Raw genomic sequence first — 144,179 nt, forward strand, 5'->3', positions numbered from 1 at the left:
GCTAAACCCAGAGGGGACCACACCATGACCCATCATGATTAAAATGCCAAAGGTGAAAGATAAAGAGAGAATCCTAAAAGCAGCAAGAGAAAAGTGGAGAATTGCCTACAAAGGGATGCCTATAAGACTAGCAGCTGATTTCTAAAAAGACAGTTTGCAGGCAAGAAGGGACTGGCAAGCAATATTCAATGTGATGAAAAGCAAGGATCTACAACAAAGATTACTCTATCCAGGAAATATATAATTTAGAATGGAAGGGCAGATGAAGTGCTTCCCAGACAAAGTAAAGCTAAAAGAGTTTATCATCACCAAGCCATTATTATATGAAATGTCAAAGGGACTTACTTAAGTAAAAGAAGATAAAAACTATGAACATTGAAATGACAGGAGGGAGAAGATGGCGGAGGAATGAGGGGAGGCTGCGCTTTCTGGCTCCTGAGACTTGTCTGTAGTTTGGACTAAGTACAGACAGAACATCTCAGTGACCAGCTGGACACTGGCAGGAGTTGAGCCTCAGCACTGCTGGATTAGAGAAAACCATCTGGGAATGAGATGTTTGGTGACGATAGAGGAGGAAAAGGAGACTAGACAAGGTTTCTGACTGGGTTGGCTCCCCCAGCTGCTGCAGCTGGAAGTACACAAAGGCTTTTTGGTGACCACAGGCTTCCCCAGAGAGGAATCGGGAGGAGAGCTGATCTCTACCTGCTGGTAGAGCCAGGACTGGGCCAGGTGGCATCTGGCAGTGAAAGAAACAGTGTAGTGCTGTGCATGTGAAAACGTAATTTTCTTTCATATTTTTCTCTTGTGTACTGTGGAGAGGGGAGGAAAAGTCGGGGACAATAAGACATTCTTGAGAAGCGCAGGCGCAGAAGTGCGCTTGCCCACTCTCCAACCCTCTCCTTAGGTCGCACGGGTGCACACAGGGAAGTGCCCTCATTCACTGGCCCAGGTGTGTGGGGCCGCGCATCCAGGTGCCCCTCAGACACACCACAACAGACATAAGATCAGTGCCTCAACGGGCTCAGGGAGGGCGCACTGGGCATGCAGAAGACCGTGCTCAGACACCCTTGACCAGCCCCAGTGGGCGCCAGGCCAGAGTGCAGACCATTTGCATGGGCTCTGCTCATGCCCACCCAGGCGGGTGCGGGAACAGCAGGCGGCGGCGACTCACAGGCGCTCACTTCCACCGTGCACAAGTGTCCGGGGCGCCATCCCAAGGGGCGAGAGACCAACTCCCAGGATGTGGCTCAGGAGGCCTGAGGATAGCGCAGATGCCACGCGTACACAAGCACCCTGGCTGGCTCCAACAGGTGCCAGAACGCTGGCCAACTTGGACTCACACCGCTGATGCAAGGAACTGGGAACTCTGGTACAACTCATTAGACCAGCTGTGGATCCAGAAAAAGAAGATCACAAACAAAGGCTGAACTAAGTAAAAACGTTCCTTTTATATATTTTTAAAATTTTTATTTCTCTTTTAGTTTTTTTATCTGTATTTTATTTTATTTTAATTTTTCTTAACTTCTTATTTTTAATTTTAATTTTTACTTTTATTTCTTTAAAAGATTTTTTAAAACTATCTCTTTAATTTGTTTCATACTATCTCTTTTTCTCATCCTTCCTCATTAATTTTTATTTGTTCGTCTAGTTTAGCCTCCCTTTCACACTAAATAAATAGATTATAACTACTATAGGAATCTAATACTATTCAATTCAACTTTCTCACTATATTCTGCATTCTTCCCTCTTTTTCTTTTATTATTAACATACAATGTAAATATTACCTACTGTCTTGCATAGTCTCAACACTACTCGCTACTATTATTAATTTATCATCTCCTCTCACAAAAATCATATTTTTTCCTCTTTAAAAACAACTCATATATTCTTCCTATACTATAAAAGCTCTAATCTCTCTACATTTATATTAATACTGGCTCATTGGCTGACGATAGTGGGATAGAGTGTGGGGAATATTTTTGAGGGTGTAGGTTTCCTGCTTGGGCTGTGTGTTTATGTTTTTAACAGCATCTCCACAAAAGAACTCAACACAAAGTGGACAGAGTGACTCTCAATCACCTAGCCAGAGAAAAGATCCCACAAAGAGCATCTGAAATATAACCAGACAGCATAAACAAACGACATAAAGGGTATCCCAAGAACATCAGGCTCAGGAGATCAAAGAGTCTGCACCACCGAAACCCCCAGATCTCCTATAAAGAATCGCATACTACAAAGGTGGGAAGTCAAAAGAGACAAATCCAAAAAACAAAAAACAAACAAGAAGAATCCAACATTGTAAGATGCAGAAACAACCTCTCAATGAAAGGAAAAGAGGAATCCCCAGAAAGAGAGGTAGGTCGAATAGACATAGCCCAAATGTCAGACATGGAATTCATAACAATGGTGGTGAAGAAGCTCGTATACTCGACAACCTCAAAAACAACTATGACAATCTCCAAGGAAGTTACCAACAGCTCCAAGAAAATTACAGGGAAGTTACGGAGAACTACACCAGCATAAAAAAGGACATAGAAACTATTAACAAAAACCAAGAAGAAATGAAGAATACAATCTCTGAACTGAAAAACACAGTAGAATCAATCCAAAGCAGGCTAAACGAAGCAGAGGATCGGATCAGTGAGTTAGAGGACAAAGTAGAAAAAAATTCCCAGAAAATACAACAAAATGAAAAAATATTGAAAAAATATGAACAAGATGTAAGGGAACTACATGATAGCATAAAAAAAAAACAATATCAAGATCATAAGAATAAAAGAAGGAGAGGAAGAGCGAGGAATAGAAAAGCTGATAGAAGTAATGACAGAAAATTTTGCCAACCTGATGAGAGAAAAAGTTATGCAAGTTCAAGAAGCACAGAGAGTCCCAATGAAGAGGAACCAAAAAAAACCCACTCCAAGGCACATCATAATTAAAATGGCAACATTCAAAGACAAAGAGAGAATCCTAAAAGCAGCAAGAGAAAAACAGCAAGTAACATACAAGGGAGTTCCAATAAGACTATTGATCAATTTCTCAACAGAAACACTACAAGACAGAAGGGAATGGTCAAAAATATTTCAAGCAATGAAAAACAAAGGCCTACAACCAAGCACACTATACCGAGCAAGGCTCTCATTCAAAATGGAAGGTGAAATAAGGAGTTTCCCAGACAAAGGAAGACTAAGATAATACATCTCTACAAAACCAGCATTGCAAGAGATGCTAAAGGGAATGTTTCAAGAAAAAGAAGAAAAAAAAGGAGAGGAACAGAGGTACAAAGGGAAATGAATAAATACATGTCAATAATAACGTTAAATGTAAATGGATTAAATGCTCCAATTAAAAGACATAAGGTAACAGAATGAATAAGAAAACAGGACCCATATATTTGCTGTCTACAAGAAACGCAGCTGAAAACAAAAGATTTACACAGACTGAAAGTGAAGGGATATAAAAAAGTATTCCAAGCAAACGGACATGAAAAAAAGCTGGGGTAACAGCCCTCATATCAGACAAAACAGATTTCAAAGCAAGGGCAATAAAACGAGACAAAGAAGGACATTTCATAATACTTAAGGGAACGATCAATCAAGAAGATATAACACTGGTAAACATATATACACCCAACATAGGAGCACCCAAATACATAAAGAAAATACTAGAAGACCACAAGAAGGATATTAACAGCAACACACTCTCGGTAGAGGACCTTAACACTCCATTATCAACAATAACAGATCTTTGAAGCAAAGCAACACTAAGGATATACAGGCATTTAACAACACAATAAACCGACTTAACTGATATATGTAGAACTTTTCACCCAAAAGAAGCAAAATATACATTCTTTTCAAATGCACATGGGACATCTTCAAAGACAGACCACATGATAGGACACAAAACAAGCCTCAACAAATTCAAGAAAACTGAAATCATATCAAGATCTTTTCAGACCACAATGCCTTGAAACTAAAAATCAACCTCAGAGAAAAAAATCAAAGACACCCAAACTCATGGAGAATGAATAACATGCTATTAAATAATGAATAGGTTAACAATGACATCAAAGAAGAAATAAAGAAATTTTTGGAAACTAATGATAATGAACACACAACAACCCAAAACCTATGGGACACAGCAAAAGCAGTCCTAAGTTCATACCAATGCAGGCATATCTGAAAAGTATAGAAGGATCTCAAATAAAAAATCTAACATTAAAGCTACAAGAACTAGAACAACAACAACAAACAAAGCCTAGGGCAAGAAGAAGGAAGGAAATTATCAAGATCAGAGCAGAATTAAGTGACCTAGAGACCAAACAAAAAATTCAAAACATCAATAAAACTAGAAGCTGGTTCTTTGAAAAAATAAAATCAACAAGCCTTTAGCCAGGCTCATCAAGAAAAAAAGAGAGAAGGCCCAAATAAACAAACTCAGAAACAAAAGAGGAGAAATCACGACTGATACCACAGAAATACAAAAGATTTTAAGAAATTACTACAAACAACTGTATGGCAAGAAATTTGACAACCTAGAAGAAATGGACAAATTTCTAGAAAAATATAACCTTCCAAAACTGAACACAGAAGTAGAAAATCTCAACAGACCAATAACAAAGAAGGAAATTGAAACAATAATCAAAAATCTCCTGACACATAAAAGCCCTGTACCAGATGGCTTCACAGGCAAATTTTAGAGCACATTTAGGGAAGAACTAACTCCTACCCTCCTCAAACTATTCCAAAAAATACAAGAAAAGGAAAAAAATCCTAAACTCTTTCTATGAAGCCAGTATTACCCTAATCCCAAAACCAGGTCAAGACACAACAAAGAAAGAAAACTACAGGCCAATATCACTGATGAACATAGATGCTAAAATCTTCAACAAAATATTGGCAAACAGGATCCAGCAATACATCAAAAAGATCATACACCACGATCAAGTGGGATTCATCCCAGGGATGCGAGGAAAGTTTTATATTCACACAATTACTAAATAGAACACACCATATAAACAAAATGAAAACAATAATCACATGATCATATCAATAGATGCAGAAAAAGCACTTGATAAAGTACAACACCCATTTATGATGAAAACACTCAGCAAAATGGGAATAGAGGGAGCATACCTTAACATAATTAAGGCTATATATGAAAAGCCTGAGGCCAACATCATACTCAATGGACAAAAACTGAAAGCATTTCGCCTGAAATCAGGAACAAGACAAGGCTGTCCACTCTCTCCACTTCTATTCAACATAGTGTACGAAGTCCTAGCCACAGCAATCAGACAAGAAAAAAAAATTAAAGGCATCCAAATTGGGTAAGAAGAAGTAAAACCATCGTTATATGCAGATGACATGATAGCATACATAGGAAACCCTATAAACTCCACTAAAAGACTACTCAATATAATAAGTAAATTTGGCAAAATAGCAGGGTACAAAATAAATATACAGAAATCTAAGGCATTTCTGTACACCAGCAATAAAATAGCACAGACAGAGACAAAAAAGAAAATACCATTTACTATAGCAACAAGAAAAATAAAGTACCTAGGAGTAAACTTAACCGAAGAGATAAAAGACCTGTACTCTGAAAATTATGTAACATTGAAGAAAGTATTTAAGGAAGATACAAATAAATGGAAGCAAATACTATGTTCTTGGATGCGAAGAATCAACAGCATCAAAATGGTCATACTACCCAAAGCAATTTACAGATTCAATGCAATCCCTTTTAGAATACCACAGACATATTTCACAGACATAGAACAAATGCTTCAAAAATTCATTTGGAACCAAAAAAGACCCCGAATAGACAAAGCAATCTTGAGACAGAAGAACACAGCAGGAGGAATCACAATACCAGACATCAAACAATACTACAAAGCCACTGTGATCAAAACAGTCTGGCACTGGCATAAGAACAGACATATAGATCAACAGAACATAGTAGAGGGTCCAGAACTAAATCCAGGAATATGTGGTCAACTAATATTTGATAAAGGAGGAAGGAACGTAAAATGGAGTGAGAAAAGCCTCTTCAACAAATGGTGCTGGGAGAACTGGACAGGGACATGCAAAATAATGAAACTAGACCAACAACTTACACCACAAACGAATATAAACTCAAGATGAGTCAAAGACTTAAATGTAAGCCATGACACCATAAAAGTCCTAGAGGAAAACAAAGGCAGGAAAATTTCAGATATCCCGCATAACAATATCTTCACGGATACATCTCCTAAGGCAAGAGAAATAAAGGGAAAAATAAACAAATGGGACTACATCAAACTCAAGAGTTTCTGCTCAGCAAAAAAAAACATCATCAAGATGAAAAGGAAACCAACCATATGGGAAAACATATTTGTCAATGATATCTCAGACAGGGGACTGATCTCCAAAATATATAAAGAGCTTATACGACTCAACACCAAGAGAACAGACAACCCAATTAAAAAATGGGCAAAGGAACTGAACAAACACTTCTCCAAAGAGGACATACAGAAGGTTCATTGAGACATGAAAAACATGCTCAACATCACTAGCCATCAAAGGGATGCAAATAAAAACCACAATGAGATACCACTTTACACCAGTCAGAATGGCCATCATCAACAAATCAACAAACAACAAGTGCTGGCGAGGATGTGGAGAAACGGGAACCCTACTGCACTGTTGGTGAGAATGCAGACTGGTGTAGCCACTATGGAAAACCGTCTGGAATTACTTCAAAAAATTAAAAATGGAACTGCCTTTTGAACCAGTGATTTCACTGCTAAGATTATACCCAAAAAATCCTAAAACCCTAATTCTAAAGAATTTATGCACTTCTATGTTCATAGCAGCACTGTTTACAACAGCTAAGTGCTAGAAACAGCCTGAGTGCCCATCTGTAGCTGAGAGGATCAAAAAACAGTGGTACATTTACACAATGGAATGCTATGCAGCAGAGAGAAAGGAACTCCTGCCATTTGCAACAACATGGATGGAACTAGAGAGAATTATGCTTAGTGAAATAAGCCAGGCAAAGAAAGAAAAATACCATATGATATCACCTAATACAGGAAACTAAAGAACAACATAAACAAACAAACTAAATAGGACAAGGAGCAGAATAATAGTCAATAGGGGGCAGGGGGTGGGAGAGATTGGGGATAAGTAAGGGAAAGGTTTAGTCAAGGAACGTGTATAAATGACTCATGAACATGGACAACGAGGAGGGATTTGATCGCGGGAGAAGGGGTGGGCTGGGGGGGAGCAATGGGGGGAAAATGGGACAACTGTAATTGAAAAAACAAAAAATAAAATGAAAAAAATGACAACAAAGTCACAACTATCAACAACTGAATCTAAAAAATAACAACAAAATCTAACCAAGCAAACCAGAATAGGAACAAAATCATAGGTTTAGAGATCATTTGGAGGTTTATCAGCTGAGAGGGGGGAGGAGAAGAAATGGGGAAATGGTATAGAGATTAAGAAGCCTAATCAATTGGTACAAAATAGGGGGAAATTAAGAATAATATAGGAAAGGGTGAAGCCAAAGAATTTATATGCATGACCCACTGACATGAACTTAAGGGGGGTGGGATTGCTGGTGGGAAGGGTGGTACTGTGCGGAGGGAGCAAAGGGGAAAAATAATTGGAACTACTGTAACAACATAATCAATAAAATATACTTAAAAAATAGTCTATGACGGTGGCATGTGATGTATGAAGCATCTCTCTCTAGTATCATGAGATAACTGCAATGAGGATCAGGGCATTCTTTTCCCAGCACACCACTGGGTAAGCACTATCATATTTCATCTCTCTGAATTCCCAATGTTGTGTTTATCCATTGTTAATGAAGGATTGATTAGACTAGACCACTGTTTCTCACCTGGGGATAGTTCTGCACCCAGGCAATATTTGACCAAGTCTGGAGACATTTCTAGATTTCATAAAGGCAGCAGGATATGATGTGATGCTACTGTCATCTAGTGGGAAGAGGCCAAGGATGTTGCTAAACATCCCATAACACATAAGACAGCACCCTACACTAAAGAATAATCCATCCCACAGTGTTAATGGTGCCAGCGTTAAGAAATCCTGAACTATAATAAAACCCTTCCCTTGTTGTTTTGGACTTTGGAATATGTTGTATTCTTTTAGATGGTGTAAGCAACTGATCTTATTAAATGTCGTCTTTACTTCTTTGGTTTCTCAGAATGCCTCGCCATCAACCCTATGTTTTCTCTAATGACATTTGCTGCATGTGAACTTGGGGACTTCCTCCAGTCTCCTTGAATAGAATGGCAGTTGTAATTAATCTTAAAAATCCAAGAAGATTATCTATCCCAGCAGTTCTCAACCAGGTACAATTTTTCAACCTAAGGAAAAGTTGACAATGTCTAAAAACACTTTTAGTTGTCATAAGTGAAGGAGACAGAAATAGGCACTACTAGGTAGAGAGCAGGGATACTGCTAAATGTCTGACAATGCACAGGACAGACCCACAATAAATATTATTTCACCAAAAATGTCAGTGGTGTCAAGATTGAGAGTTATGATCTAGCCTTACTGAAATGAGACCCTGAAAGGAAATTATGCATGTTAAGATAGAATGGTAATCAGGACCGCACCATGCAAATACAGATATCAGAGGGGGAAGACAGACTTGGGCCAGAGAAATGTATCTTCATGTGGTCCCAGAGCCCTATAACTTGAGGGGGAACTCAAGAGGGAGAAAAGGTAGCAGTGCTAAAAATGGTGAGTGTCCAGATAGAGACAAGAGAGCAAAAGTCAATCCTCTCCTACCCCATTAGTTTTTGCCAGTATAAAGAAGAGTGCAGAGATATTGAAGCCTGGGAAAGAGCAAGGTTAGATTAGGAAGTCAGCTGTGGCATCTGCCTCTAAGTGATGAGGATTGGAATGAGATAATATTGGTGCTGTCGATATCATATTCCTGTTCAAGTTGACTCACACTCCTTGAGTGAGCACATGCTATGGGCATTTTATAGACTGTGGGGAGTTCAGTGGTGAGTAAGAGATAATAGACATCCCTACCCCAGGAAGCTTGGGATTCAGAAAAAGAGATATGCAGATGTCTCTCATATACAGCAGAAAGCATCACCCCAGAGGTACAAACAGTCATGGAGCACCAAGGATGATAAGGATAAGGAGAAAGAAATACATTTTTATGTAGGATAAAATGAAGGAAGAGATGGTGCTAAGTGAATTCTCTTGGAAACCGCATTTGCATAGCAAGCACATTATTTTACTTATCTATTTAGGATGACTTATTCAGGGGGCTGAAGGAGATTATAGGGAGTTAAAAACCCTCAGACCACATCTTGTCCCCACTAATGACCTTCCCTGAAGTTTCTATCATGGCTGGCCCACTGGGCCCACTGGGGGTGACATACACAAAAGAGGGACACATTGCAGGAGTTGTCAAATAGGGGAGGAAGGTACAGGAGGCTAACTTCTTCCACATCATAATGAGAATGACAGCATGTTTCAGTGGGTCGCTCCAGATGCTGCTGCAGTGGGGAGGAATCAACCGTAGAAAATGCACACATGCCATAGCACAGACACATGTATGAACACACACTCATGTGTGCTTGTGCACATGCATATGCACACACAGCTTCATTTGACCTTTATAGTACCTTAATAGTACTTGCCTGTATGCCAACTACTTGGGGTAAAGAACAGGTGACCAGGCTTGTCTTCTGAAACATACATAGCACACCACTCTGGAACTAAGATGAGAATTGTTAGTTTGCAGCAGGAATACACCTAAGTTATTCCATTCTTGCGACATTCTGTAACATGGAGGCAGGGTCACCTTGGCTAAGGACACTGGCTATGTGTGGCACAGCTTCAGGGGTTCCCATTACAGTTGTACAATTCAATGGTTTCATCCTAAAGAGCACTGGATGTGGAGAGTTACAGACTGAATTTCAAGCTCCAACACTGGGGCATGCAACCTGGACAAACTTAGATACCTTTACTCTATGCCTTAATTTCCTCATCTTCAAAGTGGGGGTCCTAGATACTTTTGTAAATTTTGGGGGGAAATCAAATATGAGAAAGTATATTTAAGTACATTCTAAACTTTATAGCCCTATAGAAACATAGTCTTTATTAGTATTATTTTAATTATACCCATTTACCACCACAGTTCCAGTATTCACTGAAAGGCTCATACATATTTTTATCCCTGAACCTTCCATATTGATTCTACTTAGATGTTTCCATATCTCACCAGCCTGAGGGTTCAAATGGAACCTATGAACATAATTGTGTAACTACAGACCTTCATCCTCCCCACCCCCTCACATTCTTCCCATTTATTGGGGCTTCCTCAAGTGTATGTCATGTGCTCAGTGATATGACCCTTTATGCTTTTCTACCCCAACCCCCTCAGCAGGGTCTTCTGCCTACAATTGGGACTCCTTACCCTATCACAGCTGTTGGACTCTTGGAGAGAACAGAGCACAGTGCCTCGATGGCTCCCAATGCCTCCCCAGGCAGTGTACCCTCACAAAGGCTGCACTGAGCCTTAGCATAACAGAGCTTGGTGGCTCGGTGCCCCTCTTTCCTACTTTGTGTTATACTTTGTCACCTGTTCTCCAAAGCAGAACTGCTTGGACCCCAAGTCACACAAAGTTCCTTTGGCCAAGTCTCCTTCATTTCTGCCTTAAGACCCTCTTTTAGAGTCAAACATGGTCCCTAAAGGGGCTTGGTTGGGAACTGAATACTGAGTCACCATTTCCCCATCTCTCTCTTTGCATCCCTGCCCTTGCCCCAACCTCTCTCCATTCAGCCAGAACAGTTTTCATCCCTATTATCTTATGGCTGGTTGGGGTCCAAAGGGAGACATTCTCTATTTCTTTTTATTTTTATATTGTTTTTCAATTACACTTGTTCCATTTCACCCCCATTGCTCCCTCCCACCCCATTCCTTCTCCCACAATCATATCCCCCTCCATGGTCCATGTCCATGAGTCATTTATACATGTTCTTTGACTAAACCCTTCCCTTACTTATCTCCCTTCTCTCTCCCCCCTCCCCCCTGATAACTGTTATTCTGTTCTTTGTTCAATTTAGTTCATTTGTTTGTGTTGTTCCTTAGTCTCCTGTATTAGGTGATATCATATGGTATTTTTCTTTCATTGCCTGGCTTATTTCACTAAGCATAATTCTCTCTATTTCCATCTATGTTGTCACAAATGGCAAGAGTTCCTTCTTTCTTTCTGCTGCATAGTACTCCATTGTGTAAATGTACCACAATTTTTTAATCCACTCATCTACAGATGTGCACTTAGGTTGTTTCTAGCACTTAGCTATTGTAAACTGTGCTGCTAAGAACATAGGGGTGCATAAGTTCTTTTGAATCGGAGATTCAGGATTTTTCAGGTATAATCCTAGCAGTGGAATTGCTGGTTCAAAAGACAGTTCCATTTTTAGTTTTTTTGTTTGTTTGTTTTTTGAGGTAATTACATACTGTTTTCCATAGTGGCTACACCAGTCTGCATTCCCACCAACAGTGTAGTAGGGTTCCCGTTTCTGCACATCCTGGCCAGCACTTGTTGTTTGTTGATTTGTTGATGATGGCCATTCTGACAGGTGTAAAGTGGTATCTCATTGTGGTTTTTATTTGATCTCTCTGATGGTTAGTGATGTTGAGCATTCTTTCATGTATCTATGGACCTTCTGTGTATCCTCCTTGGAGAAGTATTTGTTCAGGTATTTTGCCTATTTTTTAATTGGGCTGTCTGTCTTCTTGGTGTTGAGATGCATAAATTCTTTATACATTTTGGAGATCAATCCCTTGTCTGAGATATCATAGGCAGATATGTTTTGCCATATGGTTGTTTTCCTTTTCATCTTGCTAGTATTTTCTTTTGCTGAGCAGAAATTCTTTAGTTTGATGTAGTCCCTTTTGTTCATGTCTTTTTTTATTTCATTTGCCTTAGAAGATGTATCGGTGAAAATATTGCTACATAGAATATCTGAAATTTTTCTGCCTATGTTTTTCTCTAGGACTTTGATGGTGTCAAAGCTTACATGTAAGTCTTTGATGCATCTTGAGTTTATTCTGGTGTGTGGTGTAAATTGGTGGTCTAGTTTCATTTTTTAGAATGTCTCTGTCCAGTTCTCCCAGCACCATTTGTTGAAGAGAATCTTCTCACTCCAGTTTATGCTCCTGCCCCCTTTGTCAAATATTAGTCGACCATATAACCTGGGTTTATTTCTGGGCTCTCTATTCTGTTCCATTGATCTATATGTCTGTTCTTATGCCAGTACCAGACTGTTTTGATCACAGTGGCCTTGTAGTATAGTTTTATGTCTAGTATTGTGATTCCTCCTGCTGTGTTCTTCTGTCTCAACATTGCTTTGGTTATTTGGGTTCTTTTTTGGTTCCATATAAATTTTTGAAGTATTCGTTCTAGTTTGTGAAATATGTCATTGGTATTTTAATAGGGATTGCTTTGAATCTGTAAATTACTTTGGGTAGTATGGCCATTTTGATGATGTTGATTCTTCCCATCGATGAACATGGTATTTTCTTCCATTTATTTGTATCTTCCTTAATTTCTTTCTTCAGTGTTACATAGTTTTCCAAGTACAGGTCTTTTATCTCTTTGGTTAAGTTTACTCCTAGGTATTTTATTTTTCTTGTTGCTATAGTAAATGGCATTTTCTTTTTTGTCTCTGTCTGTGCTATTTTATTGTTGGTGTACAGAAATGCCTTAGATTACTGTATATTTATTTTGTACCCTGCTATTTTGCCAAATTTGCTTATTATGTCGAGTAGTTTTTTAGTGGAGTTTATAGGGTTTCCTATGTGTACTATCATATCATCTGCAAATAATGACAGTTTTACTTCATCTTTCCCAATTTGGATGCCTTTTATTTCTTTTTCTTCTCTGATTGCTGTGGCTAGAACTTCCAACATTATGTTGAATAGGAGTGAAGAGAGTGGACATTCTTCTTTTGTTCCTGATCTCAGGGGGAATGATTGCAGTTTTTGTTCATTGAGTATGATGTTGGCTTCAGGCTTCTCATATATAGCCTTAATTATGTTGAGGTATGCTCCCTCTACTCCCATTTTGCTGAGTGTTTTCATCATCAATGGGTGTTTTATTTTATCAAATGCTTTTTCTGCATCTATTGATATTACCATGTGATTATTATCTTTCATTTTGTTTATATGGTGTATTCTATTTAGTAATTGTGTGAATATAAAACTTTCCTTGCATCCCTGGGATGAATCCCACTTGATCGTGGCATACAATCTTTTTAACGTGTTGCTGGATCCTGTTTGCCAATATTTTGTTGAGAATTTTAGCATCTATGTTCATCAGTGATATTGGCCTGTAGTTTTTTTTCTTTGTTGTGTCTTGACCTGGTTTTGGAATCAGTGTAATACTGGCTTTGTAGAAAGACTTTGGGAGTTTTCCTTCTTCTTGTATTTTTTGGAAATGTTTTAGGATGGTAGAAGTTAGTTCTTCCCTAAATGTTTTGTAAAATTCACCCGTGAAACCATCCATTCAAGGGTTTTTGTGTGCCGGGAGAATTTTGATTACTGTTGCAATTTCCTTCTATGTTTTTCATCTGTTCGGGCTTTCTGCTTCCTCTTGATTCAGTTTTGGATGATTATATGTTTCTAGAAAAATTTTCGTTTCAACTAGGTTGTCAAATTTCTTTCCATACAGTTGTTTGTAGTAATTTCTTACAATCCTTTGTGTTTTGGTGATATCAGTCATGATTTCTTTTCTTTCATTTCTGATTTTGTTTATTTGGGTCCTTACCCTTTTTTTCTTGATGAGCCTGACTAAAGGCTTGTCGATTTTGTTTATTTTTTCAAAAAACTAGCTCCTACTTTTGTTGAACTTTTCAAATTTTTTTAGTCTCTATGTCATTTAATTCTGCTATGATCTTGATGATTTCCTTCCTTCTACTTGCCTTAGCCTTTGTTTTTTTTTTTGTTTTTTTAAAGTATATTTTATTGATTATGCTGTTACAGTAGTTCCAATTTTTTCCCCTTTACTCCCCTCCACCCAGTATCTCCCTCCCCCAGCATCCCCCCCCAAGTCCATACCCATGGTTCGTAAAAAATAACTATCCCTCCCTCTCAGATATTAAGACCCTTTGTAATCTTGTAAAGGACAATGGGCGAAGGTCTCAAGCTCCTCTAGCTGCTTCAAGCTGGACATGGTCGTCGTCCTACCTACCCTTGGGTCCAGAAATCCCTAATAAGAGTGGGGGTGTGGAGGGGAGGGTGGCCTTCCCACATGGGGAAGGATCATGCAGACTCCAGGTCAGTTGGCTGTCTCCGGACAACGGCGTGCTTGGTTTAGCAGGCTGGCATCCTTGTTGTGTTCTGGGGGCAACAGATTTGGCAAAAAGGGTTAAAAAGCATCATTCAATCCATAACTACTAGGTGGCAAAAGGCAGGGATTAATTTTTCAATGTTCCACATTAGGAGAAGAAAAAAAAAAAAAGGGCTTCTTTGGAGGAAGGTGTGCTAGGCACATCTCTCCTGTCCAAAACCCTTTTGCCCATTTTATTTAGTTTGGGCTGAGGGAAATAGTTTATGTTTCCCCCCTCTCAGACCTCTGGGCCCTTTCTGTCCAAGCCATTAGGATAGAAAAGAGAATTCAGTTTTAAAGTGAAGCCCACAGACCACCCCATTCTTCACCAACTCAGCCATTTAGTTCAGCCAAACTGTTGAGTCTCCAGAGGCAGCGCTGCAGAGAGGATTAAGTGAGGCTTATGCGTACAGACAATCACTCAGGTAATGCGGTCATAGGCTTATGCCCTTTGAAAACAGAAAACACATGTTAATTTATGTAACATAACCAACAAAAAAGTCTCTAAATCTGTAAGACTGTCTTATTGGGAAGACATACAGTTGCAAGGCACTTGACATTCTACTTGCCTGCAACTTGAATCTCTTTGGTGATATCACAGATATGGTTTAATTTTCAAGTGAAACCATTTTTTAAATAAGAAGAAACTTTTAAGACGGTTAGCTGCCCTACTTTACAGTCTGCCACTGATCATTGTGATTTTCCTTGAATACTGATTTTTCTCCCTAAGATTACTCTCCTTGTCTTTAAAGGGACTACATTAAGTCCATTTTTAATTTATCCTGTTCATTTGCATAAGCATAACAAGAGCAGCAAATGATCACTTATGATCTTTAGTTCTGTTTTGCTGGAACTTACCCAAGGAACATTTAGGGTGGCCCTCAGTCTGCTCTTCAGTGCACAGAAGCTGGGCCACATACCTGGCATTCATCCTTGCCTGTACACACCTGTCCTTTCCAAGTCTTTCTGGTTTTCCATTGTGCCTTAAGGTCCCTTCTAGCCATCTTTCAGGAAAACAACCTTCGTTCCTTCCCTGGAGAGATTGCTGTGGACCGCACAACCAACCATGGCAGCAGGCCTTTTATTTCGCGGGCTTTTATTACCTTTGAAAGTCATTCCCAGTTCCTTAGGGCTTTTTGGTAACAACATGAGCCCAAGCATGTCTCCTTTAGGCTTGACATTCCAGTCAAAGGCTTGTTCAGAAAAAGGAACCTCTATTAACAACTGGTCTTATTAGGTCTATGCAAAGAAACTTAAGTCATTACTTACTTGTTTAGAATGCCAAACTCTGGAGAGATCAAATAGGGAGAAAAATATACAACGTGAAGGAAAATCTTTGTCCTAATATTCACTGAACTGGCATTTCCATTCTTCATATTTTCATTTTCCCCCACTAAAAAAAATTTTTTTCTTTGTTTTTCCATTACAGTTGTCTCACTTTTTTTTTTTCCCCTCTTGCTTCCCTGCATCCTGCCCCTCCCTTCCCCCACATTCAGTCCCCACTCAGTTGCCCATGTCTGTGGGTCATTTATACATGTTCTTTGATTTTACACTTCCCCTTCTTACCCCCTTTTCTCCCTCCCCCCTCCCCCCTTGTTACTGTTAGTCTACTCCTTGTTTACATACCTCTGGTTCAATTTTGCTCATTTGTTTGTGTTGTTCATTAGTTTCCTGTAATAGGTGACAGCATAACATATTTTTCTTTCGTTGCCTGGCTTATTTCGCTAAGCATAATTCTCTCTAGTTCCATCCATGTTGTTGCAAATGGTAGAAGTTCCTTCTTTCTTTCTGCTACATAGAACTCCATTGTGTAAATGTACCACAGTTTTTTGATCCACTCATCTACAGATGGGCATTTAGGTTGTTTCCAGCACTTGGCTATTGTAAATAGTGCTGCTATGAACATTGGAGTGCATAGGTTCTTTTGAATTGGTGTTTCAGGATTTTTCGGATATAATCCCAGTAATGGAATTGCTGGTTCAAAAGGCAGTTCCATTTTTAGTTTTTTGAGGAAATTCCAAACTGTTTTCCATAGTGGCTGCACCAGTCTGCATTCCCACCAGCAATGCACCAGGGTTCCCGTTTCTCCGCATCCTCTCCAGCACAAGTTGTTTGTTGATTTGTTGATTATGGCCATTCTGACTGGTGTGAGGTGGTATCTCATTGTGGTTTTTATTTGCATCTCTCTGATGGCTAGTGATGTTGAGCATATTTTCATATGTCTATGGGCCCTCTGTATGTCTTCTTTGGAGAAGTGTTTGTTCAGGTCCTTTGCCCATTTTTTAATTGGGTTGTCTGTCTTCTTGGTGTTGAGTCGTATGAGTTCTTTATATATTTTGGAGATCAATCCCTTGTCTGAGATGTCATTGGCGAATATATTTTCCCATATGGTTGATTTCCTTTTCATCTTGCTGATGTTTTCTTTAGCTGAGCAGAAACTTTTTAGTTTGATGTAGTCCCATTTGTTTATTCTTTCCTTTATTTCCCTTGCCTTAGGAGATATATCAGTGAAAATGTTGCTACGTGGGATATCTGAAATTTTCCTGCCTATTTTTTCCTCTAGGACTTTTATGGTATCACGGCTTACATTTAAGTCTTTGATCCATTTTGAGTTTATTCTGGTGTATGGTGTAAGTTGGTGGTCTAGTTTCATTTTTTTGCATGTCCCTCTCGAGTTCTCCCAACACCATTTGTTGAAGAGGCTCTTTTCACTCCATTTGATGTTCTTTCCCCCTTTGTCAAATATTAGTTGACCATATGAACCTGGGTTTATTTCTGGGCTCTCTATTCTGTTCCATTGATCTATATGTCTGTTTTTATGCCAGTACCAGACTGTTTTGATTACCGTGGCCTTGTAGTATAGTTTGATATCAGGTATTGTGATTCCTCCTACTGTGTTCTTCTTCCTCAAAATTGCTGTGGCTATTCGGGCTCTTTTTTGGTTCCATATAAATTTTTGAAGTATTTGTTCTAGGTCTGTGAAATATGTTGCTGGTATTTTAATAGGGATTGCATTGAATCTATAAATTGCTTTGGGTAGTATGGACATTTTAATGATGTTGATTCTTCCCATCCATGAGCATGGTATATGCTTCCATTTATTTGTATCTTCTTTAATTTCTTTCTTCAATGTTATGTAGTTTTCTGAGTACAGGTCTTTTACCTCCTTGGTTAAGTTTATTCCTAGGTATTTTATTTTTCTTGTTGCTATGGTAAATTGAATTTTTCTTTCAGTTTCTATCTCTGAGTTTTTATTGTTGGTGTATAAAAATGCCTTTGATTTCTTAATGTTGACTTTGTATCCTGCTATTTTGCCGAATTCACTTATTAGGTCGAGTAGTTTTTTTGTGGAGTCTATAGGGTTTTCTATGTACACTATCATGTCATCTGCAAATAATGACAGTTTTACTTCCTCTTTTCCAATTTGGATGCCTTTTATTTCTCTTTCTTGTCTGATTGCGGTGGCTAGAACTTCCAAGACTATGTTGAATAGGAGTGGGGAGAGCGGACATCCTTGTCTTGTTCCTGATCTCAGGGGGAATGCTCTCAGTTTTTGCCCATTGAGTATGATGTTGGCTTCAGGTTTCTCATATATGGCCTTTACTATGTTGAGGTATGCTCTCTCTATTCCCATTTTGCTGAGAGTTTTTATCATAAATGGGTGTTGTACTTTATCAAATGCTTTTTCTGCATCTATTGATATTATCATGTGGTTTTTGTCTTTCATTTTGTTTATGTGGTGTATTACGTTTATTGATTTACGAATGTTAAACCATCCTTGCATCCCTGGGATGAATCCTACTTGATCGTGGTGTATGATCTTTCTAATGTGTTGCTGGATCCGGTTTGCCAATATTTTGTTGAGGATTTTAGCATCTATGTTCATCAGCGATATTGGCCTGTAGTTTTCTTTCTTTGTTGTGTCTTGACCTGGTTTTGGAATTAGGGTTATACTGGCTTCATAGAATGAGTTTGGCAGTCTTCCCTCTTCTTGTATCTTTTGGAATAGTCTGAGAAGGATAGGAGTTAGTTCTTTCCTAAATGTTTTGTAGAATTCACTTGTGAAGCCATCCGGTCCAGGGCTTTTGTGTGCTGGGAGTTTTTTGATTACTGCTTCAATTTCACTAGCTGTTATTGGTCTATTCAGACTTTCTGCTTCTTCTTGATTCAGTTTGGGAAGACTATAGGTTTCCAGGAATCTGTCCATTTCCTCTAGGTTGTCAAATTTCTTGCCATACAGTTGTTCATAATAATTTCTTATAATCCTTTGTATTTCTGTGGTATCAGTTGTGATTTCTCCTCTTTCATTTCTGATTTTATTTATTTGGGTCCTCTCTCTTTTTTTCTTGATGAGCCTGCTTAAAGGCTTGTCAATTTTTTTTATCTTTTCAAAGAACCAGCTCCTACTTTTGTTGATCTTTTGAATTGTTAGTTTAGACTCTATGTCATTTAATTCTGCTCTGATCTTGATGATTTCCTTCCTTCTACTTGATCTGGGCTTTGCTTGTTGTTCTTCCTCTAGATCTTGTAGCTGTAGGGTTAAATTTTTTATTAGATATTCCTCTAGCTTTTTTAGGTAGGCCTGTATTGCTATGAACTTTCCTCTTAGGACTGCTTTCGCTGTATCCCATAGGTTTTGGGTTGTTGTGTGTTCATTATCATTAGTTTCCAGAAACTTTTTGATTTCTTCCTTGATGTCATTGTTAACCCATTCATTATTTAATAGCATGTTATTCATTCTCCATGAGTTTGAATGTTTTTGAGTTTTTTCCTTGAGGTTGATTTCCAATTTTAAGCCGTTGTGATCTGAGAAGATGCTTGATATAATTTCAATTTTCTTGAATTTGTTAAGGCTTGTTTTGTGTCCTACCATGTGGTCTCTCTTTGAAAATGTTCCATGTGCACTTGAGAAGTATGTATATTTTGCTTCTTTGGGGTGAAAACTTCTATATATATCGACTAAGTCCATTTGATCTAGGGTGTTGTTCAGTGCCTCCATATCTTTGGTGTTTCTTTGCTTCGAAGATCTGTCCATTGTTGACAATGGGGTGTTAAAGTCCCCTACTATGAGTGTGTTGTTGTCTATATCTTTCTTGGAGTCTTTCAAAAGTTTCCTTACATATTTGGGTGCTCCTAAGTTTGGTGCATATATATTTATAAGGGTTATATCTTCTTGATGGATTTTTCCCTTAAGTATTATGAAATGCCCTTCTTTGTCTCTTTTTATGGACTTTGCTGTGAAATCTGTTTTGTCTGATATAAGTATTGCTACCCCGGCTTTTTTTTCATGTCCATTTGCTTGGAATACATTTTTCCATCCCTTTACTTTCAGTCTGTGTAGATCTTTTGTTCTAAGGTGGGTCTCTTGTAGACAGCATATATGTGGGTCATTCTTTCTAATCCATTCAGCTACCCTATGTCTTTTAATTGGAGCGTTTAATCCATTTACATTTAAGGTTATTACCGATAAGTACTTATTCATTGTCATTTTTCCCCTTTGTACTCGTGTTCTTCTCTGTCTCTCTCTGTTTCTTTATCTTCTTAGAGCAGACCTTTTAGCATCTCTTGCATTGCTGGTTTGGTGGAGATGTATTCTTTTAGCCTTCTTTTGTCTTGGAAGCTCCTTATTTCACCCTCCATTTTGAATGAGAGCTTTGCTGGGTATAGTATTCTAGGTTGTAGGCCTTTGTTTTTCATTGCTTGGAATACTTTTTGCCATTCCCTTCTGGCTTGTAGTGTTTCTGCTGAGAAATCTGATGATAGCCTTATTGGAGTACCCTTGTATGTTATTAGTTGTTTTTCTCTTGCTGCTTTTAGGATTCTCTCTTTGTCTTTCAATGTTGCCATTTTAATTATGATGTGTCTTGAGGTGGGCCTGTTGGGGTTCATCTTCATTGGGACCCTCTGTGCTTCCTGGACTTGCGTGACTCTTTCTCTCGTCATGTTAGGAAAGTTTTCTGTCATTAGTTTTTCAAAGAGGTTTTCTATCCCTTGCTCTTCTTCTTCTCCTTCTGGAATTCCTATGATACGGATATTATTACGTTTCATGTTGTCCTGCAGCTGTCTTAGAACCTCTTCAGTCTTGTTCAGTCTTTTTTCATTTTGTTGCATTGTCTGGGAGTTTTTGTGTAGGTTGTCCTCCAGCTCGCTGATCCGATCTTCTGCTTCCTCTAGCCTGCTTTTAATTCCTTCTACTGTGTTCTTCAATTCAGAGATCGTATTTTTCATTTCCTCCTGGCTCTTATTGATAGCTTCTATGTCCTTTTTCATGCTCACGTAATTTTCTGTGAGTTCCTTGTAGTTTTTCTGGAGTTCTTTGAAGTTTCCGCTGAGCTCATTCAGCTTCTCCATAATCCATGTTTTGAATTCCATATCTGATAGTTCACTCCCCTCTATTTCATTTAGCACTCTTTCTGGGGATTCTACCTTTCCTTTTGATGGGAGGTTGTTTCTCTGTCTCCCCATTTTTTTGACTCCTATTGTTTGTTGGTGCTTCTTGGAATGATCTGCACTTCCTGGATCTGCCTCTGGTGGCGTCAGATCATGTACCAGTCTGGCCCTAGGCAGCCTGTTGGAGACTTCCAGGGATCTACTGCTGTTGTCTGTCTTCTTTGATTGTTAATCTATTCAATCTGTGATTAGCTGTCAGGCTTAAGGACTGTGGGTGTGGCAGCTTAATTCCTGTAGGCAGGGCTTTTGCTTCCCCTCAGGCTGACGCCACTTGGAGGGGAATGGTCTACCCGCAGTACTGGGGATGAGTCAGCACTGGGACCCAGTCAGCTGCTCCTCCAGTTCTCCCCTCAAAGCCACCGTGCCAAATTCTCCCCAAGTGTCTCCAGTCCTCTCTGCCTTCCCTCTGCTTGAGCCCAGGGTAAGTGGTGGCCAAAATATTTTCGTATGTGATCCACTTAAGAGCTCTTTTTCTCCTGCTGTTTCTCTCCGGCTAGCAAGAAAGCCTGTGGCTTTTCGCTTTTCACAGCTGATACTATTTTACTTTCCACTCTGTCGCTGTAGGCTGGGAAGCCCAGCTGGGGGTTTAGACCCTGCCCTTCTCAGGGGGAATCCCCGGCTGCTGAGCTGTTTCTCAGTCCCTTCAGCAGCCACCCGTGTGAGCCCAGCCAGCCCTTCCGCGTCTCCGCACTCCCTACCGGTCACGTTGTGATGTAGCGGCCTTTTCTGTCTCTCCGTGGTTATAAGACTTCTTTCCAGCTAGTGTTCCGTTGGTTATTCCAGATGATTTCTCCAAAATTAAGTTGTAAATCCAGACTGGTCCTGGGAGGAGGTTAGTGTAGCTTCCACTTACTCCTCCGCCATCTTGGATCCCTTAGCCTTTGCTTTTGTTGTTATTCTAGTTCTTGTAGTTGTAGGGTTAGATTTTTTATTTGAGATTCTTCTATCCTTTTTAGGTAAGCTTGTATTGCTATGAACTTCCGTCCCAGGACTACTTTTTCTGTGTCCCATAGGTTTTGGGCTGTTGTGTGTTCATTATAATTAGTTTCCAGAAACTTCGTGATTCCTTCCTTGATGTCATTGTTAACCCATTCATTATTTAATAGCATGTTATTCATTCTCCATGAGTTTGGGTGTCTTTGATTTTTTTCCCTGAGGTTGATTTTTAGTTTCAAGGCATTGTGGTCTGAAAAGATGCTTGATATGATTTCAATTTTCTTGAATTTGTTGAGGCTTGTTTTGTGTCCTATCATGTGCTCTATCTTTGAAGATGTCCCACATGCATTTGAAAAGAATGTATATTTTGCTTCTTTGGGGTGAAAAGTTCTATATCTATCAGTTAAGTCCATTTGGTTTAGTGTGTTGTTCAATGCTCCAATATCCTTGGTGTTTCTTTGCTTCAAAGATCTATCTATTGTTGATAATGGAGTGTTGAAGTCCCCTACTCTGAGTGTGTTGCTGTTGATATCCTTCTTGTAGTCTTCTAGTATTTTCCTTATATATTTGGGTTCTTCTATGTTGGATGCATACATGTTTACCAGGGTTACATCTTCTTGATGGGTTGTTCCTTTAAGTATTATGCAATGTCATTTTTTGTCTCTTTTTATGGCCCTTGCTATTAAATCTGTTTTTTCTCATGTAAGTATTGCTACTCCAGCTTTTTTTTCATGTCCATTTGCTTGGGATACTTTTTTCCATCCCTTCATTTTCAGTCTGTGTAAATCTTTTGTTTTAAGGTCTGTTTCTTGTAGACAGCATATATTTGGATCATGTTTTCTTATCAATTCCACTACCCTATGTCTTTTAATTGGAGCATTTAATCCATTTACATTTAAGGTTTTTATTGACAGGTATTTATTCATTTCCCATTGTACCTGTGTTCTTCTTCCTCTCTTATTTTCTTTCTTTTTCTTCAAGCATTTCTTTTAGCATCTTTTGCAATGCTGGTTTGGTGCAGATGTATTCTTTTAGTCTTCCTTTATCTGAGAAACTCTTCATTTCACTTTCCATTTTGAATGAGAGCCTAGCTAGGTAGAGTAGTCTTGGTTGTAGGCCTTTGTTTTTCATTGCTTGAAATATTTTTGACAATTCCTTTCTGGCTTGTAGTGTTTCTGTTGAGAAATCGGTTGATAGCCTTATCAGAGCTTTCTTGTATGTTATTTGCTGTTTTTCTCTTGCTGCTATCAGGATTCTCACTTTGTCTTTGAATGTTGCTATTTTACTTATGATGTGCCTTGGAGTGGGCCTTTTTGGGTTCATCTTCATTGGGACCCTCTGTACTTCCTGGACTGGAGTTGCATGACTTTTTCTTTCATCATGTTAGGAAAATTTTCTGTCATTACTTTTCCTATCAGGTTTTCGATCCCTTGCTCCGCCTCTTCTCCTTCTTGTATTCCTATGATTCTAATGTTGTTTAGTCTCATGGTATCCTGAAGTTCTCTTATACCATCTTCATTCTTTTAAATCTTTTTTCATTTTGTTGTATTTTCTGAAAAATTTTTTTCTACATTGTCCTCTAATTCACTGATCTGATCCCTGCTTTGTTTAGCCCCCTTTTGATTGCTTGTACTGTGTTCTTCAGTTCAGAAATTGTGTTCTTCATTTATTCTTGGTTCTTATTAATATTTTCTATGTCCTTTTTTATGCTGGTATAGTTCTCTGTAAGTTCCTTGTAGCTTCCTTGCAATTCTTAGTAGTTTCCTTGAAGTTCCTTGTAATTTTCTGGAGTTTGTCATAGTTTTCTTTGAGATTGTCAAGTACATAGAGCTTCTTTATCACTATTCTTTTGAATTTCATGTCTGAGAGTTGGCTTATGTCTATTCCATCCATCTCTCTTTCTGGGAATTCCACTTTTCCTTTCATTGGGAGGTTGTTTCTGTGTCTTCCCATGTTGGATTCTTCTTGTGTGTTTTTGTTTATTAGATTTGTTTGCTCTGATTTCCCACCTTTGTGGTATGAGATTCTTTAGAGGAGACCTGGGGGATTCGGTGGTGCAGTCTCTTTGATTTCCTGAAGCTGACGCTGTTGGGATGCCCTTTATGTCATTTTTTTTTTTTATGCTGTCTGGTTGTATTTCAGTTACTCTTTGGTGGATCCTTCCCTCTGGCTAGTTGATTGATGGTCACTCTGCCCACCTTGTCTTGAAATTTGTGGAGATGCTTTGTGTGCAGTCTTCTTTTTCTGGATCCACACCTGGTCAAAATTCCATGAGTTTCAAAGCTTTTATGGCTGGCTGGCTGTGAGGAGATCTGGCTGGTTTCTGTCACTGCTTTTCTTTCACTCATGGGCCTGTTGCAACTTTCTGCTGTGAGCCGCACTGAGTTGGGTCTCTCCCCACTTGTCCTGCGGCACCCTCCAGCAGCCCTCAGGCTTCTCTAGCAATGTTGTTCTGCTGGCAATCCAGTGTGCATGTCCCTAGTCCCCATCTAGCCTTGGGTCCTGTCTTTGCTCCTCCTCCCAAGAAGTGTCTGTGCTCCAAGCCAAAGCAATGGGCTGCGTCCATCCCTGGTTGGCAGCATCTCACTGTTTGCCTGTGTGCACTGCTTGCCTGCCTGGAGTCCCCACTGAATCTGCTTTTCCACCACAGCTCTCCTGTATGGGCCCCTCTCCCTGGCTTAGTTCTGTTCCTTTTTATTTAGTGGTGCCATGATGCATGCACCTGGGGCTCATGGTTGCCAGCCTAGATTTGCCAGCCCAGGGGGTCCCCACCTAGACTCAGTTCATATAGGCTACCACAGTCCAGGCTGCTCACTGTCCTCCCACACCTCCGGCTCTTTCAAGGAAACCTTCATATTGTCTCCCTCTGAGACTCCGCTGGTCCCAGTGCCTATGGCAAGTGACAGTTTCCAAGCAGATCCCAGTCAATGAGCCAGTCTGCAGCTGCTCCTTTGGGGTGCAGTGCAGCAGAAGTGCTGGGCTTGGGGGCCCAGCGATTCCCCTTGAAAGCGTGGGCAAGCCTTCTGCCCTTTTCCACTTCACTCCCACACTCCCTTCCCTGCTTGTGGTATCTGAAATCTGCACTCACTCACTCCTCTCAGTGTTTGTACTCCAAGCCTTTCTGCAATGGGAGCAAGCAGACAACACTGCTACCTACTCCATCACCATCTTTGGACTCCTCCATTCTCTATTTCTGTAGGTACAAGTTCCACAGAAGTTTGGCCAACACCACCGTGTTACATTTGATTTAGTAAAGTTACAAATAAAGAAATTGGGGAAATTTAAAATTTTGGAACCATCATAGCCAACAATAACTTTGAGTATGGGAGAGTATTTCAATATATCTTGTTATAGTAGTTTGTCATCATGACTCACACTTAGCAATACTCTAATTAACACTGCATCAGCATAATATTTAAATCCAACAAACAACTGGACCTTAGTCATTGTCCTAATGCTACATAAATAGATGTGCTCTCATTAGCTCAGAGATCAGCTTTTCTTGCTATCATCAGTCCTTGAGAATTCTTCTCAAGAATGACACACATCCCTTCCCTAATACACACATCATCCCCTAAACTCCTCTCCATAAAGTTCTGTTGAGGAGCTTGGCTCCAGAGACTCACATCCAGCTTGATGCAAGGATGTGTCTCCTAATTCTCCCTAAGAATGAGGCCCAGGCTTGAGTCCACAGAACAATACTGTGATCCACATCTCCATAGTAAAATTGAGCTCCCCTTTGGAAATCTAGTGGTCTCTTGAAAGATACTTAGTGGCATTTATGTTAATAAAGGGATGCGTTCTGACAAGACACTTTGTGATTAGAAACTCCATTCCTAGAAATAAAGTGGGATACATAAGGATGCACACTTGGAAATTAGTAAGAGTCTCAATAATCTTCTAGTAGCCAAATTAGTGGAGTTTTTAAAATCATCCCACTTGTTTTCTCTTCTATCTTTGACAGAGTTGAACCAGAAAAGCAAGAGAGAGTAGTGTGAATACACAAATTGGGTTCAAATCCTTGCTTCACCTTATTAGTCGTGAGACTCTGAACAAGTTACTTCTTTGAAGCTAACTTTTCTTCATTTGTAAAATGAGTAAGATGACACATAAGGAAGTTCCAAGAAAACTTACAATGCATATAGAGCTATTGGAATACAGAAGGCCTTTGGTAACTAATAGTTGTTTTTCTTTTATTATTACTTTCATTGACCAATTGCATTCTTAAACTTTTTTCTTGGATATTATGTCATCTGTATGCAATTGTTCTCTTTCTAGCTCACTTTTCATTCTTCATTTACTCACTCAACAATATTTATTAAATGTCTATTACATGTCAAGCATTTACTAAGCACTGCAGTTACAAAAATTAATAATATATATAGTCCCTATTCCAGACAAGTTCACAGTCTAGTGGGAGAGAGATGTGCAAACAATGATGACAACATGATATCTGCTATACTAGTGTTCCACACATGGTGGTCTGAACACATTGGTCTAATGTGCCAACAGATACCTGGGAAGGCCTCAGGCTTGAACTTAGCCTTGAAAGATTGCTTTAAATTTTCCGCACAAACAAAAGGCAAGGGTTTCCTGATCAGAAAGAGTACATACATATCAACAAATTAGCAAGCTAGTAGCAAAATCAAAATGCTCAAACAAAAAAAGTTGGAAAATACCATTTAATTTAGTCAAAAAGAAAAAAAAAATCATTTTTGTCCACAAATTTTTGGACATGGAGGCAGTCTCATAGATGATCAAAGTTATCCTTGAAAATTACTTAGGAATACTGGTACAATGACTCAAAATGGCCAACAGTGTCTTTTTGGCTCTAGGAGGCTTATGGTAGGAAAACCAGACACATGACAGGCATTCAATAAACAATGGGAAAAACTGTGCAAAGCTGAGGTAAGATTAAGAGAGGATATTTTGTATTGAAAGCTAAGAATTTCTGCTGCACACCCTTAACCAGAGCTCATGAATATTCACATCAGGGCTTTGATCTCTATGCAAGAAACTGGAATAGCATTCTTTGAGGAATCTTCCAGCTCAAAGGAATAGAACTAAAGACACTGACATTGGGCTCCTAATGAAAATTTCCAGACAGTTCACTCTATGAAGATAATCACATCTAGGGTCACCTAAGCTGGGACTAAGAGGTTTCCTGATACATGGGACTTACAGTGTTAAAACTGAGTTGTTCCAGGAAAACAATGGTGGTTGGTCACACTACCATATTCAGTAAGTCCTATGTATATGCTCAGAGTTTCCAATCCCTCAGCTATGATCAAATGTACTAATCTGTTATCAAGATTACTGGACATCAATAACTTGAAAGACTGAGACAAAGATAACACTCACCTAAAAAAATAATTGGGTAGGAAACAAAGAGTATGCATTAAAAAAGGCAAAAATGTTGGTATCCTCAGAGAGATAAAGGAATATTACAATCACAAAAAGGGACAAGAAATTGAAAATTAAAGATAAGAGAATTAGAGAATTATTCCAGGATAGTTAATAGTAGGAGTTCTATTAAAAGAGGACAAATAACACAGAAGAGGAATCATTTTTAAAAATTCAAGAAATTTCCCAGAGCAGAAAGATTTACATTTTCAGATTAAAAGGGGCTTACTCTATAACCAGCAAGTTAGGTGAAATTAAGTCTACACAGAGAAAGACATAGCAATATGAAATTTCATATCATTAGATACAAAGAGAAGCTCTTACAAGAGAGAAATAAACAGGTCATATACACAAAGGAGAAGTTAGAATGGCCACTAACTTCTACATATCAGCATAGAATGTTAAAAGACAATGAAGCAATGTCTTCAAAATTCTAAAAATAATATTATTTTGAACATAGAATTCTATATCAAGGCAAACCAACAATCAAGTGTGAGAGCAGAATAAAAACATATTCATGCACACATGGCCTTAACATTTTTATGTCCCATGTACCCTTTTCTCAGAAAGCTACTAAGGGATGCTCTCTATTAAAACCAAGGAAATTAACCAATAAAACGGAAAACTACATGGAAAACAGGAAACAGAAAATCAGCACATAAGCGAAGTGAATCCCCAGAATAATTTTGAAGGAAACTCTCAGGATAAGAACTGTGAACCAGATATAGAGGGCAATGAGCCCAGAGCAGAGCACGTTACGAGAATCTAGAAGAGATTTCTTCAAGATTAAGTTGATTTTAACCAGTACATCTTATTATCTTGAAGGAAGACTTAAACAAGTGGTGGAACATTTGGGATTGAAATTCCCTGAAAACTAATCAAGCAAACAAAGCAAAGATAACAGGGAAAACAAGAAGTATTGCAAAAGAGAAGTGATCATAATTTAATTATTACATGGCTCATCTGTAATAGTACTGTTTTCATAAAAGGCTGTATATGCAAAGCAGCTCCCAACAGCTGAAAGAACAAAGACCAAAGACTAAAGAACCAAGCAGATAAATCCAGATTGCTGGTTAATGAGTTGAGTTCGGAACTTATTCACAGAAATGCAGTCTTGAGTGGTCACAAAATTGGCATATCTCTGTACCTTTCACTCCACAGACCATTTGTTTGCACACTTTAGGCAGTGAGCCTCCTGCTAAGAAAGAAATGTGGAAATTATTAAAAGGGTCTGGGTCTGTGAGACTCTAGCAGCAAAGTAATTAAGAAATAAATAACATTGAGGCCATTTACCCTACAGGAAGAACTAATGAGAATTCTGTGATGAACCTGGATGGGCTGTATACATTATTTTTTGTTTGTTCATTTTGTTCTTCTATTACAGTTGTCCCATTTTCCCCCCATTTTTCCCCTCACACAGCCCATCCTTTCTCCCACAGTCAACCCCCACCTTGTTGTATATGTCCATGGGTTATTGATAATAGTTCCTATACTAAAACCTTCCCCTACTTACCCACCTGCCCTCCCTCCCCTAACCCCCTGGTAACTGTTATTCTGTTCCATGTTTACATGCTTTTGGTTCAATTTTTCTCATTTGTTTGTGTTCATTAGTTTTCTGTATTGGGTGATATCATATGGTATTTTTCTTTTGTTGCCTGGCTTATTTTGCTAAGCATGATTATCTTTAGTTGTATCCATATTATCGCAAATGGCAGGAGTTCCTTCTTTTTTTCTGCTGCATAGTATTTCATTGTGTAAATGTACCAGTTTTTTGATCCACTCATTTACAGATGGGCACTTAGGCTTTTTCCATCACTTGGCTATTGTAAATCGCGCTGCTATGAACATAGGGGTGCGTAAGTTCTTTTGAATTGGGGTTTCAGGATTCTTCAGGTATAATACTAGCAGTGGAATTGCTGGTTTGAATGGCTAGTTCCATTTTTAGCTTTCTGGGGAAGTTCCATACTGTTTTCCTTAGTGGCTGCACCAGCCTACATTCCCACCAACAGTGCAGTAGGGTTCCTATTTCTCCACATCCTTGCCGCACTTGTTTGTTGATTTGTTGATGATGGCCATTCTGACAGGTGTAAAGTTGTATCTCATTGTGGTTTTTATTTGCATCTCTCTGATGGCTAGTGATGTTGAGCACTCTTTCATATGCCTATGGACCCTCTGTGTATCCTCCTTGGAAGAGTGTTTGTTCAGGTCCTTTGCCCATTTTTTAATTCGGCTGTCTTCTTGGAGTTGAGATGTGTGAGTTCTTTACATATCTTGGAGATCAATCCCTTGTCCGAGGTATCATTGGCAAATATGTTTCCCCATATAGTTGATTCCCTTTTCATCTTGCTGATGTTTTCTTTTGCTGAGCAGAAACTCTTTATTTGATGTAGATCCATTGGTTTATTCTTTCTTATTTTCCTTGCCTTAAGAGATGTATCAGTGAAAATATTGCTACGTGGGATATCTGAAAATTTCCTGCCTATGTTTTCCCTTAGTACTTTTATGGAGTCACAGCTTACATTTAAGTCTTTGATCCATCTTGAGTTTATTCTGATATGTGGTATAAGTTGGTGGTCTAGTTTCATTTTTTTTTTTTTTTTTGCCATCCCTGTCCAGTACTTCCAGCAACATTTGTTGAAGGGCCTCTTCTCACACCATTTTATGTTTCTTCCCCCATTGTCAAATATTAGTTGACCATATAGATGGGGGTTTATTTCTAGACTCTTTATTCAGTTCATTGATCTATATGTCTATTCTTATGCCAGTATCAGACTGTTTTAATTACAGTGGCTTTGTAGGATAGTTTGATATCAGGTATTGTGATTCCTCCTACTGTGTTCTTCTGCCTCAAGATTGCTGTGACTATTTGGGGTCTTTTTTGGTTCCATGAAAGTTTGTGAAGTATTTGTTCTAGGTCTGTGTGATATGTCTATGGTATTTTAATAGGAATTACATTGAATTTATAAATTGCTTTGGGTAGTATGGATATTTTAATGATGTTGATTCTTCTTATCCATGAACATGGTATGTATGATTCCATTTATTTATATCTTCTTTATTTCCTTTCCTCAGTGTTATGTAGTTTTCTGAGTACAGGTCTTTTATGTCTTTGGTTAAATTTATTCCTAGGTACTTTATTTTTCTTGTTGCTATAGTAAATGGTATTATTTTTCTAGCTTCTATCTCCGAAATTTTATTGTTGGTGTACAGAAATGTCTTTGATATATGAATATTGACTTTATACCCTGCTATTTTGCCAAATTTACTTATTCTGTCGAGTAGTTTTTTAGTGGCGTCTATAGAGTTTTCTTTCTTTCTTTTTTTCCTGCCTCAGGTTTATTTGCACAAGCACCACAGGACACCAGCCCCACGCAGACAGCAGCCCAGGGGGGCACACCAGTCCTTCTGTCCTCGCATCGGCAGACAGAGGCCTCTACTATGGAGCCTTCGCAGGGGCCGGGGCTCCTTTGGGAGCCTGAGACTGAGCTGGAGCCCGGGCTAGGGCCACAACCTGGGGCTTGGCCTGAGCCTGGGGCTTGGCCTGAGCCTTAGCCTTGGCCTGAGCCTTAGTCTTGGCCTGAGCCAGGGCCTTGGCCTGAGCCTGGGACTTGGCCTGAGCCTGGGGCTTGGTTGGAGCCTGGAGTTTGGCTGGATCCGTGGCCTTTGGCTGGCAGAGCCGGAGACCCTTGGCGATGCGGGCACGAGCCCGTTTCCCAAGCTTTGGGTGAGCGATGTAAGCAAGTCGGCTGAGCTTGCGGCTGCCACCCTTTGGGATATTGGGCTTGACCTCCTTGGGCTTCACCAGGGCCTTGATAGACTCAGGACGTACGCTCATGGCCTTGGCATTGTTGGCCAGCATCTTCTTCAGGCCCTTCTTGTTGTGCTTCTTGGCGAAGCGCATGTTCCTGAGGAACTTGGGGTCTACCCCCTTAAGAGATTCATATCTTTGTGATCGGGGCTTCTTGATGCCGTTTCTGTGCCATTTTCGGGACTGGTTGTGCGTGGTGTGGTTCTTGGACTTGGCCCTCTCTGTACCCAAGCCCGCGAGTCCCGAAGCGTGTGGGACCGGAAGAGCTATAGAGTTTTCTATGTACACTATTATGTCATCTGCAAATAATGACAGTCTTACTTCCTCTTTTTTATATTGGATGTTTTTATTTCTTTTTCTTGTCTGATTGCTGTAACTAGAACTTCTAAGACTATGTTGAATAGGAGTGGAGAGAGTGAACATCCTTGTCTTGTTCCTTATTTTAGGGGGAATGATTTCAGTTTTTGTCCATTGAGTATGATGTTGGCTTCAGGTTTCTCATATATGATTTCAGGTTTCTCATAATAAAATTATGTTGAGGTATGCTCCCTCTCTTCCTATTTTTCTGAATGTTTTTATCATAAATGGGTGTTTTATTTTATCAAATGCTTTTTCTGCATCTATTGATATGACCATGTGATTTTTGTATTTCATTTCTTTATGTGGTATATGATATTTGTTGATTTACAAATATATAACTATCCTTGCATCTCTGGGATGAATCCCACTTGATTGTGGTGTATAATTTTTTTAATGTGTTGCTGGATCCAGTATTCCAATATTTTGATGAGGATTTTAGTATCTATGTTCATCAGCGATATTGGCCTGTATTTTTTTTTTCTTTGTTGTGTCTTCGCCTGGTTTTGGAATTAGGGTAATACTTGCTTTGTAGCAAGAGTTTGGAAGTCTTCCCTCTTCTTGGATTTTTTGGAATAGTTTGAGAACGGTAGGCAGTAGTTCTTTCCTAAATGTTTTGTGAATTTCGGCTGTGAAGCCATCCAGTCCAGGGCTCATGTGTGCCAGGAGTTTTTTTTATTAATGTTTCAATTTCACTCTTTCTTATCGGTCTGGTCACACTCTCTGCTTCTTCTTGATTCAGTTTTGTAAGGTTATATGTTTCTAGAAATTTTTGCGTTTCATCTAGTTTATCATGTTTCTTGCCATACAGTTATTTGAAGTAATTTCTTACAATTCTTTTTATTTCTATACTATCAGTTGTGATTTCTCCTCTTTCTTTTCTGAGGTACGTTATTTAGGTCTTCTCAATTTTTGTCTTTATGAATCTTGCTAAAGGCCTGTTGGTATTGTTGATCTTTTGAATTGTTTGTTTAGTCTCTAGGTCATTTAATTCTGCTCTGATCCTGATGATTTCCTTCCCTCTAATCTCTCTGGGCTTTGTTGGTTGTTGTTATTTTAGTTCTTGTAGATTAATGGACAGATTTTTTATTTGAGATTCTTCTATCCTTTTTAGGTAGGCCTGTATTGCTATGAACTTTCTTCCCAAGACTGCTTTTGCTGTGTCCCATAGGTTTTGGGCTGTTGTGTGTTCATTTTCATTTGTTTCCAGAAACTTCTTCATTTCTTCCTTGATGTCATTGTTAACCCATTCATTATTTAATATCATGTTATTCATTCTCCATGAGTTTGAATGTTTTTGAGCTTTTCCCTTGAGGTGGATTTTTAGTTTCAAGGCCTTGTGGTCTTTTTTGTGTCCTACCATGTGGTCTATCTTTGAAAATGTTCCATGTGCACTTGAAAAGAATGCGTATTTTGCTTCTTTGGGGTAAAAAGTTCTATATATATCAACAAAGTCCATTTGATCTAGACTGTTGTTCAATACATTAATATCCTTGGTGTTTTTTTGCTTTTAAGATCTGTCCATTGTTGACAATGGGGTGTTAAAGTCTCCTACTATGAATGTGTTTCTCTTGATATTCTTCTTGCACTCCTTTAAGATTTTTTTTATAAATCTGGGTGCTCCTATGTTGGGTTCATATATGTTTACAAGGGTTATATCTTTCTGATGGTTTGTTCCTTTAAATATTATGAAATGTTCTTTTTTGTCTCTTTTTATGGCCCTTGCTGTGAAATCTGTTTTGTCTGATATAAGTATAGCTACCCCAGCTTTTTTTCCATGTCCATGTGCTTGGAATACTTTTTTCCATCCCTTCACTTTCATTCTACGTAAATCTTTTGTTTTGATGTGTGTCTCTTGTAGATAGCAAATATGTAGTTCATGTTTTCATTCCATTCTGCTATGCTATGCTTTTTAAAGTATATTTTAATAATTATGTTGTTATAGTAGTCCCATTTTTTTCCCTTTTGCTCCCTTCTGCTCAGTATCACCCTTCCCCCAGCAATCCCACCCACCTTATTTTATGTCCATGGGTCATGCATGTAAGATCTTCGGCCTCACCCTTTCCTATATTATTCTTAACACCCCCCTGTCTATTTTGTACAAACCGATTATGTTTCTTAGTCCCTGCACCATTTTCCCATTTCTCCTCCTCACCCCTCCCAGCTGATAACTCTCCAAATGATCCCCATACCTATGATTTTGTTCCTGTTCTGGTTCGCTTAGTTAGATTTTCTTTTTATTTTTAGATTCAGTTGTTGTTAGTTGTGATTTTGTTGTCATTTTAGTGTTCATAGTTTTGATATTTTTCTTAAGTAAATCTCTTTGACATTTCATATAATAATGGCTTGGTGATGATGAACTCCTTTAGCTTCACCTTGTCTGGGAAGCACTTCATCTGCCCTTCCATTCCAAATGATAGCCTTGCTGGATAGAGTAGTCCTGGTTGCAGGTTGCCTTTCATCACATTGAATACTGCTTGCCAGTCAATTCCTGCTTGCAAAGTGTCTCTGAGAAATCAGCTGACAGTCCTATAGGCACTCCCCTGTAGGCAACTCTCTGCCTCTCTCTTCCTGCCCCCATGACTCTGTCTTTATTTTTCACCTTTGGCATCTCAATCATGATGTGTCCCCTGTGGGTCCAGCTCTCCCGGGACCCTCCGTACTTCCTGGACCTGTATGTCCATATCCTTCACAAAATTTGTGAAGTTTTTCTCATTTTTTTCAATTCTTGCTTTCTTATTTTGCACTGGTTGACTGTTTTATTCTTCCTCATGTTCCCAGTTATTAATTTGAACCCAGGTCTCCTTCCCTTCACCATTGGTTTTGTGTGGATTTTTTTTTGTTTGTTTCACTTAGCATAGCCTTCATTTCTCCTCTTATGCATTTGCCATACTTAAGCATATCTGTCAAGCCCGTGAGCATCTTTATCACTAGTTTTTTGAATTCTGCGTCTGTTAGGTTGGCTATCTCTTTACCGCTTAGTTCTCCCACTGGAACCGTGATCTATTTCCCCTTTTGGGCCATACTTCTCTGTCTCCTCATCTTGACAGGCTCCTGTGTTTGTTGGTCTCCACATCCCAGGTAGGGCTGTCACTCCTGTTATGTTGTAAGGGGTGGAGCCTTAGGGACTCGTCAGTACAGGGCGACCTGTTTCACCACATTGTGGCACTGTATGTGGGGTAGGGGTCTGAGTGGAGATAATTCTGCCTGCCCAGCCCTCACCCCTTTTCCAGACAACTCTCCCACTTCCACAACAAACTAGTGTCCCTCTAGCTGCTGCCCTGGCCATCATTTCCAGAGTGTGTGGGTCTGCAGATGTCCTAGGACCATGGGGTCCCTTTAAACAAGCGTACTCTGGTGACACTGGCAGTTTCTGCCTCCACCAACCCCCACTGGTCTGCACAGTCAGAAGGAACGAGGCTTGATTTTCCGTGGTGCTGGGACAGGGAGCTGAGGAATTTGGTGAGGAGCTGAAAACGGTCTCCAGGTTTCCCAGCTGACTTTTTAAAACGTGTGATTGCGCTTTCAGCTGGCCTGTCGCTGCCACTACTGCTGCAACCACCACACTGTGTTCTCTTTACCCTGGCTCCGCCCCTCCTACCTGTCTGGATGAGTATTTCTTATTTATATCTTTGTTTGCTGAACTTCTATATGCAGTTTGATTTTCTGGAACTTCTGGTTGTTTCTAGTTTTGAGGTAGTTGTATTTCTTTTTAGTTGTGGAGGGAGACATAGCGTGTCTGTCTACTTCTCCATCTTGGCCGGAAGTCTACCATATGTTTTCTGATTGGAGCATTTAATCCATTTACATTTAAGGTTATTATTGACAGGCATTTATTCATTTCCTTTTGTACTTGTGCTCCTCTCCCCCTCTCTCTTTTTTTTCTTTTTCTTAAAGTATTCTTTATCATCTCTTGCAATGCTGGTTTGGTGGAGATATATTATTTTTGTCTTCATTGGTCTGGGAAACTCCTATTTTACCTTATGTTTTGAAAGATAGCCTTGCTAGGTAGAGTAGTCTTGGTTGTAGGCCTTTGTTTTTCACTGCTTGAAATATTTTTTGCCATTTCCTTCTCGTTTGTAGTGTTTCTGTTGAGAAATCAGTTGATAGTCTTTTCAGAGCTCCCTTGTAAGTTATTTGCTTTTTTCTCTTTCTGCCTTTAGGATTCTCTCTTATTTTTTGAATTTTGCCATTGTAATTATGATGTGCCTTGGAGTGCGCCTTTTGAGGTTCATCTTCATTGGGACCCTCTGTGCTTCCTGGACTTGCATGACTTTTTCTGTCATCTAGTTAGAAAATTTTCTGTCATTACTTTTTCAATCAGGTTTCTATTTCATGCTCCTCTTCTTCTCCTTATTGTATCCCTATAACATGGGTATTGTCTCATTTCATGTTGTCCTGCAGTTCTCTTAAACCCTTTTCATTCTTTTTAAATCTTTTTTCATTTTTTTGTATTGTCTGGGAATTTTTTCCTACGTTGTTCTCTAACTCACCAATCTGGCCCTCTGCTTAATTTAGCCTGCTTTTGATTGCTTCTACTGTGTTCTTCAGTTCAGAAATTGTATTCTTCATTTCTTCCTCGTTCTTATTTATAATTTCTATGTCCTTTTTTATGCTGGTGTTGTTCTCAGTAAGTTCCTTGTTGCTTCCCTGGAGTTCTTTGTATTTCCCCTGGAGTTCATTGTAGTTTTCTCTGAGTTTGTCAAGTTCATTGAGCTTCCTTATAACCCGTCTTTTCAATTCCATATCTGTTAGTTTGCTTACCTCTGTTTCATCTAGCACTCTTTCTGGGTATTCCTCTTTTCCTTTCATTGGGAGGTAGTTTCTCTGTCTCCCCATAGATGCCTCTTCTTGTTTTGTTTTTGTTTCTTATATTTGTCTGCTTTAATTTCCCACCCTCATGGTATGAGATTCTGTATAGGAGACTTCGGGGATTCAGTGATGCAGTCTCTTTGATCTCCTGAGCTTGATGCTCTTGAGATGACATTCATACCCTCTGTTTAAGCTGTCTGGTTGTATTTCAGTAACTCTTTGGTGGAACCTTTTCTCTGGCTAGTTGATTGAGAGTCACTCAACCCACCACATCTTGAGTTATTTTGTGGAGATGCTGTTCAAACATAAACACACAACCCAGGCAAGAAAACCACACTCTGAAAAATATCCCTCACCCACAATCACACTGTCAGCAGCAAATGAGCCACTATTAATATAGATGTAAAGACGTTGAGACTATTATATTAAATAAAAAACAGATAAGAGTTGGATAACTGAAAGTAAGATAATTTTTGAGAGAGAAGATGGTAGAATAATAATAGTAGCAAGTAGGTTCAAGGCTATGCAATACAGTAAGTAATATTTACATTGTATGTTGAAAAAAGGAGGGAAGAATGCAGAATGAAGTGAAAAAGTGGAAGTGTATAGTATTAGGTTTATATAGCAGTTATATGTTATATATTTTTGTGAGAGAGAGTATAAACAAAACAGACAAACAAAAAAATTAAATAAGAAAATAAGAGGGAGAGAAGGTAAGAAACAGATTAAAGAAAGAGCTTTCCCCCAGAATAAACTTTGGGTGCTGTCTTCTTTTCCTGGATCCTATCCTGGTCAAAATTCCATGGGTTTCAATCTTCTTTTCTGACTACCTGTCTGTGAGGAGATCTAGCTGGACTGTGAGGCTGTTATTCTCTTATTCATGTGCCTGCTGCCGCTCTCTGCTGTGAGCTGCACTGAGTTGGGCCTCCCCCCATTGGATCTGTAGCACCCTCCAGCACTAGTCAGGCTTGTCTAGCAACACTACTCTGCTGGCTAGCAAATGGCCATGCCCATAGTTCCTACCCAGCCTCGGGTCCTGTCTCTACTCCTCCAAAAAATCTGTTGCCTCCAAGTTGCAGCACTGGCCCCTCATCTCTGCCTGGCAGAGCCTTGGTGTGCAAGTGCATGCACAGAGTTGCCTGCATGGGGTCCCTACCCAGCCTGGGGTGCTGCCACAGCTTTCCCATATGGGTCCCTCTTTATGGCTCAGTTCTGCATTTTTGTTTGGTAGAGCCTTGGTGTGTGCATGCGTGCAGGCGCAGTGTTGCCTGCCTGGGGTCCCCACCAAGTCTGCGGTTCTGCCGCAGCTTTCCAATGTGGGCTCCTCTCTGTGGCTCAGTTCTGTGTTTTTGTTTGGTGGAGCTTTGATGTGGGGGCCCCCAGGCACTGGGTTGCCAGCCCAGAGGGTCCCTACCAAGTCTCAATTCACACAGTTTCTCACAGTCCAGGCTGTTTTCTGTCTTCCCACACCTCTGGCTGTTTCAACCAAACCTTGCTGATTCCCTCCAGGAATATGTTGTCCAGGGCACCCGTGGCAGGGGGAAATTTCCAAGCAGATCCCAGCCAATGAGCTCGTCAGCAGCGGCCCCTTTTGGTGCGATGCAGCAGAGGCCTGGTCTGTATATATTCTTAAGTACGTACAGGGGAAAGGGTGAGGGTTAGGCTTCAAGTTTACTCAGAGGGCAAGATGGTGAATTAGCTTGAAACTGGACTCACTTATGTTCCACAAAAACACTTATGTACAAAATATCATATCAACATTAAATATTGAGGTTCCATTCAAGTTGGTGGAGTAGATAAACACTGTGCTCACCTCCTCTAATGACCACAACCAAATTACAGAACAATAAGCCTGGTGAACTATCTGAAGATTAGCTCAACAAAGCTTGTATAAATAAGGATAGAAAGAATAAACCACATGGAGACTGGTAGCAGCAGCGGAGATATGAAACACATTGGTCCCAGACCTATATGTGGCTATTGAGAATCCAAAAGAATCTTGGCTGCCGAGGTCCCCCCTTGGGAGCAAGAGCAAGCCTTATACAGGGTGCCCCAGCACAGAGCTCCAGTACTGGAAGTGGAGTCCTCAAGACAGATTGCTGTGAAAATCTGCAGGGATGCTGTCCTAGTGAAATGAAGACTGATGAAAACCAAGGCATCCTCTTAAATGGCCTGCACACAGACTCCCTAGATCATGGACATGCACTATAAGCTCCAATGAAGATATTGACAGCTTGAAAGATGTCAGAGATATTTGGGAAGGGGCTGAATTATGTGACTTCAGAGTTGAGGGCCACCATTGTCCCTGTGTTGAGTCCAGCCTATAGGCAAAGGTGGAGGCCAAATCTAAATCTTCATTAACTAGGTGAAACTTTTAGGGAAAGTACCATGGTCATCATGCAAAAATCACAGGAGAACAAGACAGTCAGAGCTTACAAAAAATTATGATAGCATGAGCTGACTCTTTAAAAAGACAAACAAAATTGATAAACATTTAACCAGACTGATCAAGAGAAAAATAGAGGGCCCAAATAAATAAAATGAGAAATTAAAGAGGATAAATGACAACTGACAACACAGGAATGCAAAAGATGGTAAGAAAATACTATCACACAAAGAATTATATGCCAACAAATTGGACAATTTGGAAGAAATGAATGAATTCCTAGAAACACAGCATTCCAAGTAGAAACAGAAATATCTGAACAGTACAATAACTGCTAGCAAAATCAAATTAGTAATAATAAAAAAAGAATACCTCCCAGCAAACAAAAGTCCTGGATAAAATGGTTTCACAGGTGAATTTTACCAAACATTTAAAGAAGAATGGGAGAGATACAAGATGTCAGAGGAGTAAATGGAAGCTACACTAACATGCTCCCAGGTCCAATATGGAATTACAAATTAATTGCGGAGAAGTCGTCCCAGAATAACCAACTGAACAAGAGCTGGAGAGAAGCCTTATAACCACCAACAGACAGAAGAAACCGCTTTATCACAATGTGTCTGGTATGGAGTGCAGAGAAGACGTGAAAGGGCTGGCCTGGATCCCATGGGTGGCAGCTGAAGGTCCAGAGAAATATTTCAGTGACCAGAGCATTTCCACTGAAAAATGTAGGGTCTAAATCTCAAGATGGGCTCCCCAGCCTAGAGCATCAGAGACAGAAGAACCCAGATAAAATTCAGCTGCGAAAAGCAGTGGTGTTTCTGTCTGCCAGAAAGAGATGGCTGGAGTCACAGAGAGCTTCTTAAAGGGCCAATGCAAATAAATTCATTGGCACTCATTTACTTTGGGTTTTGGCAGAGGAAGGGAAGAGTGGATTAGAGGACTTGAGGAGAGCTTGGGGGCAGTGGCTTTAGGGAGAGATATGAGGGAGCAGCCGATGGGATCCTCGTGCTGATTCATCCCCCATACTGCAGGAGCAATCTTGTTCAGGCAGAGAAGTCACCTCCAAGTGGCATCAGCCTGAGAGGAAGCAATAGCCCCACCCCCAGGAATTACTCTGCCCCACCCTGCTATTCTTAAGCCTGACTGCTGATTACAGATTGACTAGATTAACAACCAAAGGAGACAGTTACAAACTGTAGGTAGCTGGTAGTATGACACTGCAAAGAGAAATGAGAGGACTGGCTGGGCTCCCATGGGTGACAGCTAAAGATCCAGAGAAATTTAACGGTGGCTGGAAGTGTATCCCTGAAAGTGTGGGATCTAAATCCCAAGTTGGACTCCCAAGCCTACAGCATCAGAGCTGAGAGGAACCTATATAGCATCCAGCAGTGAAAAGCTGCAGAGTTTCTGCCTGCCAGGTAGGGACAGCTGGAGATGCAGAAAGCCTTTTAAAGGGTCAACACACAAAATCTAATTTGCAGCCACTCACCCTCAACTCTGGCAGAGGGAGGGCAGGGTGGGCTAGAAATGCTTGAGAGTTTGGGGGGTGTGGCTTTGGGGAAATAACTGAGGGAGCAGCTGATAGGATCCCCATGCTGACTCATTCCACATACTGGAAGGGCCATCTTGCTCAGGCAGACCGGTCCCCTCCAAGTGGAATCAGCCTGAGGGGAAGCAAAGTTCTACCCCCAGGACTTACTCTACCCCACCCTGCAGTTCTTAAGCTTGACTGCTGATTACAGATTTACTAGATAAACAGCTGAAGGAGACAGCCACAGACTGTGGATTGCTGGGAGTCTTGAACAGATTGCCTAGGCCCAGACTGGGACACAATTTGACTTAACCAGGGGTGGGCCCCAAAAGAGAAGAAGTTGATAAAAACTAGATACTACTGAGATGAACTCCATTGCAGTCTTTACAATTTCAGTCATTTTCTCTACTGCAAAACTTTTTAACATTCATATCTTGTCCATCAAGTTTGTGCTTATTAAGTCACTAGTTTTTATATTATAGTTTATTTCAAATCTCATATTTCACTCCTCCCTTCTTTTACTCCTTTACCATCTTATTTCTTATTCTTATTTTTGTTTTAAATTCTATCTTCTCTCTTGCTACAACTTGTTTCCACTCTGCATTCTTACTATTTCTGCTCTTTCCAGTCTCTGAAAGCATTTTTTTGGTCAGTCATCTCACATTCTTCTTTCCATTCTTAAAATACCTTATTCTGTCTCCACTTTGATAAATCTTTGCTCAAAATAACCTATGTACTCATATGTTCATAGCAGTGTTATTTACAATAGCCAAGTGCTGGTAACAGCCTTAAGTACTCATTGGTGAATCAAAAAACTGTGATACATTTACACAATGAAATACTATGCAGCAGAAAGATAGAAGGGACTCCTACATTTTTTGACAGTATAGATGGAAATGGAGAGTATTATGCTTAGTGAAATAAGACAGTTGGTGAAAGACAAACACCATATGATCTCACCTATAACAGGAACCTAATGAACAAAACAAACTAACAGACAAAATAGAACCAGAAGCATGAAAACAAGAAACAGACAAACAATGACCAGCGGGGTTGGGAGAGGGTGGAAGAAGAAAAGAAGGGGAAGGGTATAGTCATGGAACTAGTATAAATGACTTATGGACATGGACAACAGGGCAGGGATTGACTGTGGGAGGGGGTCTGAGGCAGTGGATAGCAACAGGGGAAAATTTGGGACAACTGTAATAGAAAAAAATTCTTTTTAATTAAAAAATAATAAATAAATAAAGGAGATTGAACACATATACTTCTCAAACTATTCCAAACAATTGAAGAAGCGGAAAGACTCAGAAGCTCATTTTACAGGACCAGCTTTACCTTGATTCCAAAACCAGACAAAGGCATTACAAAAAAATTATAAGCCAATATCTGATAAACATAGATGCAAAAAATCTCAACAAAATATTAGCAAAACTAAATTCAACAATAATACATTCAAAAGGTCTTACACCATGATCGAGTCAAATTTATTCCTTGGACACAAGGTTGGTTTAATATGCTCAAATCACTTAACATGATACACCCCATAAACAAAATGAAGGATTAGAATCATATAATAATACCAGTTGAAGTATAAAAAGCATTTAAAAAAATCCAGCATCTATTTATGATAAAAGCTCAGCAAGCTGAGAATAGGCCATAATAAAGGCCACATATGACAAACCCACAGCTAACATTATACTCAACAGGAAAAAGCTAAAAGCATTTTACTTAAAATCAGGAACAAGGCAAAGATATCCAATTTTACTACATTTATTCAATGTAGTATTGGAAGTCCTACCCATAGCAATCATACAAAAAATAAATAAATAAATAAATAAAGAAAGAAAAGGCATTCAGATTGGAGGGGGGAAAATAAAACTCTCATTATTTGTAGATAACATACACTAACTATAGAGAACTCTAAAGAGTCCAAGAAAACCTTATTAGAAATAATAAATAAATTTAAGAAAGCACCAGGATACAAAACTAAAATTCAGAAATTGGCAGTATTTTATATACCAATTAACAAACTATCAGAAAGAGAAATTGAGAAAATAATCTAATTTTCAGTTGCATAAAAAATACCTAAGAATAAATTTAATGAAGGATATAAAAATTTGGAAAATTAAAACATTGAAGAAAGAAATAGAAGATACAATAACGGGAAGCATATACCATGTTCACGGATGGGAAAAAGTTAACATAGCCAAAATGTTCATACTACCCAAAGCTATCTAAATTTAGTGCAATCCTATCAAAATGTCAATTGTATTTTTCATGGAACTAGAACAAATAATTCTAAAATTTATATGAAAACACAAAGATTCTGCATAACTACAGCTATGTGGAGAAGAAGAAAGTTGGAGTTATCATGCTATCTGATATCAAACTATAATACCAAGACTATAGTAATAAAAGCAGCATGATACTAGCATAAAACCAGACATATGGATCAATGGAACAGAATAGAGCTCAGGAATATAACCCTGCTTATATGATCAATTAATCTATGACAAAGGAGGCAGGAATATACAATGGAATAAAGACAGTATCTTCAATAAATGGCTTTGGGAAAACTGGACAGATAGATGCAAAACAAATGAAAGTAGATCACTTTCTTACATCATCTACAAGAATAAACTTAAAACAGATAAAAGACTTAAATATAAATTAAGAAACCATAAAACTCTAGGAAGTAAACTCTCTGACATTGCTCTTAGTAATATTTTTTTCAGATTATCTCCTTAAGTAAGAAAAACAAAGTAAAAATAAACAAATGAGACTTCATCAAACTAAAAAGGCTTTACACAGCAAAGAAAGTCAAGAAAATGAAAAGAAAACCTAGTAAATGGAAGAAGATATTCACCAATGATATATCAGATTAAAGGATCAATAGCCAAAATTTATGAAGAACTCATACAGCTTCATACAAAAATAATAATAATAATAATAATAAAATAAAAATGAATTAAAAAACCCTACAAGTAATCTGGTTTAAAAATGGGCAGAGGCTCTGTATAGACATCTCTCAAAAAAGGATATACAGATGGCCAGTAATCTTATAAAAAGATGCTCAACTTAACATCAGAGAAATGGAAATCCAAGCCATAATGAAATATCACCTCACACCTGTCAGAATGGCAGTCATCAACAAAACAATAAACAAGAAGTGTTGATGAAAAAGTGGAGAAAAAGGAAGCCTCCTGCACAGTTGGTAGGATTGTGAATTGGTGCAGCCATTATGGAAAACAGTATGGAGGTTTCTCAAGAAAAAACAAAGAAAAGAAAAAAGAAAAAAGAAAAAAAAAGACTAGAAATACCTTATGACTCAGCAATTGCACTTGTGGCTATTTATCCAAAAAATATAAAATGCTAATTCAAAAAGATACATACATCCATATGTTCACTGCAGCATTTTTTATAAGAACTAAGATATGGAAGCAACCTAAGTGTCTGTCAATGGATGATTGGATAGAGAAGTGGTACATATCTACAATGGAATATTACTCATTCATAAAAAAGAATGACTTTTTTTCTTTTAATTTTATTTTGTATTGGTTTCAGGTGTACTGTTTATTTGGTTTCCATATACAGTGAAAACTTGGTTCTTGAATTTAATTCATTCTGGAAGGCTGTTTAGAAAGAAATTTGTTTGAAAACCAACTTTTTTTTCCCATTAGCAATACATTTTCAGCATGAAAGTGTTGTCAGGTTAAGACATTTTTCTGTGAAAAACTTGGTTGAGAACTGAGTTGTTCAAGATGGGAGACATTAGAGACCTAAAGTTTGGCAGTACTTTAAATAGTGTCCCCCTCAACATTTCTAGTACAACAACTGGCACCATATATAGTTACCACAATATTATTGACTACATACTCTTTGCTTTACTTACACCTTTATGACTGTTTTGTAACTACCAATTTGTACTTCTTAATTCCTTCACCTCTGTCATGCAGTCCCCCAAAGCCTCTCCCTTTGGCAATCACCAATTCACTCTCCATGTCATGAGTCTGTTTTAATTTTGTTTGTTTATTCTGTCCTTTAGATTCCACATATAAGTGAAATCATATTGTATCTATCTCTCTCTGACTTATCTTACTGCTTATAATATCCTCTAGGTGAACCCATTCTGTCTCAAGTGGTAAAATTTTATTCTTTTTATGGCTGGGTAATATTCCATTGTACATATATACCACTTCTTCTATATTCAGTTTTTAATTGATGGGAACTTCGGTTGCCTCCATACCTTAGCTATTGTAAATAATGTTGGTTCCATGCCCTCTTGAAGAGAGCACATGCTCTGCCCTTTTGAGGTAAAATGCTCTAAAAATCTCAATTAAATCCACCTCACCTAATGTATCATTTAAGGCCACAGTTTCCTTGTTGATTTTCTGTCTGGAAGCTCTATCCATTGATGAAAATGTGTTGTTAAAGTTCCCTACTATGACAGCATTACTGCCAATCTCTCCATTTATGCCCATCAATATTTGCTTTACAGATTTAGGTGCTCATATTGTTGGATGCATAAATGTTTACAAATGTTATATATTCTTGTTGGATTGAACTTTTTATGAAGTGTCCTTTGTTGTCTTTTATTATAATATTTGTTTTGAAGTCTATTTTGTCTGATATAAGTATTATCCCAGTTTTCTTTTGTTTCCATTTGCATGATATATATTTTTCTATCCCCTTACTCTCAGTCTGTGTGACTCTCATTCTGAGATAGATCTGTGGTAGACAGTAAATATATTAATCTTGTTTTCTAATCCATTCATCTTCCTTATGACTTTTCTTTTTTTATGTTTATTATTTTTTTATACTTTATTTAATTTTTTTTAATTTTTTTTTTGGTTTTTCAATTACAGTTGTCCCATTTTTTGCCCAATGCTCCTCCCTCCAAGCCCATCCCTTCTCTCACAATCATATCCCTCCCCTTTGTCCATGTCCATGAGTCATTCATATACGTTCCTTGACTAGACCCTTCCCTTACTTATCCCCCTTCTCTCCCTCCCCGCTCCCCCCTACTGACTACTATTCTAGTCATACCCCATTTAGTTCGTTTGTTTCTGTTGCTCTTTAGTTTCCTGTATTAGGTGATATCATATGGTATTTTACTTTCTTTGCCTGGCTTATTTCACTAAGCATAATTCTCTCTAGTTCCACCCATGTTGTCGCAAATGGCAGGAGTTCCTTCCTTCTTTCTGCTACATAGTATTCCATTGTGTAGATGTACCACAGTTTTATGACCCACTCACCTACAGATGGGCACTTAGGTTGTTTCTAGCACTTAGCTATTGTAAACAGGGCTGCTATGAACATAGGGGTGCATAGGTTTTTTTGAATTAGGGTTTTAGGATTTTTCGGGTATAATCCTAGCAGTGAAATTGCTGGTTCAAAAGGCAGTTCCATTTTTAGTTTTTTGAGGTAATTCCATAGTGTTTTCCATAGTGGCTGCACCAGTCTGCATTCCCACCAACAGTGCAGTAGGGTTCCCGTTTCTCCACATCCTCGCCAGCATTTGTTGTTTGTTGATTTGTTGATGATGGCCATTCTGACAGGTGTAAAGTGGTATCTCATTGTGGTTTTTACTGGCATCTCTCTGATGGCTCGTGATGTTGAGCATTTTTTCATGTGCCTATGGACCTTCTGTATGTCCTCTTAAGAGAAGTGTTTGTTCAGGTACTTTGCCCATTTTTTAATTGGGTTGTTTGTTTTCTTGATATTGAGTCATATAAGCTCTTTGTATATTTTGGAGATTAGTCCCCTGTCTGTGATATCATTGGCAAATATGTTTTCCCATATGGTTGGTTTCCTTTTCATCTTCCTGATGTTTTCTTTTGCTGAGCAGAAACTTTTTAGTTTGATGTAGTCCCATTTGTTTATTTTTTCCTTTATTTCTCTTGCCTTAGGAGATGTATCCGTGAAGATATTGTTACTTGGGATATCTGAAATTTTCCTGCCTATGTTTTCCTCTAGGACTTTTATGGTGTCACGGCTTACATTTAAGTCTTTAATCCATCTTGAGTTTATTCTCGTGTGTGGTGTAAGTTGGTGGTCTAGTTTCATTATTTTGCACGTCCCTGTCCAGTTCTCCCAGCACCATTTGTTAAAGAGACTCTTCTCATTCCATTTTATGTTCCTTCCTCCTTTTTCAAAGATTAGTTGACCATAGAGGCCTGGGTTTATTTCTGGGCTTTGTATTCTGTTCCACTGATCTATATATCTGTTCTTATGCCAGTACCAGACTGTTTTGATCACAGTGGCTTTGTAGTATTGTTTGATGTCTGGTATCGTGATTCCTCCTGCTGTGTTCTTCTGTTTCAAGATTGCTTTGGCTATTCGGGGTCTTTTTTGGTTCCATATGAATTTTTGGAGGATTTTTTCTAGGTCAGTGAAATATGTCATTGGTATTTTAATAGGGACTGCATTGAATCTGTAAATTGCTTTGGGTAGTATGGCCATTTTGATGATGTTGATTCTTCCCATCCAAGAACATGGTATTTGCTTCCATTTATTTGTATCTTCCTTAATTTCTTTCTTCAATGTTATGTAATTTTCAGATATAGGTCTTTTATCTCTTTGGTTAAGTTTACTCCTAGGTACTTAATTTTTCTTGTTGCTATAGTAAATGGTATTTTCTTTTTTGCCTCTGTCTCTGATATTTTATTGCTGGTGTACAGAAAAGCCTTAGATTTCTGTATATTTATTTTGTACCCTGCTATTTTGCCATATTCACTTATTATATCGAGTACTCTTTCAGTGGAGTTTATAGGATTTTCTAGGTATACTATCATGTCATCTGCAAATAGTGATAGTTTTACTTCATCTTTCCCAATTTGGATGCCTTTTATTTCTTTTTCTTGTCTGATTTTTATGGCTAGGACTTCCAACACTATGTTGAATAGCAGTGGGGAGAGTGGACATCCTTGTCTTGTTCCTGATTTCAAGGGGAATGCTTTCAGTTTTTGTCCATTGAGTATGATGTTGGCTTCAGGCTTCTCATATATAGCCTTAATTATGTTAAGGTATGCTCCTTCTATTCCCATATTGCTGAGTGTTTTCATCATCAATGGGTGTTTTATTTTATCAAATGCTTTTTCTGCATCTATTGATATGATCATGTGATTTTTGTCTTTCATTTTGTTTCGGTGATGTATTCTATTTATTGATTTGCGAATATTAAACCATCCTTGCATCGCTGGGATGAATCCCACTTGATCATGGTGTATGATCTTTTTGATGTATTGTTGGATCCTGTTTGCCAAAATTTTATTGAGGATATTAGCATCTATGTTCATCAGTGATATTGGCCTGTAGTTTTCTTTCTTTGCTGTGTCTTGACCTGGTTTTGGGATTAGGGTAATACTGGCTTCAGAGAAAGAGTTTGGGATTTTCCCCTCTTCTTGTATATTTTGGAATAGTTTGAGGAGGGTAGGAGTTAGTTCTTCCCTAAATGTTTTGTAAAATTCGCGTGTGAAGCCATCTGGTCCAGGGCTTTTGTGTGCAGGGAGATTTTGGATTACTGTTTCAATTTCCTTCTTTGTTATTGGTCTGTTGAGACTTTCTACTTCTTCTTGATTCAGTTTGGGAAGGTTATATGTTTCTAGAAATCTGTCCATTTCTACTAGGTTGTCAAATTACTTGCCATATAGTTGTTTGTAGTAATTTCTTATAATTGTTTGTATTTCTGAGGTATCAGTCGTGATTTCTCCTCTTTCATTTCTGATTTTGTTTATTTAGATCTTTTCTCTCTCTCTCTCTTTTTTTTTTTTTTTGATGAGCCTGGCTAGAGGCTTGTCGATTTTGTTTATTTTTTCAAAGAAACAGCTGCTAGTTTTGTTGATTTTTTGGATTATTCATTTAGTTTCTATGTCGTTTAATTCTTCTTTGATCTTGATAATTTCTTTTCTTCTTTTTGCCCTAAGCTTTGTTTGTTGTTGTTGTTCTAGTTCTTGTAGCTTTAGGGTTAGATCTTTTATTTGAGATTCTTCTAGTCTTTTCAGATATGCCTGTATTGCTATGAACTTCGCTCTTAGGACTGTTTTTGCTGTGTCCCATAGGTGTTGGGCTGTTGTGTGTTCATTGTCATCAGTTTCTAGAAATTTCTTGATTTCTTCTTTGATGTCTTTGTTAACCCAGTCATTATTTAATAGCGTGTTATTCATTCTCCATGAGTTTGGGTGTCTTTGATTTTTTTCCCTGAGGTTGATTTTTAGTTTCAAGACATTGTGGTCTGAAAAGATGCTTGATATGATTTTAATTTTCTTGAATTTGTTGAGGCTTGTTTTGTGTCCTATTATGTGGTCTATCTTTGAAAATGTCCCATGTGCATTTGAAAAGAATGTATATTTTGCTTCTTTGGGGTGAAAAGTTCTATATCTATCAGTTAAGTCCATGTGGTTTAGTGTGTTGTTCAATGCCTGTATATCTTTGGTGTTTCTTTGCTTAGATGATCTGTCTGTTGTTGATAATGGAGTGTTGAAGTCCCCTGCTATGAGTGTGTTGTTGTTAATATCCTTATTGTGGTTTTCTAGTATTTGCTTTATGTATTTGGGTGCTTCTGTGTTGGGTGCATATAGGTTTATCAGTGTTATATCTTCTTGATGGATTGTTACTTTAAGCATTATGAAATTTCCTTCTTTGTCTCTTTTTATTGCCCTTGATTTGAAATTCGTTTTGTCTGATATGAGTGCTGCTACCCCAGCTTTTTTTTCAGGTCGGTTTGCTTGGAATATTTTTTTATATCCCTTTACTTTCAGTCTATGTAAATCTTTTGTTTTGAGGTGTGTTACTTGTAGATAGCAAATATGTGGGTCCTGTTTTCTTATCCATTCTGTTACCCTATGTCTTTTAATTGGAGCATTTAATCCATTTACATTTAAGGTTATTATTGACATGTATTTATTCATTTCCCTTTTGTATCTCTGTTCCTCTACTCTTTCTTTGTTTTTTCTCTTCCTTTTTTTTAGAATATTCCCTTTAGCATCTCTTGCAATGCTGGTTTTGTGGAGATGTATTCTTTCAGTCTTCCTTTGTCTGAGAAACTCCTTATTTCACCTTCTATTTTGAATGAGAGCCTTGCTGGGTAGAGTATTCTTAGTTGTAGGCCTTTGTTTTTCATTGCTTGAAATATTTTTGACCATTCCCTTCTGGCTTGTAATATTTCTGTTGAGAAATCGGTCGATAGCCTTATTGGAGCTCCCTTGTAAGTTATTTGCTGTTTTTCTCTTGCTGCTTTTAGGATTCTCTTTTTGTCTTTGAGTGTTGCCATTTTAACTGTGATGTGCCTTGGAGTGGGTTTTTTTGGTTCCTCTTTATTGGAACTCTCAGTGCTTCTTGGACTTGCATAACTTTTTCTCTCATCAGGTTCGGAAAACTTTCTGTCACCATTTCTCCTATCAGTTTTTCAATTCCGTGTTATTTTTCTTCTCCCTCTCTGATTCCGATGATCCTGATATTATTTCTTCTCATGCTATCTTTTAATTCCCTTATATCTTGTTCATATTTTTTCAATCTTTTTTCATTTTGCTGTATCGTTTGAGAATTATTTCTTACATTATCCTCTAACTCACTAATACGATCTTCCACTTAATTTAGTCTGCTTTTGACTGATTCTACTGTGTTTTTCAGTTCAAAGATTGCATTCTTCATTTCTTCCTGGTGTAGTTCTCTGCAAGTTCCCTGTAATTTTCTTGGAGCTGTTGGTAACTTACTTGGAGGTTGTCATGGTTGTTTTTGAGGTTTTCGAGCATATTGAGCTTCTTCAACACCATTGTTTTGAATTCCATGTCTGACATTTGGGCTATGTCTATTCCATCTACCTCTCTTTCTGGGGATTTCTCTTTTCTTTTCATTGAGAGGTTGTTTCTGCGTCTTACCATGTTGGATTCTTCTTGTTTGTTTTTGTTATTTGGATTTGTCTGCTTTGCCTTCCCACCTTTGTGGTATGAGATTCTTTATGGTAGATCTGGGGGTTTCAGTGGTGCAGTCTCTTTGATCTCCTGAGTCTGATGTTCTTGGGGTACCTTTTATATCGTTTGTTTATGCTATCTGGTTATATTTCAGATGCTTTTTCTTAGGATCTTCCTTCTGGCTAGTTGATTGAGAATCACTCTCTCCACTTTATCTTGAATTCTTTTGTGGAGATGTCAGTTCAGCCTTTGTGTGTTGTCTTGTTTTTTCTGTATCCACAGCTGATCTAATGAGGTGGGTCAGAGGTTCCTGTTCCTTGCAGCCGTGGGCCCCCGCATGGCGCGTTTCTTCGGTGTCTGTTGGAGCTAGCCTGGGTGTCCTTGTAGGCATACCTGTGAGCCAGTAAGGCGGCCCAAGAGCTTGCCTCAGGCCTGTCGCATAGTGCTCCGGGAGTTTCCCAAGGTGGCCAGGGAGTTATACTCAGGTCTGCCGCACTGTGCTCCAGGAGTTGGTCTCTCTCCTGCCAGTGCTGGGCCCCAGACCCTCGTGTATAGTGGAAGCGAGCGGTTGGTGCCTATTGATGTCGGCGAATTATTTTGGCACTTGTGCACCCCTGCTCGCCCAAGGCAGCCAGGGACCTAGCCTCAGTGCAGCCCTCCGGGTGAGTGTCTGTTAGTCGCTGCGGCCTGCTGTTCCGGCGTCACAGCCGCCCACCGTTCCCGCACCTGCCTGGGCGAGTATGCGCCGAGCCCAAGAAAATGCTCTGAGTTCTAGCCTGGCACTCGGGCCTGGCTCCCGCTGGAGCTGGCCAGGGGCAACTGCGCACAGTCTTCTGTGTATCCAGAGGTCCCTCCCTGCGCCCGTTTGGGCACTGATCTTATGTCTGTTGGGGTGTGTCCAAGGGGACCCTGGACTCTCGGCTCTGCGCACCTGGGCCAGTGAATGATGGCACTTCCCTATGCGCGCCCGCGACCCAAGGGGAGGGTTGGGGAGTGAGCATGCGCACCTCTGCGCCTGCGCTCCTCAAGAATGTACTTTCACCCCCAAACTTTCCCCCCCTCTCCGTAGTTCCGAAGAGAAAAATATAAAGAAAAAAATTACGATTTCACTTGCTCAGCAGCACGCTGTCTCCCGTCTTTCAGCACCTATGCCACCTGGTTGAGTCTTGTCTCTGCCAGCGGGCAAAGGTCCGCTTTCCTCCTGACTTCCCTCTGGGGAAGCCTGTGGTTGCCAAAAAGCCTTTGTGTCCTTTCAGCCACGGCTTGGGCAGCCACCCCAGTCAGGAATCCCGTTTTGTCCCTTTTTCTTCTTTCACTATCTTCACTAAACAGGTTGTTCCCAGATGGTTTTTCTCTAATCCAGCGGTGCCAAGGCTCGACTCCTGCCAGTGTTCAGCTGCTCACTGAGATGTTCTGTCTGCAATTAGTCCTAACTATAGACGGGTCTCCGGAGCCTGAGAGTGCAGCCTCCCCTCACTCCTCCGCCATCTTCTCTCAGTTTCCCTTATGACTTTTCATTGGAACATTTAATCCATTTACATTTAAAGTGATTATTGATAGGTATGTATTTATTGCCATTTTATTCTTTATAACCATGTTCCTTGTTTTCTTTCTTCTTTTTATTTTTTATTTTATTTTTATTTTTTTATCACTGTGTGGTCGCCTCTCACTCACACCCCCAACCAGGGACCTGATGTGCAACCTAGTTATGTGCCCTGACTGGGAATTGAACCAGCGACACTTGGTTTGCAGGCCGACGCTGAATCCACTGAGCCACACCAGCCAGGATTCTTTCTTCTTTTTAAAGAAGACCCTTTAACATTTCTTATAATGCTGGTTTGGTGATAATGAACTCCTTTAGCTTTTTCTTGTCTGGGAAGCTCTTTATTTCACCTCTAATTTAATTTAATTTATTTTTTTAAATGTGTTTTATTGATTACAGTGTTACATTTGTTCCAATTTCCCTTCCCTCTGCTCCCCTCCAGCCGTGGCCCCCCTCCCTCCCCTTGTCCCCCCCTTTTAGTCCATGTCCATTGGTTGTGCATATAGTTCTTCTCAACCTCTCTCTGTCTATTCCATTCCCACCTACGATGTTTCTTAATTCCTATACCATCTCCCTCCCTCTCCCCCTTCCCCTTCCCTTCTGACCTCCCCCCATTATGCTCCCCATACCTATAGTTCTTTTTCCACTCTCATCGCCTATTTAGTTTGCCTTTGTTTCAATTCCCTAGCTTCTGTTTTTGTTTCTTGTGATACAGTTTTCATTTTAGTGTTCGTAGTTTTGATCCTCCTTTTTCTAAACCAGTCCTTTTAACATCTCATATTTCACCTTTAATTTTAAATGATAGCCTTGCTGAGTTGAGTAGTCTTGGTTGTAGGTCCTTGTTTTTCATTACTTTTAATATTTCATGCTGATCCCTTCCTGAATTGAATCTGTTGTGAAATCAACTGACAGTCTTATGGGAGCTCCCTCGTAGGTGAATAACTGTCTTTATCTTGCTGTTTTTAAAATTCTCTCTTTGTATTTAACCTTTTGCATTTTAATTTGGTAGGACCTTTTTGGGTTCATTTTGTTTTGGACTCTGTGCTACTTGCGTGTTTTTTTCCTTCACCAGGTTAGAGAATTTTTAAGCCATTATTTCTTCAAATAAGTTCTCAATTCCTTACTTTCTCTCTCATCCTTCTGATATTTTCTATGATGCAAATTTTGTTACTCTTCATGTTGTCCCAGAGGTCCCTTAGACTATCCTCATTTTTAATTTTTTTTCTTTTAGATGCTGTGATTGTGTATTTTCTACTATCTTGTCTTCCAAATCAGTAATTTGATCCTCTGCTTCATCTAGCCTGCAATTGATTTGTTCTAATGTAGTCTTCATTTTAGATATTGTATTAATTTCTGACTGGTTATTTTTTTATGGTTTATTTCTTATTGTTTGTTTGTTTGCTATCCTTATGTTGATCTCACTGAGTTCTCTGACCATTTTTATAATCATTGTTTTGAACTCTGTATCTGGTAGTTTGCTTGCCTCCATTTCATTTAGTTTTGTTTTTTTCCCCTGGGGATTCTCCTGTTCTTTCATTTGGGCATGTTTCTTTGTCTCCCCATATTGGATGCCTCTCTGTATTTGTTTCTATGTATTAAGTAAATCTGATATGCCTTGGTATGATGGCCTTATGTAGTGTGTGTCTTTTGGTGTTCAGAGTTACAGTCTCCCTGATTGCTTGAATTAAGTGCTTCTGGTATGTCTTTTGTGTGGGTTTGCAAACCCTCCTGTTGCAGTTGAGTTTTTATTGCTTTTCATCTGTCGATGGGTGGAATTGTCCCTCTGGTTGGCTATGAAGATTGACCCTGAATGCAGTGTATGAGTGACTGTGATGGGGTTGGCTCCATAAAGCTGAATTTGCCCCAACAGGACCTAATGTCTGCTGAGATATCCCTATGTGTGTGCTGCTTGTTGAACTAATTAAGTTGTGCTCTGATGTGGTTAAACCACTGGTTGTGTTGGTTGAGGCTACTTGGGACAAGATCTAGTGTTGGTCAATGTTAAGCAGTCTCAGTGACAGTCCCTGAGTGATCTGTTTGGATTTACGAAGCAACCCACAGTTTGTGGCTACCTCTGCTGGACCTGGGTGTTCATGGGAGAGGCCTAGCTAAGCACCAAGGCTGGTTTTTATCAGACCTGAGCCCAAGGACAGGTCAGCAAAGGCCAAAGTGTCTTTGAGATCTGCCCTTACCTTTTAGCTTCCAGTTAGGCTCAGTTACTGAAAGAGCTTCTGGCTCTACATGAGTTGCTTGAGGGAGGCTCTCAGTGAGTCGCAAGGTAGGAGTGAGTGGCATTCACCAGATTATACATTTTCACACTTGGCAACAGTGCAACAGTCTCAGAGTATACCAGGTCTAGCTGCCACCCACTGTGTGCTCACAGACCTTGTGGTGGGGCAAGGTGTCAGGGAATCATCATGGTGAGGCCAGTAGCATTTGTTATGTCCCAACAGTCTAAGATTTTGCCAGGTAAAGGGAAAAGTCTGCACAGAAATGGTAGCACCGGTCTAGGATGTGCGGGAAAAATTGTCCCACCCAAGAGCCACACAACTCAGTTTTTTTAGTCTCTGGGACCTACTGGAGAGTATTCTGCACTGGGGGGGCCAAGCAGGCCACAGCCTGATGACAATACTGTGGAGCACAAGCTCAGCAAGTTGGGGCCACCAGGAATCAGGAGATTAGAGCTAGTGGTTCTCCCCTGATGGGCCTACTGGATCTCCCATGGGGGTCCAGGGCACCATTGCTCTGGCTTGTGGAGTACAGAGCACAGCTTCTCAGGCCTACTCTGGCCTGTAATGAGCATCCCTTGTGTGCACACACAGCTGCTCTGGTGCTCTGTGGGGAGGAGGGAAATTAGTCTCTTCCCAAGAGCCACACAACTCTGTCTCTGATTCTGAGTTCACCCTCAAATCACTTCTAGAAACTCTATACCACAGGTTGAGGCAGCAGACTCCTCCACAGGGCATGCCAGGTGGGTGAGAGGAGGCCAGAAGGGTGGGCTTGTATAGCTCACCCAGGCCCATGCAGTTTGTAGGGGAGTGCTTGACATAGGACAGATGGCATCTATGAGTGATACATGGGAGGGACTCAGCACAGTGACCCTGCTGTCTGTCTGTTCAGCTCTCTTCCTGGAGCCACACAACTTTGTCTATCCTCTCAAGATTCTACCCTCCCTCCACCAGAGCCCAGGGTGAACAGCTGTGAATGATATTTTGTGTGCCAGCCTTTTAAGATGGCACCTGGGTCTCTAGCAGTTTCCTGTCTTTCCATGGAGAGCAGAATTCCCACAGATTTTTACAACCAGATGTTATATGGGCACCTTTTCCCAGCTCTGTTGCTCTGGACTTGGAAGCCTTGTGTGGGATTGAGGTCCCATGTTTCTAAGGGGGGTACCTTTATAGATAAGATATCCCTCCAGGTTCTCAGTCACTGCAGATGGGCGTGGGGCCTGCCATTTTTGCATCTCTGTCCTTCCTACCAGTCCCTATGTGGCTTATTCTGTAAATCCTTGGTTATAAGACTTCTGTTCAGCCCATCTTCAGTTGATTATTCAGGTTGATTGTTCTATCACTTAGTGTAAATTCTTGTTCGGGCCTGGGAGGAGGTGAGTGTAACTTCTATCTGTCTGCCACCATCTTATTTCCCTCCAAAAAGAATGAAATCTTACCATTTGCAATGACATGGATGGACCTAGAGGGTATTATGCTCAGAGAAGTAAGTCAGACAGAGAAAGACAAATACAATATGATTTCACTTATATGTGGAATCTAAAAAACAAAATAAACAAACAAAACAGACTAATAGATACAGAGAATAAATTGATGGTTGCTAGATGGGAGAGGGTTTGGTGAACTGAGTAAAAAAGGTTAAGAGATTAATAACTGTAAATTGGCAGTTACAAAATAGTCACAGGGATGTAAAGTACAGCACAGGGAATATAGTCAATAATATTGTACTAATTACGTATGGTGCCAGCTGGGTACTAGACTCACTGGGGGGATCACTTTTTAAATTATATAAATGTCTAACTACTATGCTGTACACCTGAAACTAATATAAAATAATATTTAAATTCAACTCTGTATCAAGACTGTGTAATATTTCAACTAGTGAAAACACAATTGATGGACCTTTAGGTTATTTCCAGTTTACACATTCTTATATACAAATGCATATAATTTTGATTAAAGTAAAAATTATAAGGGAACAACATGGAGATACACATTTAACTAATAAGAAGCAGGTTATAAAATTGTATGTATACCATGACTGCAATTATTCATAAATCCGTTCAACCACAACAAAAATGTTTAGCATCTTCTACATGCCAGGCAATCATCTAGGCACTGATGTTTCAATGGTGAAGATAATTATAGCTTCTGCCTTCCAAGGACTTAGAGTGTAAGGGAGCGAGAGAGTTAGAAAGAAAGGAAACCTGCAATTACATGTCTGATGAATTTTCTGAAGCAGAATTGCAGCTATCTAATGTAACATTGTGACAGTTATGTTATTATTTGAAAGAAGAAGTTAACTGGGTGAAGAGGAATGAGGAACTTGAAGAAAAAGCCTTTCGAGGAGGAGGTACAGAACATACCTAGAAGGCCTGAGGAGGAAAAGAACAAATTATTTACAAAAAAATGAGTGAAGCCCATAGTGCCTGAAACACAGAGAATGAGAACAGTGTTGTGGGCCTCAGCTGTGCTGAGTGCAATTGATGGATCATGCAAACTAAAAACTAAAAGGAATCCACTGGATTTAGGACATTGATGACTTTAACAAGAGCATGGTGGGGGCAGAAGTCAGACTAGGGTGGGTTAGGAATGAGTGGAAAGCAAGGACACAAATACAAAATAATTAGGAAGAAATATGTGAAAATTGAAAACATTGTGTATTAAGTGAGGATGAGATTATGTATGTCTTTATTCTTCATACTTTCTTTTAGGTCTATCTATTTTTTTAAGGAAAATTGAACTAACACATAAAAATGTAAAGATTTACATGAAGGTCAAAATTTACTATTATTTTAGTGATGCATTCAAACCAATTTTATTCTTAGTCTTTATGTATTATTTTAATATCCTATATTGTAAAATTGAGGTACTTTAAATATATCAGAGATATATTGTTTTCATACTATAGTGAAAACATTGGTGAATGTGTTAATAATAAAAAATATAGGGGCCGGGGAGTCCCGATTTTAATTTGCTAAACACACCCCCACATCCACACCCCCACATGCATACAACATTTTAAATACAAAATACATGGTGTAGCTCAGTCAGTCAATCTGATGATTCAACTTCGGCCAGGAATCAAAAGACAGTTTTATAGCTTCAAATGTCTTCATGCCGCAAAATAAAAACAAAATAAGTCATCAGAAAAAAAGGAAAGTTTGTTTATGGAAGTGGTTTCTTCTTTAGGGAATGCATTCTTTTGGCAGAAACACTCTCTACATATTTATTTATGCTAAAGGTTTTATTGAAAATATGAAAGGTTTTATTTTATTTGAAAATCAAATCATTAAGTAATCCAAGTAATAAACAATATTTAGATAAAGATTATTCTCCTTCTCATGAATTCTCATACCACTTGAATACTATTTATCTTGTTGCTCCTAATGCTTTCTTTATTATATGTGTATCTCTTTTGATTTAGTAACTCATCTCTAATTTCCTTCAACGCCAGATCTTGCATAGAAAAGCAACTTAATAACTTCTACTTAATGTATTCTTACATACATTCATCCAGTATGGCACTGAACAAGAAGTAGAAACCTTTGCCTTTACAACTGTGTTTGCTTTTCCTCTTCAGACTTGCACTGGTTTTGAATATCTTCTTTGGCTACTGGGTCATTGCTGTTACTGAATGTGCAGAACTCCAAATGGTCTATATAGCATCAAACTTTGGTCTAAGGTCCTCTGAGTAATGAATACTGATTTTGTCCATCAGCATACTGGCCCAAGATTTGAACCAACTGCTCAGATTATGTTCCTTTTTCCAGCTACTTTCATCAACAGCAGCTATGTATTATAATTAATGTTATAATTATAACAACATAAACCTCCAGGAAGGGATGTTGGTGGATCAACTCAGTAGCCAGGATCTGAGGTGGCGAAGAGTGAAGGCCAGGGAAGTGCAGAGGCCTGGAGGCTGCACTCCCACCATTGGCACCCTGTCCAGCGATATCCGGGAGGGACCCAATGAAAAGGTGTGCTGGCCTTACCCTAGGTCTGGGTCTTTGGCTTAATTGTTGAGAAATTACATGTATGACCACTGGACACTGCCTGGGGTTGAGCATTGTGGCTGCGGGTGGAGGCAAGAGGCTGCTTCCTAACAACTTGTTTAGTGTAGATCATGGAAGATCTACAGGTTGGTGCCCACAGGCAACAGCTCCATGCGCAGAGAGATTTTACAGTGCCAAGAAGGTTTTCCCTGAGAAGGGGCTGAAACTCAGGCTGAGCCCAATGGCAGAGCTGAGAGTAAGCCAGAAGGGGTCTGACTCTAAGAGGCATAAAGCAACATTTTTGTTTGTTCATTTGTTTTTACTGACCCAGAAGGAACGATGGAGGCGTGGCAAGATTCTTAAGGGGAACTCAGATGTGCACTTGCCCCAGTTGCAGCGGGGGTGCGAGGTGGACTGGAGACCTTGAGTGCTGCAAGAGAAATTGTTTGGACAGATTACTCCCATTCCAGTGGCAACAGCCAGAGAAAAAGCAGTAGCCCCTCCTGAAGAAAGTACTCAGCCCTGCTCCCTGGTGCTTAAGCCTGACTGCAGATTTCAGAGTGACTAAAGTAAAAAGTGAAAGAGAGAAACCCTGGCAGGAGAGCACTGATAGTGCAGATTAGGCTGCCTATATCCAGAGTTGAACACAAGCTGAAGTCAACAGGGAGGTTCCAGAAAGAGAAGAAAGTAGAAAAATACAGAAACTACAGAGACAAATTCCACTGTGACCTTCTATAGGAGTTGTCGCCTACATATTTTAATAATTATTTTTGTCCTCCCAGTCTATGCATTATAAGTAGTCTTTATATTATAGATTATTTTAAATCTCATATTTTGCTCCTCCCTTTTCTCAATCAATTTTACCATTTCATTTCCTCCTCTTATTTTTGTTTTAAATTCTATATTTTCTGTTACTAGCACTCATTTCCAATCTGCACTTATTTTTTCTCACCTCTCCCGCCTCTTCTTTTTTCCATCAAAAAATACACTTACTCTCTCCCCACCTTAGTCAATCTGTGACATTCCTGAAACTTTATTCATAAATTTTCACTATTCTTGTATTTCAAATCTCAAATCTTATCATTCCCCTCTCCTAATCCATCTGTACCTTCCTCTAGCCCTTTCCTTCTTTCACTTTAAATTTGAATCTTTCCCTATCTAAGCCTGGTTTTTGTTCATCACTCTAAGTATTTATGCCCCCTCTATCATCTCAAAATCACTTCCCTTTCCTCCAGACATCTCTTCAGCTTCTCTTTCTTTCTTTTTAACCCCTTACTCCCATCCCACCAACATTAATCTTAGTTCATAGGGTATGGTTAGTGCTGTGGTGAAATTTTTTCTCTAATTTGAGGCCTATAATTTTTTCCTTTTTTACTTCTTATTCAACTTCCTTATTATTTTTTCTGTGTTTGAGTGTGTGTGTGTGTTGATTCTCTCACACATTATATATATAATATATCAACTTCTGTTTAAACCTGGTACTACAAGTCTTCCTTTCTTAATTCATTCCACTTTCTTCCCTCTTATTTTAATATATTATATAAATTTTACTTTTTTTCTCTCATTGCCTTGTCCCTAATTACTACCATTATTGCTTCTCCACCTCCCCTATCAAAAATCATTTTTCTTTCAGTTAGTCAATTCTTATTTTTTCTTTCTTATAATAGTCTCAACTTAATTACATCCTTATTAATATGGGTTCATTAGCAGTTTATATGGTGATTGAGAGTGGGGGATATCTTTGTGGGTGTGGGATTATTGCCTGGGTAGGTAGTTTTGTTTTAGCAGAAGCTAAACAACTGTTTACAAAATGAGGTGTGCAGAGTGACTCTCAGTAAGCTAGCTAGAGGGAAGGACCTACCAAAGAGCAACAGAACAGCAAGAAAAACCAAAATTCTACTGGGAAGCCCAAATAAAAGGCATAAAGGGCATCCTAAGAGCATCAAGTTTAAGAGAAAATGAGTCTGCACCACTGAATACCAGAGAACTCTTACCACAGAAAGTCACAACATAAAAGCAGGAAGTTAAAGGAGATCAATCTAAGAAGCAGAAACAAACAAGAACAGCCACATAAAATGGGAAGAAACAACACCCCATCAAAAGGAAAGGAGAAATTCCAAGAAGGAGGGTGAGATGAAGTAGAAGAAAACAAACTATCAGACATGAAATTCAAAACAATCATAATAAGGAAGCTCAATGAGCTCAACAAACTCAGAGAGAACTACAACAGACTCCAGGGTAACTACAAAGAACTCCAGGGAAGCTATAAGGAACTTACTGAGAACTACACCAGCATTAAAAAGGGCATAGAAACTCTCAATGAGAGCCAGAAAGAAATGAAGAATACAATTTCTGAATTGAAGAACATAGTAGAAGAAATAAAAAGCAGGCTAAATGAAGCAGAGGATTGGATCAGTGAGTTAGAGGACAATGTACAAAAAAATTCCCAGACAGTGCAACAAAATGAAAAAAAAAAAAAAACTAAAAAACAATGATGAGGGTTTAAGAGAGCTTCAGGACAACATGAAATGTAATAATATCCATATCATAGGGATACCATAAGGAGAATAAGAGGAACAAGAGATAGAAAACTTGATTGAAAAAGTAATGACGGAAAACTTCCAAAACATGAAGAGAGAAAAAGTGTTACAAGTGCAGGAAGCACAGAGGGTCCCAATGAAGATTAATCCAAGGAGGCCCACTCCAAGATATATCATAATTAAAATGGCAACATTCAAAGACAAAGAGAGAATCCTAAAGGCAGCAAGAGAAAAACAGCAAATAACATACAAGGGAGCTCCAATAAGGCCATCAGCTCATTTCTCAACAGAAACTACAATCCTGAAGGGAATGGCAAAAATTTTCAAACAATGAAAAACAAAGGCCTACAACCAAGACTACTCTACCCAGCAAGGCTCTCTTTCTAAATGGAAGGTGAAATAAGGAGTTTCGCAGACAAAGGAAGGCTAAAAGAATACATCTCCACCAAGCCAGCATGCAATAAATGCTAAAGGGAATGGTTTAAGAAGAAGAAGAAAAATAGAGAGGGAGAGGAACATAGGTACAAAGGGGAAAATTCACAATGAATAAGTACCTATCAATAATTACCTTAAATGTAAATGCATTTAATGCTCCAATAAAAATACATAGATTAGTGGAATGCATACAAAAATATGACACACATATTTGCTGGGTACAAGAGACCCACTTTAAAACAAAGGATCTACAGAGACTGAAAGTGAAGGGATGGAAAAAAGTATTTCAAGCAAATGGACATGAAAATTAAGCAGGGGTAGCAATACTTATATCAAACAAAAGAGATTTCACAACAAAGTCCATAAAAAGAGACAAAGAAGGACATTTCATAATAGTTAAGGGAATAACCCATCAAGAAGATATAACCCTAGTAAACATATATGCACCCAACATAGGAGCACCCAAATATATAAGAAAAATCTTAGAAGACTACAAGAAGTATATAGACAGCAGTACAGTTATAGTAGGGGACTTTAACACCTCATTGCCAACAATGGACAAATCTTTGAAGCAAATAAACACCAAGGATATTGAGTCATTGAACAACATTCTAGATCAAATGGACTTAATTGATATTTATAGAATTTTTCACCCCAAAAGAGCAAAATATACATAATTTTCAAGTGCACATGGAACATTTTCAAAGATAGATGACATGGTAGGACACAAAACAAGCCTCAACAAATTCAAGAAAATTGAAATTATATCAAGCATAGTCTCAGAACAATGGCTTGAAACTGGAAACCAACATCAAGGAAAAAAACTCAAACCATTCAAACGCATGGAGAATGACTAGCATGCTATTAAATAATGCATGGGTTAATGATAACATCAAGGAAGAAATCAAAAGGTTTCTGGAAATGAATGTAAATGAACACACAATAGCCCAAAGCCTATGGGACACAGAAAAAGCAGTCCTGAGAGGGAAGTTCATAGCAATACAGGCCTACCTAAAAAGAACAGAAGAGATTTCCAGCCAAGATGGAGGTGTAGACAGACACACTGTGTCTCCCTACACAACTAAGAAGAAATACAACTACCTCAAAACTAGAGAGACCCAGAAGTTCCAGAAAATAAAACTGCATGGAAGTCCCACAGACAAAGATATAAAGAAGAAATACTCCTCCAGACAGGTAGGAGGAGCAGAGCCAGGGTAGAGAGGACAAGGTGTGGTAGGGGCAGCAGCAGTGGCAGTGGCAGGCTGGTGGAAAGCACAGTTACACGTATTAAAAAGTCAGGAGGACTGGTGAGCGTTCCCAGCTGCTCACCAGACCTTGCAGTTCACAGTCTCAGCACCAGGAAAAATCAAGCCTCATTGCATTTGACTCTGCAACCCAGTGGACATAGGCAGAAACTGCTGGCCTCTCAGCAGAGTCCACTTGTTTAAAGGGCCCCCAGAGTCCTCGAATGTCCACAGACTCATCCACTCTGAGAATGACAGCCAGGGCAATAGCTAGAGAGGCACCAGTCCCATATGGAAGTGGGAAAAGTGCCTGGAAAAGAGGCGAGTGCTGGGCAAGCAGCATTGTTCTTCTCAAACCCCTCCCCCACATACAGCGCCACAACATGGTGAAACAGGTCGCCCTGTATTGACAAATCCCTAAGGCTCTGCCCCTTATAAGATAACAGGAGCTGCAGCTCTACCTAAGACACAGAGGCAAACACACATAGGAGACTCCCAGCCAAGATGGAGGCCTAAGACTGACACACTCTGTCTCCCTTCACAACTAAGAAGGAACACAACTACCGCAAAGTCAGAAATAACTAGAAGTTCCAGAAAATAAATGGAAGTCAAATGTATGAACTTATAAAGAAGTGGTGCTTGTCCAATAGGTAGGAAGGATGAATCTGGGGCAAAGAGGTCAAGCTGTGCTGGTGACAACAACAGCTGCGACAGCGGTGGGACACCGGTAACACTAACACCAGTATTTAAGGGGAGGTGAGAAGTGCGTAGGGAGCACTCCTGATTGCAGACCAGACCTGTCAGCTTTCAATTTTAATGCCAGGGAAGGCAGACCCCCACTGCCTTGGACTGTGAGGCACGGAGACAGTGGGGATGGAGGAGGAGGCTCCCAGTCTCTCAGCAGAAAGTGAATGGCGGGAGTCCATCTTGGACTCCCACCCCAACAGAAAACACCACAGCATGGTGAGAAGGGTTGCCCGGTTGTGATGAATTCACGGGGCTCTGTCCCATATAGCATAGGAGATATGAAAGCCCTGCCCAGGAAGTTAAGGTAAACACAAAACTGTCACGATGGCAGAGATCATGACAGAGATACCAGTGATGCAGCTGACCAGACAGCAAATATCTAGTTTAAAGAAGCAGCAGATAGAAAATATTTCTGAGGGACAGTTCAGAGCTTTGTTATAAAAATGCTAGAGACCTAACAGCACATTTTAAACAAGTAGGGGAAGAAATAAAAGCTAGTCCTGCTGAAATGAATGAAAAAACTTATAAAACTAGTGGTGAGGGAAAGAAAACCAGGGATCAAATCAACAAATTGGAACACAGGGAAGGAACAAATAGTCAACCAGTGCAGAAATGTTACAGAATGGGGGTGTCCAAAAATCCCCAGAACCTGCAGGCTGGGGGATGGGGAAAAGGAAGCAGCTTTCAGAATGTCTTTGCATGCCTGGGGCTAGTGGCTAGTGTCTTCATTATGCAAATGGTTTGATGCTTACATGGCCTCAAGAAGATGGAAGAGGTCTTGGACCCCACGATGGTATGGAAAGAGCACACAGAGCCTGCATGAGGTTCTGTGAATGGTCAGAATTGGGTACCATGCCCACTGCATCACAGGACACAGTCAGGGATTTAAAAACAAGCAGCAGACATTTTAACAGGACACACCACGCAGCTTTGAGAAGAGAGGACTCCATGCAGTTTACAAGGAGGCTAGGGAATCCATATGGTTCTGGATTAAAAGATGGCAGGCACCATAAAACAGACAAGGCCTCCCCAATTATAACTGAATGATTGGCAGCTACCAGTAAAGCTGAACTCTGTCTAGGAAGTAGGGAAATGGTATCTCTAACTTTTCCAAAACTAGCCTGGTTTGGTAAGAGGAGGCAGAAGAACTACGTGTTTGTGGGTGTTTTAAAGAAAGTAAGACTTAATGGCAGAAATCTGCAAAGAATCTAAATCTATATAACTATTAAATAAACAATTCTTTTTATTTTCACTAAACTCTGGTATTGAGAGTTATAATTCTGGCAGCAACCAATCAGACCCCTTACAAAACAGCCTGTGGGTTCTGTTTCAATCAGAGAGCCCAGGGGTTCTGTTACAGAAAGAGAAAACAAAAAGTGAGGAAAATGAGGAGAGACTCAGAAACCTATGGGACAGCTATAAGTGGGCCAACATCTGAATCACGGGATTGCCAGAAGATGAAGAAGAAGAACTAGAAATTGAAAAATTATGTGAAAAAATAATGAAGCAGAACTTCCCTAACTTGGGGAAGGAAATAGACTTACAGGTACAGGAAGCACAAAGAAACTGGACTCAGGGAGAACAACACCAAGACACATTATAAACAAAATGTCAAAAATTAAGAATAAAGAGAGAATCCTAAAAGCAGCAAGAGAGAAGAAGAGAATTACATACAAAGGGATCCCAATAAGACTATCAGCTGATTTCTCAAAAGAAACTCTGCAGGCAAGAAGGGACTAGCAAGAAATATTCAAAGTAATGAAAAAGCAAAAACTTACAACCACGATTACTCTATCCAGTGAAGCTGTCATTCAGAATAGAAGGATAGAGAAAGTGCTTCCAGGACAAAGGAAAACTGAAGGAGTTCATCAGATCCGAACCACTGTTATATGAAATGTTAAAGGGACTTGTTTAGGAGAAAGAGGATCAAAACTATGAACATTAAAATGAAAACTGTATCACAACAACCAACAAAGGAAGCTAGGGAACCAAAAAAAAAAGACTAAGTAGGCAATGAAAGTGGGAAAAGAATTATGGATATGGGGAACATTTTGGGGGGAGGTCAGCAGGGAGGGGCAAGGGGGAAAAGGGAGAGAGATGGTATAAGAATTAAGAAGCATAGTAGGAGAGAGTGGAATAGACAGGAAGATGTTGAGAAGAACTATGTGCACAACCATTGGGCATGGACAACTGGGGGGAGGGGGTCACTGGGTGGAGGAGAACAAAGGGAAAAGAAATTGGGAAAACTATAATAGCATAATTGGTAAAGCAAATTAAAAAAAAAAAGAATAGAAGAACCTCAAATAAAAAAGCTAACCCTATAGCTACAAAAACTAGAGAAACACACACAAACAAAGCCCAGAGCAAGTAGAAAAAAGAAAATCATCAAGATCAAAGCAGAATTAAGTGACATAGAGAATAAACAAACAATTCAAAAGATTAATAAAACCAGGAGCTGGTTCATTGAAAAGATAAACAAAATCAACAAGCCTTTAGCCAGACTCATCAGGAAAAAAAGAAAAAGGGAACAAATAAACAAAATCAGAAACAAAAGAGGACAAATCACAACTGATACTACAGAAATACAAAAGACTGTAAGAAATTAGTATGAACAACAACATGACAAGAAATTTGACAATCTGGATGAAATGGAAAAATTCATGGAAACATATAATCTTCCAAATTGAATGAAGAAGAAGCAGAAAGCCTCAATAGACCTATGACAACTAGTGAAATTGAAACAGTAATCAAAAAACTCCTGGCACACAAAAGCCCTGTATTAGATGGCTACAGAAGTAAATTTTAAAAAACATTTAGGGAAGAACTAACTTTTATCCTTCTCAAACTATTCCAAAAAATCCAAGAAGATGGAAGACTCCTAAACTTTTTCTATGAGACCAGTATTACTCTAATTCCAAAACCAGGTCAAGATGCAACAAAGAAAGAAAACTACAGGCCAATATCGCTGATGAACATAGATGCTAAAATCTTCAACAAAATATTGGCAAACGGGAACCACAAAACAATAAAGATCATACACCACAATCAGGTGGAATTTATCCCAGGGATGCAAGGATGGTTTACCACTACTTTGCAAATCAATAAACATAATACACCACATAAACAAAATAAAAGACAAAAATCACATGATCATATCAATAGATGCTAAAAAAGCATTTGATAAAGTACAACACACATTTATGATGAAAACACTCAGCAAAATGGGAATGGAGGGAGCATACCTCAACATCATAAAGGCCATATACGAGAAACCTGAAGTCAACATCATACTCAATGGGCAAAAACTGAGAGCATTCCCCCTGAGATCAGGAACAAGACAAGGATGTCTACTCTCTTCACTCTTATTCAACGTAGTCCTGGAAGTTCTAGCCATAGCAATTAGACAAGAAAAAGAAATAAAAGGCATCCAAATTGGGATAGAGGAAGTAAAACTGTCATTATTTGCAGATGACATGATAGTATACATAGAAAACCCTATAGACTCCACTAAAATCTACCCAACCTAATAAGTGAACTTGGCAAAATAACAGGGAACAAAGTCAATATTCAGAAACTTAAGGCATTTCTACACTGCAACAATAAAATATCAGAGATAGAAAACAGAAAAATATTTCACTTACTACAGCAACAAGAAAAGCAAAGCCTTTAGGAATAAACTTAACCAAGTATTTAAATGGCCTGTACTCATAAAACTACATAACACTGAAGAAAGAAATTAAGGAAGATACAAATAAATGGAACCATATACCATATTCAGGGGATGGGAAAAATTGACATCCTTAAAATGTTCATACTACCCAAAGCAATTTATAGATTCAGTGTAATCCCTATTAAAATACCAATGACATATTTCACAGTCTTAGAAGAAATACTTCAACAATTTATATGGAACCAAAAAAGATCCTAAATAGCTACAGCAAAGTTGAGGAAGAAGAACCAAGTAAAGGAATCACAATACCTGATAAACTATACTAGAAGGCCACTGTAATTGAAACAGTCTGGTACTGGCATAAGAACAGACATATAGATCAATGGGACAGAATAGAGAGCAGAGAAATAAACCCAGGTCTACACGGTCAACTAATATTTGACAAAGGGGAAAGGAACATAAGATGGAATAAAGATAGCCTCTTCAAAAAATGATGGTGGCAGAACTGGACCGGGACATGCAAAAAATGAAACTAGACCACCAAATTACACCGTATACCAGAATAAACTCAAGATGGATAAAAGACTTAAATGTAAGCCTTGACACCATAAAAGTCCTAGAAGAAAACATAGACAAAAAATTTCAGATATTCCACATAGCAATATTTTTGCTGATATTTCTCCTCAGGCAAGGAAAATAAAAGTAAGAATAAACAGATGGGACTTCATCAAACTGGAGAGTTTCTATTCAGCAAAAGGAAACATCAGCAAGATGAAAAGGGTACCAACGATATTTGCCAATGATACCTTGGACAAGGGATTGATCTTTAAAATATATAAAGAACTTAAATGACTCAACACCAAGAAGACAATCCAATTAAAAAATGGGCAAAGGACTTGAACAACACCTCTCCAAAGAGGACATACAAAAGGTCCATAGGCATATGAAAGAATGCTCAACATCACTAGCCATCAGAGATGTGAAGAAAAAAAACCAGAATGCGATACCACTTTACATCAGTCAGAATGGCCATTATCAACAAATCAATAAAAAATAAGTGCTGGCAAGAATGTGCAGAAAAGGGAACTCTAGAGCACTGTTCATGGGATGCAGACTGGTGCAGCCATTATGGAAAACAGTTTGGCATTTCCTCAAAAAACTAAAAATGGAAATAACTTTTTACCCAGCAATTCCACTGCTAGGATTATACCCGAAGAATTCTGAAACACCAATTGAAAAGTACCTATGCACCCCCATGTTCATAGCAGCACTATTTACAATAGCCAAGTGCTGGAAACAGCCTAAGTTCCCATCTGTAGATGAGTGGATCAAAAAACTGTGCTACATTTACACAATGGAATACTATGCAGCAGAAAGAAAAAATGAACTCCTACCATTTGTGACAAGGTGGGTAGAACAGAAAGAATTATGCTTAGCAAAATAAGCCAGGCAACAAAAGAAAAATACCATATTGTCGCAACCTGCACAGCTCAATGTTGAAACCTAAGGTACCAGAGTGGGGGGCGATTGAAAAAAAAACAGACAGAAGATTGATGCAAAGCGGGGGTCAGGTGGTCCATTGCCCTCGGATGGAGAGGCAATGACACCGGCCTGAGTGCACCAAGTTTATGTATAATGTTCCACTACATCAGCTACTGACATCAGCAGTCAGGATGTAAAACTAACAAGTGAAACTTCTAAGACATGAAACTGATAAGAAACTCCTGAGAAAGCTGTAGGCAGAGTGTTCTCGGATATCTCGCAAGTAGCTCCTGCTCTAATCTAATAGTCAGAATGTTCCCTGCTTCTACCTCATTTCCAACCCCCATGGCTCCAGCTTTTGTTATCAAAAGGCTACATGTTGCAGACGTATTCAGTCAGACAAGACCTTGCAAATACCTGACCCATCAGCAAATGTAGACAATCAGGCAAGACCTTGAAAATACCTGATTCCAGCCAAGCAAGTTGGCATTCCTTTTGTAACTTCAGCTTTCACCATCCCCTACACCATATGATATCATCTAATACAGGAAACTAATGAACAACGCAAACAAACTAGCAAAATTGAACCAGAGCATGTAAACAAGGAGAAGACTAATAGAGACCAAGGGGAGGAGGTAAGGGGAGAAGGTGGGTAAGAAGGGGAAGGGTCTAGTTAAGGAACTAGTATAAATGATTCATGGACATTGACAATGGGGAGGGAATTGACTGTGGGAGAAGGGGTGGGTGTCATGGAGGGAGCAATGGGGGAGAAAGTGGAACAACTGTAATAAAAAACAATAAATAAATTTAAAAATATTAATATATCAAAATTTTAAATAAATAATAAACAAACATAAACCTTTGTAATATATTTGCTCATTCACCCTTTATTCTCAATTAAAAGTGACACATTATCCTTAATTTGCAACACACACTCTATTTAATTTTATATTTAACATATTGAGATACAAAATAATGTATTCAGGATCTTACAGAAACAGAATTGCTGAGACAGGATTAGGTCACATTACAAAATCCCAGATATTGGTATTGTGTTGGTCATTCTTCTCATATTCAAAGTCATTTATCCATCCATCATCCATTCATACATCCACTTTTAATTCATTCAGAATAACTTTATTATGTTAGACATTGTGCTTACCTCAATAGAGACAAAAATTATTGTTACTGCTCTTGAAGAGGTCATGACTTAGTTGACAAAAACACACAAGAAAACAGGGAGATTTAAAAAAAGAAAGAGGAATAATTGCAATGATAAGAAATGTGTTTCAAGCAGGATTCAAACTACAATATAGCTGTTAAGTGCTATCTTGTTGTTCCCCCTGCTCAAAATAAAGTTGTTTCTTAACTATACCTGTCTGCTATACTCCTGTAGCAGCCAGGGACGCTTGGTCTCATACATGTCAAAAAAAAAAAGAAATGTGTTTCGCAAACACATCTGTAGCTTTCTGACATTTGAACTGTTAAAGGGTTTTATACCTTCTCTGAGACCAAACTTCTTTCCCTAAGATAACCAGCATGCCACCACCAAGTCTCTGGTAGGAATTTTGCACATAGGAACATTACAATTATTTGAGAACAGTTTTAGAATTGTTATATGACACTTATTTTTGAAATTTATTCTTTTTTTCTTTTAAACTATAGAAACTGTCCTTCAAAGGAAATTTTATGACATGTAAACAAAGCAAATACCAATGATCTGTCCCTGTATGAAGGCAGAACTGATAGGATGGAGCCCATTCAACTGACTTTGTTTCAGGTTTTCATGAAATCCTGAAGGCTACTTCGAACACCATTACAAATCAATGAAGAAAAGTCCCCATCCTTTCAAGTTTGAATATCAATGTGTCAAATTAGTCCAATTGTTGTCACTGTGAAAATTAACAGGGTCTAATTAATACCTGAATCAAACCTGGCTTGACCCGTCCCACAGGTCGAGCAACGAGGACCCTAGAGGGGGAGTGAGGATGAAGAAGGGGCAAGAGACACAAAGAGAGGAGACAAGACAGTGCTCTGATCAAGTCTCATTTATTCTTAGTCAAAACAGCATTCTTATAGCTCAGGAGAAGAGGAATTTTTCATTCGGGGGGAATACAGCTGCAGCTTGGGCGTTATCTGGTAGATATGAGTTAAACTGCAGGACAGCAATCCCAGGAATAGAAAGAGGATGTTGCCCTAGTAAGGAGTAAACAACTATTATGGGATGGTGAGGCCATGTCAAGCAGAACTTTAAGATGTCAGTAAGACTTCAGCTGAGGAACTTTTTAGTTCCTCACAGGTCCCCCTTTTTTTATTTTATGTAAGCTGAGAGCCTCGCGGGGACTGCACCTGTCTTAAGTCGGGAGATCGCCACACGGAGCCAGCCTTACCTTACCCATCATTGGTTATCTAAGGCGGCTTCTTTTTGGCCAGATACCTGTCTTAGGCGGCAGCTGGCGATGCATGTGGTCTGCAGTTGCCCATCATTGACTGTCCAGTCCAGTTCACCAAGGCATTAGCTACATGTATGAGCATCATGGTAAGTTGCAGTCTCAGCTTGTTCTAATTTATGATAATGGACCTGTATTGGCTGCATTTTTATGGCATCTATTTGTTGCTTGATAAAGGCCATCACCTTATTGAAAATGAAAGGTCCTAAGGATAGCAGCAGGAGTAGCCCTAAGAGAGGTCCTAAAAGTGGGAGGAGATAGGGAAGGGCTCCATTAAGTCTGCTCCACAGGGGATTTTCAAAGAGTTCTCTTCTTTTCACTAGGTCTTCCTGCAGCTTCTTTATTTTGTCTTGGACGATGCATGATTTGTTGGCATAGAAGCAGCAACGTTCCTGCAAAGCCAAGCATATTCCTCCCTGTTCTGCTGTAAGCAGGTCTAGTCCCCGCCTATTTTGGAGAACTACTTCAGCTAGGGAGTCTAATTGATCTTGGACGTCATTAATGGTGCTGGACAGAGCTTGAACATCGTCGATTAGCTGATTAGAGAGCTTTGTGTAGGAGTGAACTGCAATTCCTAACTCTGTTGTCCCTGTAGCTAACACTCCTGAAACGCCTAACCCTACTAGTAGGGGGATGAACGATACTGCTCTTTTGTGGCGTCCTGCGATGTAGTCTAAACTGGGAATGGGAACAAGGTCATCTCCGGAAACTATATCTATGTCTGGCAATAAGGTAGCTAGGACGCATATTCCTGTCCAGTTGCTGGGCAAGGATGAAAATGCCAAGTTTCCCCCACAAATAAATACCTGCCCTTTGCCTGGGCAGAGAGAGCTGCTATAGTTCACTACGCTACTGCAGTTAGCAAATTCAACAAATCCAACATGAATGTCAAAGCTATTATTCTGAGACTTACCTTGGAGGCAGAGGGAAGCAGGAAAATACATGGGCTGTACTCTAAAGGACAAGCTGGGGCTAGAATTTTGATGAGACTCATTAAAGGAGGCGATATTAGCAGGAATGGCTAAGGGCATAGGCGTGCCTGAAGTCATACATAGCCAGCAGTCTTCAGCTAGTTGGGGGTTGGAGATGTTAAGGGCTCGGTGGGTGGCCATCAAGATGTCAGTGGTTTGGGTATCTAAATCTATTCCCCGTGGTTTAGGTAATGCCAGAGGGTGGTAATTGATTTTTGGATACAGGTTTGCTATGAGATGTTCTATTTGTTTTTGTACTAAGATTTCTCTTATTCTATCTTGTGGACCACCACTATCAGAAACATGTATAGGGGCCTTCTTATGCCAGCATACTGGCTTTCCAACAGCGCCTTGGCAAAAGGCCTGTAGATACTTAGTAGACCCAATTGGTGAAGGGTTGGACCCCCAGCCTCCTAGACTAATAGCATTTTGCACTTTTTGCAGTATGGCAGTAAAATAAGTGACATTCATCATCATCATCGGCAGCCGTCCGTCTCGAGAGACGATGGCGTAGCTTCTTGAGAGTCTATCTGCACCGCCGAGAATGGCTGTGCAGTCCGACTCGGGAGTGACAATCCCTGCCGCACTTGTTACAGGTAAAGGCAGATGGCTGTTGTTGCTGCTGTTGACGCTGCTTCCGCCTCGATCTTTTCTGGACCGCCTCCTCATTGCGCGCAGCCTCTGCGCGTGACGTACCTCGCCTGACCGCGAGCCTCCAGGCTAGGCGGTCGTCTGCTTGAACTTCCCATGTGTTGAGATTGATGGAGCATTGTGTCATATCCTTTTTGCAGATGTCTTTGAACCGCAGTTTTGGGCGCCCTGTCATCCTCTTGCCTTCTGCTAGCTCGCCGTAGAGGAGGTCTTTGGGAATACGGCCTGCATCCATTCTTTTGACATGGCCGAGCCACCTGAGGCGTCTCTCACTAAGAACTGCATGCAAACTGCTCATGTTGGCTCGGTTCAGCACCTCGGTGTTGGGGACCTTATCCTGCCAGGCGACATGCAGGACGTGTCGCAGGCACCTCATGTGGAAGCTGTTGAGTTTCCTTTCATGCCTTGCGTAGGTGGTCCACGTCTCGCTGCCATAGAGGAGAGTGCGGAGTACGCAGGCTTGGTAGATGCGCAGTCTGGTTTTCTCAGTGAGGCTGGAATTGTTCCACGCTCGCCGGTTCAGTTTGGCCATAACTGTGGCTGCCCTGGCGATTCTCCGGTTGACCTCCACGTCGACTGACAGAGAGCTCGAGATGGTGGACCCGAGGTAAGTGAAGTCGTTGACAACCTCCAGGGTGTATCCGTCGATGGTGATGCATGGGGGAGTCCCCATGCCTTGAGCCATAACGTTCGTCTTCGTCAGGCTGATGGCTAGTCCGAACTCCTTGCATGCGTGGGAAAGGCAAGTGACTAGCTGCTGGAGTCCCTCTTCGGAGTGTGATGTCAAGGCTGCGTCGTCGGCGAAGAGCATCTCACGGATGAGCACCTCTTTGACTTTGGTCTTGGCTCGTAGACGGGCCAGGTTGTAGAGCTTGCCATCGGATCTGGTGTGAATGAAGACACCCTCGCTGCAGTCCTTAAAGGCGTATTGGAGGAGCATGGAGAAGAAGATTCCGAACAGCGTAGGCACGAGGACGCAGCCCTGCTTTACTCCGCTGCTGACTGGGAAGGCCTCAGAGGTTGCGCCGTTGTAGGACACTGTGCTGTGCATGTTGTCGTGAAAGGACATGACCACAGCAAGCAGATGTGGTGGACAGCCAATCTTCCGTAGCAAGCTGAAGAGTCCGCTTCGACTGACCAGATCAAACGCCTTCGTGAGGTCGATAAAGGCGAGGTAGAGTGGTTTATGCTGCTCGTGACACTTCTCCTGCAGCTGGCGTAGGGAGAAGATCATGTCCACTGTTGATCGGCCAGCTCTGAAGCCACACTGGGACTCTGGGTAGACGCGGGAAGCAAGGGTCTGCAGGCGGGCAAGAGCGACCCGGGCGAATACTTTGCCGACGACGCTGAGGAGAGAGATGCCCCGGTAGTTGTTGCAGTCGCTGCGGTCTTCTTTGTTCTTGTACATGGTGATAATGTTGGCGTCTCTCATATCCTGGGGGATATAACCCTCCTTCCAGCAGAGACAGAGTAGATGGTGGAGCGGCTGTAGCAGGACTGGTTTCCCGCTCTTTAGGATTTCTGGAGGGATTCCGTCGCTTCCTGGTGCTTTCCCGCAAGCGAGGTGGTCGATGGCTTTGCCGAGCTCTGCCGCAGTAGGTGGGGTGTCTAGCTCCTCCATGACTGGTAGGTCTGGGATGGCGTTAAGAGCAGTGTCTGTTACGGTGTTCCTCGTCGCGTACAGTTCGAGGTAGTGCTCGGTCCACCGCCGCATTTGCTGTTCCTGGTCAGTGATGACCTCACCTGTCTTGGACTTAAGGGGGGCGATCTTGGAGGGGATTGGGCCTGTTGCCTTCTTGATACCCTCATACATTCCTCGTGCGTTGCCTATATCGGCGGCTTCCTGGATGCTTCTGCACAGGTTTAGCCAATAGGTGTTGGCACAGTGGCGGGCGGTCTTCTGGACTTTGTTCCTGGCAAACAACAAGAAAGAAGCCTCCAGCTCTTCGCCTCGCTAGCTGGAACATCAGGACCATGTGTCCCGGACTTACTGCAGACCTTCCGTGGATCAATGGTGCCAGGAAAACCGCCATCATCGACAGGGAACTGGCACGACTAAACATCAACATTGCGGCTCTACAGGAGACTCGGTTGGCCGACAACGGAACTATCAGAGAAACCAACTACACCTTCTACTGGCAAGGGAAGTCTCCGGACCAACCAAGACAGCACGGTGTTGGGTTCGCTGTGAAGAACACGCTTGTTAACTCCATAGAGCCACCTACAGGAGGCACAGAGAGATTACTTACCCTCTGATTGTCAACAACTTTCGGCCCAGTCAGCATTCTTAGCGCGTATGCCCCAACCCTCTGCGCCACCACTGAAGAGAAAGAACAGTTCTACCATGCACTGGACGAAGCGTTATCCAAGATCCCCAGAAGTAACGCTCTTTATCTCCTTGGAGACTTCAACACAAGAGTAGGAGCCGACCACATGGCCTGGCCCACCTGCCTCGGAAACTTTGGGAGAGGAAAGATCAATGAGAATGGTCAGCGACTGCTTGAGCTTTTGTGTCACCACGGCCTGTGCGTGACAAACACATTCTTCAAGTGCAAAGAGATCCACCAGGTGTCATGGAGGCACCCCCGCTCCCGCCACTGGCACCAGCTTGACCTCGTCATCACCAGAAGAATGGATATTGGCAGCACCCTCCTCACCCGCAGCTACCACAGTGCAGACTGCGACACGGACCATGCCCTCGTGGTAAGCAAGGTGCGCATAATGCCGAAGAGGTTGCACCACTCCAAGATGAAGGGTCGCCCACGCATCAACACCAGTTGTGCCAGCAACCCAGTTAAGACCCAGCAATTCACCAACAGGATGGAAGATGCACTAGGCGAGGGAATGGCGGCAGATGACATTATCGAATCCAATTGGCCACGTCTCCGCGACGCCATATACAACTCCGCCATTATTGCTTACGGGAAGAAAGAGCGGAAGAACGCTGACTGGTACGAGGCTCACTGGGAAGAAATGGAACCTGTGATCGAGGCTAAGAGGAAGGCCCTACTGGCTTACAAGGCCACACCCACTCCCAGTACACTTCAAGTGACATTAGAGGAGATACATTCCTGTACTGACTCATAACAAGTAGAATGCATTTGATTATAGAAGGTGGTGCATTCCTTGGGACATGCTCCTGGTTTGCCATTGGTAGTGAGTATGATGGGAGGCTTATTTACACAATGCCACCTCAGTTTAGAAACCCCTGTACCAGTTATGTCGTATTTGATGTAGGCCTTTTTGGAGCCACAATCTACGGTTTTGGTATAGTGACTGGGTGTGGCGTAATTGGTGGCAATACCTCCCCCGCAGCTGCAGTAATGAGTCTATGGACAAAATCTGCAAAAGGCTCATCTGGTCCTTGTTTAATGTTAGCGAGAGAGGAGCTCATATCACCCTTAGTGGGGAGCTTCCTCCATGCTCTTGTACCTGTCGATTGAATTTGAGCAAAAAGTCCTGGATCATATTGTATTTGATTGTCACTAATTGCATAGTTGCCTTCTCCAATTAACATATCAAAATTCCACCCATTATTTGCTTGCATATTGCACCTAGCATTATCCTTACAGATTTCTACATATTCTGATTTCCAGAGGAGATATTCTCCTCCAGCTAGGGTCGCTCGAGCCAATGTTTGCCAATCACTTGGAGTGAGCCACTGATCTGTGACCGATTCTAAGATGGCCATAGTGTAAGGAGCCATGGCTCCGTATTGAGCTACTGCTGTTTTCAATTCTTTTATGACTTTGAAATCAAATCCAGTGTGGTGTCACCAGGCCTGTCCCTGGGCGTCTACTGTTTCTGATACCGGAAATGCTTCCATTTATTCTAAGCCTAGTATTGGGGTAATTTGGGGTATTTTGGGGGCCACTCCTCTGACTGGGGGCCTCTGGCTTGGGGGTCCCTCCAGAGAAGGCTCAATTTCTTTTTTCTGCTTTCTTATTTTTAGCCCCTCTAATTGTCTTATTAATTCCTGATGTTCCTTGTCTAATTTTATTTGTTCTTTTAAATGTTCAATTTTATCCCTCAGTTCTTTTCGAGGATCAAGGACAGGGTACGCAGAGTGGGGAGCGGAGGGTGAGGTATAGGGCAGTGGTCTTGTTCCCAGAGGCAGCCAATCAGGGTTATTGTATTTGGCTGCCTTTTCCGCCAAGCTATCCCAATTAACCTCTCCCTCGTCAGAATTATTTGCAGTATATTCTGATAGGTCTGGATATGACTTCTTTTTTGATTTTACCGACACTTCCTTAGGTGCTGCAGCTCCCCCTTCAGTAGTCTGATCCTCTGACAGCTTACTCTTTGGACTGTTCTGTTTTCCTTTCGGTTTGACTACCTTGTCCTCACCGTCACTCTCAAGAGATATTAAATCATCCTCCTCTCGGCTGTCATTTCCCTTATTTTTTCTACTTTCCTCCTTATGATCTGTCTTTAAGATATTTTGACCTTTTTCTACTACATTAGCTACTACAGGATCACTATGCCTTTGAGATAGGAGTTCATCTATTAGAGTCCAATAAGAGAAGGCAGTTACAGGAAACTTCTCCAGACCAAATGTATTATAAAAGTCTTTTAAAGCATCTCCTACTCTTTTCCACCATCGTGGATCAATGTTCCCCTCGGTGGGGAACCAGGGACATAAGTCTTTGATGTAATCAAAATATTTCAACAACTGTTTTACTTTAACCTTAACTCCTCGTGCCTTGAGAGCCTGTCCTAGCTGTCCAACAAAGAGCTCATGTTGGCTCATTTATTGACCCATGATCGCCGTTCACTTACTGAGGTGAGGTCAGCGCGGCAGGTTCCCGCATAGCCTTTTCCTCTTTTCTACTTGGCAGGCTCCTCGAACGGTGTCCTTCACTGAGTCCCCCGTTCTCGGGCCCCATGTTGGGCGCCACTTGACCCATCCCGCAGGTCGAGCAACGAGGACCCTAGAGGGGGAGTGAGGATGAAGAAGGGGCAAGAGACACAAAGAAAGGAGACAAGACAGTGCTCTGATCAAGTCTCATTTATTCTTAGTCAAAAGAGCATTCTTATAGCTCAGGAGAAGAGGAATTTTTCATTCGGGGGGAACGCAGCTGCAGCTTGGGCGTTATCTGGTAGATATGAGTTAAACTGCAGGACAGCAATCCCAGGAATAGGAAGAGGGATGTTGCCCTAGTAAGGAGTAAACAACTATTATGGGATGGTGAGGCCATGTCAAGCAGAACTTTAAGATGTCGGTTAGTAAGACTTCAGCTGAGGAACTTTTTAGTTCCCCACACTGGCTGACCTAAAAATAGGCAGCCTGTGGGTAAGAATGCTCTACCCTATAAATAAGCTTCAGCAAAACTTCTGTGTTTCTTTAGGTTTATCTGTGGCATATTTTTTCCTTACCTGCGGAATATGCAGAATGCTTTCAGAGATTTTGAATCACATTGCCCTCTTATCCTCAAAAAATAAGGGACTATTTTTGAAACCTAATCATATAACAGGATTGGAGATTTAGTGACTGGCAAGACAGATACACCCTTTCCCTAAAAGGAGCTACACGTAGAAATAAATACTGGTAGGGGAGGTCACATAACATGTAGGCAAGTGTAAAAGAACACATATTCACTATAGCCAGCATTCATACAACTGTGTTATAATTCTATTGACTTGTGTTACCAACTAAATGCTACTAGACTAAGGGAGACAAAAAAATAAATGCTACCTTCATGCTCAGGAAGCTCACAAAACAATATATAACAAGAAAACAAAAAACATACAAGTGGCAGGTCATTAAATGTCAAAGTGGATCACCATCATGGTTTCTAAAAAAGGAGAGATTGGAATACTTATAGTCAGGTGTGGAAAAGCCTGTACAAGAGGCTGTTTTTTTTTTCTTTCTGGGCCTGTTTGCATGGCTCATTAAGATGACAACTCTTTTTTAAAAACCAAAGGACTTCAGAATTTTTTTTTTTTGAGAGGGAGGAGGGGAAGGGGAGAGAGAGAGAGAGATCAATTTATGATCTCTTCATTCAGATGTTTCCCTTGGATATGACTTACTAACAGTGCTCCTCTGTCTTCCCCCTCCAGATATATTCATATCCACCAGCTGATCATCCAGCCATGCCCAGACTCCTTCCTCACCCTCACTACCACCCCCACTCATATCTAATAAACCACCAAGTCTATTGATTTTGCTTATTAAATCTATTGAATATACCACTGCTCTCTGTCTTGCATGCTCTAGCACCCTACTTTTCTATACACCATTTATAAACATTATAATTAATTATCTGCATAATTAGTCATTTTCTCTTGCAATTCATCCCATCTACCATCTCCTCCCCCATCTAAACTGTAAGCTCCATGAGGCCAAGGATTATTTCTGTCATGTTTATTACTGCATCCACAATACCTAGAGCAAGTCTAATACAGAGTTTGTGCTCAGCAAGGGGAGCAAGGAGAAAATAAGACAATAAAAACTCAGTAGTTATCAGCTCTTCTATTAAACTCTTTCATAATTATGTGAAAACAAAATATAGATAGGAATGTATATATATATTTTTCTAATCCACTATAAGATATATCATTATTTTACTAAAATAGTCAATTCCTGACATGTCAAGTATTCAAGCTTACTCAATTTTATAATAGATTAAACATTAAGAAACAATATAATCTATGTGTATATATAATCACAACTATGTACATTTAAAATATCTTACAATTTTATTTGTAAATTATACCACAATATAGCTTAAATTTAATTTTAGAAAAAGAAACAGAACCACATATCCCTCTAGGAATTGATATAGTACAATAGCACACAGTTGTTCACATTTTGAGTATTTTAATTAATCTGCTTGTGTGTAACTACCACATGGCTTGTTCAATTAAATTTTCTATGTGCATGTTGTGGCCCTGCCAAACACCCAGCACTTGACTGTGAGTGCATCCTGGACAGATATACAAGTGAATCTAAGCTTAGCATCTGTGATATGTACTAAATCCTTGATTTATCCTTATGTTTATTTCATTTACCAGGAAATACTATAGGCTCTTGTGTCCACTGTTGATTTGGGAACATATCCTCTGCTTGTCAAGGTTGTCTCATAACATAGTCAAGTTCTGTGCCACTAGAGCGAACATATTTCCCAGATCAACACACTTCAAAGTAGAACTCAATTTCAACAACCTTTTTCAGGAGGGAGGGGCCCTCCCTCTAACCTTTCTAAGAGTAGAACATCTGCTTTGATTTCATTAACAGTAATTTTCTTCTGCTTAGAGCAGAAGGCTGCTTTTCACAGAACTCTAAATGCCACTCGAGGATTCAGTCCCCTGGATGGATGATCTTTATCTGGTTCAACCTAGCAATTCCTACCAAACAAAGTCAACTTCATTTGGCCTGTTCCATCTGCCTCTAGTCTTGGAAAACTTTAAAACTTTGCAGAAGCTTAATGAACCATGTCCTTCACTGAAAAATACAGATTTGTTTCTGCTTTGCACAAAATTAAATAAGTGGAATTAAAACAGAAGTAGATCCTCTGAATCACAAGGTGTAGGTGAAGAGCTCTTACTAAGTTGAGAACTTAAATACTAATTCATTGAAGTAACAGCAAGGATAGTTGATGATGAGGGCCCTGCTCTGTACCAATGAGCTTTGTGATTTTTGAGTAAATCATTTAACTCCTCAGCACCTTTGTTTCCATGCCTCTAAAATGGGAATAATAATTTCTAACCTAACTTCCCTTCAGGACTGATAAAATAATGAGAAGGCAGACTGAAAGCATTTTGTAACCCTAAATAAAACTATAAACTAAAATATATTCCAAAATGGAGGGAAAGCCCCAAATTTACTCCAATTGGGAACCTGAAACAAGTAGGTACTTCTGCAGCACATCTGTTTTTCCAAATGAATGTTTAACAAGTTCAACATTTCTTGAGTGTGTTTCTGTGTTTCAAGAGAGTTTTTAGAACTCAGAAGGACGGAAGAGGGAAAGCATCCCATGATTCAAATTTTGCAACAGAAACTCGAAAAAGTAAATCATTGGGTTAATTCATTCATATGCTCGTGCACTCATCCAATTCCATTCAATTCCACACTGTTTATTGACCACTTACTATGCTCTAAGTACTGTGCTAACCACTGTGGATTTGACAAAAGTAAAGTCATCCTGATCTCTGCCCCTGTGGACCTTACATTAAAGCATTTTTTAAAAATGCAACATTGAGTCAGACATGATTTCTACCCTAGAGCAGCTATAAACTAGTAGAAAAGAAAGTAGAAATAAAGCAAAATTAAATCATTTTTAGAGGACTCTGCTTTTGGGAGCAAGAAAAACAAATGAATGGGTTGCATTAGTTCTCTCTTTTTCCTAGATCGCTAAACAGCATCAATACAGGCTTACAGATATGCTTTAGTAACATATCTTAAACCCTCTCTTGACCTCATTTCCATTAATAGCAAAACATCTTACAACATTTGTCTATAGACAGTGTCTTTACTTGTCCTCCTCAAAACAATTCAGTTGGGTTTATCTCCCCACCTCTCTATTGAGATTACTTTTGAACAGGCCACCAATGGACTCCATCTTAACAAATTAAGTGGTCATTGAATCCAGTGGTCAATATCCGGTATTGACATTTTGTTCCATTTACTTCAAAATTTTGAATTCTGTAGTTATATCTTTTTTAAGTATATTTTATTATGTTGTTATAGTAGTTCTAATTTTTTCCCCTGCACTCCCCTCTTCCCAGTACCCCCCTTTCCCTCCAGAAATCCCACCCCCCCTTAGTTCATGTCCATGGGTTGTGCATATAAGTTCTTTGGCTTCACCCTTTCCTATATTATTCTTAGCTTCCTCCTGTCTATTTTGTACCAACTGATTATGCTTCTTATTTCCTGCACCATATCTCCATTTCTCACCCTCCCTCCTCCCAGAAGATAACCCTCCTAATGATCCCCATACCTATGATACTGTTCATATTCTGGTTTGCTTAGTTGGATTTTGTTTGTATTTTTTAGATTCAGTTGTTGATAGTTGTGAGTTTGTTGTCATTTTAGTGTTCATAGCTTTGATCTTCTTTTTCTTAAGTAAGTCCCTTTGACATTTCTTATCATAATGGCTTGGTGATGATGAACTCCTTTAGCTTTACCTTGTCTGGGAAGCACTTCATCTCCCCTTCCATTCCAAATGATAGCCTTGCTGGATAGAGTAATCCTGGTTGCCGGTTGCCTTTCATCACATCGAACACTGCTTGCCAGTCCCTTCCTGCCTGGAAAGTGTCTCTGAGAAATCAGCTGACAGTCCTATAGGCACCCCACTGTGGGCAACTCTCCGCCTCTCTCTTGCTGTCCCCAGGACTCTCTCTTTATCTTTCACCTTTGACATCTCAATCATGATGCATCCTTGTGTGGTCCCCTCTGGGTCCAGCTCGCCCAGGACCCTCCGTGCTTCCTGGACCTGTATGTCCATCTCTTTCACAAAATTTGGGAAGTTTTCCTCATTTATTTCAATTCTTGTTTCATCATTCTGCACTGGTTGTCTGTTTTTTTCTGCTTATGTTCCAAATCATTGATTTGAACCCTGGTTTCCTTCCCTTCACCATTGGTTTTGTGTGGATTTTTCTTCATTTCACTTAGCATAGCATTCACTTCTTCCCTTATGCATTTGCCATAGTCAAGCATATCTGTCAAGTCTGTGAGCATCTTTATCACCAGTGTTTTGAATTCTGCATCTGTTAGGTTGGCTATCTCCTCATCTGTTAGATTGGCTATCTCCACATCACTTAGTTCTCCCACTGGAACCTTGATCTGTTTTCCCTTTTGGGCCCTACTTCTCTGTCTCCTCATTCTGACAGGCTCCTGTGTTTGTTTGCCTCTGCATCCAAGGTAGAGCTGTTGCTCCTGTTACATTGTAAGGGGCAGAACCTTAGGGATTCATCAGTACAGGGAGACATGTTTCACCACGTTGTGGCACTGTACATGGGAGAGGGGTCCGAGAGAAAACAATGCTGCCTGCCCAGCTCTCGCCCCTTTTCCAGGCACCTCTCCCACTTCCACACTAGACTGGCACCCCTCTAGCTGCTGCCCTGGCCATCATTCCCAGAGTGGGTGGGTCTGTGGATTAGGTTCTAGGACTGTGGGGTCCTTTAAACAAACGGACTCTGCTGAGAGACCGGCAGTTTCTGCCTCCGCGCCGACCCGCACTGGTTTGCACAGTCAGAAGCAATGAGGTTTGATTTTCCCCAGTGCCGAGACTGTGAGCTGCGAGGTCCATTGAGGAGCTGGGAACACTCCCCAGGTGTCCCTCCTGACTTTTTAAAACATGTGACTGCACTTTCTGCTGGCCTACTGCTGCTGCCACCACACCGCATCCTCTCTGCTCTGGCTTTGCCCCTCCTATCTGTCTGGATGAGTATTTCTTCTTTATATTTTTGTTTGCTGGACTTATCTGCAATTTGACTTTCTGGAACTTCTGGTTGTTTCTATTTTTGAGGTAGTTGTATTTCTTATTAGCTGTGGAGGGAGATGCAGCATGTCTGTCTATGCCTCCATCTTGGCCAGAAGTTCTGTAGTTATATCTTAAAGACACCTCTTTTCTTACAGAGTTTCAGTCTTAGTTTATTGAACATTATCTCAAAAACTATGTAGAAAATGTCAGTGGTAAGGGAAAGAGAAGAGCATTATTTGGAAGTGGGGGGAATAGATTAGGTTAATAAAACTCTCCATTTAAGTGATTGATACACACATGCTATTCTCAGTCTACTCTAGCAAATGGTTTTATGAATCAGAGATGGGGTCATGGGAGGTAGATGGTGATTTTAGCTTTCATTCTATTTGTTTTATTAAGAGCCATGGAGTGGATCCAAGATGATGGAGGAGTAATCAGAAGCTTCTGTAGCCTCCTCCCAGGACCAATCTTGAATTACAACTAAGTTGAAGAGAAAGAATCCTGAATAAACAAATGAACACTAGTTGGAGAGAATCCTTATAACCATGGACAGACAGTAGAAACCACCTCACCACAATGTGACTGAGAGGGAGTACAGAGATGCCAGAGGGATTGCTGGGTTCCAACAGGTGGCAGCTGAAGACCCAGAGGGACATTTCAGTGGCTTGGGGTTCCCTCTAGATGTGTTGAGTTCTAAACCCCAGCTGCAATCCCCAGCCTACAGCACCAGAGCCAGAAAGGAACCCAGGCAACATCAATCTGTGAAAAGCAGCACGGTTTCTGTCTTCCAGGGAGAGAGAGCTGGAGATGCAGACAAACTCTTAAAGGGCCAATGCCCAAAATTTCATTGCCAGACACTCACCCTGGGCTCTGGCAGAGGGAGGGCAAAGTGGACTAGAGAAGCTTAAGGAGAGTCTGCAGTTGGTGGCTCTGGAGAGAGCATTGGAGGAACAGCTGCTGAATCATTCTCCATACTGCAGGAAACATCTTCCTCAGGCAGAGCTCTCCTCTCCAACTGGCATCAGCCAGAGGGGAAGCCAGAGCCCCACCCACAGGAATTACTCTGCCTCACCCTATGGTGCTCAGCTCGACAGTTTATTACAGATTGATTAGTTTAACAACTGATCAGTTTAGCAACTGATTAGTTTAAGAACTAAGGTGAAAAATACAAAGGAGCAGCCAAAATGGGAAGACAAAGAAACAGACCCCACATGAAAGAACCAGAAAAATTTCCAGAAGTACTAGATGAAATGGAGGCAACCAATTTATCAGATAGAGAATTTAGAGTAATGATTTTAAAGATGCACAAAAGCATTTAAAAATCACATAAAAAAACACAAAAAAGGGACCAGTCATAAATAAAGAATTCAATATCTGAAATAAATAATACACTGGAAGGAATAATAGTAGGTAAGATGAAGCAGAGGATTGTGTCAATGATTTGGAAGACAAGGTTTAAAAAAAAACACCAAGACAGAGCATAAAAAAGAAAAAATAATTAAAAGAGGAGAGCTTAAAAAATATTTTGGACAACATGGAGCAATACAACATCTACATCATGAGAGTACCAGAAGGAGAGGAGAGAGAACAAGGGATTGAGAACCAATTTGAAGAAATAATGACTGAAAACTTCCCTAATCTGCTGAAGGAAAAAGGCACACAAGTCCAGGAAGCTCAGAGAGTCCCAAACAGGTTGGACCCAAAGAGGCTTACATTGAGACACTTCATAATTAAAATGACAAGGCTTAAAGACAAGGAGAGAATCCTAAAAGCAGTAATAGAAAAGCAGTTAGCTACCTACAAGAGAACACCAATTAGACTGTCATATGATTACTCATCAGAAACATTTCAGACCAGAAGGGAGTAATGTGAAATATTGAAGGTGATGAAAAGCAAGGGCCTATAACCAAGGCTACCTTATCCAGCAAGACTATCATTTAAAATTGAAGGAGAAATAAGGCACTTCCCAGACAAGAAAAACTAAAGGAGCTTGTTAACACCAAACCAGTACTGCAACAAATGTTAAAGGGCTTGCTTTAAGAAGAAAAAGAGCGGGGAGTGGGGGGTGGGGGGAGACAAAGGAAAATAGTCTAACAATAAAATGTCACTACATATGTATCTATCAATAATCACCTTAAATGTAAATGACTTAAATGTTCCAACCAAAATACATAGTAGCTGAATGGATAAGAAAACAAGACCCATATATATGTTGCCTCCAAGAGACCCATATCAGAACAAAATATACACACAAACTAAAAGTAAAAGAATGGAAAAAGATATTTCATACAAGTGGAAAAAGAAAAAAAGCTGGGATAGCAGTATTTATGTCCAACAAAATAGACTTTAAAACCAAGACTATAGCAAGAAAGGAAGGACACTACATAATGATAAAGGAAACAATCCAACAAGAGGACATAACCACAGTAAACATTTAGACACCCAACATAGGAGCACCTATATAAGTGGAGCAAATCTTGATGGACATAAAGGGAGAGATCAATAGAAACATAGTCATAGTTGGGAATTTTAACACATCATTGACTTTAATGGATAGATCTTCCAGGAAAAAATCAACAAAGAGACAGCAGACTTAAATGACACAATAGATCAAATGGATTCAATTGATATCTTCAGAGAATTTCACCCTAAAGCACCAGAATATACATATCTTTCAAGTGCATATGGAATGTCCCTAGGATAGACTACATGTTAGGACACAAAACAAGTCTCATTGAATTTAAGAAAATTGAAATCATATCCAGCATCTTTTCTGATCACACTGTTATGAAACTAGAAATCAACCATAAGAAGCACACTGAAAAACATGCAAAGACATGGAAATTAATAACATGTTATGAAACAATGAATGGGTCATCAATGAGATCAAAGAAGAAATCAAAAGATACCTTAAACCAAGTGAAAATGAGGACACAACAATCCAAAATCTGTGGAACACTTGGAAAGCAATCCTAAGAGGAAAATTCATAGTATTACAGACCTATCTCAAAAAAGAAAGAAAGAAAGAAAGAAAGAAAGAAAGAAAGAAAGAAAGAAAGAAAGAAAAGACAAAGCTCAATAAATGAATGAACCTCACACTTAAAGGAACTTGAAAAAAAACAACAAATGAAGACCAAATTGAGTAGAAGAATGGAAATAATAAAGATAAGAGCAGAAATAAATGAAATAGGGCCTTAAAAAGTGATACAAAAGATCAATGAATCTAAGAGCTTGTTCTTTGAAAAGATAAACAAGATTGACAAACCTTTAACCAGGTTCATCAAGAAAAAAAGAGAAAGTACTCACAAAAATAAAACCAGAAATGAAAGAGGAAAAATAACAACTGACACCAAAGGAGTGTAAGAAAATATGAAAAACTATATGCCAACAAACTCTACAACCTAGGTGAAATGGATAAATCCTAGAAACATACAATCTTTAAAAACTAAATCAGGAAGAATCAGAGAATCTGAATAAAGAGATTACACCTAGTGAAATTGAAGCAGTAATCAAACAACTCCCAAGAAACAAAAACCCTTGACCATATAGCCTCACAGGTGAATTTTACCAAACATTCCAAGAAGAACTAACACCTCTGCTTTTCAAACTATTTTATAAAATTCAGGAGGAGGGAGGGTTCCTAAACTCCTTTATGAGGGCAGCATTGTCTTAATTTCAAAACCAGATAAAGACACTAAAAAGAAAGAAAATTATAAGCCAATATCTCTTTTGGGTCTGTGTTGTTGTCTTCCCATTTTGGCTGCTTCTTCATACTTTTCCACCTTAGTTCCTAAACTAATCAGTTGTTAATAGAATCTAATATCCTCAACAAATATTAGCAAACTGAATACATCAATACATCAAGAAGATCATAAACCATGATCAAGGAGGATTTATTCTGGTAGTGCAAGGCTGGTACAACATTCCCAAATCAATAAATGTGACTCACCACATAAATAAAATGAAGGGGAAAAAAACACACAATCATATCAATAGATAGAGTAAAAAATCCAGCACCCATTCATGATAAAAACTCTCAGCAAAGTGGGACTAGAGGGAACATACCTGAATATAATAAAGGCCATATATGATAAACTCACTGCCAGCATCATACTCAACAGGCAAAAACTACAAGTGTTCCCCTTAAGATCTTAAGATGGGGAACAAGACAAGGGCTGTCCACTTTCACCTATCTTATTCAACATAGTACTAAATGTCCTACCTACAGCAATCAAACAAGTAGAATAAAAGACACCCAAATTTGCAAGGAAGTAGTAAAATCATCTTTATTTGCAGATGACATGATTCTGTACCTAGAGAACCCCAAAGAGTCCACCAAGAAACTACTACAACTGATCAATGAATTTAGTAGCAGGATACAAACTAATATTCAGAAATCAGTTGCATTTCTATATGTCAACAATGAACTAACAGAAATGAAAATCAATGAAACAATTCCATTCACAGTTGCTTCAAAAAGAATAAAATACCTTGTAATAACCCTAACCAAGGATGTAAAAGACCTGTACTTGGAAAATTATAAGGCATTGAAGAAAGAAATTGAAGGAGAGTCAAGTAAGCAGAAGCACATACTGTGTTTATGGATAGGAAGAATTAACATCATTCAAATACCCAAAGCAATCTGTAGATTCAATGCAAATGCTATCAAGATTCCAATGACATATGTCACAGAACTGGAACAAATATTCCATAAATTTATATGGAATCACAAAAGGCCCCACACAACAACAGAGATTTGGAGAAAGAAGAACAAAGTTGGAGGAATCAGGCCACCTAATATCAAACTGTACTACAAAGCCATAGTAATCAAAACAGCATAGTACCAGCATAAAACCAGACACATAGATCAATAGAACAGAATAGGAAGTCCAGAAACAAACCCACATCTGTATAGTTGATTAATATTTGACAGAGGAAGCATGCACATACAATGGGCTAAAGATAGTTTATTCAAAAAATGGTGTTTGGAAAATTGGATATACGCAGAAAAATGAAACTAGACCATCTTCTTACACCACATAGAAGAAAAAATTCAAAATGGATCAAAGACTTAAATGCCAGACCCAAAACCTTAGAAACCATAAAAATTCTAGAAACCTTAGGCAAGCAGGATCTCAGATATTTATCATAGCAATATTTTATCAGCTATATCTCCTCTGACAAGGGAAACAAAAGGAAAAATAAACAAATGGGACTACATCAAACTAAAAAGTGTTTGCACAGCAAAGGAAATCATAAACAAAATAAAAAGACAGCCTACATTCTCCAATACATCCGATAAGGGGTTAATATCCAAAATTTACAAACTACTTACAAAATTCAACACCCAAAAAACAAACAACCTAATTAAAAATGGGCAAAGAACCTGAATAGACACTTCTTCAAGGAGGACCCACAGATGGCCAATAGACATATGAAAAGATGTACAATGTCACTAATCATCAGAGAAATGCAAACTAAAACCACAATGAGATATCATCTTACACCTGTCAGAATGGCTTTCATCAATAAATCAAAAAATCACAGGTGCCAACCAGGATGTGGAGAAAGGGGAACCCTTTTGTGCTGTTGGCAGGAATGCAGACTGGTGCAGCCCCTGTGGAAAGCAGTATGAAGATACCTCAAAAATATTAAAAGTAGATCTGCCTTTTGACCCAGTGATCCTACTTCTCGGTATATATTCAAAGGAACACAAAACACTAATTCAAAAGAACATAAGCACCCTTATGTTCATTGCTGCATTATTTACAATAGCTTAATGTCCATCAATAGATGAGTGGGTATAACAACTATTGTACGTTTATACAATGAAATACTACTTGGACATAAAAAGGAAGAAAAATTTACCCTTTGCACCAGTATTATGGACCTGGTGAACATTATGCTAAGTGAAATAAGCCAGCCAGAGAAAGACAAATATCACTTGATTTCACTCATATGTGGAATCTAATGAACAACCTGAAATAGTAAGCAAAACAGAGACAGACTCATAGATGGAGAACAGATGACAGCTAGTGGGGTGAGGTGGGGTAAGGAGGTGAAGGGATTGAGCAAAAAGGAAAAAGGACTCATGGACATGGACAATAGCGTGGTAATTCTTGGGGGAGAGGGTGTAAGGGGACTAAAGGTAATGTAAAAAAAACACAATAAAGATTAAATTTTAAAAAGTAGCCATGGGGAATAGAGCTTGAGTTCCCCTTCCAAATTACATTGTGCAGAAGCAACATAGCTTGATGATCCCACCATCGCCTCCTAGGCATCACCTTCACCACCAGCCGGCAGCCATCTGTCTCGAGAGACGATGGTGTAGCTTCTTAAGAGTCCATCTGCACCGCCGAGAACGGCCGCGCAGTCTGACTCGGGAGCCGAAGCCACAGAGCCCGGGCAGGGCGACACGGAGAGTCTGCTGCTGCCCATGCCCGTCCGTCTCGAGAGACGATGGTGTAGCTTCTTAAGAGTCTATCTGCACCGCCAAGAATGGCTGTGCAGTCCGACTCGGGAGTGACACGGTATCTGTCTCCTCCCGTGTTGAATCGACATCTTGCGATGACGCTGGAGTGTCCTCTCCAGTGAAGCTGAAGCTACAGAGCCTGGGCAGGGTGATATGGAGGGTCTGCTGTTGCCCATGCAGCAGACCCCCCCCTCTCTTCGCAGCTGAAGGATCCAAGGGAAAGACGGAGTCGATACAGCTTGGCTTCAGGTGCGCCGCAGGAGTTGCCGGTGTTGACTACAACGTCAAACCGCCTTAGGGACTCCGGCTCCGGATTTTCTGTCGGGGTTTACTCCCTTAGCCTTTCCCCTGAAGAGGTATGCCACAAGGCAGCGGAGGTTTTTTGGAATCAGAGTTTTCCTTCTCTGATGTGCCCTGACTGGAAGATCGAACCAGCGACACTTAGCTCGCAGGCCGACGCTCAATCCACTGAGCCAAACCAGCCAGGATGTTATTTAAAGGTAGCTCTCACTTTCCAGGTAGCCAGTGTGAGAGTACTCTGTCTGGTGGCAAAATATCAGTATCCGTCTTCCCTAATGACCAGGGGTTGCTGTTCTGGCAGAAGCGGAGACAGTACAAAAACAAAAAAGTCAGCCTATGTCTTCATTTCCCACTACCTTCACCCTCTGCTCTGGTGAGGTCATTCATTTTGGTCCATGAACAGAACATCTTCAATCATCACTTCATGCATGCTCACCCTCTCATCCATAATAATCTGATTTTTCCATCTAATATTCCATGGCATCTCCCACCTCAGCCCTTACTAGTCTCGCTCTGCTTTGGACTACTGAAGAACTCAATCTGCATTCCACAATTAACATTTTATACTGACATCACCATTCACTGTTGTTCTGCAACATGTGATCTGCTCCCTCCCCCACACTTTTAAATAAACTTTTTACTTTAGAACAATCTTAGATTTACAGTAAAGTGGCAAAAATACTACTGAAAGTTTCTGTATATCCCTCACTCAGTTTTAGTTTCCCCTAATGTTAGTATCATAAATGATGATCATATGTTAGTCAAAATTAAGAAGTCAATACTGATACATTGCTATTAACTGAACTTATTTGGATTTCCTTAAACTTTTTCTGTTCCAGGATTCGATCTGGAATGCCACATTGCATTTACTTGTCATGTTTTTTTATAAGTATCTTCTTGTCTTCTAGTGACAGTCATTTATTCTTGCTTTTTCATGATCATCTTGACAGTTTTGAGGAGTACTAGCCAACTATTTTGCAAAATGTGCCCCAATGTGGGTTGGTCTGTTCCTTTTTTTGGATAAAACTGTGATTATATTTCTAGAAATAATATCACAGAGGTGAAGTACCCTTTTCATAACCTCATATTGAGAGTACATGACAGCCATAGGACACAACTAATAATGTTAACCTTGGTCATCTGACTAAGGTAGTATTTGCCAACCTTCTCCAATGTAAAGTTTCTGTTTTTCTCTTTCTATACACTATTTTTTGGAAACACGTCTAGCCCACATTCAAAGTACCCTCCCATTCTAATATAATTACCTAATTATTTTGGTTGTGATTTGGGGGGACCTTCTAAGTTTTCCATGTCTCTTTCCAAAGTTCATCTCTAAAAAGAATACAACAATTAGTATAAATTCAATCAACATGATAAACATCTTTTTGTATTTTATATCTATTTTATATATAAAATTATTTTATTTTATTGATGTTCAATTACAGTTGTCCCAATTTTTTTCTCATTGCACTCACCTGACCCACCCACCACCTACTGCCACAGACAATACCCACCCTGTTGTTCATGTCCATGTTTCCTTTATACTTGTTCCTTGACTAGACCCTTACCCTTCTTTCACTCCTTATCCCCCTCCACCTTCTCCTCTGGTTGCTATCAGTTTTATCTTATTTCCATTTTTCTGGTTCTGCTTGCTCCTTTTTTTTGTTTTGCTCATTAATTTTCACTTATAGGTAAGATCATATTGTATTTGTCTTTCCGTGCCTAGCTTATTTCACTTAGCATAATACTCTCCAGTCCCACCCATGCTGTCACAAAGGGTAGGAGTTCCTTCTTTCTTTCTGCTGTGTAATATTTTATTGTGTAAATGTACCACAATTTTTTTTTAGATTTTATTTTTATTTATTTCTGGAGAGAGAGAGAGGAAGGGATGGAGAAAAAGAGGGAGAGAAACATCAATGTGTGATTGCCTCTTGCACACCCCCAACTGAGGGCCTGACCTACAACCCAGGCATGTCCCTTGACTTGGAATCAAAATGGTGACCTTTCAGTTCTCAAGCGAGTGCTCAATCCACTGAGCCACACCAACCAAGGCATACCAGAGTTTTTTGACCACTCATTTACTGATGAACATGTAGACTGTTTCCAGCACTTGGCTATTGTAAATAACACTGCTATGAACATAGGGGTGCGTAGGTTCTTTTGAATTAGTGTTGCATGATTCTTCGTGTATAATCATAGCAGTGAGGTCACTGGATCAAAAGGCAGTTCCATTTATAGTTTTTTGAGAAAATTCCATGCTGTTTTACACAGTGGATGCACCAGTCTACATTTCCACCAACAGTGCACTAGGGTTCTCTTTTCTCTGCATCCTCTCCAGCACTTGTTTGTTGACTTGTTAATGATGGCCATTCTGACTGGTGTCAGGTGGTATCTCATTGTGGTTTTAATTTGCATCTCTCTGATGGTTAGTAATGTTGAGCATCCTTTCGTATGCCTATGGGCCCTTTGTATATCTTCCTTGGACAAGTGTCCTTGCTCATTTTTTATTGGAGATCAATCTCTTGTCCAAGATATCATTGATAAATATGTTTTCCCATATGGGTGGTTCCCATTTTAGTTTGCTGATGTTTTCTTTAGCTAAGTAGAAGTTTTTAATTTGTTTTAGTCCCAACTATTTATTCTTTCCTTTATACCCCTTGCCCAAGGAGCTACAGCAACAAAAATATTGCTGCATGGGATATTAGAAATTTTATTGTCTGTTTTCCTCTAGGAATTTAATGGTGTTATGACTTATATTTAAGTCTTTTATCTATCTTGAGTTTATTCCGGTGTATGGTGTAGGACGGCGGTTTAATTTCATGTCTTTGCATGTACCTGTCCAGATCTCCAAATACCATTTATGAGAAGAGGCTATTTGTACTCTATTTTATGCTCCTGCCTTTTTGTCAAATATTAATTGACTGTAGACACCTGGATTTATTTCTGGGGTCTCTGTTCTGTTCCATTGATCCATGTGTCTGTTTTTATGCCAGTATCAGACTGTTTTGATTACAGTAGCCTTGTAATATAGTTTGATATCAGGTATTGTGATATCTACTACTTTATTCTTCTTTCTCAAAATTGCTGAAGCTATTCAGGGTTGTTTATGATTCCATATAAAGTTTAGAAATATTTGTTCTATATCTGTAAAGTACATCATTGGTATTTTAATAGGGATTGTGTTGAATCTATAGATTGCTTTGGGTAGTATGGACATTTTAATGATGTTAATTCTTCCAGTCAATGAATATAGTATATGCTTCTATTCATGTCTTCCTTAATTTCTTTTTTCAATGTTCTGTAGTTTTCTGAGTCCAGGTCTTTTACCTCCTTGGTTAACTATATTCCTAGGTACTTTATTTTTCTTATTGCTATGGTGAATGGGATTGTTTCCTAATTTCTGTTTCTGATATTTTATTGTTAGTGTACAAAAATGCCTTCAATTTCTGAATATTGACTTAGTATCCAAATATTTTGCCAAATTCATTTTTTAGGTTGAGTACTTTTTTGGTGGAAGCTATAAGGGTTTCTATATACACTGTAATGTTAACTGAAAACAATGACTGTTTTGCTTTTTCTTTTCCAATTTGGATGTCTTTTACTTCTTTTTCTTGTCTGATCACTGTGGCTAGAACTTCCAATACTATGTCTAATACAAGTGGTTAAAGCAATCACCCTTGTCTTGTTCCTGATCTTAGGGGAAAAGCTTTTAGTTTTTGCCCATTGAGTATGATCTTGGCTGTAAGTTTTATACATATGACCTTTATTATGTTGAGATTTGCTCCCTCTATGCCCACTTCACTGAGTGTTTTTATCATAAATGGATGCTGTTCTTTATCAAATGCCTTTTCATCATCTATTGATATTATCATGTGATTTTTGTCTTTCATTCTGTTTATGTAATGTGATATGTTCATTGATTTTTTGAATATTGTACCACCCTGGTATGCCTGGAATGAATCTCACTTAATTATGATGTATGATCTTTTTAATGTATTGTTGAATTCAGTTTGCCGATATTTTGTTGAGGATTTTAGCATCTATGTTCATCAGTGATATTGGCCTGTAGTTTTCTTTCTTTGTTGTGTCTTGACCTGGCTTTGGAATGAGAATATTACTGATCTCATAAAAAGTTTGGGAGTATGCCCTCGAGTTTTTTGGAATAGTTTGAGAATAGGAGTTAGTGCTTTCCTAAATGTTTAGTAAAATTGACCTGTGAAACTGTCCAAACCAAGGCTTTTGTGTGTCAGAAATTTTTTTATTACTACTTCAATTTCACTAGCTGCATCAGTCTATACAGTCTTTCTGCTTCTTCTTGTCAGTTTTGAAAGATTCTGTTTTTAGAAATTTGTCCAATTCACCCATGTTGTCAGATTTCTTGTCATATAGTTTTTTATAGTAATTTCTGACAATCTTTTGTATTTCTGTGGTATCAGTTGTAATTTTTTTCATTCCTGAATCTACTTATTTGAGTCCTCTATCCTTTTTTCTTGGTGAATCTGTTTAAAGGCTTGTCAATTATGTTTATCTTTTCGAAGAACCATTGCCTGGATCCATTGATCATTTGAATTGTTCTTTTAGTCCTTATGTCATTTAATTATGCTCTGACCTTGATTCATTCCTTTCTTCTGCTCACTCTGGGCTCTGATATTTTTTGTTGTTCCTCTAGCTTTTGTACATGTAAGGTTCGGTTGTTTATTTGAAATTTTTCTCTTTTTTAGGTAGGTCTGTATTGCTATGAACTTCCCTCTCAGGACTGTCTTCACTGTTTCCCATAGGTTTTGGGCTGTTGTATTCATTTTTATTTTTTTCCAGACAATTTTTGATTTCTCCCTTGATGTCATTGTTAATCCATTCATTATTTAATAGCATGCTTTTCAGTCTCCATGAATTTGAATTTTTGGAGTTCTATCCTTTTGGTTGGTTTCTTTTTTGTTTTGTTTTGTTTTGTTTTTTGTTTTTTGGTTTTTTTTTTTGGTTGGTTTCTAGTTTCAGTTATTGTGATCCAAGAAAATGCTTGATATGATTTCAATTTTCTTTAGTTTGTTGAGACTTATTTTGTGTCTTACCATGTTGTCTATTTTTGAGAATGTTCCATGTACATTTGAAAATAAGGTATATTTTGCTTATTTTGAGTGAAAGGTTCTGTATATATCAATAGTCCATTTGATCTAGAGTGTTGTTCAGTGTCACAATATCCTTTAAATTCTTTGTCTAGAAGATCTATCCACTGTTGACAGTGGAGTGTTAAAATCCCCTACTATAAGTGTGTTGCTGTCTATTTCTTTCCTGAAGTTTTGCAAGATTTCTTTACATATTTGGGTGCTCCTGTGCTGGGTGCATATATGTTTACCAGGGTTATATCTTCTTGATGGATTCTTCTCTTAAGTATATGAAGTGTCTCTCTCTGTCTCTTTTTATGGCTTTTGTTTGAAGTCTACTTTGTGTGATATAAGTTTGCTACTCTGGTTTTGTTTTCTTCCACTTTAATTGGCTTGGAATATTTTTTTTCCATCCCTTCACTTTCAGTCTGTAAATCTTTTGTTTTGATGTAGGTCTCCTATAGACAGTATATATCCATTCAGCTACCCTATATCTTTTGATTGGAGAATTTAATCCATTTACACTTACAGTTATTAATGATAAGTTCTTATTCATTGTCATTTTTCCCCTTTGTACCTCTGTTCCCCTCTGTGTCTCTGTTTCTTTATCTTTTTAAAGCATTCCCTTTAACATCCTTTGCAATGCTGGTTTGGTGGAAATGTATTCTCTTAGTCTTCTTTTGTCTGGGAAATGCCTTATTTCACCTTTCATTTCTAATGAGAGCCTTGCTGGCTAGAGTAGCCTTGGTTGCAGGCCTTTGCTTTTCATCACTTGGAAGAATTTTTGCCTTTCCCTTATGGCTTGTAGTATTTCTGTTGAAAAATCAGCTGATAGGCTTATAGATTCGTCGTCGTCGGCAGCCGTCCGTCTCGAGAGACGATGGCGTAGCTTCTTGAGAGTCTATCTGCACCGCCGAGAATGGCTGTGCAGTCCGATTCGGGAGTGACAATCCCTGCCGCACTTGGTACAGGTGAAGGCAGATGACTGTTGTTGCTGCTGCTGACGCTGCTTCCGCCTCGATCTTTTCTGGTCTGCCTCCTCGTTGCACGCAGCCTCCGCACGTGACGTACCTTGCCTGACCGCGAGCCTCCAGGCTAGGCGGTCGTCTGCTTGAACTTCCCATGTGTTGAGATTGATGGAGCATTGTGTCATGTCCTTTTTGCAGATGTCTTTGAACCGCAGTTTTGGGCGCCCTGTCATCCTCTTGCCTTCTGCTAGCTCGCCGTAGAGGAGGTCTTTGGGGATACGGCCTGCATCCATTCTTTTGACATGGCCGAGCCACCTGAGGCGTCTCTCACTAAGAACTGCATGCAAACTGCTCATGTTGGCTCGGTTCAGCACCTCGGTGTTGGGGACCTTATCCTGCCAGGCGACATGCAGGACGTGTCGCAGGCACCTCATGTGGAAGCTGTTGAGTTTCCTTTCATGCCTTGCGTAGGTGGTCCACGTCTCGCTGCCATAGAGGAGAGTGCGGAGTACGCAGGCTTGGTAGATGCGCAGTCTGGTTTTCTCAGTGAGGCTGGAATTGTTCCACGCTCGCCGGTTCAGTTTGGCCATAACTGTGGCTGCCCTGGCGATTCTCCGGTTGACCTCCAAGTCGACTGACAGAGAGCTCGAGATGGTGGACCCAAGGTAAGTGAAGTCGTTGACAACCTCCAGGGTGTATCCGTCGATGGTGATGCATGGGGGAGTCCCCGTGCCTTGAGCCATAACGTTCGTCTTCGTCAGGCTGATGGCTAGTCCGAACTCCTTGCATGCGTGGGAAAGGCAAGTGACTAGCTGCTGGAGTCCCTCTTCGGAGTGTGATGTCAAGGCTGCGTCGTCGGCGAAGAGCATCTCACGGATGAGCACCTCTTTGACTTTGGTCTTGGCTCGTAGACGGGCCAGGTTGTAGAGCTTGCCATCGGATCTGGTGTGAATGAAGACACCCTCGCTGCAGTCCTTAAAGGCGTATTGGAGGAGCATGGAGAAGAAGATTCCGAACAGCGTAGGCGTGAGGACGCAGCCCTGCTTTACTCCGCTGCTGACTGGGAAGGCCTCAGAGGTTGCGCCGTTGTAGGACACTGTGCTGTGCATGTTGTCGTGAAAGGACATGACCACAGCAAGCAGATGTGGTGGACAGCCAATCTTCCGTAGCAAGCTGAAGAGTCCGCTTCGACTGACCAGATCAAATGCCTTCGTGAGGTCGATAAAGGCGAGGTAGAGTGGTTTATGCTGCTCATGACACTTCTCCTGCAGCTGGCGTAGGGAGAAGATCATGTCCACTGTTGATCGGCCAGCTCTGAAGCCACACTGGGACTCTGGGTAGACGCGGGAAGCAAGGGTCTGCAGGCGGGCAAGAGCGACCCGGGCGAATACTTTGCCGACGACGCTGAGGAGAGAGATGCCCTGGTAGTTGTTGCAGTCGCTGCGGTCTCCTTTGTTCTTGTACATGGTGATAATGTTGGCGTCTCTCATATCCTGGGGGATGTAACCCTCCTTCCAGCAGAGACAGAGTAGATGGTGGAGCGGCTGTAGCAGGACTGGTTTCCCGCTCTTTAGGATTTCTGGAGGGATTCCGTCGCTTCCTGGTGCTTTCCCGCAAGCAAGGCAGTCGATGGCTTTGCCGAGCTCTGCCGCAGTAGGTGGGGTGTCTAGCTCCTCCATGACTGGTAGGTCTGGGATGGCTTTAAGAGCAGTGTCTGTTACGGTGTTCTTCGTTGCGTACAGCTCGAGGTAGTGCTTGGTCCACCGCCGCATTTGCTGTTCCTGGTCAGTGATGACCTCACCTGTCTTGGACTTAAGGGGGGCGATCTTGGAGGGGATTGGGCCTGTTGCCTTCTTGATACCCTCATACATTCCTCGTGCGTTGCCTATATCGGCGGCTTCCTGAATGCTTCTGCACAGGTTTAGCCAATAGGTGTTGGCACAGTGGCGGGCGGTCTTCTGGACTTTGTTCCTGGAAGCCCGTAGAGCTTGAAGTGTACTGGGAGTGGGCGTGGCCTTGTAAGCCAGTAGGGCCTTCCTCTTAGCCTCGATCACGGGTTCCATTTCTTCCCAGTGAGCCTTGTACCAGTCAGCGTTCTTCCGCTCTTTCTTCCCATAAGCAATAATGGCGGAGTTGTATATGGCGTTGCGGAGATGTGGCCAATTGGATTCGATAATGTCATCTGCCGCCACTCCCTCGCCGAGTGCATCTTCCATCTTGTTGATGAATTGCTGGGTCTTAACTGGGTTGCTGGCACAACTGGTGTTGATGCGTGGGCGACCCTTCATCTTGGAGTGGTGCAACCTCTTCGGCATTATGCGCACCTTGCTTACCACGAGGGCATGGTCCGTGTCGCAGTCTGCACTGTGGTAGCTACGGGTGAGGAGGGTGCTGCCAATATCCGTTCTTCTGGTGATGACGAGGTCAAGCTGGTGCCAATGGCGGGAGCGGGGGTGCCTCCATGACACCTGGTGGATCTCTTTGCACTTGAAGAATGTGTTTGTCACGCACAGGCCGTGGTGACACAAAAGCTCAAGCAGTCGCTGACCATTCTCATTGATCTTTCCTCTCCCAAAGTTTCCAAGGCAGGTGGGCCAGGCCATGTGGTCGGCTCCTACTCTTGCGTTGAAGTCTCCAAGGAGATAGAGAGCGTTACTTCTGGGGATCTTGGATAACGCTTCGTCCAGTGCATGGTAGAACTGTTCTTTCTCTTCGGTGGTGGCGCAGAGGGTTGGGGCATACGCGCTAAGAATGCTGACTGGGCCGAAAGTTGTTGACAATCAGAGGGTAAGTAATCTCTCTGTGCCTCCTGTGGGTGGCTCTATGGAGTTAACAAGCGTGTTCTTCACAGCGAACCCAACACCGTGCTGTCTTGGTTGGTCCGGAGACTTCCCTTGCCAGTAGAAGGTGTAGTTGGTTTCTCTGATAGTTCCGTTGTCGGCCAACCGAGTCTCCTGTAGAGCCGCAATGTCGATGTTTAGTCGTGCCAGTTCCCTATCGATGACAGCGGTTTTCCTGGCACCCTTGATCCACGGAAGGTCTGCAGTAAGTCCGGGGCACATGGTCCTGATGTTCCAGCTAGCGAGGCAAAGAGCCGGAGGCTTCTTTCTTGTTGTTTGCTTGGAATTAACTGGTGCGGGTGTTTTGTGGCCCACTTTTCGAGAGGCGCCTCTCTGATCCCCACGCACCAAGTGGGGCAGGCGAGCCATGGCGAGACGGTAGCTGTCCAGTGAGGTGCGATGACCTCTCCCACCATCAGAGGAGACCCCTGGCGCTCGTTTCCTTCGCCTATCGGATGAGCTTATAACCGGTATCTGTCTCCTCCCGTGTTGAGTCGACATCTTGCGATGACACTGGAGTGTCCTCTCCAGTGAAGCTGAAGCTACAGAGCCTGGGCAGGGTGATATGGAGGGTCTGCTGTTGCCCATGCAGCAGACCCCCCCCTCTCTTCGCAGCTGAAGGATCCAAGGGAAAGACGGAGTCGATACAGCTTGGCTTCAGGTGCGCCGCAGGAGTTGCCGGTGTTGACTACAACGTCAAACCGCCTTAGGGACTCCGGCTCCGGATTTTCTGTCGGGGTTTACTCCCTTAGCCTTTCCCCTGAAGAGGTATGCCGCAAGGCAGCGGAGGTTTTTTGGAGTCAGAGTTTTCCTTCTCTGATTTTAGAGATGTCCTTCCTCTTTCCTCCTTTACAGTCTTGAGGGCAGCATTTACAGGCTAAAATAGAAAACTGGCAGTGTAACCTTCTAAGCAGATACTACCAATACCCTGCTTGGGTATACTCACCCAACAATAAACATCTCTTAAATGTCCTCCAAGTGCCATGCCTCGAATTAGTAAATGGCAGTGCAATGGCAGCCAAACATTTGGATCAGTTTCACTAAGTAAACCACCAACACAAGTAGGTTTTTAAAACAATAGAATAGTGTCTCATTTTATTAAAAATAATAACTATTTTTAAGCAACTTACCAGCAACACTGAATAAAAACCTGGCTGTGTTTCCCACTGTTTCAACTGCTCCTCAGCTGGCTTTAACACAGCAGCATCCTGACTGGTGGCCTGAGTTAAGACTTGAAGAACAACAGTGCTGGCACTATTGAGATCCATGGAAACCAATTGGCTCAGTCCGAATAGCCCAGCTCTCCAGCTTCCACTGTCCAACACGAAGTGGCGTTGGTTGGTCCCGCGCCCCACGCTTGCAAGTCCACGTGCCGCCGCCCACTGATGCCGAAAGCGGCTTCTAGGAACGCGCCATGTTCTGAGTCGCAGCTCTAAACGATGCGGACGCTAGAATATCGCATCACAGACATCCACAGCAAAAAAAAGATCAAAATACTGATACACAAAACAACACAAATGAATCTCAAAAAGCATTACGCTAAGAGAAAGAAGCAAAGCATAAAAGTCTACATGAAGTTCTAGAAAATGCAAAATTATAGAGACAGAAAGTAGATCACTGTTTGCCTTGGGCTATGGGGCTAGAGGAAAGGATGATACAACAAGACTCAGGATAATTTTTAGGGAGATGGAAATGCTTTAATCTTGATTCAATAGTAGTTATGCTACTGAAAAGCAATTTGGGGTCCTGCTGCCTGCCGCCACCCTCTAGGCAAAATTCCAGAAGCAAAGGTTTGGTGATAAAGAAAGTCTATCCAGTCACAGCTTCAATTACTTAAGCCTATCAATTAAGGCTAAACTCTAACACCTGGGCCCTGCTATCATTTCCCCCTGTTTTAATCACCTTATTTCTATAGGGCTAGTTACAAACTAAAACAGCATAAAATACAAAAACTACACAACTTTGGAAGAATGACAGGCTTCTGCCTCATAGCCTGTTCCCTCTAGAACACCCAAAGAATAAACCAGGGACCCTCTGCCAGGCCAGCCCAATCCTTTAGAAAAATAGGAAGCCCCACACTTTGTTCTTCCACAGAGACACGAACTTAACAATATACTGTCTAAAAACGCTTTAAGAGAACTCCAGAAACCAGTTAAAAAGTCATAATATCCCAGGAAAGTGCAAAGCCAAAACCAGCTACATTAAAATGGTTAAAAAAATTATTTCACCCATGAGAGCCCCTCCCCTAAGCCAGCACAGAAACAACCTTAAAGAAATGAAGACCTAATAATTATGAGACAAAAATAAAAACGACCATCTTAAATAAGTTCAATGAACTTCGAGAGAAAACAGACAACTAAGGAAAATCAGGAAAATGATGCATGAACAAAATGAAAATATCTTAAAAAACAGAACTTCAGGAATTGAAGAATATAATAATTCAATTAAAATATTCACTAGGAGGACTTCTGGCCAAGATGGAGGCATAGACAGACATGCGGCATCTCCCTCCACAACTAAGAAGGAATACAATTACCTCAAAACTAGAAACAACCATAAGTTCCAGAAAATCAAAGTGCATGGAAGTCCAGCAAACAAAGATATAACCTGCAACCAGGACCACCCTATTCAGCTGCACGTTTACATACTACATAAAACACTTTTAACTTTGAAATAACTGTAGGCTGAGAAAAGGGAATCAAAGTTGCAAAGACACGACCTGAGTTCTGCACGTCCCCTCACAGCGTCCTTACGTGTTCTTGCGCCGACGAGTACCTTCATAGGCTTATAGATTACTCATACGTTATTAGCTGGTTCTCCCTTGTTGCCTTTAAGATTCTCTTTTTGTTTTTGAATGTTGACATTTTAATTATGATGGTACATGGAGTAGGCCTCATTGGGTTCATCTTCATTGGGACTCTCTGCTTCCTGGATGTGCACGACTTTTTGTCTCATCAAGTTAGGGAAGTTTTCTCTCATTATTTTTCAGAAAGGTTTTCTATTACTTGTTCCTCTTTTTTCTTCTGGTATCCTTATGCACTGCAAATGCTTGGGACCTAGCAGGTTCGACCTGGATTCAGGCGGCCAGAAGAAAAGATGTGGAATGGAGTGGATATCTGACATGCCTTTATTCCAGGCATTGGGACACTCTGCAATTGCACTTGCTTGCTCTCACAAGTGGGGGTTCCACCTCCCCATATAATATGCATAGACAAAGCTTGCTACTTGCCAAAATATGACATCATTGATTACATAATGGCAAGTGCTCTGTGCATGCAAGTCTCTATTATCTCTGAGGTGCTTGCACCTGGACATCTGGATGAGGGAGCCTGACTGACTCCATTTTCCACACACACCACCCCTTCAGGGTTCTTCACCATGCAATCTATGCGACGTTTATATTCTATGAGGGTCCCTTAGTGAGAAGGGCTGAGCTCTGTACCTATAAGCAATAAGGACCTAAGAAACAGGCAAGGGTCCACCGCCATCCAGAGGTAAGGGATGCCTACCATTCCTGCAGTGGGTCTCTGGCCAGGCATTCAATGGTGTGCTCTTCAGAGGTCAATGCCTGCAAGGCTTGGCTAACATTGTGGTGGGCATCAGGCTATACACACAGCATTCAGTTCCAACCAGGGTCACACACTCCACCCTGAGAGGCAGTAAGCATAGCTAGGGCTGTGCAATTCTGCAAAGCTACTTTTCATAACTGATAATTTCTTTGTTCAAGAGGTTCAAGGCATCATACATTGCATTCAGTGCCCTGTCAGTGTGCAATGCCAATGCCTTTACCTTGGCTTCTGTCACTATGGATGCAACGGGATGGAAAAAAACAGCTAATGGGTAGTACCACCAGCAGGTGGGTTTCACCTGGTGTCATGCCTTAAACATTTCTCAGTTGGCTGGCTAAGTTACAAGAGTGTTCTGGACTCTGGCAGGCAGATAAGGCCAGCCCACATATAATAGCTAGTCCAATTTCCAGGTCACGAAGACCACCCATGAGAGCCACATACCCAAAAGGCTCCAGGGGCACTGTGACCCATGTGTTATCTCTTGATTTCCAATAATGTTCACTGGTACAGTTTTGACATAAACCTTTAGGAGTCCAGCCCACATGGGCCCTCCCTTTGGGGTTCTCAATACAGAGGGGAACTGGTCCAGCCAACTCCATGGCTTCAGCCATGAGCTATCCCAATGCATCCTACACAGTACAGTCAATTGTCAGTTGGGCCACCCCAGCATAGGTGTCAGCCCAAGTCACATTCCACAAAGAGTGCACTGTTCCATTTGTTCTACAGCCAGGTCCAGTTTGCTATGGAGGCTAGAAATGTGTACTAGGAGAGGCCAGCAGACATGCTGAGAGGAATCTCAGTACAGATTCAACAGGCTGACTGGTTGGCCAGTTATAAGTATGTACCTATTCAACTAAGGTGTTAGTTTCTGCCTTAGGGGCAAAAAGACAAAGAAGTTACTGGAACCAACATTGGCAAGTCTCTCCCTTCAGGCAATATGCTTGCAAGTTTCTGATCAGTTGACTACACAATGACCCACAGAGGGGGCCTCCCAGGCATGAGTACCACACCTTTCATACCTCAACTGGGGGCTCTAGATCTACTTGCAGCAGAAGGGGGGAACTCATAATAGGCCATAGAGAAATTACAAAGGAACCACAGAAGAGTGTGTCATGGCTTACTGGCCCTAAATATGTTACTCGGAACACTGGGGACCATTGTCCAATTACCAAAGGCACAATCTGTAGGTTTTTCTCTCCTCCCTGCCCTCAGGGAGCAACAAGACCTAGCCAACGCAGGAGAGGAGTTTTTACCTCCCAAGGCCAGGTCCAAGTAGCTGTCTGCCCTAGCTCCAGACCCTCCAGTGCAGGCAACAAAATGTTCTCTTGTCTTCCTACGCCTGGCTTCAGGAGAGCATCCTTGGTTTGCACCTGTAGCTGGATAGGAGCAGCCGTCTGGTGGAGTAACACTTCCACAGGAGCTGGGCCTCCCCTCCTGCTTTTCTCATTTAGAGTTCAGAGAACAGTCCACAAACATTTTGTCCAGTCCCTCAAAGTGGGGGTGGCAGCCATGACCCACAGGCCTTGTTCCAACAAGCCACTATACCATTCATCATCTTCGCAGACTAGGGGTGATAGGCCACATGAAATTTCCAGTCTACCTACATGTCGCAGGCCCACTATTGCATTTCGGCCCTAGTAAAATGAATTCCCTGATCCCTTTCAATAATTAGGGGCCAACCATAGGCAGCACACAAGCATTCAAATTCAGCAAGTACTGCTTTCTGATCTGGGTGGTGAGCAAGATATGCAGCCAGTAGTCCAGTGGCTGTGTCTACACAAGTGATTGCATACTTATACCCTTCTGAGCTGGGTAAGGGTCCAACCACATCAATTTGCCACCAAGTCAGTGGTACTTGTCCTCATCCATCTGTCCCAAAGTTTCTGAAGGCCTTTGGGGATGCTCTTGTGAGCAAAAAACACAGGTCCCACAATCCTCCTGCACCTCTGCTAAGGTAGCAGTTAATCCCCCCAGGATTTCACAGCTGGTCACATAGTCTTTTATCCAGCATGCAAAATGCATTGGTGCAGCCATTGGGCAACTTCTTTCCCTGATGGGCCACTATGCACCATTTCTAGCCACTGCACCTTGGCTAGAGTATCAGCCTCGTCATTCCTGGGGCAAGCTAGAGTCACATACCTAGTTACATGATACACAGTAATTTGTTTCTGGTAACCTAGTTCCCATAGGTCTTTGCACAAGGCCTGCCCCTATAAAGGCCTGTGCATAACCATCCACTTATTAGCATGCCATGTAGAGATACAGAGACTCAAGCCCTGGTACACCACCTAACTATCTGTACAAATAGTCAGGGATGGTGCCTCTTTTGCAACACTAGTCACACGGCTCTCAGCTCTGCCCATCAGCTACTTGGCCAACTCCAGTGTCAAACCAGATAGTGTCTGTCTCTGGATGGATTGGCATAGCAGTCCACATGATGGACTGTCCTCTGCTAGACCCATCCATATACCAGTCATCTACAGGGATGGGTGCCTTTCCTTCATGGAAAGGACTGGGTTCCATTCTTCCACTATGACAGGAGCAGTAGACTTCTCAGCTACGTAAGTAACAGAGCCTAATACTTCCTGCAACTCAGCCTGCAAAGGGTTAGCGGAGAGTGCTTCTTTGCTGCAGATAAGCCCCTCATTTGGCAAGTGTGGGTTTCTGGGCTGTCCCACTGCGTGGCCCATCTATCCAGTCTCAAGTCTATCCCACAATAGGATAAGTAGTCTTTACTGTCACAGGGGAAGTTCCTGTTATAGCCTTAGTGGCTATCAAAGGAGCATACACCGCCACCAATTGCTTCTCTGTTAAGGAGTACTGAACCTGAGCTCATTTCTACAGCTGGGACCCAAACCCTAAGGGTTGCTGCAGCCATTCAGAACACTGCCAGAGGCCTCATCCAAAGCCCTCCTGTGTCACATGCACATCCAGTTCACAGGGTCTATTAGGATCTAGAGTACGCAAAGCTTGAGCACATTTAATAGAACGTTTTGATCCCTGGGACACTCGTTCCACAGTTGGGGTCCAGTCCCACTTCACCCCTTTTGTTACTAGAGCATAGAGGGAGCAAATTGTCTGAGCCAGATGTGGTAAAAAAAACAAAACAAAAAACAACTCACCAGCACCCAAGCCAACCCAGAAATGCTTGAAGTTATATCACCGTGGTGGGGGCAGGGTACACATGAATTTTATTTATCACTACATCTGGGATAACTTTTGTCTTACCCAACCAGACAGATACCAAGAATCTGACAGACAATCCAGGCCCCTGCAACTTGGTCTTTCTGACAGCCCAGCTACATTTCTTCATATATAACAGCGCTTGTGGTACCTCTTTCTCTAGCTCTGCAAGACAATTACTTCTTAACAGAATGTCATCAATATAGTGGAAGAGGTGCATCACACAGCAGGCCGTGACCACTTGGCCAGGTCCTCTTCCACAAGCCTGTGACAAATAGTCAGGCTGTGCAAATACCCTTGCGGAAGCACTGTGAAAGTCCATTGCTGGCCTTCCCAGGTAAAGGCAAACTGATCTTGGGTCTCTGGGGCAATATCAAAGGAGAAAAAAGCACTTGCCAAGTCAGCCACAAAGTGATAAGTTCCCAACTCATTAGTTAACCGGTCCATCAAGTCCATTATTGAGGGGACTGCTGTATGTATCAGGGGAATAACCTTATTCAACTCCTGATAATCCACAATCACTCGCCATGTGCCATCAGGCTTGCACACCAGCCATACAGGGGAATTAAAGGGGCTGTGGGCCATTCTGATGATTCCCACCTTCTCCTGCTCCCCTGTAGTGACTGTGATTTCCTCATGCTCTCCAGGCAATCAGTACTGCTTAGTTGCCGTCACCTGCTGCAGTGTCGGCAACTTTACTGGGGGATGTTCAGCATGTCTCCTCAAAACTTCTTTTACCACTTGCACACACAAATGAAACTCCCCCACAGTGGTATGGACCCACTTCCCTTGGAGCACATTGATACCCAAGATATATTCAGGAATGGGGGACACATAAAGAGTATATTCACATGGGAGCAGCTGCCCAATGTTCAGTGAAAGCTGCATAGCCTTCACTTGCACACTGTGCCCTCATAACCACCTATATGGGCCTCAGGCCCCAGAAAGTTCTCAGGATTCCCATATAGGTGAGTGCATTTCTCTCCTGTATCCACTAGGGTTAGGACACACTGGACATTTGTGGGGAACCAGTGGATCTCCAACTCCACATGTGACCTCCGGTCCCCACCCCCATCCCTTGCAGGCAGGGCCCTGGATCCTCCCCCTATTCAAATTCCCAAAGGATATTGCCCTCCTCTCATGGGGCAGCTGGAACTGCCATGTGGTCTTCAAGATGCACAGCATGGGTCTCCTGGGGTATAGCCCCAGACAGCTTCACTTGTTTCTCCTTCTGGGGTCACTGGACGCACTAGTCAATCTGCAGCTGTTTCCACAGCCACAAGAGATAGGCATTTGCTTTCTATTGAGTTTGTCATGACCAACTCCTGTCCCTAGAAGATCTACCCACATCTGGGTATGGGTCACCTGCACGGGTTTACTCTACCTGAGGAGGGAACGGAGCTTGTGACACAGTTCAGACCCTCTTCTGGGCTTGCTGGCTCTCTGCTTCTCCCAGACTCACCACCATTATAGTGACTTCATTAATGTGGCACCCAACATATGGGGCCAAAACAGCCATAAGCAACACAAAGGAGGCAGAAGGGGTGTGTTGTAACTCTGAATCTCTCACCCCTGTGGCGAACCACTCATCATCTGGGCTGCAAGTGTTCAGATTAAACATAGCCTGACACATGCCCAACTCCCACAAGATCTGCACTAGATCTGCATAAGACTGCCAGTTACTCACCATCTCAGGCACATCTCCTTCACTGGCCCATACTGTCTGGATTGTGGCCATAACCCAGTCTAACAGAGAGTAGGATCTCTGCCCTGGCCCATGCCACCGGCAATTCTGTAGTTGCTGGTACAGAGAGGGATGCATTGTAGTGGACACTAACTTCTCCATCTCATTATCAGTTCACAAAATGCTGTCCACCCCTAGGTCCCACAGACAGAGAAGCCAAGCTGCTAATGGGTTGCCAGACTGCTGCTAAAGCTACTTCCCCAAGTCTAATAGCTTGGCCTGCATGTAGGGGCAATATGTGGTGTGCTTCACCATCTGGGCAGGGTCGGCTGGGCCTCACCCCCACCCCACCCCAGGTGCCACGGTCTGCTGCAGTTTCATCTTCTGCATTATGACTGGCCGAGCTTGCAGGGGAACTGGCTCCTCCTCCTCCTCCTCCAAGTCATCCTCCATGATTGGGGAGGGGAATCGCCATGACCCTGTAGCCTTGGCATCTTCTTCAAATACACAAATTCAAGCCTCCAAGGCATTGCCTTTTTCTGGAATTCTTGGAACTTTGCTGCATTGGGGAGTGCTGTCTCCATTCCAGCTTGTGAGGCTGAAAGAAAAAGCCAATGCATGGCCCCCACCACTGCCCAGGTGCTCCTCTCCTCTAAGGTCTCTCCCACTTCCCACAGGGCTTTCTCTACCATGTCTGGAGCACTACTGACCTCAGGCCAGTCCTGTCGGGGTGCCCAAGCTACAAGGAACCTCCCACTGAATGACACATGCTGGTGGCTGGCCACATACCAGTCTGCCAAGAATCCTGCCGATGACTATGCCAATTTTACTGCAAACACTTGAGGCCTGGTGGGTTCAATCTGGATTTTGGCAGCCAGAAGAAAAGATTCAGAATCGAGGGGATATCTGACATGTCTTTATTCTGGGTACTGAAACACTCTGCATTCATGCTTGCTCACTCCCACCAGTGGGGGTCCCACCCTCCCTTTATACTATGAGGAGACAAAGCTAGCTGCTTATCAAAATATGACATCATTGGTTACATAACAGTGAGTGCTCTGCACATGCAAGTCTATTATATCTAAGCTGCTCATGCCTGGACATCTGGATGAGGGAGCCTGACTGACTTCATTTTCCCCACACCTTATTATATGGATATTATTATGTTTCATATTTTCCTGCATCTCCCTAAACCCCATTCTGTTCCTTTTGAGTCTTTTTTCATTCTGTTGCTCTGTCAGGATTTTTATTTCTATTTGGTCTTCCAGCTCACTAATTCAATCCTATGCTTCATGTAAACTGCTTTTAATTCTTTCTACCATGTTCTTCATTTCAGATATTGTATTCTTCATTTTCTCCTGAACCTTATTTTCTATGTTCTTTTCCATACTGCTATAGTTCGCAGTAAGTTCCTTGTAGCTCCCCTGGAGCTCTTTGTAGTTCTCACTGAGCTCCTTGAGAGTCCTTATAACCATTATTTTGAACTCAATGTCTGATAGTTTGCTTGCCTCAATATCATTTAGAAGTCTTCCTGGAGATCCCTCCTTTCCTTTCAATTGGGGGCTGTGTCTTTGTCTCCCCATTTTAAGTGACTCTCTTGTTTGTTTCTGCATATTAGATTGGTCTGCTTTGCCTCCCTGTCTTCATGGTGTGACCTCTGTTAGGAGATCTATGGGACTCAAAGGTGCAATCTCTTTGATCTTCTTCTCTGGATGCTCTAGGGTTGCCCTTTATTCAGTTTATGTGGGCTGTCTTGGTGTATTTTGGTTTTGCTTATTGGTGGCTCACTCATTGGTGGGTTCTCCCCTTCAGATGACTGACTGGGAGTCACAACCTCCACCACCTCTTGTATGCTGTTGTACAGGTGCTGGTTAACAAATCAATATTACCAGAAAACTAAACCCACACCAGCAGAAATACCCCTTTACCACATCAACAGTATCAACAGCAAATAATCAAAAATTAATAAAGGTGGGAGAGATTAAGAATATTAAAAGATAGGAAAACAGGAATATGAGATGACTAAAGGAGAGAAAAATGAGTTTGATTGGGAAGAGGGAGAAGAAATAGTAAGAGTAGGGAATAAAATTGATCCAAAGAAAGGGAGAGAATAAAATTTAAAGCATACTTAAAAGAGGAAAGGGTGATGGGAAAATGGAGTAAAAAAAAATGGGGAAAGTATACTGTTAAGTTTAAAATAAAATTAAAAAGGTAGCGAACAAAAAGGATCAAAATTGCAGAAAAACACAATTAGCTTGATAACAATGACTACTGAGCAAAGATTAATAAATGTGGAAAGGGCATAAGAATATTATATAAAAGAGAAAAGAGAATATGAAATGTCTATAGTGAGTAAAAATAGTTTTGAGAGGATACAGGGAGAAAAACTAATGAGTAAGGAATAGAATCCAGGCTAAGAAAAGGAAAAATAAAAACAAAATTCTTGACTCAAATGAGCAAGGGCAGGGGATGGCAAAATGGAGCAAGGCAGGGGGAGCATAACCTATGAGATCTGTGGTACAAAAAAAAAAAGTGAACAAATAGAAGTACTGTTGAAAAAGAACAGCAATAACCATAATATCCATGCCTAACAAGCCACAATTTATAGAGGTAGAAAGGGGATAAGAATATTATAAGAAGGAGGAAAAGAATGTGAGCTGATTAAATGAGGGAAGACTGCTTTTGAGAGAATAAAGAGAGGAGAAATAGTAAGAGGAAGGGATAGTAACAAGGCATCACGTGGGAGAAAATAAAATTCATAATAACTATAAGAAAGGGCAGGAAGAATGCAAAATGGAGTAAGACAAGGGAAGAGTGAAATGTGAGATTTGAAATAATAAAATAAAAAATAATACAAAATCTGAATTAAAAAAGAAAAGACAAAGAGTAGTGAAATAGTTGAAATAAACTGAAGCAAAAGAAGAAATATTAAGAGGCTATGTGAAAACAAGAAAAGAACAAGAAGGAAAAAAAGCAAATTTTGAGGAAGAGTGAGGTGAAATTCATCTTAACCATTTGGAGTTTGCCTTCTGACTTTTCTTTCTGGATCTGCCTTTGGTTTTTTATCAGCTCAATGTCCTGGGGTGGGTCATCCCAACTTCTGGCAACACACCTGTATGCCTTCACCAGACTCTAGAGAAAGCTTCTGTTGTGATCAGGAGACTGGAGGCCCTAGGCCTCCCTTAGGAGGCACCGTTTGCTCTTCTGGGATAATTGTGGGTGTGTTTACCCTGCCCCTGCACCCCCTGTCTTGGTCTATCCTGGCTTGTTTCCTATAATGTATAGTTTCTGATTAAATAGCTGTTCATTTCATGGGGGATAGTGGGGGTGGCAATCTGTGTAAGATAATCAGCTCTCTCCTGCTTGACGTTGAAGACAGCTCTGTGTGCTGGTCCAGGTCCTGAATTTCACCTGCTGCACCACTTTTCTGATCTCCCTGTTTCATTGGCCTCAGTGAAATAGGGCCCTAGGAACCAGTGTATTTTGTTCCCTTATGAGAAGTTCAAAATGGGCCTTTTAAGGGTTCATCTGGTTATCTTTCTCTAGCAGAAATGCCCCCTGCAGGGTTCTTGGGCCTGCCCAGCCTGTCTTGCAGATCTTCCCCACTCCTGCAGGAGGTGGGGGCTGGGTGCACCTTTCCCTTCCAGAGTCTGGGAATAGGACTCTGTCTGGGTTTAAACAAGCTCAGGTACAGAGTTCCCAGCCTTCTGCCCTCACAGAATACGGAGACCTGCACTCACCACTCTGCATAACTGTGTTGGGCTGGGGCCCTTAAATTCCCTTGCAGTGAACGTTTCTAATCAATCTGCCCAGCTTCACTGAGTAGAGCAAATTGTGCCCTCAATCTTTTCCCCTTGCCACCAGGAGAACTGCACACAGGGTTCTTGCCTAGTACACCTCAGCTCCCCTTTTAAAAAGTCTCTCTTGGCACTCCCACTGCAGAGCTGAGTCACTGTTGCCTTTCCATACATTCTCTCATTCTCTCTCTCATTCTCTCTCTCTCTCTCTCTCTCTCTCTCTCTCTCTCTCTCTCTCTCTCTCTCTCACTCTCCTCCTCCTCCTCCTCCCTCCCCCAGCTGACCTTAGGAGCTGCAGCTATGAATGTGTTGCTCATTGTGTGTGTGTGTGTGTGTGTGTAGCCTGGTTCTCCCTGACTTTGTGTATCCAAGATGTTCCTGTTCCTTACCTGGGCCTGGGGATTCCCTGCCCTGGGAGGGGAGGGAGCTGCAAAGATGTGGTCTCTGACCACAAACTCCTCAGATGTAGGCACCATGAGGGCCAAGGGCCATAGCTGTAGGTTCCATGCCTGAGGTATTCCTCAGTCCACCTATAAAATCTCTTTACTGCACATTGTGAAGCATCTTTTGTACTTGGCTTCCAAACTTCAAATCAGCTATGATTTTGAATGTTCAGTATAGTTTTTGGAAATCAGCCAAGGGTCCAAGCTGCCTGCAAGAGCAAATGGAGTCTGCCTTTACATATTTGTCTGCCATCTTCCATTTCTCTGATAAATGTTTTTAAAAACATCTGCACATTATACACCATTTTCATGTTCTATTCTTTTTACATTACCCTACCCCATAACTCTTTTGTGGCTATTAGTAATTCACATTTTAAATATTTTTAAATTATATTTTACTGATTTTGGTACTACAGTTGTCCCGTTTTTGCCTCTTTTCTCCTCTTTCCAAGCACTCCCAACTTCCTCAGACAATTCCCACACCTTTGTACATGTCCATGGGTCATGCATAAAAGTTCTTTGACTTCTCCATTTTCTATACTGTACTTTACCTCCACATGACTATTCAATAACTACCAATTTGTGCTTCTTAATCCCTTCACCTTTTCACCTATTCCTTCAATACCCTCTCCCATTTGGCAGCCATCAAACCATTCTCCATACCTATGATTCTGTTTCTGTTCTGGTTTGCTTAGTTTGTTTTTTAAATAAATTGTTTATAGATGTGTACTTATTCTCATTTTATTGTTCATAGTTTTGATCTTCTTCTTTTTCTTAAATAAGATCCTTTAACATTTCACATAATTGTTTGGCGATGATTAACTCTTTCAGTTTTTTCTTGTCTGGAAAGCTCTTTATTTTCCCTTTGCTTCTAAATTATATATTTGCTGGGCAGAACATTCTTGGCTATATGTCCCTGTTTCCATGACTTCAGATAGTTCTTGCCAATCCCTTTCAGCCTGCAAAGTTTTTTTTTTTTTTTTTTTTTTTTTTGAGAAATTAGCTGACAGTCTTATGTGAACTCCCCTGCAGGCAACTACCTGCTTTTCTCTTGTTGCTTTTAAAATTCTCTCTTTATCTTTAATCTTTGGCATTTTGATTATGATGTATCTTAGAGTGGGCCTCTTTGCATCCATTTTGTTTGGGACTCTTTGCTTCCTGTACTTGTATGTTTTTTTCCTTCACCAAATTAGGGAAGTATTTTTTCATTATTTTTTCAAGTAGATTTCCAATTTCTTGCTCTTTTTCTTCTTCTTCTGGCACCCCTCTGATGTGAATGTTGAAACGCTTGAAGTTGTTCCAAGGCTGCTTATATTATCGTTGTGTTTTTAGATTCTTTTTTCTTTTGTTGTTCTGATTGGTTATTTTTTGCTTCCTTGTGTTCCATTTCTTTGATTTGATTCTTGGCTTCATCTACTCTACAGTTGATTCCCTGTAAATTATTCTTTATTTTAATTAGTGTATCCTTCATTTCTGATCAGATCTATTTTATGAGGTTGAAGTACTCACTAAGTTCCTTGGGCACCCTTACAACCAATGTTTTGAACTCTGCATCTGAAAGATTGCTTATCTGCATTTTGTTTAGTTCTTTTTCTGGAGTTTTTTGTGTTGTTTCATTTTCACCATGTTTCTCTGGCTCCTCATTTTGGCAGACTATCTGTGTTTGTTTTTATATATTAGGTAGAGCTGCTATGACTCCCTGTCTTGGTAGGGTGGCCTAATGTAGTAGGTGTCCTGTGGGGTCCAGTGACACTGCCTCCCATATCACCCAATTGAGAATTTGAGGTGCACACTTCATGTGGGCTAAGAACACTCTTCTCTTGTAGTTAAACCTTGATAGCTGTTGTCAGGTCAATGGGAGGGATTTTCTCAGGCCAGTCAGCTGAAAACTGGCTGTGACCACTGATCACCAACCCACGCACTCCGTGGAGAGTCAGCTGTGCAGGAACTCACTCCACAGAGCATGGCTTACTTCAGCAGACCTCTTGTGCCTGCTAGTGTTCTGTTTGGGGCCACTTGTACAAGGTATAAAGCAGTCTGAAACGAGCTGCTTCTTGTGCTGGGCTTTGAATTGCTCTAGCAAGGCCAGGCTGTGAACAAAGGCCAGCCACTGCTAGTGCAGGCCTGCAGCCTCTTAGCAAGATACAGTAGCTCACTGAGGCCAGCTACTGCTTGTTTGAGAGGATTTAGGAAGAAGATCAGAAACATGTGCCAAGATAAGTCATTCATATGAAAAAGCCACTGTTAACCGCTTAGGTGGACCCATATGTTGGGTGGGGTGGAGTCTCAGGGAATCATCAGTGTGGGTCAAACAGTGTGAGCCAGGTTGATGGAATCTCAGATATGGTGCCTGCCACATCATGTGGCTTTGTTGGGGGAGGCCTCAGTGAGGAGCAATGGCCTCTGCCAGCAGTTCTGCCCTGGAGAAAGCTGTGCTCCAGCTCTCACCCTGAGCCAGACTCTTCAGTTCTTCCCCATAGGTCTCTGGTGCCTTTCAAGCTGCTTCTCCTGTGCTAGAGCTCCATGGGAGTGAGTCTGAGTATGTCCATGTGCAGACTCTTTTAAGAGGAACTGCCTGGGAAACCAGAAGTTTATTCCACTGGTTTTATACACTCAGAAGCCATGGGGACTATCTTCCTGGCACTTGAACCCTGGGCTGGGGGGAATGGTGTGGGCTGGGACCCCTCACTCCCAAGATATTCCTCCCAATTCTTTTCAACCACATGTGGGTGTGGGGATCAGCCCATTTCATGTCTCCATGTCTCTATGTCTCCATCCCTCCTACCAGCCTGGATAGATGTGGTTTCTTCTTTAACTCTGTGGTTGCAGGACCTCCACTTAACTTGATTTCTACTGGTTCTGAGTGATGGTTGTTCTATAGTTTAGTTGTAATTTTGATATGGTTGTATGAGGAGGTGAGCCATGTTTACTTAGGCCTCCATCTTGGAGATCCCTGCACATATTTTTAAATTTGTTTCTTTCAAAGCGTATTTAAAAATATATGGAAAGAAAACAATCTTAGATACATCTTTTAAGAAACAATTTCAGAAGAAAATTGGAGAACCAAGCTGTGAAATATCTGGTTTATCAAGGATGTATTTTCAGCAACATTGAAGAGATGGAAAAATAAAAATGGAATTTCATTATTTTCAGAGTGAATTGAAGCAGGATGACAAATATACTGAAGTGTCAGTGTAGGTGGCAGAATGGCCACAGGGGAAAGAAATGCAGTGTGTGAAACTGTGTTTCCAGAGGTGTTTCTCCTCAGTAGTTGTGCAGATGAAGAAAAATGTCAGTTATTTTTATTGAGTGGACCAACATTGGGTAGAAGGGTAGGACTGAATGACCAAAAACATCAACTAAATCTTTAATAATCTTATGACTCTACAAAATTCAAATTAATTGTGTAATCATGAGGTTTTTATTTTTAATCCTATGTCAATCTATCCCCAGTCAATGCCTCCTAGTATTTGTGCAGCAAAATGCTAATGCCATAAGACTATCCTCCACCAAAGGATTCTGGAGCAGTGTATTTAGGACAACTTTCATACTATAGACTGGGGATTGGCAAGCTTTTTCTGTAAATGGCCAGAGTAAATATTTTGGGCTTTGTGGTCTACATATGGTCTCTGTTACTTCTCCTTCTCCTCCTCCTTCTCCCTTCTTCTTCTTCTCCCTTCTCCTTCTTCTTCTTCTTCTTCCTTCTCCTTCTCCTCTTCCTCGGCCTCCTTCCTCTTCCTCTTATTCTCCTTATTCTTTGCCTCCTTCTTAAACGATTTAAAAATGTAATAAACATTCCTAACTTGTGGGTTATACAAAGACAAACTGTAGTGGACTTCCAGCCAAAATGGAGGCATAGACTAACATGCTCTGTCTCCCTCTACAACTAAGAAGGATTACAGCTAATGAAAAACTAAAAGTAATAAGAAGTTCCTGAAAATAAAGCTACATGGAAGTCCAACGTATGCAGTCATAAACAAGTGGTGCTCATCCGGATGGGTAGGAAGTGCGAGCCCGCGGCTGAGAAAGATCAAACTGTGCTGGAGGCGGCAGCCGCAGCAACAAATGGCAGGACCTGGTGAGTAGATGCCTGTGTTTGGGGGGAGGAGAGAGGCACCTGGGGGCTGGCCCCGGCAGCAGACGAAATCCTTCAGCTCACAATTCCAACAGCAGAGAGGGCAGTTGGGAGGTGGCCTTGTTCTCCAGTGGAGAGTAACAGTGGGAATCCATCTTGGACCCTCGCCCCCCATGCAAAGCACCACAGGGTGGTGAGAAAGGTCACCAGGTTGTGATGAGCACACGGGGCTCCCCCAATACAGCATAGGAGGTGTGACAGGGCCCCGCCCAAGAGGGAAAGATAAACAAAATGGTCAGAATGGCAGAATTAATGATTGAGATGCCAATCACACAGCTAACAAAAAAATAAAGAAAAGCCTTGACTGAGGAACAAATAGCAACTCTTTCGGAAGCTCAGTTTAGAGCCATAGTTATAAGACAGCTTACAGACCTAACAGTGGGACTGAATCAAGACTGGGAAGGAATAGAGGCTAGCCCTGCTGAAAGGAGCAAAAATACATACAAGACAAGTGATGAGGAAGGGAAAGCTATGGATCAAATCAACAAATTGGAACATAGGGAGGGAACAAACAGTCAACCAGTGCAGAAAGAGGAAATGACGAGTGAGGAATATGATGAGAGGCTCAGAAACCTCTGGGACAGCTATAAGAGAATGAACATTCGGATTATCGGATTGCCAGAAGATGAAGAAGAATTAGAAATAGAAAAATTATGTGGAACAAATAACGAAGCAGAACTTTTCTAACTTGGAGAAGGAGGTGAACTTACAGGTCCAAGAAGCACAGAGAGTTCCGGATAGACTGGACCCAGGGAGGACCACACCAAGACACATTATCATCAAAATGTCAAAAATTAAAGATAAAGACAGAATCTTAAAAGCAGCAAGAGAGAAGAGAAGAATCATGTACAAAGGGGTCCCAATTAGACTATCAGCAGATTTCTCAAAGGAGACTTTACAGGTAAGAAGGGACTGGCAAGAAATATTCAAAGTGATGAAAATCAAAAACCTACAACTACGATTACTCTATCTAGCGAAGCTCTCATTCAGGATAGAAGGGCAGAGAAAGTGTTTCCAGGACAAAGTAAGACTGAAGGAGTTTGTTAGGTCCAAACCGCTGTTATATGAGATGATAAAGGGATTTGTTTAAGAGGGATTTGTTTAGAAGAAGGAGGATAGGGACAATGAACATTAAAATGAAAACTGTATTACAACAACCAACAGCAGAAGCTAGGAAAATGAGGCAAGGCCAAACTAAGTAGGCAATGAGAAGGGAAAAGGAATTATAGGTAAGGGGATCATATTGGGGGGAGGTCAGCGGGGGGGGAGAGGGAGGGAGATGGTGCAGGAATTGAGAAACATAGTGGGAGGAAGTGGAGTGGACAGGAAGATGTTGAAAAGAACTATATGCAGGACCAATGGGCATGGACTAAGTGGGGAGACAATTGGAGGGAAGAGGGGAGCAGGGGGGAAGAAAATTGGGACAACTGTAACAGTAAAATCAATAATAAAAAATTAAAAAAAAAAACCTACGGGCCACATTTGCCCACATAAACTGGTAGTGTACTGCCCCTGCTATGGGCCTTTCCTGAATATTCAAAATGTATATTAGCATATTAAAAACTGAAGAAATATGTAGGATAAAAATCTGTTTACCATTGTTTAATGAGATTTCTCTTATTTGTTAAGTTGTATTTTATCCACTATCATTTATCTCTCTTGTACTCTCTCCCACCTCCACCCACCACTCTACCCCACCCTACAAACACAACACTGTTGTCTGTGGCCATGAGTCCTTTTCCTGTTTTTGCTCAATCCCTCCACCCAGAGCTGCCAGCTTACTCTCTATCTATGAATTTGTCTCTATTTTGCTTGTTAGTTCAATTTCTTCATTATATTCTGAATATGAGTGAAATCATATGGCATTTATCTTTTTCTGACAGGCTTGTTTCACTTAGTATATGTTCTCCAGGTCCATCCATCCTGTCACAAAGAGTAAAATGTTCTTCTTTTTTACATCCAAGTAGTATTCCATTGTATAAATGTTTCATAGTCATTTTATCTACTCATCTACTAATGGACACAGGCTGCTTCCAAATATTGGCTATTGTAAATAACACTGCAGTGAACATAGGGGAGCTTATATTCTTTTGAATTAATGTTGCAGTTTTCTTCAGATAAGTTCCCAAAAATAGAATAAAAAACAACTTACTAAATGGGAGAACATATTCACCAATGGTACATTTGATAGGGGTTAATATCCAAAACTTTTAAAGAATGTATAAAACTCAGCACCAAAAAAACCAAATAATCCAATTAAAAACTGGCAAAAAACCTGAATAGACACTTCTCCAAGAAGGATATACAGTTAGCCAATAGACAAATGAAAAGATACTCAACATCACTAATCATCAGAGAATTCAAATTAAAGCCACAATAAGATATTACCTCAGAATGGCCATCATCAATAAATCAACAAACAAGTGCCAGTGAGGATGTGGAGAACGGGGAACCTTTTTACGTTGTTGGTAGGAATGCAGATTGGTGCAGCCACTATGGAAAGCAGTATGGAATTACTTCAAAAAATTAAAAATTAAACTTTCTTATGATCAAATGATAACCAGATTTCTCTTAAACTTATTTAACCTTGGAACTTTTTTTTATGTTACCCATTTAGGATCTCACAAAATTTAGTTTCTATGGAAAATATTTTGAGTAGTTTTGATACTTTTCACATGTGGAGAATCCTGATTGCTTAAAAACATGAATAGGAAAAGCATCACTAACTACTTCTGTGACCTGGGAGTATAAATAGATTTCTAAAGAAGACTCCAAAAGTATTAAGCATAAGTCAAAAAATTATGAATCTGCCTATCTCAAAATTAAGAATTTCTGTTCAACAAAAAGCACAATATAAAAACGTAACAATTGAGTGAAATATTGGGTGAAAATATTTGTAATATCAAAAATAATAAAAAATTAGTATTTCAAGGAACACTTGACAGTTAATAAGAAAAAGATAGGGACCCTAATAGAAAAAAAGATGGGCAAATGATATAAATGAGCAATGTATAGAGAGAAAATTCAGAATAGTTAACATGTATATGAACAAAATGTTCAACCTCAGCAGTAACCAAAAGAATGCAAATTGAGAAAATAAAATAGTCCTTTATACATACATAGGTTAGAAAACATTTAAGAATTGGATAATTGTCAGTGTTGGCAAGGATGTGGGAAAATGGTTTTTCTCATGCACTTCTTGCAGAGTCATAAGACTACTGCAACAATTCTGGAAGAAAAAAAATTGGCTGAACTTAGTGAAATTCAGCATGTGCATACGCACTCTTAAATATAAACCCTGAGAAAAGTACCCACAAATCTAAGACTGACAAGAACATAGAACTTTATTACAGTGTTTTATTTTTGTGATACAGGTATGGGAGGCAAGGGGAACAGATACATAAAATGTGGTAGAAGCTCATTTTGGAATATTATACAGCAGTCAGAACCAATAAACTGCAGGTAAATAAAGCAACATAGTGCTTTCAAAAATACTGTTAAGCAAAAAAAGTAAACAGAGTAAGATCTATAGCAGAACATCAATTGTATAAACTTAAAACATGCAGGGTAAAAAAAAAAGAAATAGTAAAGTTAACACTGAACTAAACATACACACTTTCTCTAATGATTCCCTCAATTAGAGGATTGCTATCACTCTCATAATATTCTTCTGATTCACTGTGTGTTATAGTTAATAATGGAATTACTAGAGTACACAGAAGCAGAGATAGTGGTTTCGTGAATACTAAGTTTTTCTGTGATATTCACTAAATATCCTTTCAAAGATATGAAGAAAAGTAGTTAAAAGAAAAAAATACAGGGTAAGCAAAACTAGGTTTACAATTGTAAGAACACAATACAGAGTTTATTCTTGTATTACTATTTATTAATTATTACATTATTTTCCATACAAACAACTGCAAATCTAATTTTTCCTACCCTTGTATACACATATTAAAATATATGACATATATAAGTATTTTTCAAAGATGCTTATCAAATATATATACCAAACACAGAGGTGGGGTATCAGTGATAAAGGGAAAAATAATAAGACAAAATGAGAGGAATTTGCATGAATTAATTATGTTATTGTATCTTGAAAGGAAAAGTACAGTCAACTGAACTCTTGGCAACTGATTATTAAAGTTATAGCAATGTAAATGTATAGATTTTCTCCAAGATTCTTCCTATGTGAAAGAGGAAAGCTAAGATGATCTCATATTCTTTTCCTCAACATAGACATATTGATAGTACTCAACAGAAAACATCTTGATTTGAGCATATTAAAATTTTTTTATTATGTGATAATATATTCATAGTATGAAATTTACCATTTTAAGTGTACAGTTTATTGGCATTAAGTACATTCACATTATTATACAACCATCCCACTATTCAAAACTCTTCATGTTCACAAACTAGAACTTCAGACCCATTAAATAGTAGCTCCCCATTTCTTCTTCTCCATCCCAGCCTCTGGCAACCACCATTCTACTTCCTTTCTCTATGAAGTTCACCATGCTAGATACCTCATATAAGTAGAATCATACATTTGTCCTTTCTGTCTGGCTTATTGCACTTAGCAGAATGTCTTCAATGTTCATCCATGATGTAGTATGTGTTTGAATTTTCTTCCTTTTGAAAGCTGAATAAGAGTCCATTGTATACCCCATTTTATTTATCTGTTCGTCCATTGATGGATAGTTGGGTTATTTTCACCTTTTAGCTATTGTAAATAATTCTTCTATGAACATGGGTGTACAGATACCAGTTTGAGTCTCTGCTTTCAATTCTTTTGAGTGTATACCCAAAAGTGGAATTGATGGAGCAGATGCTAATTCTATGTTTAATTTTTTGAGGACCCTACATGCTGCTATCCACAATATCTGTAGCATTTTTACATTCCCACCAGCAATGTACAGAGTTCCAATTTTTTCAAATCCTCTCCAACACTAATTTTCTGCTGTGTTTTGTTTTTATAATACCATCCTAATGGGTGCAAAATGGTATGTCGTTGTGGTTTCGATTTGAACTCCCAAATGATTAGTAATGTTAAGCATTTTTTCATGTGTCATTGATCAGAAAGAGAACATTTTTAATTACACAATATATTTAGAAATTAATTTTGTCTATATTTCTAGATAGCTTCTCTCATGAAGTCTTGAACTACTAACTTGTATTCTTTGTTATAGAATAGAAGCAAAGAAAGCAGAAAAACAAAAAACAAACAAAAAAACTGAAACCTTTAAAGTTGCCTAGAATTAGCAGCCAGTTAATTAGCATTTACAATCATTTTTATGAGCAGGTGTTAATACTTATCCAATGACTTATCAGGAGAGACCAACTGCAGTAATGACCCCCTAAATCTTAGTGGCTTAACATAATGGATGTTTTTATTTTCACACCATTCTCTAGTGAGAGTCAGCAGGAAGCTCTGTTATAGACAGTCATTCAGGGATCCAGGCTCCTTTGAATTACTGGTTCTGTCATCTCGGGAGAGCTTTGAAGTCCACCAATGGATTTGCTGCTATCATCCTGCTGCTGAAGAAAAGATTGTATACAGCAAAGGCACCCAACTCTTAAATGCCTGGTCTTGGAGTGACAATCATCACTTCCCCTCAAATGCCACTTGCTTTTCCAGATTTCTTTTTCTGTCTGCAAAATACCTTTTAAGACTGAAAATTATTTACTGTTATAATTATTAAATTTTGTAGCAAAAGTATATGGTTTTCATGAAGAATACATTTTCCTAAGTATCTGGAGTGATAATTTTCTTAGTGTGGCTCTTGAACCATTCATGTGCCATATGTAAACAAAAGCTCTCTGTGAAAAAGCCATTAATTTTGGGTTGTACTACAGTATATGTGAGAGTATCTTGAATGAGTGGAAATAACGTAGATTAATTTTCACAGATGGAGAAGTAGAATGAAGTATATTCACCTAAGACCTCATCATTCATTCTACATTTACACATTTTAAAATCAATTTCCAGTAAGATTACAAATAATAATCTGCCTATTACAGGACTCTAAAGTCAGAGTAAATTACCTATTACAAAATAATCAAGGCAAAAACAAACAAACAAATGCACACATGAGAAACTCAGCAATGGGCTGAATTAGAGCTATTCAAAGACTCTGTAAAAACATGAACACAAAGTGACTGCAGACAGGCCACAAATTATCCCAAGTTACACAATAGAGTGGTAAGACACATGACCTGGAAAATGTGAGCTAGCAGGGCTGTCTGAGAGTGATTAGTTTGCTACCCTAATGCTCAGTTAATAGGATGTCTGTTAACACCACTCTGCCAATTTTACTCCAGATTTGTGTTTCCTGCTGCCTTAAAAATTAGAAGAGATTCTGTCATTTCAGCCCTGCAATCATAGGGAAGCTAGCTCCCTTCACATGCCTCCATAATACACAAATGCAGTCCTTTTTGCTCTACAATACCAAATGCAATTCATGTTCATCTAATGTCATCAACTTTCTAAGACTGATTCCAAACCAAAGCAAAATGTTAATAACTGGCCAGGAGGATGAGAAAATAAAAACAACAATGTAATAGAATCAACGAAGGAAGCCATAAGCATGTCACAAAACTGAAGAGATAGGCATAAAAGTGAATCAGTCTTTATCGATATAGCAGACTTCTTATGAAACCCGAGAAGCAATCATTCCAAACTCACAAAATGGAGGCATTACAAGGTACAACAGTAGGAAAGCAGAGAATTTCAGAACCAAGTTTTGGGAGTCACCAGAAAACAAATGAAATAAAATGATCTAGAAAAGACAGATATGGAATGACTCAATGCAGGGGTGACAATGGCAAGGATAAAGGACAAGCTAAGGAACAGATATATGATTTACGATACTTCAAAAATCTCCAACATGAAAAGTGATGCTTTTGGCAGACTTCTCTGAAGCTCCATCTATGTAATCCTAGTTAAAATGATTTCTGCTGGGGTAAACTCCAGGCTAATCCAAACTGGACCTTTCACATATAGGTCTGTGATCTGTCAATGTGATTATTCTGATAACTAAATATTATTTAGAGTTACCAGGTTTAAAATTACACTAGTTAATTAAATTGAAAATTTAGAGAAGGAAGATGGCAGAGGAGTAAGGGGAGGCTGCACTCTCAGGCTCCCGAGACCCGTCTGCAGTTTGGACTAATTGCAGACAGAACATCTCAGTGAGCAGCTGGACACTGGCAGGAGTTGAGCCTTGGCACTGCTGGATTAGAGAAAATCCATCTGGGAACAACATATTTAGTGAGGATAGCGGAAGAAGAAAAAGGGACAAAACGGGATTCCTGACTGGGGTGGCTGCCCGAGCTGCAGCTGAAAGGACAAAAAGGCTTTTTGGTGACCACAGGCTTCCCCAGAAGGGAGCCAGGAGGAAAGTGAATCTCTGCCCGCTGGCAGAGATGGGACTCGACCAGGTGGCATAGACACTGAAAGATGGGAGACAGCGTGCTGCTGAGCAAGTGAAATCGTAATTTTTTTCTTTATATTTTTCTCTTGTGAACTGCGGAGAGGGGGGGAAAGTTTGGGGGTGACAGTACATTCTTGAGGAGCGCAGGTGCAGAAGTGCGCATGCTCACTCCCCAACCCTCCCCTTGGGTTGCAGGCGCGCATAGGGAAGTGCCCTCATTCACTGGCCCAGGTGCACAAGGCAAAGAGTCCAGGGGCCCCTCAGACACACCCCAACGGACATAAGATCAGTGCCCAAATGGGCGCAGGGAGGGACCTCTGGATACACAGAAGACTGTGCGCAGTCGCCCCTGGCGAGCTCCAGTGGGCGCCAGGCCCGAGTGCCAGGCAGGAACGCAAAGCATTAGGTCAGGCTCGGCTTGTGCCTGCCCAGGCAGGTGCAGGAATGGTGGGCGGCTGTGGCGCCTGAACAGCAGGCAGCAGCGACTCACAGACACTCACCCGGAGCGCTGCGCAGAGACTAGCTCCCTGGCTGCCTTGGACGAGCAGGGGTGCGCAAGTGCAAAAATACCTTGCCGGCATCAATAGGCACCAGTCGCTTACTTCCACTGTACACCAGTGTCTGGGGCCCAGCACTGGCAGGCGAGAGACCATCTCCTGGAGCACAGTGCAGCAGACCTGAGGATAACTCCCCGGCTACCATGGGAAACTCCCAGAGAGCTGCACAACAGGCCTGAGGCAAGCTCTCAGGCCACCTTACCCACTCACAGGTGTGCCTGCAAAGACACCTTGGCTAGCTCCAACAGGCACCTAAGGAATGCGCCATGTGGGGACCCACTGCTGCAAGGAACAGGAACCTCTGACCCACCTTATTAGACCAGCTGTGGATACAGAAAAACAAGACAACACACAAAGGCTGAACTGACATCTCCACAAAAGAATTCAAGATAAAGTGGATAGTGTGACTCTCAATCAACTAGCCAGAAGGAAGATCCTAACAAAAAACATCTGCAATATAACCAGACAGCATAAACGAACAATATAAAAGGTACCCCAAGAACATCAGGCTCAGGGGATCAAAGAGACTGAACCACTGAAACCCCCAGATCTACCATAAAGAATCTCATACCACAAAGGTGGGAAGGCAAAGCAGACAAATCCAAATAACAAGAACAAACAAGAAGAATCCAACATGGTAAGACGCAGAAACAACCTCTCAATGAAAAGAAAAGAGAAATCCCCAGAAAGAGAGGTAGATGGAATAGACATAGCCCAAATGTCAGACATGGAATTCAAAACAATGGTGGCGAAGAAGCTCAATATGCTCGAAAACCTCAAAAACAACTATGACAACCTCCAAGGAAGTTATCAACAGCTCCAAGAAAATTACAGGGAACTTGCAGAGAACTACACCAGCATAAAAAAAGACACAGAAACTATCAACAAGAACCAGGAAGAAATGAAGAATGCAATCTCTGAACTGAAAAACACAGTAGAATCAGTCAAAAGCAGACTAAATGAAGCAGAGGATCATATTAGTGAGTTAGAGGATAATGTAAGAAATAATTCTCAAATGATACAACAAAATGAAAAAAGATTGAAAAAGTATGAAGAAGAGGTAAGGGAATTACAGGATAGCATGAGAAAAAATAATATCAGGATCATCGGAATAAAAGTGGGAGAAGAAAAGGAGCATGGAATTGAAAAACTGATAGAAGAAATAGTGACAGAAAATTTTCCGAACCTGATGAGAGAAAAAGTTATGCAAGTCCAAGAAGCACTGAGAGTTCCAATAAAGAGGAACCCCCAAAAACCCATTCCAAGGCACATCACAGTTAAAATGGCAACATTCCAAGACAAAGAGAGAATCCTAAAAGCAGCAAGAGAAAAACAGCAAATAACTTACAAGGGAACTCCAATAAGGCTATCGACCGATTTCTCAACAGAAATATTACAAGCCAGAAGGGAATGGTCAAAAATATTTCAAGCAATGAAAAACAAAGGCCTACAACCAAGAATACTCTACCCAGCAAGGCTCTCATTGAAAATAGAAGGTGAAATAAGGAGTTTCTCAGACAAAGGAAGACTAAAAGAATACATCTCCACCAAACCAGCATTGCAAGAGATGCTAAAGGGAATATTCTAAGAAAAAGGAAGAGAAAAAAAAAAAAAGAAAGAGTAGAGGAACATAGATACAAAGGGAAATAAATAAATACATGTCAATAATAACCTTAAATGTAAATGGATTAAATGCTCCAATTAAAAGACATAGGGTAACAGAATGGATAAGAAAACAGGACCCACATATTTGCTGTCTACAAGTAACACACCTCAAAACAAAAGATTTACATAGACTGAAAGTAAAGGGATATAAAAAAATATTCCAAGCAAATGGACCTGAAAAAAAAGCTGAGGTAGCAGTCCTCATATCAGACAAAACGGATCTCAAAGCAAGGGCAATAAAAAGAGAAAAAGAGGACATTTCATAATACTTAAAGGAACAATCCATCAAGAAGATATAACACTGATAAACATAGGTGCACCCAATATAGGAGCACCCAAATACATAAAGAAAATACTAGAAGACCACAAGAAGGATATTAACAACAACACACTAATAGTAGGGGACTTCAACACTCCATTATCAACAATAGACAGATCATCTAAGCAAAGAAACACCAAAGACATACAGGCATTGAACAACACACTAATCCACATGGACCTAACTGATATATATAGAACTTTCCACCCCAAAGAAGCAAAATATACATTCTTTTCAAACGCACATGGGACATTTTCAAAGATAGACCACATAATAGGACACAAAACAAGCCTCAACGAATTCAAGAAAATTAAAATCATATCAAGCATCTTTTCAGATCACAATGCCTTGAAACTAAAAATCAACCTCAGGGAAAAACATCAAAGACACCCAAACTCATGGAGAATGAATAACACGCTATTAAATAATGAATGGGTTAACAATGACATCAAAGAAGAAATCAAGAAATTTCTAGAAACTAATGACAATGAACACACAACAGCCCAAAACCTATGGGACACAGCAAAAGCAGTCCTGAGAGGGAAGTTCATAGCAATACAGGCATATCTGAAAAGACTAGAAGAATCTCAAATAAAAAATCTAATCCTAGAGCTACAAGAACTAGAACAACAACAACAAACAAAGCCTAGGGCAAAAAGAAGAAAGGAAATCATCAAGACCAAAGCAGAATTAAACAACATAGAAACTAAACAAACAATCCAAAAAATCAACAAAACTAGGAGCTGGTTCTTTGAAAAAATAAACAAAATCGACAAGCCTCTAGCCAGGCTCATCAAGAAAAAAAGAGAGAGAACCAAATAAACAAAATCAGAAATGAAAGAGGAGAAATCACGACTGATACCTCAGAAATACAAACAATTATAAGAAATTACTACAAATAACTATATGGCAAGAAATTTGACAACCTAGTAGAAATGGACAGATTTCTAGAAACATATAACCTTCCAAAACTGAATCAAGAAGAAGTAGAAAGTCTCAACAGACCAATAACAAAAAAGGAAATTGAAACAGGAATCAACAATCTCCCTGCACACAAAAGCCCTGGACCGGATGGCTTCACACGCGAATTTTACAAAACATTTAGGGAAGAACTAACTCCTACCCTCCTCAAACTATTCCAAAAAATACAAGAAGAGGAAAAAATCCCAAACTCTTTCTATGAAGCCAGTATTACCCTAATCCCAAAACCAGGTCAACACAGCAAAGAAAGAAAACTACAGGCCAATATCACTGATGAACATAGATGCTAAAATCCTCAACAAAATTTTGACAAACAGGATCCAGCAATACATCAAAAAGACCATACACCATGATCAAGTGGGATTCATCCCAGGGATGCAAGGATGGTTTAATATTCGCAAATCAATAAATAGAATACATCACCTAAACAAAATGAAAGACAAAAATCACATGATCATATCTATAGATGCAGAAAAAGCATTTGATAAAGTACAACACCCATTTATGATGAAAACACTCAGCAAGATGGGAATAAAGGGAGCATACCTTAACATAATTAAGGCTATATATGAGAAGCCTGAGGCCAACATCATACTTAATGGACAAAAACTGAAAGCATTCCCCCTGAAATCAGGAACAAAACAAGGATGTCCGCTCTCTCCACTCCTATTCAACATCGTGTTGGAAGTCCTAGACACAGCAATGAGACAAGACAAAGAAATAAAAGGCATCTAAATTGGGAAAGAAGAAGTAAAACTATCGCTATTTACAGACGACATGATAGTATACCTAGAAAACCCTATAAACTCCACTAAAAGACTACTTGAGATAATAAGTGAATTTGGCAAAATAGCAGGGTACAAAATAAATATACAGAAATCTAAGGCATTTCTGTACACCAACAATAAAATCTCAGAGACAGAAGCAAAAAAGAAAATACCATTTACTATAGCAACAAGAAAAATAAAGTACCTAGGAATAAACTTAACCAAAGAGATAAAAGACCTGTACACTGAAAATTATGCAACATTGAAGAAAGAAATTAAGGAAGATACAAATAAATGGAGGCAAATACCATGTTCTTGGATGGGAAGAATCAACATCATCAAAATGGCCATACTACCCAAAGCAATTTACAGATTCAATGCAATCCCTATTAAAATACCAATGACATATTTCACTGACCTAGAACAAATCCTCCAAAAATTCATATGGAACAAAAAAAGACCCCGAATAGCAAAAGCAATCTTGAAACAGAAGAACACAGCAGGAGGAATCACGATACCAGACATCAAACAATGCTACAAAGCCACTGTGATCAAAATAGTCTGGTACTGGCATAAGAACAGACATATAGATCAGTGGAACAGAATAGAAAGCCCAGAAATAAACCCAGGCCTCTATGGTAAACTAATCTTTGATAAAGGAGGAAGGAACATAAAATGGAGTGCGAAGAGCCTCTTTAACAGATGGTGCTGGGAGAACTGGACAGGGACGTGCAAAAAAATGAAACTAGACCACCAACTTACACCACACATAAGAATAAACTCAAGGGGGATTAAAGACTTAAATGTAAGCCATGAAACCATAAAGGTCCTAGAAGAAAACATAGGCAGGAAAATTTCAGATATCCTACGTAACAATATCTTCATGGATACATCTCCTAAGGCAAGAGAAATAAAGGAAAAAATAAACAAATGGGACTACATCAAACTAAAAAGTTTCTGCTCAGCAAAAGAAAACATCAGGAAGATGAAAAGGAAACCAACCATATGGGAAAACATATTTGCCAATGATATCACAGACAGGGGACTGATCTCCAAAATATATAAAGAGCTTATACGACTCAATATCAAGAAAACAAACAACCCAATTAAGAAATGGGCAAAGGACCTGAACAAACACTTCTCCGAAGAGGACATACAGAAGGTCCATAGACACATGAAAAAATGCTCAACATCATTGACCATCAGAGAGATGCAAGTAAAAACCACAATGAGATACCACTTTACACCTGTCAGAATGGCCATCATCAACAAATCAACAAACAACAAGTGCTGGTGAGGATGTGGAGAAACAGGAACCCTACTGCACTGTTGGTGGGAATGCAGACTAGTGCAGCCACTATGGAAAACAGTATGGAATTACCTCAAAAATCTAAAAATGGAACTGCCTTTTCAACCAGCGATTCCACTGCTAGGATTATACCCGAAAAATCCTAAAACCCTAATTCAAAAAGACCTATGCACCTCTATGTTCATAGCAGCCCTGTTTACAATAGCCAAGTGATGGAAACAGCCTAAGTGCCCATTTGTAGATGAGTGGATCAAAAAACTGTGGTACATTTACACAATGGAGTACTATGCAGCAGAAAGAAAGAAGGAACTCCTGCCATTTGCGACAACATGGGTGGAACTAGAGAGAATTATGCTTAGTGAAATAAGCCAGGCAAAGAAAGCAAAATACCATATGATATCACTTAATACAGGAAACTAAAGAGCAACACAAACAAACGAACTAAATAGGCAAAGACTAGAATAGTAGTCAGTAGAAGGTAGGGGGGAGGTAGAGAGGGGGATAAGTAAGGGAAGGGTCTAGTCAAGGAACGTGTATGAATGACTCATGGACATGGACAACAGGGAGGGATATGATTGTGGGAGAAGGGATGGGCTGGGTGGGGGGAGCAATGGGGAAAAAATGGGACAACTGTAATTGAAAAAATAAAAGAAAAAATTAAGAATTAAAAAAAGAAAAGAAAATTTAAAATATTGTTTACTTTAAGATTTGAATGTTAACTTCTTTCAAGTACTTAAAGGTTAATACTTGAAGTCTTACAAACTTTTGTAATCTAATTAAGACTTTAAGTTCTTTTAAACAGTATAATACTGTTTATAGTCTAAGTCCATTTTTTGCTTAAATGATAAGCCTAAAAGCAATTACACATCTTAAATCAAATGCACAAGAGTAATATGTGAGTTTCTCTAATATGCTAATTCTGTAAGACATGACATATACTCTTATTATCAAGCACTCATGAAACATTTCTTTTTTTTTTAGTTCACAGAATTTTTATTCTATTTTTTCATCATAGATTAATATATTTTTATATATTTTTTTATTTTTTGGTTTTTCAATTACAGTTGTCCCATTTTTCCTCCATTGCTCTCTCCCACCCAGCCCACTCCTTCTCCCACAATTATATCCCTCCCCATTGTCCATGTCCATGAGTCATTTATACACATTCCCTGAATAAACCGTTCCCTTTCTTATCCCCCTTCTCTCCCTCCCCTCTCCCCCCTATTGACTGCTATTCTGCTCTTTGTCCTATTTAGTTCATTTGTTTGTGTTGTTCTTTAGTTTCCTGTATTAGGTGGTATCATATAGTATTTTTCTTTCTTTCCCTGACTTATTTCACTGAGCATAATTCTCTCTAGTTCCATCCATGTTGTCACAAATGGCAAGAGTTCCTTCTTTCTCTCTGCTTGATAGTATTCCATCGTGTAAATGTACCACTGTTTTTTGATCCACTCATCTACAGATGGGCATTTAGGTTGTTTCCAGCACTTGGCTATTGTAAACAGTGCTGCTATGAACATAGGGGTGCATAAGTTCTTTTGAATTAGTGTTTTAGGATTTTTCTGGTATAATCCTAGCAGTGGAATCCCTGGTTCAAAAGGCAGTCATGAAACATTTCTATACTTAACACACATGTATTAATACTATGGATTTGTTATACCTTTCATCTCTAAACTCAATTCTTCTAATCTTTTATAGTTTCATAAGCTGAGGTTATTGCCTTGACAGTGACCACAATAAGATCATTTACTCAGGCAGCCTGGGATTTCTTACTGATCAGAGATCTGTGGCCAGTATGCAAGACTGGGAATGAATAAATGAATAAATCCAAGGTGATTCTTTCTGAATAACTGAAGGATATACTGAGCCTTTTGGAAATAGTCTCTGTAACAATAACTAGATCTAGTTGATCTAGAAACATGTGGAAATGCAGCAAATGGAGTAGGCTTGCATGTGGATTTTGTCACTGATGCTAGACTTGGTGACTCAGCCTAGAGGAACAAAAAGGAATGTTTTCTCCATAATACCTCTCTCCCTGAGGGTCCTATTCAAAATACCTTGTCTTCTGTGATGCCAGTTTCACAGCAGTATAGCACAGGTACAAAGTGCAACATGTCCTACTTTACTGTGATGAGCAGGATCCCAGACCACAAACTAAACTAAATGCCTACTTACAGTTTCAAGCAACACTATCCAGTTTAACTCATCTCCAAGTATTCACCCTGTGGTAGGCTGAACAAAAATCCTGAAGATGTTCATATCATAATCCCAGAAACTGAATATGTGACCTTATATGGCAAGAAGGATTTTGCAGATGTGATTACATGAAGGATCTTGAGATGCAGAGATTATCCTGGATTATCCAGGTGGGCTCAAAGAGTCCTTATAAGACAGGGATAGGAGGTGAGAATTAGAGAAGATGTGATGATGAAAGCAAGAGATTGGAGTGATTTGAGGAACGGGCTACAAACCAAAAAATGCAGGTGGCCTCAAGAAACTGAAAAGGGCAAGGAAATAGATTCTCCCCTGAAACCTCCAGGATATATCAGCCCTAATGATATCCTGATGTTAGCCCAGTAAAACTGATTTTAGATTTCTGATCCCTAGAACTGTAAGAGAATAACTTTATGTTGTTTTCAGCCAATATATTTGTGATAACTTATTACAACAGCATAAGTAAACTAATAGAGCCAGTCTCTTTCAGATGGCTATGGTTTCAGTCACACTGTTTGACTTCTCCCAGATCTTACCCTTGAATATTACAGTGCCCTTTATGGCAAGGCTGACCCTGTCTCCACTAGGTGGGCTCATTGCCTATTTGCTCTTGGATGCATTCCCCAGCAAGCTACATTTTCCAGACTCTCATTACTTAGTTTCCAGCATCATCCAACCAATGGGAGAAACTGGGAGACTGGAGGGCAAGATGTAAGGGGAAGTAAGTGCATTTTTTATGCTTTCTATGCCATAAAAATAGTAGTACTTACAAGAGTCACTGCTTCTCCTCCACAATTATTGCTCCTACTTGTCAGGATGTTCATCCTAAGCTGGCCTCCGCAGCACAGTACACCTCCTGACTCTTGCACTACCACTATAGTTCCACCCCCTCCTCCCTTGTTCTTCTAGTTGGGTCTAACTTAGAACCTGAGAAGTTTAGCCCCTGTCATTTTCTCAGCCTTCATTTTCTCAGCCTCCTGAATCATATCCTGGTAATATGCTCTGACTCTGGCCCAGAATTTCCCAAGCCCTGCCTTTTCCTAAGCCTATGCCTTTGAGTATGTTTTAATTTCATGCCATCTCAACAGCCTTCTTGTTGAGTAGTGTTAATTTACTAATAGTAATAACAGTAGTAATAGTAGTAAAGGTAATTTACTAATGATAGTAATTTATCATTTGTACTAAACAACTTTTAGCTATCTTAAGCCAAAGGAGTTTATTGGAAGGACATAGGGTTCAGAGGATCAACAGGAGGCTGGAGGCATTACACCATTAAAACTAGCAGGAACCAAGGGAACCCACAGGACCAGGTAAAAAAAGAGCTAGAGCCAGGCAGTGAGTTGGTCAGCCACTGCTCCAGCCTCTGTGATGACAACCCATTTCTCATGTTCTTTCAGTGCTTGCTCAAGATTTCAATTCCTGAGACAGTCTGATTGGTTGAGACCAAATCACGTGCCATCCTCCAAGGAAAGGGAGGATGTTTTCCTTTCAGTTTCTTTAGAGGAAAGCATGCACTCACTATGGCATCATGTTGACACAGGTGGGGACAATGAGTAATTTTCTCTAATTTAATCAGGATGCCATGAAAGAGTATTGATGCTGGACAGCCAATAGCAACCAGTGACCATTTTCTATCCATTATCTTGTGTTTTGAAACTCATGACTGATTCTTTTGATATCAACATCTCACAACTCCACATTTCTATTGTATTTCACAAATCCACACTTACCTTGGTTTACTGTTTAATCTACATCTTTTGCAAGGGCATTAATCTTGAACTTAATCATCAATGGTTTAGAATTTTTAAACAGTTTATGATTAATTTTGTAATCTGCAACATATTTAATGAGTGTGAAGTATGAAGACATATTCTATTACCATCCTCTGCAAAGCAAGTACAAAGGAGACTTCACCTTTCGAGGCAGTAAATAGGTTCCCTTGTTCAGTGCATTGCATTTCCAGCAGTCATGTGGAATAAATGAGTGTGGATTTTTCCTTAAGCTTTTTGTTTAACAGTCAACAAAGCAACATGTAGCCCACAAAAATGTTCTTAGAATGCATAATATTTCTCCAGTGAGACAAACATGCCATTCAAGTTATCATATATTTATAAAGAGAGTCCTTACTTCACTATTACTCCACTGCCCAACAAAAAACGCTTTAAGGTTCAGCCTTTATTCCTGGCTATTTTGTACAATACCAGCCCTACCTGCTTCCTGGGAACCCTAACCAAAGTTTATCTGCAGCACACCTGGTGTTGTTACAGAGCGGGGTCCCCCAAAATCCCCAGAGCCTGTGGTTTTGGAGTGGGGGAAGGGTACAGCTTTCAAGATGCCTTTGCATATCTATGGCTGGTAGCTAGAGTCTTAGTTATGCAAATGGCTTTGGTTCTTCCAAAGCCCCAAGGAGATGGAAGGGGCCTTGACCATAGAATGGTGAGTAAAGAGCATACAGGGCTTATACAAGGTTCTGTGAATGGTCAGAACTGGTCACCCTGCCCACTGCATCACAGGACAAGGTCAGGGGTTTAAAAATAAGGTGGCAGGCATTTTGGCTAGGAGAAAACCATGCAGCTTTGAAAGGAGTAGAGAGATCTGCACAGTTTACAAGGAGGTAGTAAGAGGAAAAAATCCACATGGTTTGCAAGAAGGTAGAAAGAAAGCAATATGTGGTTTTAGAAGGAAATAGACCCATGCAGCTTTGAAAGGGCAGAAAGAGAACCATGCGCAATCCAGTGCAACATGGCACATGTTTTCCTGGACTGTTATATGGAGGCTGATAACATCATAGCCCAGATCCTGAAGGAGACAGCTGACAGATAAGGGATGGGGAACTTCTGGGAATGTTTTTGGCTTCTAGTCTTTTGGGGAACAAGGAAAGTGCTAGGTTCTGTAGGAGAACAAGGCTCTGAGCTGAAGTGCTCACTGCCCTCCCCAGCTTGGAATATTGTAAATAAAAACCTGTTTTCCTCAACACTAGTTGCTACCAACACCAAGGTGACACATGAAAGAACCTTCTTTCTCTTTGTAACAATATGACAGACAAATCAAGTTGTTGCATATGGGGCACATCAGTGACTTGGTGCTTGGGCCAAAGTTAACCCTTGGTAAAAAAAAGTCCACTGCCTTCAATTCTCCTTGAATCTCTTTATGTTATACAATCATTTGGTAAAGGAAATGCAGTCCATACAGATGAGTGATAAAAACAGTCTCATTTCTTTAAATAAGCATCAGTATACAGAATAGGAATGGGACTCCTGCTTCTTTTGTTTTGTGCCACAGGCATACAGATGCTGACCCTCTCTTGGACCGTGCTGTAGAATGGCTTCTATCCATCTTTCCTGGAGACAAAAACTTACACCAGCTCATACCATCTGCATAGGATGTATTAGGTAATGTGTACTTGGAACTACCTGTGATGAGTCACCAGGTCATACCGCACTTGTCTACAATAGAGAAATATTAAATAAAAATGCTGAAAGTGGCTGAAGGAAAAGGATTGATAACTTCCATTATTTTGAGCTACATCACTAATTGGTCTTCTATATTATTTTTGGAAGTCATTTTGTTCCTTTTTTGTTCACCTCTGATTATTTATTTTATTCTAGCATATTTTATAAACAGTATGAGAAATATCAGCCTCTTTTTGTTATACCTATTTGTCTTCCTTAGAATTATAGCAGAGAATTCACATACCATAAAACACAGGACTACTAAAAATACAAAAACAAGCAACAATACTCTCTGCCTCATACAAGATCAATAAATACTTGTTGAGACTTCCGGCCAAGATGGAGGCTTAGACGGACATGCTAGGTCTCCCTCTACAACCAGAGAGGAATACAACTACTTCAAAACAAAGGATAACTAGAAATTCCAGAAAATAAAGCTACACGGAAGCCCAACATATGAAGTTATAAACCAGCGGTGCCATTTGGGCAGGTAAGAGTTAAAGAAGGCAAAGCTGTTTGCCGAGCGGCGGGGCGGGGCGGCGAAAAAGCCCGGAGGCAATCAAGCCCCTGGCGTGTGCGACTCCAATCAAGCCCCGGGACTGCGCTCCGGCGCTGGGGAGCAGCCGCAGCATCGCCTTGAACAGTGAGGCCCAGGGGGGCGGGAGGACGGATCCCGGTCTCCTAGCTGAATAACTGTGTGAATCCATCTTGGACCCCCGCCCCCACAGAAAGCACCACAGGGCTGCGAAATAGGTCGCGGACAGGCAGGCGCCGGCAGGTCGCTGATTTGTGACGCTTACACAGGCACCGCCCCCGACAGCCAGCCCAGGAAAACAAAACGCATCTGTCAAAATGTGGCAGACAAATATAGAGATCCCGGTGGTGCAGCTCACCAGGCAGCAGATAGAGAACCTGACAGATGAACAGATAAGAAACCTGTCAGAGGCTCAGTTCTGGGCCATTGTTATCAGGTGGCTTACAGAATTCACAAAAGAGCAGGAAAAAGATATGAAAGAAGCGAAAAACTTTCATAACGAAAGGAACAAAACCACGTACGAGACAGATGGTGAGGAATCCAGAGTTCATTTCAACAAACTGGAATATGGAGAAGGAACAAGCAGTCAACCAATGCAGCGAGAGGAAATGGCAAGCAACAATGAGAGGATCAGAAACCTCTGGGACAGCTATAAAAGGCCCAACATAAGAATCATTGGTTTGCCAGAGAATGAGGAAGATGAACTAGAACTTGAAAAATTGAGTGAAAATATAATAAAGGAGAACTTCCCAGACTTGGGGAAGGGAATAGACTTGCAGGTCCAGGAAGCAAGGAGAGTTCCCAAGAGACTGGACCCAGGGAGAACCACTCCAAGACACATTATAATCAAAATGTCAAAAATTAAAGATAAAGAGAGAATCTTAAAAGCAGCAAGAGAGAAGAAAAGAATTATGTACAAAGGGGTCCCAATTAGACTATCAGCTGACTTCTCAAGGGAAACCCTACAAGCAAGAAGGGACTGGCAAGAAATATTCAAAATAATGAAAATCCAAAACCTACAACCACGAATACTCTATCCAGCGAAATTGTCATTCAGAATAGAAGGACAGAGAAAGTGTTTCCAGGACAAAATAAAACTGAAAGAGTTCATTAGATCCAAACCACTGTTATATGAGAAGTTAAAGGGACTGGTTTAAAAAACAGAAGCTAGGGAGATGAAACAAAGGCAAACGAAACAGGCAACGAGAGTGGAAAAGGAACTGTGGGTAAGGGAAGCATAGTGGGGGGAGGTCAACAGGGAGGGGGAGTGGGGAGAGGGAGGGAGATGATATAGGAATTGGGGATCATGGTAGGAGGGAATGGAATAGACGGAGAGAGGTTGGGAGGAACTGTATGCACAACTAATGGACATAATCTAAAAGGGGGGGACAACTGGAGGGAGGGGGCCACCGGGTGGAGGGGAGCAGAGGGAAGGGAAAGTGGCACAAATGTAATATTTTAATCAATAAAACACATTAAATCTGAAAAAAAAAAAAGACTTAGGGCTCAAGAAACTGGTTATAATATATGAAGCTAAATGTAAGGACGATGATAATGTGACAGTGACGGTTGACTGTAGTACATGTTAAGGAAGAGTACTTGAAACAAAAGATACACACACACACACACACATGCATATATATTCCAAAGGAAAAGTTTTTTATCTGAACTGTAATTACTGCCTAATTGGTCTCCCCACATCCTATTAGTCCTCTGTAATCAATTCACTTTTCAGTAGTCATTAATCTTTATAAAATGTGTGGCAGAATGAGGGGAACATGATTATTATTTAATGTTGATATATATAAAGAGAAACATTAAATATGATCACTAAAAATAAATGTAACTGCTAGCAAACAGCTATATTTAGAGAACTTCTAAATTCCTTGAGGAGAGGGAGAGTACAAATAAATTTTTTTGTAAAACTTGATATATCTAGCAAAATTAAGGAAACAAGAAAAGGAGAAACAACAAGAGTAACAAAACATTAGAGAAGGAATAAGATCAAATATATTTATTACAATAAGTGAGAATGGATTATATTACCCTTTCCTCAAGAAATGAAAAAGGCTCTCAATGTTGGTTTAAAAATAAGTAAGTAAATAAATATGTTATTTATAATGACTACTCCTGAAAAAAAGAAAGTTTGAAGATAAAGCTTCAGAAAGACTGCATTACACAAGTGCAAACATAAAGCAAGAATAGAAATATTAAAATAAGGTAAAGTGAAAGTTAAAGGCCAAGTTAATTAAGCAGAACAAAGATATGCTCTTGTAATAAAAAGCACATTCCACAGAAAACTTATGTCTTAAACCTTGTGTGTTAAACAATGTAACAATGACTACATAGGAAAAAACTAGAAACATAAAAACAATTTAAAAGAAAGCCAGAGTACAATGGGAAAAAAAAAATAAATAAATACTTGTTGACAAACTGCCAAACTCCATCCAAAAAGAAAAGAAATGCCAGTTATGTGATTATTCCTCTTATAATACAAACAATGGCATTCAATAATTCACTCATTAAATTTATTAAGTATCTACCATGGCAGACTTATGGCCAAGATGGAGGCCTAGACAGACATGCTGCATCTTGTTCCACAAATAAGAAGGAATATAGCTACCTCAAAACTAGAGACAACCAGAAGTTCCAGAAAATCAAGCTGCATTGAAGTCCAACAAACAAAGATATAAAGAAAAATTACTCATCCACACAAGTAGGAGAGGCAGAGCAGGGGCAGAGAGGACGTAGTGTGGTGGTGACTGTAGCAGTGGCAGCAGCAGTGGAAGGCCAAAGGAAAGCATAGTCACACATTTTAAAAAGTCAGGAGAAACACCTGGGGAGTTCTCCCAGCATCAGACCAGACTGTGCAGTTCATGGTCCCAGCAGCAGGGAAAATAAAGCCTCATTGCTTCTGACTGTGAAAACCAGTGGGGTTTGGGGCAGAGGATAAAAACGCTGGTCTCACAGCAGAGTCCGCTTGTTGAAAGAGCCCCCATGGTCCTAGGACATCTGCAGACCCACCCACTCTGGGAATGACAACCAGGACAATAGCTAGAGAGGTGCCAGTTGCACACAGGAAGTGGGAGAAGTGCCTGGAAAAGGGGTGAGTTCTGAGCAAGCGACGTTGTTCCCACTCAGACCCCTCCACATACAGCACCATACCACAACGTGGTGAAATGGGTCACTCTGTACTGATGAACATCTAAGGTTCTGTCCCTTCCAATATAACAGATGTGAGAGCTCTACCTAAGACAAGGAGGCAAACAAATGCAGAAGCCTGTCAAGATGAGGAGACAGAGAAGTATAGACCAAAAGAGGGAATTAATCAAGGTTCTAGTGGAACAACTAAGCGATGAAGAGATAGCCAACTTAACAGACGCAGAGTTCAAAACACTGGTGATAAAGATGCTCAGAGGCTTGACAGATATGTTTAAGTATGGCAAATGCATAAGGGAAGAAGTGAAGGCTATGCTAAATGAAATGAAGGAAAACCCACACAAAACCAATGGTGAAGGGATGGAAACCAGGGTTCAAATCAATGATTTGGAATATAACGAAGAAGGCAACAGTCAACCAGTACAGAATGAGGAAATAAGAATTGAAAAAAATGAGGAGATCCTTAGGAACCTCTGGGACAACTTTAAATGTGCCAACATCTGAATCATAGGGGTGCCAGAAGGAGAGGAGGGAGAGTAAGAAATTGAAAGCTTATGTGAGAAAATAATGAAGGAAAATATACCAAATTTTGTGAAGGAAATAGAATTACTAGTTCAGGAAGCACAAAGAGTCCCTAATAAGCCAGATCCAAACAGGACCACACCAAGATATGTCATCATTAAAATGCCAAAAGTTCAAGATAAAGGGAGAACCTTAAAACAGCAAGAGAAAAGCAGAGAGTTACCTAAAAAGGGGTGCCTATAAGACTATCAGCTGATTTCTCAAGAGAAACTTTGCAGGCAAGAAGGAACTGGCAAGAATTATTCAATGTGATAAAGAGCAAGCGCCTACAACTAAGATTACTCTATCCATCAAAGCTATCATTTAGAATGGAAGGGCAGATGAAGGGCTTTCCAGACAAGATAAAGCTAAACAAGTTCATCATCACCAGGCCATTATTATATGAAATGTTAAAGTAACTTATTTAAGGGAAGAAGATCAAAACTATAAACATTAAAATGACACCACATTCACAATTATCAACAACTGAATCTAAAAAGTAAAACCAAAATCCAACTAAGCAAATAAGAATAAGAACAGAATGATAGGTATGGGGATCATTTGGAGGGTTATCAGCTGGGAGGTAGAAGAGGGAGAAATGGGGAAATGGTGTTGGGATTAAGAAGCATAATTGGTTGGTACAAGGTAGGCAGGGGAGGTTAAGAATAATATAAGAAAGAGTGAAGCCAAAGAACGTATATGCATGACCCATGGGCATGAACTAAGAGGGGTGGAATTGCTGAAGGGAAGGTGGGTACTAAGCGGAGGAGAGCAAAGGGAAAAGAAATTGGGACTACTGTAACAACATTATCAATAAAATATACTTAAAAAATATATATCAACCATGCCAAGTACTAAGTAAACACAGGGGAAATAATACTAAGCAAAACAAGGTATTTCCTTACTCTCACAGAGCAACAGATATTAGTCAAATAATTATGCAAATATGTAAAGTGTGATGGTGACGGATGTAAGGGTAGATACAAAATGCTGTAAAAACCCACACTCATAGAATTTGACTAGCTAGACAAATCAGTAAAGTCTTTCCTGAGGAAATGGTACTTGAGCTGTGATCAGAAAGATGAGTGGAAGTTGTTTAGCTGAGAACAAAGAAGATTATCCCAAGGTAAGAGAGTGGCTTTCGGAAATGAGAAGCATTGGTAGCAAATACAAAGAATTTGAAAGCCTTGGGTCTAGGTGAAGAGAATGAAAGGAAATGGAGGAATAGGAGCTTAAAAACCTAGCCAATGGCAAAACTAAGGAGTTTGTCTTATCACAAGAACTATGGGACACCATTAAAATATTTTCTATCCCCGGGAATAAGAGCAGGACTGAGCTTAAAGATAAGGAGCATGAAACCTGTGAAAACAAATCAGTTTCTCTCACAAGATTTTTGAAGTATCATAGTGGATGGAAGAACAACACAAACTTAGAAACTTATAAGACTCTGAAGACCGCCTACCAGTGCAGAGGAACGCCCCCAGCCTGCATGCCCTCCCAACGTCCCAGCTAACCTGCTGGCTGGAAAGCAAAAGCACACTTGCCATGCTCAACTTGGGCTGCAGCCAAAAGAGGGTGAAGTGAACTAGAGAAGGTTTGGAAAACTTTGGGTGCTGGATCTGGAGAAAGAGCTGGGGGAGCAGCAGACCAGATCCCAGGGCAGATTCAACCACAGTGCTACAGAAGAAATCTCATAAGCAGACTACTCCCCTCCAAGATCATCAGCTGGACACAGCTCAACAACTGTCTGAAGTGGGCAGAGTGACTCTCAGTCAGTTAACTTAAAGGAGGGACACACCAAAGAGCAACACAACAACAACCAAAACCAAAATACTACTAGAGAATCTAAATAAAGGCAGAAAGGGCATCCCAAGAGCATCAAGATAAGGAGATCAAGGAGTCTGCACCACTGAATCGCACAGGATTCCTACCACAGAAGGTCACACCACAGAGGCAGAAAACAAGCACAGATCAATCTATGAAGCAGAAACAAACAACAGCAGGCATCTATAATGGGGAGGTGAAGAAACAACAACCCACCAAAAGGAAAGAAGGAATCCTCAGAAGAAGTATTAGATGAAATAGAGGCAAGCAAAATATCAGACATGAAATTCAAAACAATGGTAATGAGGAAGCTCAATGAACTCAACAAACTCAGAGAAAACTACAATGAACTCCAGGGGAACTACAAAGAACTACAGGGAAGCTACAGGAACTTACTGAGAACTATACCAGCATTTAAAAAGACAAAGAAACTATCAATAAGAGCCAGGAAGAAATGAAGAATACAATTTCTGAACTGAAGTACACAGTAGAAGCAATGAAAAACAGGCTAAATGAAGCAGAGGATCAAATCAATGAGTTAGAGGACAACATAGAAAAAAATTAACAGACAATGCAACAAAATGAAAAAAGACTTAAAAAGAATAAAAAGGGTTTAAGAGAGCTGCAGGACAACATGAAATGAAACAATATTTATATCATAGGGATACCAGAAGGAGAAGAAGAGGAGCAAAGGATAGAAAAACTGTTTGAAAAAGTAATGACAGAAAACTTTCCAAACAGAAGGACAGAAAATGTCTCACAGGTAAAGAAAGGACAGAAGGTCCCAATGAAGATGAACCCAAGAAGGCCCACTCTAAGATACATCATAATTGAAATTGCAACATTCAAAGACAAAGAGAAAATCATAAATGCAGTAAAAGAAAAACAGCAAATAACATACAAAGGAGCTCCAATAAGGCTATCAACTGATTTCACAAAAGAAACACTACAAGCCAGAGGGAATGGCAAAAAAGAATACTTCAAGCAATAAAAAGCAAAGTTCTACAACCAAGACTACTCTACCCAGCAGCTCTTTCTAAATGGAAGGTGAAATAAGGATTTTCCCAGACAAAGGAAGACTAAAAAAATACATCTCCACCAAACCAGCATTGCAAGAGATGCTAAAGGGAATGCTTTAAGAAAAAGAAGAAAAATAGAGAGGGAGATGAACATAGGTGCAAAGGGAAATAAATAAATACCTCTCAATAATAACATTAAATGCAAATGAATTAAATGTTCCAATCAAAAGACATAGGGTAGTGGAATTGATATGAAAACATGACCCATATATATGGTGTCTAAGAGACCCACCTCAAAACAAAAGATCTACACAGACTGAAAGTAAAAGGATGGAAAAAAGTATTCCAAGCCAATGACTTGAAAAAAAAAAAAAAAAAAGCAGGGATAGTAATACTTATATCAGATCAAAGGGATTTCACAGAAAAGTCCATAAAAAGAGACAAAGAAGGACATTTCATAATACTTAAAGGAACACTCCATCAAGAAGATATAACCCTGGTAAACATATATGCACCCAACATAGGAGCACCCAAATATATAAGGAAAATCATAGACGACTACAAGAAGAAAATCAACAACAACACACTCATAGTAGAGGATTTTAACACACCATTGTCACCAATGGACAGATCTTTGTAGCAAAAAAACACCGAGGATATTGAGGCATTGAACAAGACTCTAGATCAAATGGACTTATTTGACCCAAATTGGAATAAAGAAAGTAAAACTGTCATTATTTGCAGGACATGATAGTGTACATAGAAAACCCTGTTGACTCCACTAAAAAAATACTCGACATAATAAGTGAATTTTCCAAAAAAGCAGGGTACAAAGTCAATATTCAGAAATTGAAGGCATTTCTGTCCACCAACAATAAAATATCAGAGATTAAAACTAGAATAAAAATCTCATTTACTATAGCAACAAGAAAAATAAAGTACTTAGGAATAAACTTAACCAAAGAGATAAAAGACCTGTACTCAGAAAACTATGTAACACTGAAGAAAGAAATTAAAAAGATACAAATAAATGGGAGCATATGCCACATTCGTGGATGGGAAGAATCAATATCATTAAAATGTCCACACTACCTAAAGTAATTTATAGACTCAACGCATTCCTTATTAAAATACCAGTGACATATTACACAGATCTAGAACAAATACTTCAAAAATTTATATGGAACCAAAAAAGACCCTGAATAGCCACAGCAATCTTAAGACAGAAGAACAGAGTAGGAGGAATCACAATACCTGATATCAAACTATACTACAAAGCCACTGTAAGAAAAACAGTCTGGTATTGGCATAAGAACAGATATATAGATCAATGAAACAGAATAGAGGGCCTAGACATAAACCCAGGTCTATATGGTCAACTAATATTTAAGAAAGGGGGAAGGAGCATAAAAATGGATTGTGAAGAGCCTCTTCAACAAATGATGTTGGGAGAACTGGACAGGGACATGCAAAAAAATGAAACTAGACCACCAGCTTACACCACACAATAGAATAAACTCAAAATGGATAAAAGACTTAAATGTAAGCCTTGACACCATAAAAGTCCTAGAGGAAAACATAGGTAGGAAAGTTTCAGATATCCCACATAGCAATATTTTCACCAATATATCTCCTCAGACTAGGGAAATGAAAGAATAAACAAGTGGGACTACATCAAACTAAGGAGTTAGGTTCTGCCCAGCGAAAGAACACAGTAGCAAGATGAAAAGGGAACCAGCCATATGAAAAACTTATTTGCCAGTGATACCTCAAACAAGAGATTGATCTCCAAAATATATAAAGAACTTATACATCTCAACACCAAGAAGACAGACAACCCAATTAAAAAATGGACAAAGGACCTCGAGAAACACTTCTCCAAGGAGGAAATACAGATGGTTCATAGGCATATGAAAGAATGCTCAACATCACTAGCCAACAGAGAGATGCAAATAAAAACCACAATGAGATACCACCTCACACCAGTCAGAATGGCCATCATCAACAAATCAACAAATAAATTGTGCTGGCAAGGATGCAGAGAAAAGGGAACCCAGTGCACTGCTGGTGGGAATGCAGACCAGTGCAGTCACTATAGAAAACAGTATGAAATTTCCTCAAAAGTAAAGATGGAACTGCCTTTTGAACCAGCGATTCCATTGCTAGAATTATACCTGAAGTATCCTGAATCCCCAATTCAAAAGAACTTATGCACCCTTATATTTATAAGAGCACTATTTACAATAGCCAAGTGCTGGAAACAGCCTAAGTGCTCATCTGTAGAGGAGTGAATCAAAAAAGTGTGATACATTTACACAATGAAATACTATTCAGCAGAAAAAATAAGAAACTTCTACCATTTGCGACAACATGGATGGAATTAGAGAGAATTATGCTTAGTAAAATAAGCCAGGCAACAAAAGAAAAATACCATATGATATCACCTAATACAGGAAACTAATGAACAACACAGACAAACTAGCAAAATTGAACCAAAGGCATGTAAACAAGGAACAGACTAACAGTTTCCAAAGGGGCGGGTGGGAGGGATAGAAGAGGGGTAAGTAAGGGAAGGGTTTAGTAAAGGAACTAGTATAAATAACTCATGGACATGTACAATGAGGTGGGAATTAATTGTGGGAGATAGGGTGGGCTGGGAAGGAAGCAATTGGGGAAAAAATGGGACAACTGTAATAGAAAAACAATAAATCAAAAAAATTTTTTAAAAGACTCTGAAGAAAGAAATTGAAGAAGATACAAGTAAACGGCAGCAGATGCTATGTTCATGTATAGGAAGAACTAACATCATTAAATGTTAATACTACCCCAAAGTAATCTATAGAGTCAGGGCAATTCCTATCAAAATACCAATGATGTATTTCACAAAAACAAAACAAATAATCCAAAAATGTATATGGAACTGCAAAAGGCTCAGAGTAGTCACAGCAATCTTGAGAAAGAAAAACAAAGTTGGAGGTATCTGGTACTAGTGTAAAAACAGACATACAGATCAATGAAACAGAATATAGAGAATACAGAGCCTAGACATAAATCCATGCCTATATGGTTAATTAATATTTGATAAATAAGGTAAGAACATATAATGGGGTAAAGACAGTGTCTTCACTAAATGGCATTGGAAATTTGGAGAGATGCATGTAAAAATAAACTAGATCACCTTCATATATATATACACACACACAAACTAAAAATGGATTAAATGTTGAAATGGAAAACTCAAAACCATAAACTCCTAGAAGAAAACATAGGCAGTAAAATATCTGGTATTTCTCTTAGAAATATTTTTTTATGATATATCTTCCTGGGAAGGGAAACAAAAGAAATAAGCAAACAGGACTACATCAAACTAAATAGCTTTTGCGCAGCAAAAGAAGCCACCAACAAAACAAAAAGATAAACTACTGAATGGAAGAAGATATTCACCAATGATAAATGGATTAGGGATTAATATCCAAAATTTATAAAGAACTCATACAACTCAACATCAAGAAAACAAATGATGCAATT

The 144,179-nt window shown here is 40.2% G+C and overlaps 1 protein-coding gene and 1 non-coding gene across 2 annotated transcripts; one reads left to right on the top strand and one right to left on the bottom strand.

Annotated features, from left to right (window-relative positions):
- Positions 1-30,542: 30,542 nt before the first annotated feature.
- Positions 30,543-106,928, bottom strand: LOC149996168 (uncharacterized). The gene is made up of 3 exons (XM_090258206.1): positions 106,827-106,928; positions 105,087-105,153; positions 30,543-31,273 (listed from the first exon to the last, which is right to left on the bottom strand). The coding sequence occupies exons 1-3, from the start codon at positions 106,926-106,928 to the stop codon at positions 30,603-30,605; spliced, it is 840 nt and encodes a 279-aa protein (XP_090114332.1). The 3' UTR covers positions 30,543-30,602.
- On the top strand, positions 69,153-69,284 carry LOC149996169 (small nucleolar RNA SNORA63). Its single transcript, XR_016507526.1, has one exon. It is a non-coding gene; the product is annotated as a small nucleolar RNA SNORA63 (small nucleolar RNA).
- Positions 106,929-144,179: the final 37,251 nt, after the last annotated feature.

The sequence above is a fragment of the Furipterus horrens genome, unplaced genomic scaffold (assembly GCF_987537825.1).
Source record: "Furipterus horrens unplaced genomic scaffold, mFurHor1.1.pri manual_scaffold_12, whole genome shotgun sequence".
NCBI lineage: Eukaryota > Metazoa > Chordata > Mammalia > Chiroptera > Furipteridae > Furipterus > Furipterus horrens.

Bases quoted from the DNA above. Each gene is read 5' to 3' on its own strand.
- LOC149996168 (XM_090258206.1), bottom strand. From the start codon at position 106,928: ATGGAGGATGACTTGGAGGAGGAGGAGGAGGAGCCAGTTCCCCTGCAA. The intron at 105,154-106,826 runs GTGGGGTGGGGG...ATATTGCCCCAG, and splicing joins AGCAGACCGTGGCACCTGGG to AGACCCAAGATCAGTTTGCC. The intron at 31,274-105,086 runs GTATTTGCACAG...CATTATTTGCAG, and splicing joins TTCACAGTGCTTCCGCAAGG to ATGACATAATAGTGTACATA.